Below are 144,179 nucleotides of genomic sequence, written 5' to 3'. Positions count from 1 at the left end.
GGAACAGGAAGTGTGGAGGTGACCTGCAGATACTGAGTACAGTTATTACAGGGTCCCGCATTGCCTGCACCCCTGTCATGTCAATGAACATGGGAAAAATGAGAGAGGGAACCTAACAGACTGGCTCATGGTGTGTGGAATTACGTGAATTTCGGCTACTGCTGTGTGGCGTAATGTGAATTTTGCATCATACTGTGTGGCATAACTTGAATTTATCCTCATACGGTGTGTTATAATGTGAATTTTGGCTCATACCGTGTGGCATAACTTGAATGTATCCTCATACTGTGTGGCATAACGTGAATTTCAGCTCATACTGTGTGGCGTGATGTGAATTTTGTCTCATACTGTGTGGGGTAATGTGAATTTTAGCTCATACTGTGTGGCATAACTTCAATTTATCCTCATACGGTGTGTTATAATGTAAATTTTGGCTCATACTGGGCCAGATGGCCTTGAAAAGTGATAAAATGGAGAGTGATAAAGTACCAGCCAAAAAGCTCCTTACTGCCATGTTACAGGCTATGTTTGAAAAATGACAGGAGCTGGTTGGTTGATAGTTTAACTCTCTCCATTTTATAACTTTTCAAGACTTAGGGGTATATTTACTAAGCCTTGAATGGAGAGTGGATGGTGATTAAAGTCCCAGCCAACCAGCTCCTAACTCATTTTTCAAACACAGCCTGTGACATGGTAGGATCTGATTGGCTGGTACTTTATCATCCGAGGCTTAGTAAATAGACCCCTTAGTACATCTGACCCACTGTGTGTCGTAATGTGAATTTCGACTCTTACTGTGTGGCATAATGTAAAATTTGTCTCCTACTGTGTGGCATAATATTCATTTTGACTCATACTGTGTGGTGTAACGTGAATTTCGGCTCATACTGTGTGGCATAATGTGAATTTGGTTTATACTGTGTGGCGTAATTGTGAATAAGGGGCACTACTGACAGTAACTGGTGAGCATTAGGACATGTCTGAAAAATGCTTGTGTCCTGCATGTAGAGAGAGAGTGAAGGCATGGAAAGAGGCAGATGTGGCTCTGATGGCACATGTTTACATTTGAAACTTTAGTTGTGTTATATTAAAACTAAATTTTTTGGCCCCCATAAATCTCTTGTACTTTTCAGAGTGGCCCACTCAAAACCAGGGTGTAGGTACCGGTGGGTGCAAAGTGTGGGGTGTGTGTGTGTGGGGGGGGGGGATACATATGCACCTAGGCCCACCACTCTAGTTCCGCCACTGGGTCAGGGACAGGTTGGAGATATGGAAGCAGTGATAGGGAGCAGGGGCAGCTAGGACTCAGGGATATGCCATAGCGGACAGTCAGTGCCAGCCGGTGTCGCACCATTATGTTTCATTTTATTTCTCTGGGGTGTATTATATCTACTTGTATTATTAGGAACTAGGGAGAAATTAAATTAAGCCATGTGATTTTACTGAGGGAATGTAAAACAGTGCCAGACATGTCCCTCTGCAGTGCTAGACACGCCTAAAAGGTGGTGCTAGACACACCCAAAAGGCGGTTCTAGACACGCCCAAAAGGCGGTGCTAGACACATCCCACCTGCGCTGCACCCCCTAATAAAATGAGCTGCGCACGCCTATGAGCCCAGTCACAGAGATTGGTGGTCTTCTTTGCCTTCTGCACTGGCTTCCTGGCACACTGGGCTCTTCAGCTGCCACTGCAGCGTGACTGGCATTCACAACCCCACCTGGGCTGGATACACACTTGTCTGACCCCAGTCCCACCTGGATTGGTTTCCACTCGGCACCCCCTTCTTCCCTGTGTGGGCGGATCCCTCCAGCTCCACACAGGATACATGGCTCACTACTGCCAGCTATCTAATATTGCCACAACAACATTGAGGCCACTTGACCACCTCGGTGGTCCCAGTATAACAGAACAGTGAAATTAGACCCCTGCCCATTATAACAAAAGAGGTCAAATAAATATACACAAGTTTAAGAAAGATGAATAAAATAAATCCTCAAACTCCTCATCCACCACTTTACCAGATATAAAATAACTAGTGATGAGCGGGTTCGGTTTCTCGGAAACCGAACCCCCCCGAACTTCACCCTTTTTACACGGGTCCGAGCCATACTCGGATTCTCCCGTATGGCTCGGGTAACCCGAGCGCGCCTGACCGTCATCATCCCGCTGTCGCATTCTCGCGAGATTCGGATTCTATATAAGCAGCCGCGCGTCGCCGCCATCTTCACTCGTGCATTGGAAATGTTAGGGAGAGGACGTGGCTGGCGTCCTCTCCGTTATTGTTGAACTTGATTGTGCACTATTGCTTAATTGTGGGGAGGGCTGGGGAGCAGCTGTATAATATAGGAGGAGTACAGTGCAGAGTTTTGCTGACAGTGACCACCAGTATACGTTGTCTGCCTGAAAAACACTCCATATCTGTGCTCAGTGTGCTGCTTTATTGTGGGGACTGGGGACCACCAGAATAATATTATATAGGAGGAGTACAGTGCAGAGTTTTGCTGACCAGTGACCACCAGTATATAATATATAGCATTACGGTACAGTAGGCCACTGCTGTACCTACCTCTGTGTCGTCATTAAGTATACTATCCATCTAGATTCTATACCTGTGGTGCATTTCAGTTGTGCAGTTTGCTGACACAGTGACCACCAGTATATATAGCAGTACGGTACGGAAGGCCACTGCTGTACCTACCTCTGTGTCGTCATTAAGTATACTATCCATCTACATTCTATACCTGTGGTGCATTTTAGTTTTGCAGATTGCTGACAGTGACCACCAGTATATATAGCAGTACGGTACGGAAGGCCACTGCTCTACCTACCTCTGTGTCGTCAAGTATACTATCCATCCATACCTGTGGTGCATTTCAGTTGTGCGCAGTATATATAGTAGTAGGCCATTGCTATTGATAGTTACTGGCATATAATTCCACACATTAAAAAATGGAGAACAAAAATGTGGAGGTTAAAATAGGGAAAGATCAAGATCCACTTCCACCTCGTGCTGAAGCTGCTGCCACTAGTCATGGCCGAGACGATGAAATGCCATCAACGTCGTCTGCCAAGGCCGATGCCCAATGTCATAGTAGAGAGCATGTAAAATCCAAAAAACAAAAGTTCAGTAAAGTGACCCAAAAATCAAAATTAAAAGCGTCTGAGGAGAAGCGTAAACTTGCCAATATGCCATTTACGACACGGAGTGGCAAGGAACGGCTGAGGCCCTGGCCTATGTTCATGGCTAGTGGTTCAGCTACACATGAGGATGGAAGCACTCATCCTCTCGCTAGAAAAATGAAAAGACTTAAGCTGGCAAAAGGACAGCAAAGAACTGTGCGTTCTTCTAAATCACAAATCCCCAAGGAGAGTCCAATTGTGTCGGTTGCGATGCCTGACCTTCCCAACACTGGACGGGAAGAGCTTGTGCCTTCCACCATTTGCACGCCCCCTGCAAGTGCTGGAAGGAGCACCCGCAGTCCAGTTCCTGATAGTCAAATTGAAGATGTCACTGTTGAAGTACACCAGGATGAGGATATGGGTGTTGCTGGCGCTGGCAGAGCCGTCTTAACAGCAGTGTAGGCCCCTGGGCACAGCAATGCACTGGGGCCCCTACCCACCCATCAGCGGTAGGGGTGGAGGGTTCTATCAGCGGCAGCTTTGATGTCCCGTGGGCATAAGGGGGGGTTCTATCTTTCGCTCAGCAAGTAGGACCTGGAGAAATAATTTCTGCTAATTACTCCTTTACTGCATATATGGGGCAGGAAGGAGAACACTAAACTGTAGAAGGGGACATTGGGCTGAATGAAGGGGCCAGGGTACATGACTTCCAGGGTGGTAGGGGGTGTTTAATACACAGGGTAGGGGTCAATAGTGGAGTGGGCTTAATATTCATAATTTTCTGGTGGGAGGGCAGCTTGCTTTACTGCAGATATCTCCAGTTCCTGGAAATAGATTTCCTAGCTTTAATGGTATAAAAAAAACTAGAGAGTCCCACCTTTCAGGAGGTACTGGGGACTTGGGGATCAGACTTCAAGAGCCAAAGCAATCCACCAACGAAAATATAAAACTGCATATTGGGCATGTGGAGCTGGAGCAAGGACCAGCTGCTTGAAAAGCTGATATTTCTGGTTCTGGGCATAGTAAAGACAAGCTGTGAGGTGTCACAAAAGGGGAGAGTCCCAGCTTTTGGAGTATACCCTCAGAAAAACTCTAAGTCAGACAGAACTCGAGATATCTCGCTGGGAAGAGCAATTAACAGGCTCAGATGGGGACCACTGCTTTGAAGTCTAATATCTCTGGTTCCTCATGGGCGATTTTCAAAAATCAGGTACCCCTGGAAAGAGGGGACCCTCAGCTATCAGCCTAGGGCCCTTTTACTCCTGGGGCCCTTGGGCAAGAGCCCATTGAGCCCATACGAAAAGACGGCCCTGGGCGCTGGGGAGGAAATTGACAAGGAGGATTCTGATGGTGAGGTGGTTTGTTTAAGTCAGGCACCCGGGGAGACACCTGTTGTCCGTGGGACGAATATGGCCATTAACATGCCTGGTCAAAATACAAAAAAAATCAGCTCTTCGGTGTGGAATTATTTCAACACAAATGCGGACAACAGGTGTCAAGCCGTGTGTTGTCTTTGTCAAGCTGTAATAAGTAGGGGTAAGGACGTTAACCACCTCGGAACATCCTCCTTTATACGTCACCTGCAGCGCATTCATCATAAGTCAGTGACAAGTTCAAAAACTTTGGGTGACAGCGGAAGCAGTCCACTGACCACTAAATCCCTTCCTCTTGTAACCAAGCTCCTACAAACCACACCACCAACTCCCTCAGTGTCAATTTCCTCCTTACCCAGGAAAGCCAATAGTCCTGCAGGCCATGTCACTGGCAAGTCTGACGAGTCCTCTCCTGCCTGGGATTCCTCCGATGCATCCTTGAGTGTTACACCTACTGCTGCTGGCGCTGCTGTTGTAGCTGCTGGGAGTCGATCGTCATCCCAGAGGGGAAGTCGGAAGACCACTTGTACTACTTCCAGTAAGCAATTGACTGTCCAACAGTCCTTTGCGAGGAAGATGAAATATCACTGCAGTCATCCTGCTGCAAAGCAGATAACTCAGGCCTTGGCAGCCTGGGCGGTGAGAAACGTGGTTCCGGTATCCACCGTTAATTCAGAGCCAACTAGAGACTTGATTGAGGTACTGTGTCCCCGGTACCAAATACCATCTAGGTTCCATTTCTCTAGGCAGGCGATACTGAAAATGTACACAGACCTCAGAAAAAGACTCACCAGTGTCCTAAAAAATGCAGTTACCCAATGTCCACTTAACCACGGACATGTGGACAAGTGGAGCAGGGCAGACTCAGGACTATATGACTGTGACAGCCCACTGGGTAGATGTATTGCCTCCCGCAGCAAGAACAGCAGAGGCGGCACCAGTGGCAGCATCTCGCAAACGCCAACTCGTTCCTAGGCAGGCTACGCTTTGTATCACCGCTTTTCAGAAAAGGCACACAGCTGACAACCTCTTACGGAAACTGAGGAACATCATCGCAGAATGGCTTACCCCAATTGGACTCTCCTGGGGATTTGTGACATCAGACAACGCCAGCAATATTGTGCGTGCATTACATCTGGGCAAATTCCAGCACGTCCCATGTTTTGCACATACATTGAATTTGGTGGTGCAGAATTATTTAAAAAACGACAGGGGCGTGCAAGAGATGCTGTCGGTGGCCTGAAGAATTGCGGGCCACTTTCGGCATTCAGCCACCGCGTACAGAAGACTGGAGCACCACCAAACATTCCTGAACCTGCCCTGCCATCATCTGAAGCAAGAGGTGGTAACGAGGTGGAATTCAACCCTCTATATGCTTCAGAGGATGGAGGAGCAGCAAAAGGCCATTCAAGCCTATACATCTGCCCACGATATAGGCAAAGGAGGGGGAATGCACCTGACTCAAGCGCAGTGGAGAATGATTTCAACGTTGTGCAAGGTTCTGCAACCCTTTGAACTTGCCACACGTGAAGTCAGTTCAGACACTGCCAGCCTGAGTCAGGTCATTCCCCTCATCAGGCTTTTGCAGAAGAAGCTGGAGACATTGAAGGAGGAGCTAAAACAGAGCGATTCCGCTAGCATGTGGGACTTGTGGATGGAGCCCTTAATTCGCTTAACCAGGATTCACGGGTGGTCAATCTGTTGAAATCAGAGCACTACATTTTGGCCACCGTGCTCGATCCTAGATTTAAAACCTGCGTTGTATCTCTCTTTCCGGCAGACACAAATCTGCAGAGGTTCAAAGACCTGCTGGTGAGAAAATTGTCAAGTCAAGCGGAACGTGACCCGTCAACATCTCCTCCTTCACATTCTCCCGCAACTGGGGGTGCGAGGAAAAGGCTAAGAATTCCGGGCCCACCCGCTGGCGGTGATGCAGGGCAGTCTGGAGCGAGTGCTGACATCTGGTCCGGACTGAAGGACCTGCCAACGATTACTGACATGTCGTCTACTGTCACTTCATATGATTCTCTCACCATTGAAAGAATGGTGGAGGATTATATGAGTGACCGCATCCAAGTAGGCACGTCAGACAGTCCGTACGTATACTGGCAGGAAAAAGAGGCAATTTGGAGGCCCTTGCACAAACTGGCTTTATTCTACCTAAGTTGCCCTCCCTCCAGTGTGTACTCCGAAAGAGTGTTTAGTGCAGCCGCTCACCTTGTCAGCAATCGGCGTACGAGGTTACTTCCAGAAAATGTGGAGAAGATGATGTTCATCAAAATGAATTATAATCAATTCCTCCGTGGAGACATTCACCAGCAGCAATTGCCTCCACAAAGTACACAGGGATGGTGGATTCCAGTGGGGACGAATTAATAATCTGTGAGGAGGGGGATGTACACAGTGAAAGGGGTGAGGAATCGGAGGATGATGATGAGGTGGACATCTTGCCTCTGTAGAGCCAGTTTGTGCAAGGAGAGATTGATTGCTTCTTTTTTTGGTGGGGGCCCAAACCAACCAGTCATTTCAGTCACAGTCGTGTGGCAGACCCTGTCGCTGAAATGATGGGTTCGTTAAAGTGTGCATGTCCTGTTTATACAACATAAGGGTGGGTGGGAGGGCCCAAGGACAATTCCATCTTGCACCTCTTTTTTTCTTTAATTTTTCTTTGCATCATGTGCTGTTTGGGGACAATTTTTTTGAAGTGCCATCCTGCCTGACACTGCAGTGCCACTCCTAGATGGGCCAGGTGTTTGTGTCGGCCACTTGTGTCGCTTAGCTTAGTCACACAGCGACCTTGGTGCGCCTCTTTTTTTCTTTGCATCATGTGCTGTTTGGGGACAATTTTTTTGAAGTGCCATCCTGCCTGACACTGCAGTGCCACTCCTAGATGGGCCAGGTGTTTGTGTCGGCCACTTGTGTCGCTTAGCTTAGCCATCCAGCGACCTCGGTGCAAATTTTAGGACTAAAAATAATATTGTGAGGTGTGAGGTGTTCAGAATAGACTGGAAATGAGTGGAAATTATGGTTATTGAGGTTAATAAAACTATGGGATCAAAATGACCCCCAAATTCTATGATTTAAGCTGTTTTTTAGGGTTTTTTTGTAAAAAAAAACACCCGAATCCAAAACACACCCGAATCCGACAAAAAAAAATTCGGTGAGGTTTTGCCAAAACGCGTCCGAATCCAAAACACGGCCGCGGAACCAAATCCAAAACCAAAACACAAAACCCGAAAAATGTCCAGTGCACATCACTAAAAATAACATAATATGTTCTTCTTTCTCAATTTGTTACAGCCCAAATGAAAATATACTGTATAACATATAAAATCCCAGGACATTTGTCACCACTACTTAAGCATATATCACCAGGGCAGATGATTACCTGACAACTGGAAGACCCCTGGGAGATTAAACTCCCTTCCCGATCCCACCCACATCCCTGATGAAGAGAGTGGGGCAGGAGCTGGATGATGAGAATGGCTTCACCGTGGTCTCTCCCCCCACGGCATGATGGGACAAACTGCATTTGCCGCGTCCCCTGACACTTGCCACTTGGCCCCCAATTCGGAATCAAACTGAGGGGTGTACAGAAAATCACCAAGTATGGGCAAATGGGTGATGCCACAAACATCTCTGTATATGGGTGACTACCCGCATTTGGCGCTGTGTGCGCAGTCTGGGAACAATGGAGGCCAACTCTCCCCAATGTCTCTGCAGCTCTGCTCCTGGGCTCACTCTGCCGGCCCTCTGTGGTTGAAGTTGGTTAGGTCCCGGTCTACAGTTGGCACAGATGATGAGTGGCACCTGTATACACCAAGGACGGGATATAATTGCTGTAGGATATTGGGGGTCATTCCGAGTTGGTCGCTCGCTAGCAGATTTTCAGTGCCGTGCAAACGCTAAGCCGCCGCCCTCTGGGAGTGTATATTTTGCAATAGTGAGAACGCTTTCATCGCAGTTCGGCTACAAAAAAAACGGTACCGTTTCAGAGTAGCTCAAAACCTACTCAGCGCTTGCGATCACTTCAGACTGTTCAGTTCCTGATTTGACGTCACACACCCGGCCAGCGTTCGCCCAGCCACGCCTGCGTTTTTCCTGGCACGCCTGCGTTTTTTTGAGCACTCCCTGAAAACGGTCAGTTACCTCCCAGAAACGCCCCCTTCATGTCAATCACTCTGCGGCCACCGGTGCGACTGAAATGCGTCGCTAGACCCTGTGTGAAACTACATCAAACGTTGTGAAAGTACGTCACGCGTGCGCATTGCGCCGCACACGCATGCGCAGAAGTGCCGTTTTTTTTAGCCTCCTCGCTGCGCTGCGAACAAATGCAGCTAGCGATCAACTCGGAATGACCACCCATTGTACTAACATTTATGGGTGTAATTAAAAAGATACTTGTAAAGTAGACCCGGGGGATAGAGGTAATATGCAAATAAAATAGATGACAGTAGGGGTCTATTTACTAAAGCCTTGGACAGAGATAAAGTGGAGAGAAACAAGTATCGGCCAATCAGCTCCTAACTGCCATGTTACAGGCTGTGTTTGAAAAATGACAGCTATGAGCTGATTGGCTGGCACTTTAGCTCTCTCCGTGGCTTAGTAAATAGACCCCCTAGCCTGTAAAGTGCCAGAATCTGATTTTTTTATTACATAAATAATGAAATGTAAAATCAAATTGCAGGACTCTGTGAGGGCTGGATGATTATTAATTGCATCCCTATATGTTAAAACACAACTCACTGAGGCGGAGAAATGCATAAGGGTTGCACTTGCTACAATGGGGGTCATTCCGAGTTGTTCGCTCGGTAAATTTCTTCGCATCGCAGCGATTTTCCGCTTAGTGCGCATGCGCAATGTTCGCACTGCGGCTGCGCCAAGTAAATTTGCTATGCAGTTAGGAATTTTACTCACGGCTTTTTCTTCGTTCTGGTGATCGTAATGTGATTGACAGGAAGTGGGTGTTTCTGGGCGGAAACTGGCCGTTTTATGGGCGTGTGGGAAAAAACGCTACCGTTTCTGGGAAAAACGCGGGAGTGGCTGGAGAAACGGAGGAGTGTCTGGGCGAACGCTGGGTGTGTTTGTGACGTCAAACCAGGAACGACAAGCACTGAACTGATCGCACTGGCAGAGTAAGTCTCGAGCTACTCAGAAAATGCACAGAGATGTCTTTTCGCAATATTGCGAATCTTTCGTTCGCAATTTTAAGAAGCTAAGATTCTTTCCCAGTAGGCGGCGGCTTAGCGTGTGTAAAGCTGCTAAAAGCAGCTTGCGAGCGAACAACTCGGAATGAGGCCCAATGTTACCTGGAGGTACGCTCCAGATAGCCCTCCCTGATTTCGAGCGAACAAGATCTACCTTAATAACAGCGGACACATTCGGAATTTAAACGCAAGGGAGCCTTAACAATTGCCCAATGCGCTATCCAGAACACTTAGTAATTATTATTACTATTGGAAGTATGTGGTATAAATACATTTATTGTGTGACTTATTAATCATATTGGAATGTTATTATTATAATTCTGCTCACCTTATTATTGATGATGTTACATCAAAGCTTTCATTTACTTACTGTTTTAATTGTGCAGCGCATTTATTTGAATTGCATTCAGGTATTAATTAGCTTAGCGCCCGGTCTATTCTTTTTATTTTTGGAATTGGAAATAGCATTCCTGGGTAGTGTCTGGGAGGTGGCTGAAGTAAATGCAAAAATTTCTGTTGCATGGGCGTGTCAGTGATAGTGACGGCGCTCTAATACACAAAGTTGCAGCCACAGAGGTCATGCCCAGATGAAGAAACTACAGCAGCCACGGGGCTGGTGCACACAAACATGTTGCACGCAACGGTGTGCCAATGGTGGATTGCCCAGAACCACCAGCGGTGATGCAGCGGAGGTGGACAACTCAGGGATCGCACATCACGGCGCACACTAGTACACTCCATACAATACAAATGGAGGCTACTACTAGTGCTGAAGCTGCTGCCACTAGTCATGACATAGGGATATAGAGGGTTAACTCAGGGTATGTAAAATCATTTAATTTTAGAGTGGTAAAGAAAAAAAATCAAAAGGAAAGTTAGCTGCACAGGCAGTAAGACAAACTGCGCATTCAGAATCAGAACCAGCAGACATTCTTGAGGAACGTTTAGAGGTGTCCACGTCAGCTGACATTTCTCACACTGTCCTCATAGAGAAGCCTCTTTCACCTCCTTCCACCATTTCTGAACCATAGCGAAGCCTCTTTCACCTCCTTCCACCATGTACGAACCATCTGCACAAGTAGGGAGCAGTACAAGTAAAGACGGTGATGAATCCTATGAGTAGGACAGAATACAAATTGAGGATTCGTGTGTGGAAGTGGAACAGGATGAGGGGGATATGTGTGTACTATCTGACAGTGAGGATGTTGATGATGATGTTGTTTGTGTAAGTTAGCCACCAGTGGCTGCAGTTGTTGACCGTGATAAAAAGAAAGCCATTGCGATGCCTGGACATAAGACCAAAAAAGCCACTTCTTGGAGTGGAATTATTTGTACCCCAATCCTGACAGTAGAGGTAGGAACGTTAGCCATCTAGGCACCTCTTCCATGTTATGTCATTTGCAGTGAAGACATGAAATTCATTGTACAAGATTATAATGTAATTAACACCTCATCATCAACATACTCAGAGTAATTACTTAATGGAGGAAGTCCTTCTAAAAAATAGTTTTGTGGGGGCCCAAACAAACCAATCATTTCAACCACAAGTGACGGTCCCTGTCGCTGAAATGATTGGTTTGTTAAAGTGTGCATGTCCTGTTTATTATACAACATAAGGGTGAAATAGAGTGCCCAAGGACAATTCCATCTTGCACCTTATTTCTTTACGTTATGTGCTCTTTGGAGCATTTTTTTTGGCATAGTTTATAAATCTGCCATCCTGTCTGCCACTGCAGTGCCACTCCTAGATGTGCCAGGTGTTTGTGCCGCCCACTTGTGTCGTTTAGCTTAGTCATCCAGCGACCTCATTGCAAACTTTTGGCCTAAACTGGATGCAAACAATATTGTGAGGTGTGAGGAGTTCAAAATAGAATGGAAAAGAATAGAAAAGAATGTTACTGAGATTATTAATACTGTAGGAACAAAAACACCCCCAAATTCTGTTATTTTAGCTGTTTTTATGATTAAAAAAAAAAAAAAGAACCAAAACACACAAGGGTGGTTTTGGCAAAACCAATCCAAAGCCAAAACACGAAGAAATTAAACAAAACACGAAAAATGTCCATCTCTAATTATAAGTTCCTGGATTTACTTTGGGTTTGCTTGATGGCCATTATTCTGTTGACCAATGGAAGCATTCTTGATTACATGCTTTTATTCTGTTTCCATTTTATTGCAAAATAATAAATATATTTCTCAAAAAAATCCAATGGGATTGATTTTGTGATGCGTATGTTTTTTGACCAATTTTAACTTCGAAATATTAAATAATAAGAGATTTTTAGATATTCTGCACTATGGGCCAGATTTAATGACGGACGAGTTCGGGGGCCGTGCGGAATGCTCAGATTTTTTAAAGGGGCAATCACTTACAAAGCATGGCGTCCTTACATCCGAACCCAAATGTCTCTCTCTTATTTTAGGCACTGAGTGGAGAATCTTATCTCAATGGAACTCTACTGGAACACCACAAGTGTTGTCTAAACCCCGGTACGCCTACTGTACGTAGGAAGGTGGGCCAACATGTACGGCTGGTGGGCCAACATAAATAACTCAGATCCTGGTGAGTGAAACAATAGTAAAGAATGGCAATAGGAATAAAGGTCCTTTTTTTTTTTTTGTTCAAACTGTTTTTATTAAGTAGACAAGCGACTATAACCTCATATGTTAGGTTACAGGAGACAGAGTCAGAGCAATCACATAAAAGTGCACAAAGATACATACATAGCAATTTTCCATATGTTGGTCTCCAAAAAAAAATAATTGTCTACATTTTCAGTTATAAAAGTACACGGCCAAAAATAAACATTTGAATAGAAGAGCTAGAAAAGAAAGAAGAAAGAAAGAAAGAAAGAAAGAAAAAGAATAGAAATTGAGCGAGGGTATCCCTAGTGAAGGAATGGATCTAGGAGACGAGGGGAAGGAGGCACTCCCGTTAGATACTCTGAAATGCATATGAGAGATGTATGAATGAGTAGTGAGCAGCATACTATATACCTAGGTAAGACTTATATATAGGCGTCTCTTTGAACTCACACCAGAGGAACCAAGTGGCTGTAAAATCAATGGTTTTACCTACGGAAAAGGAGATGAGATCTTCCATGTCTAAAAAATAATCGATATTTTTAAACCATTGTTTGATCGATGGCGGTGTAGAAGATCTCCAAAGAGCTGGTATAATGGCCTTGGCTGCATTGTTAAGATGTCTAAGCAGTGAACATTTATAGGAAAGCGTACTTGCCGGAGTCAGGTCGAGGAGCCAAAACCCTGGATCCCTTAATATCAGTTCGGAGCATTTAAAAACCTCTGTCCAAAAAGGGGATATGAAGGAGCAGTCCCACCAGATATGTAAAAACCTCCACGGAGCCGCTTTTACATCTCCAGCAGAGGTTGGAGACTGTGGGAAACATCTTGTTAAGGATAAGGGGGATTCTGTACCATCTGTATATAATTTTGTAAAGAGTTTCCATCGTTGGTAAACATAAAGAACTCGCCTGTTACGGAATATGGAATCCCAATTAAATTGTGGGACCAATCCCTGCATCTCTTTCTCCCAGGAAATTGTAAAGGAAGGGGGTTGAGTAAAGAGATTTTCAATAATAATTGTATAAATCTGGGAAATCGTGTGTGTAGGGGATTGGGGGGGTTAACGCCCATTTTCTCAAAAGTAGTGAGATCTCTTGTTATATCAGAGAGATTCTTGGAAGATGTGAGGAAGTGGCGTACCTGAAGGTATTTCCAAAAATCAGAACTGGGTATATTCCAGAGAGATTGAATATCAGAAAATAGACGCACCCTGCCGGAACTCACCAGTTGACCAATCCTAAAAATCCCACTCTCAGGCCACTGAGTAAAAGCTGTTCCCTGGAGACCTGGAATAAATTTGGGATTAAAAATGAAAGAGGTAAGAGGGGATAATTTGGAAGTTATGTGGCTTTTGAGCCGAAGCTTATTCCACAGTTTCAGTGTAGGGGAGATAGTGGGGTGGTTAACCCTTGCGAAGGGTGGGTAGCCAAGGGATAATTTCAATATAATGTGGGAGACAGCCTTCTTCCAGAAGTACCCATTGTTTACAGTCTTTGGCCCGCGTCCAATCCAAAATTCTATTTTTATTTTATTTTTTCATTATTTTTTTTTAAAGCATTTTATTCCATTTTCAAATATCACAAAACATACAAGAATCAGAAGATGCTGTACATAGATAACACAACGTGCATGTAAGTACAAAAAAAAAAAAAGGGGAGAATAGAACAATACAGGCACTTGATCGGCGGAAGCAATGACCTTGGCAAGAGGCATCCAGCCTCCAGAATACACGACCAAACATGGTCAATAGAAGATATACATGACAGGTCAGTGGGGATGATCAGCAGCTGATTCTAGCAACAATCAAAAAGAAATTACATGGACAATGAATAAACAAGAAGAACAACAGTATGACGAGGACAAAGACGAACAGGGAGGACAAGGAGAAATAAGGATAAATAGGATGGGGGCAAGGGGGGTTAGAAGAATCTGCGGCTGTCTGTAAACATAGACATGGCATAGCATAACTCAATGGCATCAATATTATAAGACATAGGAAGGCATTACACATATATGGTATCTAGCAGCACTATAGAATTCCCATTCAGAGATTTTATCAAGATTATGTAGTATCTAACTCCAACCTACGATACAGAGCCCACTTTGTTGGTTCAAAAAGCTTAAATATGTGATTTCGTTGGGAAGGCTCCAAGGAATTCAATAAACGGGTTCCATTTTTTATAAATTACCACATAGTAAGGCCAAAGGGTCCGGTTGTAGCCATAAGGAAAAAATGGTGTTGATAAAGGATAAAACCTTGTACCAGAATTTGCGGATTTTCCCACACTCCCATATATTATGGAACAAAGTACCCGAAACATACCCACATTTAAGACATCTATCTGTTTCGTCAGCAACCATGTATTTACGTTGGGCTTGGGATATAGAGATTCTGTATAGAATGATTACATGAGTTTCTTGTAGGGAGGCTGATGACAAATATCTCAGGGTATTATCATAGTATTTAAACAATGGAGAATGATCTTGAAGGGATGGAATCACAGATGGCCATGCTCTCCAAATCGGGTACCACAATGATGTCTTAACATTATCAGTAAGTAAGGCAGTTAGATCTTTAGTCTTGTATGATAAAGAAGCATGTCTAGATATTAAATTAATTAAGTCGTCAGGGAGCCCAAGTGGAACCATAGAAGGTGGGAGGTGAGCTATGTAATGCCTGATCTGTAGAAACATATAGAAGGTGGAGCTAGAGATTTTATACTTCTGTTGTAAATCATAAAAGGAAGGCAAAGGTTGTGTACCCCCTGGATCAAACACATCTCGTATAGCAGCTATTCCGGCTTGACGCCAGGAATGATACATGGCGTTCTCCAGGCCTGGGGTGAATAGGGGGTTACCCCAAAAAGTAATACATTTAGAGTGGCGTGGGTACCGATGGAAGTGTTTATTGACCATCCACCAAGTACGGTACATATCAGCAAAAAGAATATTTTGTAGTATTGTGGTGGTATGGAAGTTTTGGGCATATGTAGAAGTTTACCTGACGAGAAAGGAGCAAACACGTTCAATTCCAATTGCAGATTTGTATAAATGGCTCGGTAGTAATAATAGTAATCCAGGATATATCGAAACAAGACCGCTTTAGTAAAATGGCTAACATTAGGTACCCCGAGGCCACCCTTCAATCTGGGCAACTGAAGCTTGGTCAGGGCTGCGCGCGGTTTTTTACCCTGCCAGAGGAATGTGGAAAACCAGGAGTGACAGTATTTTTGGTCTTTAATAGTGAGGCTAAGGGGTAACATTTGAATGAAATATGAAAGTTTGGGAAAGATTATACTTTTTAATACCGCCACCCTACCCAACAAGGAAAGTGGTAAATTCTGCCATTTCACCAAAAGGAGTTTGATTTTGGATAAAATGAAAGTAAAATTGGCAGCATACAATTGGGAGAGGCGGGGGGTGATATTAATACCTAAGTATTTCAAAGAGGATGAAGCTTTAGGTAAGTTTGCTGTGGCAAAGGGTGAGGCTTAAAAATGACTAAGGGAAAACAACGGGAGAAATTCTGATTTATGGAAGTGAACTTTATATCCAGCAAATGACCCAAATTGAGATGATCTCAATTACCGCCGGGACCGAGCGGGAGGGGTCCCCAAGAAACAGCAGCATATCATCGGCAAAAAGTGCCAATTTAACCTCTTGAGATCGAACCTAAATCCCCGTAAAAGAGGTATTTTGCCGAAGTGCTATTGCTAAGGGCTCCAGGGCCAATGCAAATAAGAGAGGGGACAATGGGCAGCCCTGTCTAGTACCGCGTGCAATCTACATGCTACTTGAGTTTGGGTTTTGTAATAGAAAGCCTGCAGGGTGCGTATGAAATCGCCGGGGAAGCCAAACCGGCCCAGCACCTCAAATAAATGATTCCAATCGACCATGTCAAATGCATTCTCAGCATATAAAGACAGAAGCGCTGAGCCAGCCTGCTCCCCAGACAACTCCAACCACTGTTGGATTGTAAGGACCTTTCTCAAATTCACTACTGAGTGTCGTCCTAAGACGAACCCCGTCTGGTCTTCGTGAATTACCGATGGGAGAATCAATTTAAGCCTGTCAGCCATTAGTAAGTATTTTGTAATCGAGGTTTAGAAGGGAGATAGGTCTGTAAGAACCCGGTTGCTCCAAATCTCTACCAGGCTTTGGTAGCACTTTAAGCGTTGCTGAATTAAAATATTGAGGTATTGCCTTCTTTTCAAGAATGTCATTGTATTATAATACCAGTGATTCCCCGATACGTGGTAAAAGTATTCTATAATATTCCCCTGAAAGCCCATCAGGTCCCGGAGCCTTCAAAGGTTTCAGTGCTTTAATAACTGTGGAAATCTCTGTAAGAGTAATAGGGGCGGTCAATAGAAGGGCTTGTTCTGCAGTAATTTGTGGCAAAGCAATTGCATCCCAAAAAGCAGATTTCTGGGACTCATCCACCTTGTCAGTGGTATATAAATGAGAATAAAAATCAGAAAACACTTCAGAGATCTGCTTCCCAGAAGTCACCCGAGTACCAGTTTGCGTAACCAGGAAGGGGACTAAAGTAGCCGGTTGTGACTCTTTGACCAGGTTAGTGAGTAATCGGCCCACCTTATTCCCCAGACGGTGACATTTATAAGATCTCTGGGAAGCCAAGCCATCGCCAATTTGAGACAGTACAGCATCAAAATCAGTTCTGGCCTGGGTGTATGCTAATTTCGTTATCTGGGATGGAGACTTCTTATAATTTTCGTAAGATTCAGAAAGCAATCTCTGTTTCAGTAAATAATTGGCAGAGGCATCTTTGCGGAATCGTGTTACAAAAGAAATAATAGCGCCTCGGAGCACAGGTTTCCATGCTTGCCAAAACAACTGGGGATTTTGCTGCGCATGTTCCAAATTATCCATATAATAAGACTCCCAAGTGGCCTCAATATGTGCACGAAATTTTAAAGAGGTCACCAGGTGAGTGGAGAACCTCCATTGGCAAAAAGGTCCCCTGTCCACTGTCGGGTTCAGAGTGACCCATATCACAGCATGGTCGGAGATACATATCGGTTCAATGCCAGAGGAGGCAATTCTGGGTAGTAGGTGCGAAGAAACCAATAGGTAATCAATACGGGACAAAGAACCATGTGCAGCAGAAAGGCAAGTAAAGTCCCTATCGGTAGGATGTTGTACACGCCAACTATCTATAAGACCCAATTGCTGTGATAAGCAGGGGATACCAAATTTGGGAAGGGGAGACCTTTTCTTACTGGAATGCTGTCTATCCAGTACAAGTGAAGCAATGATATTAAAATCTCCCCCCACAATAATGTTGTTAGAATGAAAACCAGAAATGTTGTCTACCAAACCTGTAAAAAAGGACCCGGGAGTAAGCATTAGGTGCATATAAATTACATATACAGGTTGAGTATCCCATATCCAAATATTCCGAAATACGGACTTTTTTGAGTGAGAGTGAGATAGTGAAACCTTTGATTTCTTATGGTTCAATGTACGCAAACTTTGTTTAATACACAAAGTTATTAAAAATATTGTATTAAATAACCTTCAGGCTGTGTGTATAAGGTGTATATGAAACAAATGCCTTCTGTGCTTAGATTTAGGTAACATCACCATGATATCTCATTATGGAATGCATTTATTCCAAAATACGGAAAAATCCCATATCCAAAATACTTCTGGTCCCAAGCATTTTGGATAAGGGATACTCAACCTGTAGTATATCTGGTCGTAGAGATGGTAATGTCTCCAAAAACAAAACGTCCATCAGGGTCCGCCAGTACTGAATGTACAACATGTGGTATTGTTTTACGTAATAAAATGAGTACGCCACGGGATTTGGAATTATATGGGGTCGAGGCAAGAACAATTTTCCCACACATATTAAGTTTAGCAACCTCAGAAGCCACTAGATGTGTTTCCTGCAATAAAATAAGATCAGCACGCAATTTCGCAAGGTATGCAAAACTACGTTTTCTTTTTACCGGTGAATGAATCCCTCCAATATTCCAAGAGACAAGGGCCCTCATTCCGAGTTATTCGCTCGCTAGCTGCTTTTAGCAGCATTGCACACGCTAAGCCGCCGCCCTCTGGGAGTGTATCTTAGCTTAGCAGAATTGCGAACGAAAGATTAGCAGAATTGCGAATACAAATTTCTTAGCAGTTTCTGAGTAGCTCGAGACTTACTCGGCATCTGCGATCAGTTCAGTCAGTTTCGTTCCTGGTTTGACGTCACAAACACACCCAGCGTTCGCCCAGACACTCCCCCGTTTCTTCAGACACTCCCGCGTTTTTCCCAGAAACGCCAGCGTTTTTTCGCACACACCCATAAAACGGCCAGTTTCCGCCCAGAAACACCCACTTCCTGTCAATCACACTACGATCACCGGAACGATGAAATTTCTTCGTTAAGCCGTGAATAAAATACCAAACTTTTTTGCAAATTTACTTGGCTCAGGCGCACTGCGAACATTGCGCATGCGCAGTTTGTCAACATCAGCACGAACCTGTGCAGCCTGTGCAGAAACTTTCTGTATAGCCTGTGAGAGCTGAGTCACTTGCTCCTGCAGGAGCGGTTTCATGGTATCACTTATAGCCTGCACCAGCACAGAATAAGTAATAGGAGGCTCCACAGTTTTAGAGGGGGATGCCAAATTCAGAGAAGAAGATAGGACAGTGCTAGAAGGAGTACCTGAGGGGAGAAATCCGCACTCCCCGCTGGCGGCCGCCATATTGGAATCCTTGGTCTTCCCCTTAGTGTTCTTATTTGCTTTTGGAGGCATTGGGGAGGAGAGATAACGCTCCATATAGGTGCCCACCACTCTTTTTTCCACACACTTAGGGAGGCTTGCAGCGGCAGATGGACGCCGTATAGACGGCGATGGTAATGTATGGCCAGAGGCGGCAGCGGAGCTCCGGGACCTCGCGGCCAGCTACATGAAACCCGGAACCGGAAGTCCAATCCAAAATTCTATTTAGTAGCACTGCATTATAATAGCTGGGAATGTCTGGGAGCTGTTGACCTCCATGGTGTTTTCTCCTAAATAGAATCTCATGTTTAAAACGAGGTGTGTTGCGACCCCAAACAAACATCCGAATGAGATGTTGAATATCACGGAACCAAAGGAGCAGGATATGTATGGGAAGAGTTTGAAGAAAAAATAATATCTTGGGTAGGGAATTCATTTTGACCACATTTATTCTACCAAACCATGATAAACGTAATCGCCTCCACCTCTGAAAATCTAGACGGAGTGTTTTTAATAAAGGGGTGAAATTCAAGGAAAACAGTTTGGATATGTCATTGGAGAGCATAACCCCTAAATACTTCGGTTTATGGTCATGCCATGTGAAAGGGAAGGAGCATTTCAAACCAGCAATTACACTGGGAGGAGTAGTTAGATTCATAGCGAAGGATTTGGAATAGTTCATCTTTTAGTTTGAGAGAGCTCCAAATCTATCAAATTCCGACATTAGGTTCGGAAGTGAGGTCGTCGGATTCGAGATTAGGGCAAGCAAATCGTCAGCATAGAGAGCTAATTTATATTCCTTCCCTTTAACTAGCAGACCTGAAATATTCTGATTAGATCTAATGCTCCCAGCCAAAGATTCCATACATTGAACAAATAATAGTGGGGACAGGGGGCACCCCTGTCTTGTGCCGTAAGAAATGGTAAAAGAATCAGATAGGGAGCCATTAATTTTTATTCTAGCAAATGGAGTAGTATAAAGAGATAAGATTCTGTGGAGACAGGCGTTACCTAGCTCCAGATGTCTCAAGATACCAGATAGAAAATCCCAGTCTACCCTATCAAATGCTTTTTCAGCATTGGTTGATAGCACAATAGAGGGAGACGAAGACTGGTTGGTATAGTGAATCATATTGAGTACTTTGGAGGTATTATCCCTAGCCTCCCGTCCCAGGACGAAGCCCGCCTGATCTACATGAATCAAATCTGGCAATAATAGTTTAAGGCGATTCGCGATCAATTTAGCAAAAAGTTTCATGTCTATGTTCAACAACGAAACAGGCCGATAACTTGAACATAGACTGGGATCTTTACCCTCTTTGGGCAATACTGTGATATGAGCCTTAAGAGAATGTGTAGAGAAATTTGACTCTTCAAAAATAGCATTAAATGCCCTCGTAAGAAGAGGAGCTAATTTCCCCTTAAAGGCTTTATAATAAGCAATAGAAAACCCGTCAGGGCCTGGGCTTATACCGTTGGGTGAAGAGTCAATAGCTTTCACAACCTCCTCAGTAGAGAAGGGGGCATCCAAACAATCTGCGTCTTCCTGTGACCGAGTAGGGAAATCTAAGGATTTCAGATATTCAGAAACCGCGTCCTGGTGTGACATTGCATCTACCCTCCCGTTCAGCCCTGAAAGGTTATATAAGTTGGAATAATAGGCCTGGAAGGTCTTAGCAATGTGTAGAGTTTTGTGATGTGGCCGACCCTTATCATCCTTTATAGTATGAATAAAGGTAAGTGCCCGTTGTTCTCGAAGAGCCTCGGCCAACAACTTACCAGGCTTATTGCCCCATTGATAGTATCTGCTACGACACTTTCGATATGACAATTTAACTTTATCGGAAAGAAGTTTATTCAAAGCAGCTCGGGCATCTTCGAGGTCAGAATTAGAGATGTGCACCGGAAATTTTTCGGGTTTTGTGTTTTGGTTTTGGGTTCGGTTCCGTGGCCGTGTTTTGGGTTCGAACACGTTTTGGCAAAACCTCACCGAATTTTTTTTGTCGGATTCGGGTGTGTTTTGGATTCGGGTGTTTTTTTTCAAAAAACCCTAAAAAACAGCTTAAACCATAGAATTTGGGGGTCATTTTGATCCCAAAGTATTATTAACCTCAATAACCATAATTTCCACTCATTTTCAGTCTATTCTGAACACCTCACACCTCACAATATTATTTTTAGTCCTAAAATTTGCACCGAGGTCGCTGGATGACTAAGCTCAGCGACCCAAGTGGCCGACACAAACACCTGGCCCATCTAGGAGTGGCACTGCAGTGTCACGCAGGATGGCCCTTCCAAAAAACACTCCCCAAACAGCACATGACGCAAAGAAAAATGAAAAAAAAAAGAGGTGCAAGATGGAATTGTCCTTGGGCCCTCCCACCCACCCTTATGTTGTATAAACAGGACATGCACACTTTAACCAACCCATCATTTCAGTGACAGGGTCTGCCACACGACTGTGACTGAAATGACGGGTTGGTTTGGACCCCCACCAAAAAAGAAGCAATTAATCTCTCCTTGCACAAACTGGCTCTACAGAGGCAAGATGTCCACCTCATCATCATCCTCCGATTCATCACCGTGTACATCCCCCTCCTCACAGATTATCAATTCGTCCCCACTGGAATCCACCATCACAGCTCCCTGTGTACTTTGTGGAGGCAATTGCTGCTGGTGAATGTCTCCATGGAGGAATTGATTATAATTAATTTTAATGAACATCATCTTCTCCACATTTTCTGGAAGTAACCTCGTATGCCGATTGCTGACAAGGTGAGCGGCGGCACTAAACACTCTTTTGGAGTACACACTTGTGGGAGGGCAACTTAGGTAGAATAAAGCCAGTTTGTGCAAGGGCCTCCAAATTGCCTCTTTTTCCTGCCAGTATACGTACGGACTGTCTGACGTGCCTACTTGGATGCGGTCACTCATATAATCCTCCACCATTCTTTCAATGGAGAGAGAATCATATGCAGTGCCAGTAGACGACATGTCCGTAATCGTTGGCAGGTCCTTCAGTCCGGACCAGATGTCAGCATCAGCAGTCGCTCCAGACTGCCCTGCATCACCGCCAGCGGGTGGGCTCGGAATTCTGAGCCTTTTCCTCGCACCCCCAGTTGCGGGAGAATGTGAAGGAGGAGATGTTGACAGGTCTCGTTCCGCTTGACTTGACAATTTTCTCACCAGCAGTTCTTTGAACCCCTGCAGACTTGTGTCTGCCAGAAAGAGAGATCCAAGGTAGGTTTTAAATCTAGGATCGAGCACGGTGGCCAAAATGTAGTGCTCTGATTTCAACTGATTGACCACCCGTGAATCCTTGTTAAGCGAATTAAGGGCTCCATCCACAAGTCCCACATGCCTAGCGGAATCGCTCAGTGTTAGCTCCTCCTTCAATGTCTCCAGCTTCTTCTACAAAAGCCTGATGAGGGGAATGACCTGACTCAGGCTGGCAGTGTCTGAACTGACTTCACGTGTGGCAAGTTCAAAAGGTTGCAGAACCTTGCACAACGTTGAAATCATTCTCCACTGCGCTTGAGACAGGTGCATTCCACCTCCTATATCGTGGTCAGTTGTATAGGCTTGAATGGCCTTTTGCTGCTCCTCCAACCTCTGAAGCATATAGAGGGTTGAATTCCACCTCGTTACCACTTCTTGCTTCAGATGATGGCAGGGCAGGTTCAGGCGTTTTTGGTGTTGCTCCAGTCTTCTGTACGTGGTGCCTGTACGCCGAAAGTGTCCCGCAATTCTTCTGGCCACCGACAGCATCTCTTGCACGCCCCTGTCGTTTTTTAAATAATTCTGCACCACAAAATTCAAGGTATGTGCAAAACATGGGACGTGCTGGAATTTGCCCAGATTTAATGCACACACAATATTGCTGGCGTTGTCCGATGCCACAAATCCACAGGAGAGTCCAATTGGGGTAAGCCATTCTGCGATGATCTTCCTCAGTTGCCGTAAGAGGTTTTCAGCTGTGTGCGTATTCTGGAAAGCGGTGATACAAAGCGTAGCCTGCCTAGGAAAGAGTTGGCGTTTGCGAGATGCTGCTGCTGGTGCCGCCGCTGCTGTTCTTGCGGCGGGAGGCAATACATCTACCCAGTGGGCTGTCACAGTCATATAGTCCTGAGTCTGCCCTGCTCCACTTGTCCACATGTCCGTGGTTAAGTGGACATTGGGTACAACTGCATTTTTTAGGACACTGGTGAGTCTTTTTCTGAGGTCTGTGTACATTTTCGGTATCGTCTGCCTAGAGAAATGGAACCTAGATGGTATTTGGTACCGGGGACACAGTACCTCAAACAAGTCTATAGTTGGCTCTGCAGTAATGATGGATACCGGAACCACGTTTCTCACCGCCCAGGATGCCAAGGCCTCAGTTATCCGCTTTGCAGCAGGATGACTGCTGTGATATTTCATCTTCCTCGCAGAGGACTGTTGGACAGTCAATTGCTTGGTGGAAGTAGTAAAAGTCGTCTTACGACTTCCCCTCTGGGATGACCATCGACTCCCAGCAGCAGCAACAGCAGTGCCAGCAGCAGTAGGCGTTACACGCAAGGATGCATCGGAGGAATCCCAGGCAGGAGAGGACTCGTCAGAATTGCCAGTGACATGGCCTGCAGGACTATTGGCATTCCTGGGGAAGGAGGAAATTGACACTGAGGGAGTTGGTGGGGTGGTTTGCGTGAGCTTGGTTACAAGAGGAAGGGATTTACTGGTCAGTGGACTGCTTCCGCTGTCGCCCAAAGTTTTTGAACTTGTCACTGACTTATGATGAATGCGCTGCAGGTGACGTATAAGGGAGGATGTTCCGAGGTGGTTAACGTCCTTACCCCTACTTTTTACAGCTTGACAAAGGCAACACACGGCTTGACACCTGTTGTCCGCATTTCTGTTGAAATACTTCCACACCGAAGAGCTGATTTTTTTGGTATTTTCACCAGGCATGTCAATGGCCATATTCCTCCCACGGACAACAGGTGTCTCCCCGGGTGCCTGACTTAAACAAACCACCTCACCATCAGAATCCTCCTTGTCAATTTCCTCCCCAGCGCCAGCAACACCCATATCCTCCTCATCCTGGTGTACTTCAACACTGACATCTTCAATCTGACTATCAGGAACTGGACTGCGGGTGCTCCTTCCAGCACTTGCAGGGGGCGTGCAAATGGTGGAAGGCGCATGCTCTTCACGTCCAGTGTTGGGAAGGTCAGGCATCGCAACCGACACAATTGGACTCTCCTTGTGGATTTGGGATTTCGAAGAACGCACAGTTCTTTGCTGTGCTTTTGCCAGCTTAAGTCTTTTCATTTTTCTAGCGAGAGGCTGAGTGCTTCCATCCTCATGTGAAGCTGAACCACTAGCCATGAACATAGGCCAGGGCCTCAGCCGTTCCTTGCCACTCCGTGTGGTAAGTGGCATATTGGCAAGTTTAGGCTTCTCCGACGACGATTTTATTTTAGATTTTTGAGTCCTTTTTTTACTGATATTTTGTGTTTTGGATTTTACATGCTCTGTACTATGACATTGGGCATCGGCCTTGGCAGACGACGTTGATGGAATTTCATCGTCTCGGCCATGACTAGTGGCAGCAGCTTCAGCACGAGGTGGAAGTGGATCTTGATCTTTCCCTATTTTTGGAACCTCAACATTTTTGTTCTCCATTTTTAATAGGCACAACTAAAAGGCACCTCAGGTAAACAATGGAGATGGATGGATACTAGTATACTTATGGATGACGAGTGACTGACGACACAGAGGTAGCTACAGCCGTGGACTACCGTACTGCGTCTGCTAGTATAGAGATGATAATGATATAAAAAATATATATATATCACTACTGCAGGTATATATAATATAATGACGGACCTGCTGGACACTGTCAGCAGACTCCTAAACTACTAGTATGAAGAAGATAGAAAAATAAACCCCACCACAGGTAGGTATACAATTATGGACGAGCACTGACGACACAGAGGTAGCTACAGCCGTGGACTACCGTACTGCGTCTGCTAGTATAGAGATGATAATGATATAAAAAATATATATATCACTACTGCAGGTATATATAATATAATGACGGACCTGCTGGACACTGTCAGCAGACTCCTAAACTACTAGTATGAAGAAGATAGAAAAAAAAAACCCACCACAGGTAGGTATACAATTATGGACGAGCACTGACGACACAGAGGTAGCTACAGCCGTGGACTACCGTACTGCGTCTGCTAGTATAGAGATGATAATGATATAAAAAATATATATATATCACTACTGCAGGTATATATAATATAATGACGGACCTGCTGGACACTGTCAGCAGACTCCTAAACTACTAGTATGAAGAAGATAGAGAAAAAAAAACCACCACAGGTAGGTATACAATTATGGACGAGCACTGACGACACAGAGGTAGCTACAGCCTTGGACTACCGTACTGCGTCTGCTAATATAGAGATGATAAAGATGATAGAGATGAACAAAAAAAATATAACACTACTGCAGGTAAATATTTATATAATATAATGAATGACGGACCTGCTGGACACTGTCAGCAGAATGCGTTTATAGAATAACAAAAAAAAACACCACAGGAGTGTTTAACTTTTTCAGGCAGACAATATACTGGTGGTCACTGGTCAGTCACACTGGCAGCAAAAGTGTGCACTGTACTCCTGCTATAACTGCACCCCAGTCTCCCCCACAATTCAGCTGTGTGAGCAGTGAGCACTCAGCACAGTCAGATATACATAGATGATATTATCATGCAGCACACTGAGGCTGAGCACAGATATGGTATGTGACTGTGTATCGTTTTTTTTCAGGCAGAGAACGGATTATATTAAATAATAAATAAAACTGGTGGTGGTCACTAGTAACTATCAGCAAAACTCTGCACTCTGAGTACTCCTAATGCTCCCCAAAATTACTAAGTTAGTAGTAAATCAACTCGTCTCTATCTATTCTAACGGAGAGGACGCCAGCCACGTCCTCTCCCTATCAATCTCAATGCACGTGTGAAAATGGCGGCGACGCGCGGCTCCTTATATAGAATCCGAGTCTCGCGATAGAATACGAGCCTCGCGAGAATCCGACAGCGGGATGATGACGTTCGGGCGCGCTCGGGTTAACCGAGCAAGGCGGGAAGATCCGAGTCTGCCTCGGACCCGTGTAAAAAGGCTGAAGTTCGGGGGGGTTCGGATTCCGAGGAACCGAACCCGCTCATCTCTAGTCAGAATAATGTTGTGGAGATTTAAATTTCTTATGCATAGTCTCAAGAATTCGTATCTTAGCTAGTAGGTCATCTCTATGTTTTACCCTTTGTTTTTTTCCGATGAGAGCCTATCTGTATGCAAACACCTCGTAAAACGCATTTATGCGCTTCCCAAACTGAAACTTTAGAGATATCATCATGATCATTAGTACTAATATAGGCGTCTATGGCAGAATCAATTTGGGTGCAGCAGGATGTGTCTTGTAAGAGGGTATCATTAAAGTGCCACGACCATGGCCCTCGTGTTTGTGTTGGAATTGTAAGATTAACAGGGGCATGGTCAGACCATGTAATTTGCCCTATCGAAGCGTCAGATATTAAATGGAGGTGCCGGTGACTTAGAAACAAATAATCTGTTCTGGAGTATGACTGATGAGGATGTGAAAAATAAGAATAATCTACATCAGAGGGGTGTGTCAGTCTCCAGGTGTCCGACAGCTGGTGGTCAAGCAGGGTGCATCTCACCCTCCTTAACTCCTTTTCTGGTCTATGGGAAACTTTTTTTGAGGTGTCATGAAGAGGATCGAGAGTCCAATTTAAATCGCCTCCCATCACCAGTACCCCTTCAAGGAGATGTTCAACTTTTTCTAGAACCGAAGACAGAAAGGAAGGCTGCTTTGTATTGGGAGCATAGATGTTCAAAAAGGAAAAACGTTGGTTATGGATATCACATTTAACTAATAAACCCCTTCCCTCAATTATCCTATGAGAAGAGACATTAAGGATAGGTAAGTGTCGCGCCAATAAAATTGCCACTCCCAGTGTCTTGCCAGAAGGGTTGTTGGCTTTAAAAACATGGGGAGAGTAGTGACATTTAAGCGATGGTACATTACCAATCCTAAAATGCATCTCCTGAATGAGGGCAACGTCTACCTTTTCATCTCTAAGCCATTTAAGAAGTTTAGATCTTTTCTCAGGAATATTTAGGCCTTTTTTACGTTAAGGGTAGTTACATGTAAATCATCTGAACCCATTATAAATCAGACCAGAAAGGATCTTCATACAGCATCATATATAAAAAATGGGAGGGGGGGGGGTTGAAGAGGCACTAGGGAAGAGTAATAGAGATAAAAAGATAACAAGAAAGGTGAGAAGGATTGTCGTGCAAAGAGATACACAACGGAGTACGTAAGTGTAAAATAAAACAAGCAACAAGAAGGAAAGGACTGCTGCAAAAGGGTCAGGAGCGAAAACCTGCCGACTCCCATCCCAAAGAGACAGAGATGGCAGCATAGTGGGGGGTCCAAAGATAGTGACTGCCCGGACTATAAAGTCATCAAGATCCAAAATTACCAAGGAACGAAAACTAGCACGCTGCAAAGTATAAAAAAACCAAAATCTGGAAAAGAGCTGTTACAACCAGTAAAGGGGTTCCAGTATGGACATATTCAAATCAAACCCTAACAGTAACAGACTGTATACCACACAAACAGTAGAAACAGACAATATGCTTCAGTAACATTGATTAGCACAAAGAAAAAGAACAAAGCATATGTCAGCAATGACAGGAACCATCTCACCAACGGGAGGCAAAACATCACAATCAAGGCTGCTCAGAAGATTGTGGGCTTGGAGGATGTTTCCCACACATCTGCAGTGATCTAACTTGTTGCCACATATCATCTTGAAGAGCCACGGAAGGGAGTTCAGGTTGGTGGTGGAAATATTCCCAGTCTGGTAACAGTAGCGGTTGCATGCCGAGGGTAGTGAAAAAGGTCGGCAAGTCCGATGGCTTGAAGAGCGTAGGTACTTTACCATTATGAGAAACCTGAAGAGAAAAAGGGAAGCCCCAACAACGATATTTAAATTTAAGTTTCCGAAGGACATCAGTAAGGGGCTTCAAAGCTCGGGCGTTGTCGTGGAGTCGACCATGCCAGATCTGAAAATATTTGTATCTGGTCGCCTTGGAATTGATTTCATCCAGTTGACGGGCCTTCCTCATTATCTCCTCTTTTTGAGTATAGTAATGGAGCCTGCAAATCACATCTCGCGGGCTGATAGTAGGCCTCGAGGCCGGAGAGCACGATGCGCCCTGTCAAACACAATACTACTGTTTGGATCTAGATCAATGAGTTCTCCAAATATTTTTGTGAGAGCATTCGTCAGGTCGGCCTGTTGGATGCTTTCAGGTAGGCCTCTGATTCTAATATTATTCAGTCTCCCACGATTATCCATTTCTTCAATGCCAAAAAATCCTGTTTTGTGGGTAGAGATCTGATGTGGGATAAGATCTAGCTTATTTCTGCGGTCAGAGAAGAGGCCACCTGAGGCTGCGTGTCCCTAGGGGAGGACATATCGTCAGCCGGGTTAGACAAGGTCGGGGAATCAGGAGCCGTTGAAGTAAAAGACAGGTCTGCACCAGGCGTTAAGAACTGACGTAAGTCAGACGAGTGGCGGAAAGCAGATCTCGGAGTCCCGTCTGGCTTGGTCTTGGTCTTCTTTTTAGTACCTCTCACCATGAAAACGTTCTATAAGAAATGGCGGGACAGGATATTCTTTACGTGTCCTTGGTATTATAAAAATGCGTGGACCATCACCATGCAGTAGCCCCCCACGTGACTTTAAAGGATCATCAGGTGGATATCAGCATTGTCAGAGAGGTGGGTGGGGATCTTCACATTGGTGGTCATTCCGAGTTGATCGCTCATTATTATTTTTTCGCAACAGAGCGATTAGTCGCTAATGCGCATGCGCAATGTCCGCAGTGCGACTGCGCCAAGTAAATTTGCTATTAAGTTAGGTATTTTACTCACGGCATTACGAGGTTTTTTTTTCGTTCTGGTGATCGTAATGTGATTGACAGGAAGTGGGTGTTTCTGGGCGGAAACTGGCCGTTTTATGGGTGTGTTTGAAAAAACGCTGCCGTTTCTGGGAAAAACGCGGGAGTGGCTGGAGAAACGGGGGAGTGTCTGGGCGAACGCTGGGTGTGTTTGTGACGTCAAACCAGGAACGAAACTGACTGAACTGATCGCAGTGGCAGAGTAAGTCTCGAGCTACTCAGAAACTGCTAAGAAGTGTCTATTCGCAAATCTGCTAATCTTTCGTTCGCAAATCTACTAGGCTAAGATTCACTCCCAGTAGGCGGCGGCTTAGCGTGTGCAAAGCTGCTAAAAGCAGCTTGCGAGCGAACAACTCGGAATGAGGGCCATTGTTACGGGTGGTCCAGAGGTGGAAGGGCGATGGCAGGCAGCCCACTTCAGATAATAAAAGCAGAATACGTGTCAGAGATGAAATAGGAGGAGAGTTTAATATAGCATTGAGGGGCAAGGGAAATAAATAGCCCTGGTCAGAAACAGGTTCAATGCAGCTGGGGAGAAGCAGGGAACCAAAGTGTCTGTGTAAAAGTTAGGATTCCAATGCTGCCTTGTAGTTGATCCCAGCCAGTCTAATACACAGTGCCTGTCAGTGCCCTGATCAAAGATGGCCGCCGCAGTTCTCCCAGCCAGGGCCTCCAGCTGCCTCTATCCCTCTCACCTCTGTGGGGCTTCTCCTTCTCGCCCAGCGGAGTCTCGTGTGGGAAGCTGACACTGTGGGGATCTGATGGGTGCCCCTAGAAAAAAATCCAGCTGCCGGGCCTCTGCAATCGCGCCCGTCCGCCCGTCCCGGAGACACCTTCGGCCACCTCAGAAACTCTAGTCCCCGGCTTGGAGGGTGGAAGCAGGCCGCAACCCGCTGCTGTGCACCAGCCTCCAAGCCCACCGCCGCTCAGTATGGCGTCCAAGCCACGCCCCCAGGAATAAAAGTCCTTAATCCAGTAGAATCACATTCAGCATCTCACAGTATTTGATGAGAAAGTAGGGGTAAAACTGATCATTATCGAACACAACAAATATGTCTGGGTTTTGGGATTTGTTCACACAAGAGTCATAGAGGAGACTTGAGGGGTCCTCAGCACTTAAAGGTGGGGGACGAACAAAAGAAGATTGGCCCACAGTAGGGCACCCCATTAGCACCTTGGCGAGAAACATGAAGCGATAACCATCTGTATTGGCATGAGAATAGTCATGAGAATAGCGGGCGTTCCTGGCGAAGTAGCAGCCTTTACCATATATAGCCACTTTGGACACACGGGAATCAAAGTTCTGCTTACAGATGGCCTCTACGTTGGCTGCCTTTGTGCCATGGAAAAGATGTCGCTCCAAAGTGATTTTCTCTGTGCCGCCAGGACTCCGAGACATGTACGCCCTCTTCCTGTAACAAATAACCACAAACGTCATTGATTTACATTTTGTTCAATAGGAACATTGTGTAACTATACCGCTCTCAAGTTTCACATCGTTCAAGCTCATATTAATAATAACCCTCTTTACACTGGCCTCTCACATTGTGATATTACAGCTGATCATTACTGTGCCTGTCAGGAAGCACAGGTCAGAAGATGAGCACCAGGACCATAACTAGTGTGGAGCGGATAGTGCTGGGCACACAGCACCTGTGGGCAGAGAACCAGTCACATCCACCCACAATCACATATGTATGCGCTGCCACCGCCACCAGCTGCAGTGCTGCCCATGTGCACCGCCCCCTCCCAGCTCCCCCATCTCCCAATCACTACCTGCAAGTTTTCCCCTAGAGTTTGGGGTGTAATGTGAATTGCTACTATTCTGTAACCATGCCACGTCCACACAAAATCGAATCGCACCCCTTTACTTTTATTTATTTCAAATACGGGGGACGGGGGGGCACCAATTCTCCATCTGGCACAGGGTACCAAAATGTCTAGTTACGGCACTGATGAGCGCACACACAGGTAGGCTACGGCCGGTCTCATTCCCAGGCCTGTGGACGATATTTAAGCAAATATTACTAAAGCCGTTAATCTCACCTAAAATATTTCTCCCACTGGAAGTAGTTCTGTACCCTGGAGATCTGGTGGATGATATATTTGTGCTCCGGCATCGTCTTGTGGAAGTAACTGTACACTGCCGTGTACTCACTGTCTGCAAATGACAGCTGGGTCTCTTCATAAATGAGTGAGGTGTCAGTTATCAGCCAGGTATTGGGGTACACACTTCCAGCAGTCTTGTGCTTGTTAGATGGTGAGTCTGAATTTGGGGGGCAGACAGGGGGCAGGCAACTGGAGAGTGTCCTAAAACAGCAAAAAAGCATCTATTTTATGACAGTTGCTGACAGTAATTTCCATTCGCATTTTCTCTTCCATTCTGGTGGTGCAGATACAGTTTTTGCTTTGAGTTTTAAGCATCCTTGAAACACTAGATTTACTGGTTCCAGTGGCGTCAGCAATATCAGAAACAGTCAGCATACCTCCCAACCATTCCCTGTCTCCCAGTAAAGGGGACATTCACAGCAACAAGTGAGAGGGGGCCACCTAACACAACAAACCCCCCCCCCTTCCCCCACTGCAGCTTACTTTGTCCCAATTTATTTGCAAACAATTGTAGTTTCAGGGACACTTGGACTACAGTCCCCATCACGGAACTAATGAACTTAGTTTTCTTTTCTAAGGTTCCTGTTCAATAAATATGAAATGCCCTAGCGGCCAATGACTGATAAGGTGCAGAACACTAAGGGGTATATTTACTAAAGTTATGCATTTTTGGACAAAAAACAATGATGCAACAAATAAACTAAATGGGAAAAATGTAGGGCAAACTGTAGCTGAAAAGGATTTGGGTGTGCTCATTGATAATAGACTTAGTAGCAGTTTGGTCAGCGGGGGCACTATGTATATTTGATCAGTGGGGGTGCTATATGTTATGATATCAGTGGGGACGCTTTGTATATTTGATCAGCGGGGGCACTATGTATATTTGATCAGTGGGGGCACTATGTATATTTGATCAGCGGGAAACACTATGTATATTTGATCAGCGGGGGCACTATATATATTTGATCAGCGGGAAGCACTATGTATATTTGATCAGCGGGGGCACTATGTATATTTGATCAGTGGGGGCACTATGTATGTTTGATCAGTGGGGGCACTATGTATATTTAATCAGCGGGAAGCACTATGTATATCTGATCAGCAGGAAGCACTATGTATATTTGAACTCCAGGGGCACTATGTATATTTGCTCAGCGGGAAGCACTATGTATATTTGTTCAGTGAGGGGTGTTATATATTATGTAAACAGTGGGAAGCACTATGTATATTTGATCATCAGGAAACACTATGTATATCTGATCAGCGGGAAGCACTATGTATATTTGATCAGCGGGAAGCACTATGTATATTTGATCAGCGGGAAGCACTATGTATATTTGCTCAGCGGGAAGCACTATGTATATTTGATCAGCGGGAAGCACTATGTATATTTGATCAGCGGGAAGCACTATGTATATTTGATCAGCGGGGGCACTATGTATATTTGATCAGTGGGGGCACTATGTATGTTTGATCAGTGGGGGCACTATGTATATTTAATCAGCGGGAAGCACTATGTATATCTGATCAGCAGGAAGCACTATGTATATTTGAACTCCAGGGGCACTATGTATATTTGCTCAGCGGGAAGCACTATGTATATATGTTCAGTGAGGGGTGTTATATATTATGTAAACAGCGGGAAGCACTATGTATATTTGATCATCAGGAAGCACTATGTATATCTGATCAGCGGGAAGCACTATGTATATTTGATCAGCGGGAAGCACTATGTATATTTGATCAGCGGGAAGCACTATGTATATTTGCTCAGCGGGAAGCACTATGTATATTTGATCAGCGGGAAGCACTATGTATATTTGATCAGCGGGAAGCACTATGTATATTAGATCAGCAGGGGCACTATGTATATTTGATCAGTGGGAAGCACTATGTATATTTGATCAGTGGGGGGTGTTATATATTATGTAATAAGCGGGCACTATTTACTATGTGATCAGTGGGGGTACTATGTATATTTGATCAGCAGGAAGCACTATGTATATTTTGTCAAAGTCAGAAAAATGTCTCAATGCACGTTGCCATATTTGCACCGCACACTGGTCCGCGCTGCGCGTGCGTACGCTCTCCCGTGGAAGCGCATACCCGCAATAGCGTGCACACGCAGGCGCGGTATGCGTATTTACGGTAGAGTTTATGTGGTCGTAGCGTGCGACTCATTCGTTACATATTTTCACAATTAATGTAGTTTATAGATCATGGTCCCTTTGATAGATTCTGAAAGTTTGGTTAAAATACAATGTCCCAGAGCTGAGGAATCCCTCTTTATATCGTACGAAGGGTCTAACAGGAATCATACAGCAGTGTTTGGTACCCATCGGAAGAGTATTTAATTAGCAATATTCCGGTGTTGGTTTGGAGCGTATTAATCGCTCGTGCGAATAGTTATGGACATAAGAAGTTTATGTCCATTTCTATTATTTACCCATACTCAGGTATGCGGCGGGAAACCCAGTTTCCCACCCACCTGAGCTGTTGGAAATCGTCACAGCCCACCTGTATGAATCACCCTATGACCTTTTGTTATGATGCAGGGCCGAATTCCTTCGGCCAATGGACAATGGGATTGTAGGACCAGGAGATTGCATTGTGTGTGGGGCATAAATAGGCAGGCCGACCACATCCAGCACTCACTCTCTCATCAACGGTTATCTGCTGATAGCCGGGAGCTGGATATCGAGGCGCAGGCGATCATACCCTTTGTGCGTAAGTTTCTCTCCGTAATCATTGTCTTTCTGTGAGCCAATTTCTCTCCATCTCTCTCTCTCTCTCTCTCTCTCTCCTCTTTTCTCTTATATCTCTCATAGTATTATACTATTGTATTGTATTTCATTTAGGTCAGAGTAGTATTGTCCTTTTGTATTTATTGTTTAGTTCTGTGGTTAGGAAGTCTCTGTTATATTGTAGTGTATCATATGTACTGTTATCCCCTTTTACAAGTATATTAGATATAATACAGTTAATAGGCTTTGGAACCTAAACCAGTATCTGTGTATTTTCTATAGTGTTAAGTGTTCACTTGAGCGTCGGTGACGCTCAAGCAGCTTTGTAGTTAGCCAGGTTACACAAGGTTGCACTTACACCCTGTACTCACATTAAGGTATTCAGTGTATTTCAATGGTATAAGGTTTTAACATAAAGATATAGTGTTGTGAGCGTCTGCATCGCTGGTGACCTCCTCGTGGTCTCGAGCGTATGCTACGCCATAGCGAATCATTCCCCTAGACATAGCCAATAACGTGTCCTGTGATCACTGGGCCGTGAGCGAACGTGACGCTTGAGCGTCTCGCCTACGGCTGAGCGATCGCTACGCCAATAGCGTACCATTACGGTACTTCTTAAGTAAACAGCGTACAGTGTTCTTAACCTCATAAAGGGTTGTTTATACGACAAGGAATTTAGCATTGTCAATTTGATCTCCAGGGGCACTATGTATATTTGATCTCCAGGGGCACTATGTATATTTGATCTCCAGGGGCACTATGTATATTTGCTCAGCGGGAAGCACTATGTATATTTGATCAGCGGGAAGCACTATGTATATTTGCTCAGCGGGAAGCACTATGTATATTTGATCAGCAGGAAGCACTATGTATATTTGCTCAGCGGGAAGCACTATGTATATTTGATCAGTGGGGGCACTATGTATATTTGATCAGTGGGGGCACTATGTATATTTGATCAGTGGGGGCACTATGTATATTTGATCAGTGGGGGCACTATGTATATTTGATCTCCAGGGGCACTATGTATATTTGATCTCCAGGGGCACTATGTATATTTGCTCAGCGGGAAGCACTATGTATATTTGATCAGTGGGGGGTGTTATATATTATGTGATCAGTGGGGGTACTATGTATAATTGATCAGTGGAGGCACTATGCATTATTTAATAATCAGGAGAACTATGTATTATGTGATCAGTCGGGCGCTATGTAGTATTTGTTCAGCACTTTTGTTTCTAGGTGTCAGTCATCAAATGTAATAAAATACCTCAAACCCTCCATAGTGTCACATGTAACACACAGGAACCCGTCTCCCACTCTCGTAATTCATTTTATACATAACCAGAAAGTGCTGTACATCTTTTTTGGATGTGGGTAGCAAATTTTGGGCAGCATTATTCTTAGGGGTAAATTTATTAAAGCTTCTAAAAATTAAAAGTGGTGATGTTTTCCATAGCAACCAATTAGATTCTATCATGTCTCTATTGTATTCTAGAAAATGATAGACAGAATATGATTGGTTGCTATCATTGCTTCATTTTTAGAAGCTATAGTAAATTTACCCCTCAAATTGTTCTACCAGTGTTTCTGGAATCAGGTCTAGACCCCCCTCTCACCAGAGCGTCGATGTCATTAAGGCAGAAGATCGGAATACTGGTCTCTTCCTCATCCTCCTCTTGGTTCTGGTGTCAAGATTATTTTGCACCATGTCCGTCAGATGAAGAGAGTAGGTGTACCTGGAGCTCTTACAGAACACCTCCTCACAATTGTCCATCAGGCCTTCTTCTATGCACTTCATAAAGTCCTGCATGAGGCAAGAAAGGATGGATAAGAACAAATGACCCAGTAATAGTATAGAAGGAGACCAGAACTCCGCCAGCTCAGAGCGGAATGTAAGTGGCCGTATGAAGAGGTGACCTCCACCCCTTTGAGTTATTTCTCCGGTCTCCACAAAATGTCCTCCATAGCAGCAGCTAGGCCTACAGTGGGGATCGAAAGTTTGGGCACCCCAGGCAAAAATTAATTTTAATGTGCAAAAAGAAGCCAAGGAAAGATGGAAAAATCTCCAAAAAAGGCATCAGATTAGACATTCTTATAACATGTCAAAAAAAGTTTGATTTTATTTCCATCATTTACACTAGCAAAAGAACAGAAAACAAAATATGGTGTCTGCAAAAGTTTGGGCACCCTGCAGAGTTAATACCTTGTACTGCCCCCTTTGGACAGCTGAGACCTGGCAGTGTCATGGATTGTTCTCAATCATCGTCTGGAAAGACCAGGTGATGTCAATCTCAAAGGTTTTAAAAGCCCAGACTCATCTGACCTTGCTCCAACAATCAGCAGCATGGGTTCCTCTAAGCAGTTGTGTAGAACACTGAAACTGAGAGTAGTTGATGCTCACAAAGCAGGAGAAGGCTATAAGAAGATAGCAAAGCGTTATCAGATGCCCATATCCTCTGTTTGGAATGTAATTAAGAAATGGCAGTCATCAGGAACAGTGGACGTTAAAGCAAGATCTGGAAGACCAAGAAAAATATCAGACAGAACAGCTCGCAGGATTGTGAGAAAAGCAAGTCAAAATCCACGTTTGACTGCATGATCCCTCCAGGAAGATCTGGCAGACACTGGAGTTGTGGTACACTATTCCACTATAAAGAGATACTTGTACAAATATGGTCTTCATGGAAGAGTCATCAGAAGAAAACCTCTTCTACATCCTCACCACAAAAATCAACGTTTGAAGTTTGCAAATGAACATATAGACAAGCCTGATGCATTTTGGAATAAAGTTCTGTGGACCGATGAGGTTAAAATAGAACTTTTTGGCCGGAATGAGCAAAGGTACGTTTGGAGAAGGAAGGGCACAGAATTTAATTAAAAGAACCTCTGTCCAACTGTTAAGCATGGGGGGTGGATCAATCATGCTTTGGCGTTGTATTGCAGCCAGTGGCACAGGGAACATTTCACGAGTAGAAGGAAAAATGGATTCAATAAGATTCCAGCAAATTTTGGACGCTAACTTGAATACGGAATCCCAGTTGATCTGCGTGGGGAACCCTACCAGTTCTCTCTCCCAGGAAGCCATGAAGGTAGGAGGTTGCGGGAAAAAGTTTTCCATGATAAGTGCATAGATTTGTGAGATAGTATGTGTGGGAGAACTAGGAGAAATGCATAGTCATTCAAACCCAGTGAGATCCCTAGTTATGTCAGAGAGGTTCTTAGAAGATGATATGAAATGGTGAACCTGCCGGAACCTCCAAAACTCAGTGCTATGTAGGTTCCAAGAAGACTGAACATCTGAAAAAGAGCGCACCCTACCCGAGCTCACCAGCTGACCGACTCTAAAAATCCCGGCTTCCGCCCATGGAGCAAAAGCTGTCTCGTGAAGACCTGGAGTAAATTCGGAGTTATGGAGAAGGGAGGTTAGGGGGGACCATTTGGAAGATATATGGCTCTGAGATCTCAGCGTGGCCCATAATTTAAGCGTGGGGGAGACCGTGAGGTGTGTAACCTTCGGAAGGGTAAGAAGCCAAGGTGCTATTTCAATATAATGTGGAAGACAGCCCTCCTCTAGCAGGACCCACTGTTTGCGGTCTTTAGCACGCGTCCATTCCAGAATCCTATTCAAATGTACTGCGTGGTAGTAGTTAGAAATATGTGGGAGTTGTTGCCCCCCTTGATGTTTTCTCCTAAATAAAATGTCGTGTTTAAACCTGGGTGTCTTACGACCCCAGACAAACGCGCGGATAAGATTCTGGACGTCTCAGAGCCAAAGTAGGGGGATGTGTATCGGGAGGGTCTGGAGAAAGAATAGTATCCTAGGGAGGGCGTTCATTTTGACAACATTAATCCTGCCAAACCAAGATAGTCTTAGTTTCCTCCATTTCTGGAAGTCTAGGCGAAGCCTAGCCAATAAGGGGTTAAAATTTAGGGAGAATAATTTAGATAAATCGTTGGTCAGTAACACCCCCAAATATTTTAATTTGTGATCGTGCCAGGTAAAGGGGAAGGCATGTTTCAGCCCCTCTACTATATCAGGAGGAGTAGTTAAATTCATGGCAATAGATTTGGAATAATTTATTTTGAAATTGGAGAGGGCTCCAAACTTCTCAAATTCTACCATCAGGTTTGGCAAAGAAGTGACCGGTTTTGAGATTATAGCGAGTAGGTCGTCGGCATATAAAGCCAGTTTGTATTCAGTCTCCTTCACCAGCAAACCCGAGATATTCGGGTTAGCCCTAATGCTTCGAGCTAATGTTTCCATGCAAAGAACAAAGAGCAATGGAGATAGTGGGCAGCCCTGACGTGTGCCATTGGAAATAGGAATGGAATCGGAAAGGGAGCCATTAATCCTAATTTTGGCGGACGGGGAAGTATAAAGAGATAGGATTCTGTGAAGACAGGCGCCACCGAGCCCAAGATGCTTCAATATACCAACCAGAAAGTCCCAGTCTACTCTGTCAAATGCTTTTTCAGCATCGGTAGACAATATGATTGATGGGGATGAAAGCTGGCCGGCATAGTGAATCATGCTGAGTACTTTAGAGGTGTTATCTCTAGCCTCTCGGCCCAAAACAAATCCAGCTTGATCTCCATGTATCAGACCAGGTAATAATAATTTAAGGCGGTTTGCAATCAGCTTGGCAAAAAGTTTTATATCTATATTTAATAGTGAAATTGGCCGATAACTGGAGCAAAGACTAGGGTCTTTACCCTCCTTGGGTAGAACTGCAATATGGGCTTCTAGAGATTGTGGGGAGAAAGGCGATTGTTCTGATATAGTATTAAAGGCTCTAGTGAGTAAAGGGACTAATTTCTCTTTAAAAGCTTTATAATAAGCGATGGTATATCCATCAGGGCCGGGACTCTTGCCGTTGGGAGAAGATTCAATAACTTTCTGAACCTCCTCAGTGGAAAAAGGGGCATCTAGATCTTCCACTTCTTTTATGGATAGCGTGGGGAAGTCTAAGGCCCGTAAATAGTCAGCTATGGCTGTTTGATGGGACAACTTGTCAGGTCTTCCGGTCGGACCAGAAAGGTTATACAGAGTGGAATAATATGCCCTAAAGGCCTTAGCGATGTGAGGTGTCTCATGTTGGGGCTGACCGTGACTATTTTTAATTGTGTGAATAAAAGTAATAGCGCGTTGTTCTCTAAGGGCTTTGGCCAGTAATTTCCCAGGTTTGTTGCCCCCATTGGTAGTATCTGCTACGGCACTTCCGATAAGAAAACCTTACTCTATCAGAGAGTAGCTTATTCAGATCTGCCCTTGCAGTTTCGAGATCAGCATAATGATGTGGGGTTTGGGATTTCTTGTGTAGAAGCTCGAGAGATTGTATTTTAGACAATAAATCACCCCGAAGTTTCTCTCTCTGTTTTTTGCGGAAGGATCCTAACTGGACACATACCCCCCTAATGACACATTTGTGTGCTTCCCAGACTGAGACTTTAGAAATGTCATCCAAGTCATTGGTACAGATATAAGAATCTAAAGCGTTGTCGATTCGAGACCGACAGTCTGCGTCCTGCAGAAAAGTGTCGTTAAAACACCAGGACCATTGGCGATGTGCACTGGGGGGCAAGCGTAATGTGAGGTTAACTGGAGCATGATCTGACCACACAATCTGTCCTATAGAGGCATCAGAAAGGAGGTGTAAGTGCCGGTGGCTCAGAAACAAGTAATCAATTCTGGAATATGTCTGATGTGGGTGTGAGAAAAAGGAGTAATCTATCTCAGTAGGATGTGTCAGTCTCCATGTGTCAATCAGCTGGTGGTCAAGCAGGGCGCGCCTCATTCCCCTATGCTCCTTCTCCGGCCTGCAAGAGATCTTTTTAGAATTGTCTTGGCTGGGGTCTAGGGTCCAATTTAGGTCACCTCCCATCACCACCACCCCCTCCAGGAGAGGTTCCGCATTATCTAGAACTGAGGATAAAAAGGAAGGTTGTTTAGCGTTGGGAGCGTATATATTCAAGAAAGAAAACCGTTGACCATGTATATCGCATTTCACCAGCAACCCCCTACCCTCAGCTATTCTATGGGAAGCAACATTAAGGACAGGTAGGTGGCGAGCCAGTAATATAGCCACGCCTAATGTCTTACCAGCAGAATTATTAGACAGGAAAACATGAGGATAATAGTGACATTTTAGGGACGACACGTGTCCCATCTTGAAATGTGTTTCCTGAATAAAAGCAACATCAACTTTTTCATCTCTAAGCTTAGAAGTTTAGACCTTTTCTCAGGAAAATTTAACCCTTTGACGTTAAGGGTAGTTACATGTAGGTCATTCATCCCCATTGTCAGGCGGGCCTAAATGCTTCGCAATAGTCTTCCCTACGTCAGACACTGAGGGAGGGGAAGGAAGAGCGGCAAGGGAAGGAAATAGAAAAAAAGAGAAAGTATAGAAAAAAAAAGAAAAAAAGATGCAGCGTGGAAACCCACGCCGTAAAGTACTTTGACATTAGACAGAGATGATAATACTACAAAAAGGACTGCTGCAAAAAGGACAGGAGCGGAATCCTGCCGACTCCCAGTCCAAAGAAACAGGGGATGCAGCATAGTGGGGTCCTACGGGGGGCCCAAGACAGTGACCATCCACAAAATGGACTCTAAACAAATATATAGTGTTACCGAAATGTGCACAAAGGCACAAGTGAAACAAAAAATAAGAATATGAAAGCTTATATAAAAGTGCGTATATAATCTCTAAGCTATCAAACCCGGTTTCATACAGGCAGATCAATTGTGTATATGAGCATCGCCATCAACATAATATATACAGCATGAAAAAATAAGAAATAAAATATAAATTCCAGAATAACATGTCGATGATGCCTCATCTCTTATCTAAGAAACCATAACAACTATAAACTGTTACAAAGTTACAGGAACCGATCTCACGTGTGAGCAACACGGAGCACTATTTAAGAGAAAGAACTCAGTGCATAACATGGGTAGCAAGAGAATTCACGTCCGCTCGGGATGAGACATCTCATTCAGGGAGGCTTTGAAGAACGTGAACCCGGAGTGGTTCCCCGCGTCCGTGGTAGATGGTGAAAGGCGTCCCAATCTGGTAGCGGTACCGGAGGGATTCCCAAGGACGTGAAGAAGGCCTGTAAGTCCGAAGGTCTAGAGAGACTCGCGACTTTGCCACCATGAGAAACCTGGAGGGAGAAAGGGAAGCCCCATCGATATTTCAGCCCGAGTTTCCTGAGAGAGTCTGTAAGAGGCTTCAAGGCTCGACGTTGTTGTAGGGTCGACCAGGCAAGGTCAGGAAATATCTGAATCTTGTCCCCTTGAAAGACAATGCTGTCCAGCTGACGGGCCGACTTCATTATTTCCTCTTTTTGGACATAATAATGGAGCCTACAAATCACGTCCCGCGGTCTGTCAGAGGGCAATCCTCGGGGACGGAGGGCTCGGTGAGCTCTATCAAATATAATGTCCTTGTTCGGATCCAGGTCGATAATTTCTCCAAATATCGTGGTTAAGGCCGCTGTCAAGTCAGCCTGTTGAACACTCTCCGGTAAGCCCCTAACTCTGATATTATTTTGCATGCCACGATTATCCATATCCTCCATACGTGATTTTAGAAACGAGATATCGTCCCGTTGATGAGATAGCACCTCCCGAAATTTAGTCAGAGAATCTACATTAGACGATTCATGGCGTTCCAGGACATCGACACGGGTCGCAACTTGGGACATATCTTGTCGGAGCGCTGTCACTTCCTGAGTGATGGTGGAAAGCAAGCGAGTCTCCAAGGCTGAGAAATCATGTTTCGTGGGGAGTGTCTTTACATGAGACAATATCTCGCTTATCTCCGCAGACAGAGAGAGGGCCTGTGGGGGCAACGGAGTCTCAGAGGATGTCATGTCGACCACCGGTCCGTGCAGATTTGGAGAGGTCGGGACAGTAGAGGAAGTAGCGAGAAGTGAGGTTGGAGTAGTTAAGAACTGACGCAGATCTGATGAGTGTCGGTTCGCAGGGGATGGGGTCGCGTCCGGCTTGGTCTTGGCCTTTTTTTTCTTTATCCCTCTCACCATGAGATCGGTCTTCAAGGAAAGCAGTATATAGTTACACTTTCACATATCTTCGGCAGTATGAAGCATGTGGGTCGTCACCGTGCAAGAGCCCCCACGTGATCTTAGGGCAGCATCAGGCAGGCAGACGCATAACTAGGACACCATATGTCAATTCACAGTGACAAGACATCCGACTTGATCTGATTGAGGTGTCTCTGCGGGACACTACGTGTTAGAAAGTATTCTGCCACGCCACCGCTTCACGGTGTTATAGATAAATGACGGCAGCGGGTGGCAGGCTGTGTGGAGATCACTGAGCGGGGAACCGGCTGGTGCAGGTACATGAGTGAGTGGAGGGATGGATGGATGGGCGGATGGATGGATGGGGGGGGGGCACTTTAGCCAGAAGTATATTGCTAAAAGGTCTGTGTGACCTAACCTTATCTGTGTGCCCCTCTCCCTACCTCTGCCTGGTCACACCAGGGCGCTGGTGCGTTTATTTCTGGAGGCCCAGCAGGAGAGAGATTCTGAGAGTGTTGCTGACGATTTTAAGATGGCCGCCGGGCGCCCGCCGGCGCCGTCCCTCACGGCCTGTCTCCGGGTCCCCGTCGGGCGGAAGTGTGCTGCAAACCGCCGGCAGCCAGGAGATGCTTCTAGCCGCGGTCAGCGGCTAGCGGGGGTGAAGAGGACGGAGCTCCGGGGGAAGTCCGCGGCCCGAGTTATGGGTCCCGGAACTATCCCCGGCCAGAAAGAGTACCTGAGGCCCCGGCTTCGGAAATACCCGTAGGCCGCAACCCGCAGGAGCAGTGAAAACTGCTCCCCGATTCCGCGGCACCTCGGGGGGAATTAGCAGGGCCACAGGAGGGTTAGGAAAGGTGTTGGGGCGGGTAAGAGGGTTCTGGGAGTTGGGGTATATATTTTATTAGTTGCTGGTCCCGGGAGCTCTGTGAAAACACAGCTGCCTCCTTCAGCAGCCAGACCACGCCCCCCTTGGACGCTAACTTGATGCCATCTGTGAAAAAGCTGAAGTTAAAGAGAGGCTGGCTTCTACAAATGGATAATGATCCTAAACACACCTCAAAATCCACGGTGGATTACATCAATAGGCGTAAACTGAAGGTTTTGCCATGGCCTTCACAATCTCCTGACCTCAACATAATTGAAAATCTATGGATAGACCTTAAAAGAGCAGTGCGTCACAGACAGCCCAGGAATCTCAAAGAACTGGAAGACTTTTGTAAGGAAGAATGGGCGAAGATACCTCAAATAAGAATTGAAAGACTCTTGGCTGGCTACAAAAAGCGTTTACAAGCTGTGATACTTGCCAAAGGGGGCAGTACAAGGTATTAACTCTGCAGGGTGCCCAAACTTTTGCAGACGCCATTTTTTGTTTTCTGTTCTTTTGAAAGTGTAAATGATGGAAATAAAATCAAACTTTTTTTGACATGTTATAAGAATGTCTAATCTGTAATTTGATGCCTTTTGGAGATTTTTCCATCTTTCCTTGGCTTCTTTTTGCACATTAAAATGAATTTTTGCCTGGGGTGCCCAAACTTTCGATCCCCACTGTATGTGGGCGTCTGCTCTTCCATTGACACGTTACCTTGCGCCACAAACCCTGCACCTTGCTACAAATTGAGTCGTGGAGCAAAACAATACAATAAGCCAAAAAGGATTTGGCGCTGCGCCTCGGACAGATTGTGATTCGATAATGAGGCCCAGAGTCTTTGCTATCTAGATATGTGTCGCAAGTTTTCTATTTCTGCTTAATGCTCGTCGTCATTCCACGTCGAGGTCTGCTCTTTTGACAGTTAATTTAGTGGTCTATTCATGAAGCAGTGAAGAGTATGGAGAAGTGAGCCAGTGGAGAAGTTGCCCATGGCAACCAATCAGCTGCTTCGTACAATTGTATGGTATGCAAATTATAAATGTTACTTCAATGCTGATTGGTTGCCATGGGCAACTGCTCCACTGGCTCTCTTCTCCACACTTTTCACTGCTTCATGAATAGACCCTTTAATATTTTATTGGCTTACATATAAACAACTCTGGGGTAAATTTACTAAGGTGGGAGGATTTTTATTTTAGATCTGGTGATGTTGCCCATAGCAACCAATCAGTTTTTACTTAACATTTATTTAGCTACTTATAGAAGATAATAGAATCTGATTGGTTTGCTATAGGCAATATCATCCGTTCCAAAAAAACCTCCCACCTTAGTATATTTACTCCTCTGACATGAACATATTTAGACAGTATCAGAGAAGCCTCAACGCGACCTGGTGGCTTATCTATGGGGGTCATTCCGAGTTGATCGCTCGCCAGCTACTTTTCGCAGCCGTGCAAACGCATTGTCGCCGCCCACCGGGGAGTGTATTTTCGCTTTGCAGAAGTGCAAACACTTGTGCAGCAGAGTGGCTGCAAAATAATTTTGTGCAAAACAAAACCAGCCCTGTGGTTACTCTTCGTGTGCGTTGATTCTAACGACGGAGGGACGCCTGTGTTTTCCCCAACACGCCTGCGTTTTTCTAAGCACTCCCTGAAAACGGTCGGTTGACACCCAGAAACGCCCACTTCATGTCAATCTTCCTGTTTTCGGAGATGAAAACTTCGCTAGATCCTGTGCAACGACGGAGGGACGTCATTTGATGTCACACACCCGCCCAGCGTTCGCCCAGCCACGCCTGCATTTTCCCCGACACGTCTGCGTTTTTCTAAGCACTCCCTTAAAACGGTCGGTTGCCACCCAGAAACGCCCACTTCATGTCAAGCTCCCTGCGTTATGCCGTGCGACTAAAAGCTTCGCTAGAACCTGTGCAAAACCACAAAGGACTTTGTACCCGTATGTCGCGCGTGCGCATTGCGGTGCATGCGCAGAAATGCCGATTTTTAGCCTGATCGCTGCGCTGCGAACAACGGCAGCTAGCGATCAACTCGGAATGACCCTCTATATCTTTGCAAAAATATGCAACTGAAATCTTTACATTTTCTATTGTCATGTATTGTTCAAGCCTTATTGCTGATCCCACGTGGTGTGCTGGGGGAATGTTTTCTCTTTTCTTATTTAGAATAACCCCTCCCTTTCATGCACCTGAAAGGTAATACTAGACTGATTGAGAAGTTAGCAATTTATATTGCTAAGATATATCCTTATGTTTGGGATGCAAGAAATCTGTCTGAAACGGGCGTCCTTTCGGCATATGCATGACTCAAAATTGTCCTCTCCCAAGCATCCCCTGAAAATGAGCAGAACCCCATGACAACGAGCAGGTACTGTGGCATACTATAATACAGTAGGGGCATAATATGGTGACTGGGGCATGTGGGGGCATAATATGGTGTCAGGGGCATTACAGTGGGGGCATAATATGGTGTCAGGGGCATTACAGTGGGGGCATAATATGGTGTCAGGGGCATTACCGTGGGGGCATAATATGGTGTCAGGGGCATTACCGTGGGGGCATAATATGGTGTCAGGGGCAATACAGTGGGGGGGGGGCATAATATGGTGACAGGGGCATAGTATGATGACAGGGGCATTACTGTGTGGGGCATAATATGATGTCAGGGGCCTAACTGTGGGGGTTAATATGGTGACGGAGGGATTACAGTGGGGGCATAATATGATGACGGGCATAACTGTGGGTGCTTAATATGGTGACTGGGGCATTACTGTGTGGGGCATAATATGGTGTCAGGTGCATTACGGTGGGGGCTTAATATGGTGCAAGGAGCACTACTGTGTTGGGTATAATATAGTGTATGGGACACTATGTCAGTGGAAAGTAGCCTTTTCCTGCAAGGCCACACCCATTGCAGCACAGCCACGCCCATTAGTGAGGCCATGCCCCTTTAAACATTATTTTTTAATATATGTATATGGGGGGCCCATTATTTTTAGTGTTTGCACTAGGAGCCAAATTGTCTAGAAACGGCCCTGTACGGAGAGAGGCACCCAGATGAGTTTGACTCAGAATGACCTGGAGACACACTAAGTTGAGTATGTTCATTACTGCACACTAACTTGCACTAGAGAGAAAGTATATTTACAATTTTGTACTATGTCAACAGTAATTCATGGTACTAAGTGTAAAGTGATCACTGAGGTTCTCACAATCTGCAGGACACCCTATGATCCCGTGTGTAGCTGGATATTAATAGACACATGAAAACAATTTATCCATCTCTTACCGGACCATATTCCTCCCACACATCATCTTTGACCTCATAGTAATACTTGTAGCTGGTGTGAAACTCCAGAGCGGAACACCTGGAGGTGGAGAGACGTCGGACACAATCAAACACTTGGCTATTGTGGACCGTCATACAATCGAGGTCAATGAGGATCTCAGAGCTCCTGGTTAGGAAGAGAAGAGCCGGTTAGGTGTTAATTTCTAGGAAATACGTGTAGAACCCTATTGTCAGAGTAGTAGTGATAATAATTTATCCCAAACTTACTGATGTATTCCAGTCACTTGTGCCTTAGCGGGGTCACTGTACAGCCTCTCCAGGACTTGCTGAGCCCCGTCTTCCACGTTCCACCATATGTTTGAGCTTTTGTACCTTAGCTGCCATGCATATGGTAAAACTGTGTGATGTTTCGGGCAAAGAAGAAACTGAGAACAATGTCCAACCAGGTGGTTTGAGCAGATGTCTATATCATCATTCTGGTGTATATGATACATGAGGTTTATGTTAAATATAGTCACCAGTTGTTCTTTCCGTGGAACTTCTGGTGTCTCCTGGACCACAAGAGCCTCACTGGACTCTGTGGGTTTAGTTTCAGTCCCAGATTCCAGGTCATGTAGAGCAATTTCTTCTCTTGTAGGTTCTAGGCCCGTAACCTCACTCGGAGTGAGGGATGACTTCCTACAGCGCTTTCTGACTGGAGGCATGCCCTGAGGGACAGAACACAATGAAACATGGGCACTCTAGTACTTAGGGCTCTTAGTAATTTCACTATTATTGATACATGTGGACACCTATGTGACATGGGGTTTGAATAAATGTCCTTCATAGTGCTGTTTTCCTTGAAGGACACAGAAAAGTGTGATTTTGCAAGAAAAACAAAGATTACTGTCTGGCTCCCACATGCCAGAGTTAAGTTGCCGAATAATACTTAGGGGGATATTCAATTCAAGTTGGAACTACCGTCTTGTTAGAAAGTCAGCAGTTTCTGAAATTTTTAGGTCGGGTAGTGTTCCTACCAATTCAATTGGGCTGCCGTTTATCCGACAGGTCGGCAATTCCGACTTGTCGGAAAACACATGGAATGGCGGATCACCCGCGCATCCACGAGTTTTGTCGGATTCGCGGCCAAACCGACAGGTTTTAGCCCCGTTTCCGACAATGTCGATCCAACTTTAAAAAAAAGTCGGATTGGCATTATCCTGTCAGATTTGCCCACTAATTGAATACTGAAATGTCGTATCCTTTCCCTCAGAAAGGATCCGACATCTGTTGAATATACCCCAATATTGGAAACCTTGATAACTAATCTAGGTAAATAATTGAGTTAAATTATATTATTGTTTTATATCTAGAATTGAGGCAACACTGCCCCCTATGTTCAGACATTATATTTACATTTGCTGGACTACTGTATATACCTTACCTCAATCTGTGAAAATGTTTGAACTGTTTTCCAGAGAGCCGCACCCAGTCGGTAGTATTCAAGATGCCTACAGCAGACTCACTGTTCAGACCATAGCTTGCAGTGGGTGCCCACACAAAAGACCAACCTGATTCCAGATGTTTATGTCAATGGCGCACTCTGGTCCATTCCTGAATTGATTTGTAACCAAGCTGCAGTGCGCAGCTACAATGAGTATACTTGATTATTCCAATAAACTGCAATTTTGTTAGAAAATGTATGTAAATGTAACTCATTGTAGAGATGAGCAGTTCGGATTCCTTGGAATCCGGACCTCTCTGAACACTGGGGATCCGTATCCACCCGTGCCGTAACTCAGGTGTTCTCGCCAGACTCGGATCGCACGTCAAGAACAAACGTCATCCTCCTGGCGTCGGATTCTTGCGGGACTTGGATTCCATATAAGGCACAGCAGCCAGGAGTCAGTGCCATTTCACTCAATACACGCTGCTGTTTGCTGTATTCTACTCTGCTGTTTCGACCGTGCTGTGTCCAAAGGCTCCAGACTGAATAGTGGCTGTGCTCTGTACGGTGACTGTGTATAGGAGCACGCTGCTGTATGCTGCGCTGTACTCTGTTGTAAATTGTACGGTTTGGGGCGATTTACCTTGCTGCAACAGCAGGAGGCCCACTGCCATCTTTTTGATTGGAGTGGCTGCGTGTGACGTCACACAGTCGCCCCGATAACGCCGCTGCCATGCCCCTGTTCGTAAGCCTCCGCCCCCGCAACGCTCCATCTCTGCCTTTGAAACGGAGCGTTGTCGCCCTGCTAATGCCTCTGCCTGACTGCGTTCGCATTTACTGCGGGTCACGATTTGTAATCCAACCTGAATTAGGCCCTATTAGTAATATCCCTTAGATTGTACCCTAAAGTACATGCAGGCAATCCTCTCTATGTTTATTTAGGTATACGGAACAGTTGTCTCTACATAGTAAACCAATGTAGTTTTCAGATGATATCGAGCACTGATGGAGAGAATACCGGTGTATACCCATCAGTAATCAAACGATTAAGCATTTGTTTCTCGTATGCAAACATCCGTGTATCCAAAAAATACCAATAATTGCACAGTGTCTCTAACAAAAACAGGCATACCGTCAACTGAGTAATAGGTTTGTATAATAATAGTTTAGAAGGATATCATGAGAGACAGGCCAGCATATCAGGATTTCAACTATTTCTGCTTTCACACCGTCATAAGCGTAGATTGCCCAGAATAAGCTAGTGGGCGGGGGATGAGAGCACATCTGGGGATCTGCTGGTATGAAACAAGGATAGATAGCCCTTCTGCTGTCCCCGTTAGAGCGTGGTCGGGAACCTGGTATCATGAGGACATTGCAGGGTTCTGGGCAGCAGTCAGGGATGAGAGCTGGCTGAGGAGGAAATACCGTTATCCACGGGCAGTTGTGGAGAGCGGACTGAAGAGAGGGATCCTTGAGGGAGACTTGCAGGTGTGTAGCGCCCAGTGCGCACAGTGGCACTGTAGCGGATAATGCATTTTACCCTTAGGCTTGATCACAACACTGTCAGTGGCACTGTAAACGCATTTTGCCCTTAGGCTTGAGCTCAACACTTTCAGTGGCACTGTAAACGCATTTTGCCCTTAGGCTTGAGCTCAACACTTTCAGTGGCACTGTAAACGCATTTTGCCCTTAGGCTTGAGCTCAACACTTTCAGTGGCACTGTAGCAGATAACGCGTTTCACCCTTAGGCTTGATCACAACACTGTCAGTGGCACTGTAGCGGATAATGCATTTCATCCTTAGGCTTGATCACAACACTGTCAGCGGCACTGTAGCAGATAACGCGTTTCACCCTTAGGCTTGATCACAACACTGTCAGCGGCACTGTAGCAGATAACGCGTTTCACCCTTAGGCTTGATCACAACACTGTCAGCGGCACTGTAGCAGATAACGCGTTTCACCCTTAGGCTTGATCACAACACTGTCAGTGGCACTGTAGCAGATAACGCGTTTCACCCTTAGGCTTGATCACAACACTGTCAGTGGCACTGTAGCGGATAATGCGTTTTGCCCTTAGGCTTGATCACAACACTGTCAGCGGCACTGTAGCAGATAACGCGTTTCACCCTTAGGCTTGATCACAACACTGTCAGCGGCACTGTAGCAGATAACGCGTTTCACCCTTAGGCTTGATCACAACACTGTCAGCGGCACTGTAGCAGATAACGCGTTTCACCCTTAGGCTTGATCACAACACTGTCAGCGGCACTGTAGCAGATAACGCGTTTCACCCTTAGGCTTGATCACAACACTGTCAGTGGCATTTTAGTGGATAACGCGTTTTGCCCTTAGGCTGGATCACAACACTGTCAGCAGCACTGATCACCCTAACGGGTTAAAGATAACGAGTATTCTGTGAATCCGTAACCTAATTATTGCCCTTAGACTGCAGCTTCCTGTCACACAGTAACATCTGACTGACACAATGTGATACCAGACTTACAGGTTACAATGTTCCAGTAAAGCAGTCACAATATACTATGTTTCTTTAATACTTGATAGTAATGAAGAGTGCAATGTATACCTAAACATAAAGAGGATTGTCTGCGCGTACTTTAGGGTACAATCTAAGGGATACTACTAATAGTACATATTCTGTGGTATAAATTACATGCAATTACTGATGACAAATTGTCTTTATCTGACACTGAAGAGGAAGTCAATAATTGACGTATAATTAATTATATGTCAACTTTGAGGTGACTATCATAGAATTTTTTCCATATTACGAAATTTAGGGTCCCAGAGGTTCCTAAATTATCTTAAGGAACATCAAGAATCACATCACTATAACCTACTGAGGTTAATCGGATTTTTGCATGACATCAGCACTGCCGCATACTGTATACGTGACATTCTTTATTATTGATTGTTTTTTTGTGTATGTGTGTTCATTCTGTCCCCTTTTTTTGACCCCCATGCTATTTTAAGGATTTCCAAAGAAATGTTACATTTTATAAAAATAAAATTTCAAATCTCACGGTACTGAAATCCTGGATTTTTTCACAAGAGTGCCCCCCCCCCCCCCCCCCCCCCCCAAAGAGTCTTTTTTTCTCTCCATACAAATATATGTCTATTTAACTGCCTCTGGGGAGCACCACCGAACCTCGCCCCTTTGGGATGAGTAATCCGAGAATTATTGAGGTATCTGGTTTCTAACTGATACCCCTTTCACACCGCAAATATATCCCGGGATATTGCCGGCTCGCGGTGCAGTCTAAAAGCATCACTTTTGAATATCCCAGGTCGAAAAACCCTGCATTTCAACCCGGTATAAAAGCAGTGTTATACACGGGTTGGATCCGGGTCAATGTGCATTCTAAAGTGTCCAACCCGAGTTATTCAACCCTGCATTCATGTAAACGTGCTGATTGGCTGTTCTGTGTGTGCCTTGATGATGTCAGCAGCCTGAGCCCTGCTACACAGGAGAGAACAGAGAGAGCATTAGAACACAGGTTCTCAAACTCGGTCCTCAGGACCCCACACAGTGCATGTTTTGCAGGTCTACTCACAGAATCACAAGTGAAATAATTAACTCCACCTGTGGACCTTTTAAAATGTGTCAGTGAGTAATTAATATACCTGTGCACTTGCCGGGTTACCTGCAAAACATGCACTGTGTGGGGTCCTGAGGACCGAGTTTGAGAACCCCTGCTTTAGAGCTATCAAGAATTAGGGGTGAGGCAGAGATTGCTAGGCAGCTTTCTACATACCTCCCAACTTATTAAAAGTACAAAGAGGGACCTTTGTGCGTGCCCGAAAAGGGGGTGTGGCCTATATGAAAGGGGCATGGCCTCGCAGCAGAGCCTTGATCATGAGTCACGCCCCCTTGTACTATCACTGAGGGGGCATGCCCAGCGCTCTCTGAGCTGCTGGCATGCCCCCTCTCCCTCTTTCACCTGTGAATAGACGCATGCGCACAGCGTCTATTCACTGCTGCTCTGCTAGGCAGAGCAGCAGTGAGAGGAGCCTCCCAACTACCCCCCCCCCCCCTCCACCGCAAGACACTGCAGCCCGCAGGTGGGACAGTCCAAAAAAACGGGACTGTCTCGCGAAAATCGGGCAGGTAAGTTACTGGAACAGTTAAAGGTGCAATTGTGTATAAAAACACAGCTCTGTCCGCCATGATTCCTGCAATGCCGTGAGCTGTCCCCACCCTCTCCTTTTGTCCCCTTCTGAGACCTCATCTTTCTGAGCCAAAAAAAAGTCCATTTAAAATGACATCCATGGCATACCCTCCAACTGTACCTTTTTAATAGGTACAGTACCTTTTTTTCATGGTCTGTACCGATTTTTGGCTCTTCAAACTTCCATTGAAAGTATAGGAAAAGGGGCGTGGCCACGCCCCCTTTACCCGCGGCCGCGCCCCTTTTTCGGGTTTGTACCGATTTTTCAGTGTAAAATGTTGGAGGGTATGCCATGGTGTTTTAATTGCTGACCCGGGTTGAGTTAAAAGGAGCCAACCCTGCAATAACCTGGGTTGAAAGTGTAGTGTGAAAGGGTCGGACCCAGGTTTGTGGTGTGAAAGGGGTATAATTAGTATTTATTTACCTTCTTGAGTCTCTATAGCGACATACATTTCTGGACAGCTCTAAATATATATAATAATATATAATATGCTCTCTGTGGTTACAAAATAGTTCTATGTGAGATAGTTAGTGAGGTTGAAAAGAGGCAAAATGCCCATCGGGTTCAAGATAATGTAGGGTGACACAGATACAGAATTTGAGGAAAAAATAGTTCTATTCAGAGCCGTAACTAGACTTCTTGGTGCCCTGTGCCACACATTTTTCCAATAGAGACATAAGGCGCATGCCTCGCAGGGAAGGGGCATGAAAATAATTTTATATATATATATATATATATATATATATATATATATATATAGTGTATGTGTGTATATATATATCAATATATTAGTGATAAGCGGGTTCGGTTCGTTGAGATCCGAACCCACCCGAACTTCACCCATTTTACACGGTTCCGAGGCAGACTCGGATCTTCCCGCCTTGCTCGGTTAACCCGAGCGCGCCCGAACGTCATCATCCCGCTGTCGGATTCTCGCGAGATTCAGAATCTATATAAGGAGCCGCGCGTCGCCGCCATTTTCACTCGTGCTTTGGAGATGATAGCGAGAGGACGTGGCTGCGTTCTCTCAGTTTCTGTGTTCAGTGTGCTGCAAATATCTGTGCTCAGTGTGCTGCAAATATCTGTGCTCAGTGTGCTGAAAATATCTACGTTCTCTGCCTGAAAAACGCTCTATATCTGTGCTGCATTGTAGTATATATAGTAGGACAGTGCAGATGCAAAATGTTGCTGTGACCACCAGTATATATATTAGAGATGAGCGGGTTCGGTTCCTCGGAATCCGAACCCCCCCGAACTTCAGCCTTTTTACACGAGGCAGACTCGGATCTTCCCGCCTTGCTCGGTTAACCCGAGCGCACCCGAACGTCATCATCCCGCTGTCGGATTCTCGTGAGGCTCGGATTCTATCGCGAGACTCGGATTCTATATAAGGAGCCGCGCGTCGCCGCCATTTTCACACGTGCATTGAGATTGATAGGGAGAGGACGTGGCTGGCGTCCTCTCCGTTAGAATAGATAGAGACACTTGAGTTGATTTACTACTAACTTAGTAATTTTGGGGAGCATTAGGAGTACTCAGAGTGCAGAGTTTTGCTGATAGTTACTAGTGACCACCACCAGTTTTATTTATTATTTAATATAATCCGTTCTCTGCCTGAAAAAAAACGATACACAGTCACATACCATATCTGTGCTCAGCCTCAGTGTGCTGCATGATAATATCATCTATGTATATCTGACTGTGCTGAGTGCTCACTGCTCACACAGCTGAATTGTGGGGGAGACTGGGGTGCAGTTATAGCAGGAGTACAGTGCACACTTTTGCTGCCTGTGTGACTGACCAGTGACCACCAGTATATTGTCTGCCTGAAAAAGTTAAACACTCCTGTGGTGTATTTTTTTTTATTCTATAAACGCATTCTGCTGACAGTGTCCAGCAGGTCCGTCATTCATTATAGTATATAAATATTTACCTGCAGTAGTGTTATATTTTTTTTGTTCATCTCTATCATCTTTATCATCTCTATATTAGCAGACGCAGTACGGTAGTCCACGGCTGTGGCTACCTCTGTGTCGTCAGTGCTCGTCCATAATTGTATACCTACCTGTGGTGGGGTTTTTTTTTCTATCTTCTTCATACTAGTAGTTTAGGAGTCTGCTGACAGTGTCCAGCAGGTCCGTCATTATATTATATATACCTGCAGTAGTGATATATATATATTTTTTATATCATTATCATCTCTATACTAGCAGACGCAGTACGGTAGTCCACGGCTGTAGCTACCTCTGTGTCGTCAGTGCTCGTCCATAATTGTATACCTACCTGTGGTGGGTTTTTTTTTCTATCTTCTTCATACTAGTAGTAGGAGTCTGCTGACAGTGTCCAGCAGGTCCGTCATTATATTATATATACCTGCAGTAGTGATATATATATATATATATATATATATATATTTTATATCATTATCATCTCTATACTAGCAGACACAGTACAGTAGTCCACGGCTGTAGCTACCTCTGTGTCGTCAGTGCTCGTCCATAATTGTATACCTACCTGTGGTGGGGTTTTTTTTTCTATCTTCTTCATACTAGTAGTAGGAGTCTGCTGACAGTGTCCAGCAGGTCCGTCATTATATTATATATACCTGCAGTAGTGATATATATATATTTTTTATATCATTATCATCTCTATACTAGCAGACGCAGTACGGTAGTCCACGGCTGTAGCTACCTCTGTGTCGTCAGTCACTCGTCATCCATAAGTATACTAGTATCCATCCATCTCCATTGTTTACCTGAGGTGCCTTTTAGTTGTGCCTATTAAAATATGGAGAACAAAAATGTTGAGGTTCCAAAAATAGGGAAAGATCAAGATCCACTTCCACCTCGTGCCGAAGCTGCTGCCACTAGTCATGGCCAAGATGATGAAATTCCATCAACGTCGTCTGCCAAGGCCGATGCCCAATGTCATAGTACAGAGCATGTAAAATCCAAAACACAAAATATCAGTAAAAAAAGGACTCAAAAATCTAAAATAAAAGGAGGAGAAGCGTAAACTTGCCAATATGCCATTTACCACACGGAGTGGCAAGGAACGGCTGAGGCCCTGGCCTATGTTCATGGCTAGTGGTTCAGCTTCACATGAGGATGGAAGCACTCTAGCCTCTCGCTAGAAAAATGAAAAGACTTAAGCTGGCAAAAGCACAGCAAAGAACTGTGCGTTCTTCGAAATCACAAATCCACAAGGAGAGTCCAATTGTGTCGGTTGCGATGCCTGACCTTCCCAACACTGGACGTGAAGAGCATGCGCCTTCCACCATTTGCACGCCCCCTGCAAGTGCTGGAAGGAGCACCCGCAGTCCAGTTCCTGATAGTCAGATTGAAGATGTCAGTGTTGAAGTACAGCAGGATGAGGAGGATATGGGTGTTGCTGGCGCTGGGGAGGAAATTGACAAGGAGGATTCTGATGGTGAGGTGGTTTGTTTAAGTCAGGCACCCGGGAAGACACTGGTTGTCCGTGGGAGGAATATGGCCATTGACATGCCTGGTGAAAATACCAAAAAAATCAGCTCTTCGGTGTGGAAGTATTTCAACAGAAATGCGGACAACAGGTGTCAAGCCGTGTGTTGCCTTTGTCAAGCTGTAATAAGTAGGGGTAAGGACGTTAACCACCTCGGAACATCCTCCCTTATACGTCACCTGCAGCGCATTCATCATAAGTCAGTGACAAGTTCAAAAACTTTGGGCGACAGCGGAAGCAGTCCACTGACCAGTAAATCCCTTCCTCTTGTAACCAAGCTCACGCAAACCACCCCACCAACTCCCTCAGTGTCAATTTCCTCCTTCCCCAGGAATGCCAATAGTCCTGAAGGCCATGTCACTGGCAATTCTGACGAGTCCTCTCCTGCCTGGGATTCCTCCAATGCATCCTTGAGTGTAACGCCTACTGCTGCTGGCGCTGCTGTTGTTGCTGCTGGGAGTCGATGGTCATCCCAGAGGGGAAGTCGTAAGACCACTTTTACTACTTCCACCAAGCAATTGACTGTCCAACAGTCCTTTGCGAGGAAGATGAAATATCACAGCAGTCATCCTGCTGCAAAGCGGATAACTGAGGCCTTGGCATCCTGGGCGGTGAGAAACGTGGTTCCGGTATCCATCATTACTGCAGAGCCAACTAGAGACTTGTTTGAGGTACTGTGTCCCCGGTACCAAATACCATCTAGGTTCCATTTCTCTAGGCAGGCGATACCGAAAATGTACACAGACCTCAGAAAAAGACTCACCAGTGTCCTAAAAAATGCAGTTGTACCCAATGTCCACTTAACCACGGACATGTGGACAAGTGGAGCAGGGCAGACTCAGGACTATATGACTGTGACAGCCCACTGGGTAGATGTATTGACTCCCGCCGCAAGAACAGCAGCGGCGGTACCAGTAGCAGCATCTCGCAAACGCCAACTCTTTCCTAGGCAGGCTACGCTTTGTATCACCGCTTTCCAGAATACGCACACAGCTGAAAACCTCTTACGGCAACTGAGGAAGATCATCGCAGAATGGCTTACCCCAATTGGACTCTCCTGTGGATTTGTGGCATCGGACAACGCCAGCAATATTGTGTGTGCATTAAATCTGGGCAAATTCCAGCACGTCCCATGTTTTGCACATACCTTGAATTTGGTGGTGCAGAATTATTTAAAAAACGACAGGGGCGTGCAAGAGATGCTGTCGGTGGCCAGAAGAATTGCGGGACACTTTCGGCGTACAGGCACCACGTACAGAAGACTGGAGCAACACCAAAAACGCCTGAACCTGCCCTGCCATCATCTGAAGCAAGAAGTGGTAACGAGGTGGAATTCAACCCTCTATATGCTTCAGAGGTTGGAGGAGCAGCAAAAGGCCATTCAAGCCTATACAACTGACCACGATATAGGAGGTGGAATGCACCTGTCTCAAGCGCAGTGGAGAATGATTTCAACGTTGTGCAAGGTTCTGCAACCTTTTGAACTTGCCACACGTGAAGTCAGTTCAGACACTGCCAGCCTGAGTCAGGTGGTCATTCCCCTCATCAGGCTTTTGCAGAAGAAGCTGGAGACATTGAAGGAGGAGCTAACACAGAGCGATTCCGCTAGGCATGTGGGACTTGTGGATGGAGCCCTTAATTAGCTTAACAAGGATTCACGGGTGGTCAATCTGTTGAAATCAGAGCACTACATTTTGGCCACCGTGCTCGATCCTAGATTTAAAACCTACGTTGTATCTCTCTTTCCGGCAGACACAAGTCTGCAGGGGTTCAAAGAACTGCTGGTGAGAAAATTGTCAAGTCAAGCGGAACGCGACCTGTCAACATCTCCTCCTTCACATTCTCCCGCAACTGGGGGTGCAAGGAAAAGGCTCAGAATTCCGAGCCCACCCGCTGGCGGTGATGCAGGGCAGTCTGGAGCGACTGCTGATGCTGACATCTGGTCCGGACTGAAGGACCTGCCAACGATTACGGACATGTCGTCTACTGTCACTGCATATGATTTTCTCACCATTGAAAGAATGGTGGAGGATTATATGAGTGACCGCATCCAAGTAGGCACGTCAGACAGTCCGTACGTATACTGGCAGGAAAAAGAGGCAATTTGGAGGCCCTTGCACAAACTGGCTTTATTCTACCTAAGTTGCCCTCCCACAAGTGTGTACTCCGAAAGAGTGTTTAGTGCCGCCGCTCACCTTGTCAGCAATCGGCGTACGAGGTTACTTCCAGAAAATGTGGAGAAGATGATGTTCATTAAAATGAATTATAATCAATTCCTCCGTGGAGACATTCACCAGCAGCAATTGCCTCCACAAAGTACACAGGGAGCTGTGATGGTGGATTCCAGTGGGGACGAATTGATAATCTGTGAGGAGGGGTATGTACACGGTGATGAATCGGAGGATGATGATGAGGTGGACATCTTGCCTCTGTAGAGCCAGTTTGTGCAAGGAGAGATTAATTGCTTCTTTTTTGGTGGGGGTCCAAACCAACCCGTCATTTCAGTCACAGTCGTGTGGCAGACCCTGTCACTGAAATGATGGGTTGGTTAAAGTGTGCATGTCCTGTTTATACAACATAAGGGTGGGTGGGAGGGCCCAAGGACAATTCCATCTTGCACCTCTTTTTTCTTTCATTTTTCTTTGCGTCATGTGCTGTTTGGGGAGTGTTTTTTGGAAGGGCCATCCTGCGTGACACAGCAGTGCCACTCCTAGATGGGCCAGGTGTTTGTGTCGGCCACTAGGGTCGCTTATCTTAGTCACACAGCTACCTCATTGCGCCTCTTTTTTTTCTTCTTTGAGTCATGTGCTGTCTGGGGAGTATTTTTTGGAAGGGCCATCCTGCGTGAGACTGCAGTGCCACTCCTAGATGGGCCAGGTGTTTGTGTCGGCCACTTGGGTCGCTGAGCTTAGTCATCCAGCGACCTCGGTGCAAATTTTAGGACTAAAAATAATATTGTGAGGTGTGAGGTGTTCAGAATAGACTGAAAATGAGTGGAAATTATGGTTATTGAGGTTAATAATACTTTGGGATCAAAATGACCCCCAAATTCTATGATTTAAGCTGTTTTTTAGGGGGTTTTGAAAAAAACACCTGAATCCAAAACACACCCGAATCCGACAAAAAAAATTCGGTGAGGTTTTGCCAAAACGCGTTCGAACCCAAAACACGGCCACGGAACCGAACCCAAAACCAAAACACAAAACCCAAAAAATTTCCGGTGCACATCTCTAATATATATAGCAGTACGGTACAGTAGTCCACTGCTCTACCTCTGTGTCGTCAAGTATACTATCCATCCATACCTGTGCTGCATTTTAGTTGTGCGCAGTATATAGTAGGTGGGGACAGTGCAGAATGTTGCTGTGACCACCAGTATATATATAGCAGTACGGTACAGTAGTCCACTGCTCTACCTCTGTGTCGTCAAGTATACTATACATCCATACCTGTGCTCTGCATTTTAGTTGTGTGCAGTATATAGTAGAAGGACAGTGCAGAATTTTGCTGTGACCACCAGTATATATATAGCAGTACGGTACAGTCAGGGCCGGCTCCAGGCACGTTCGACTAGAGCGGCCGCGCGGGGCGCCACCCTTAATGGGCGCCGCGCGCTGGAGCCGCCATCTTTGTGCCTGGAGCCAGCCTGCAGTGCTCCCTGTATGCGGCTGTGCGGCGCCGGCGTCTGACGATAGACGCCGGGCAGCCACGCACATGAGTTTTAGAAGAGCCGCCCGTGTCCTCAGCGGCACTCCCCCTCCCGCCACCACCGCAGGTATCGTGAAGCAGTATATGGATTGGGCACTGTGGGGGCATATCTTTCACTGTGGGGGCAATTATGTGTCTGGAAATGTGGGGGCATGTCTGCACTGTGGGGGCATATCTGTCACTGTGGGGGCATTTATATATCTGGCACTGTGGGGGCATTTATGTATCAAGCACTGTGGGGGCATTTATGTATCTGGCATTGTGGGGGCATTTATGTATCTGGCACTGTGGGGGTATATCTGCACTGTGGGGGCATTAATGTATCTGGCACTGTGGGGGCATATCTGCACTGTGGGGGCATTTTATGTATCTGGCACTGTGGGGGTATATCTGCACTGTGGGGGCATTGTTGTATCTGGCACTGTGGGGGCATATCTGCACAGTGGGGGCATATCTGCACTGTGGGGGCATTGATGTATCTGGCGATGTGGGGGTATATCTGCACTGTGGGGGCATTAATGTATCTGGCACTGTGGGGGCATATCTGGCACTGTGTGGCCATTTATGTAGCTGGCACTGCTGGGGGGGGCATGTCACGTGTAGCTGGCACTGCTGGGGGGGGCATGTCGCGTGTAGCTGGCACTGCTGGGGGGCATGTCGCGTGTAGCTGGCACTGCTGGGGGGCATGTCGCGTGTAGCTGGCACTGCTGGGGGGCATGTCACGTGTAGCTGGCACTGCTGGGGGGCATGTCACGTGTAGCTGGCACTGCTGGGGAGCATGTCATGTAGTGTTCCCGCTAGGCGTCTGTGGCTAGGTAATGTGTCTCAGTGCTCTCCCTGGTGCAATGTGTCTCAGTGCTGTGCCTGGCGCAAAGTGTATAGGAGGTTCTACCTGGTGCAGTGTGTATTAGCTGCACTATTGTGGGGTGTAATGCAAATTGCCACTATTATGTGGCCACGTACCTTCCCCACGAAGTAACTCCCCTTAATTTTTGCTGCGCGCCTTCGGCGCGCACTGTCCATGCTTTGACATATAGGTATGGGAACAACAAGCAGTATGTACATCATTTTGCCCTCCTAACTTAAAAATGTGCCCTCCCTGTGATCAGCACCATGCCCTAAAAAGTGAACACTATCATGTGTAGCTGGCACTGCTGGGGGGCATGTCATGTGTAGCTGGCACTGCTGCGGGGCATGTCATGTGTAGCTGGCACTGCTGCGGGGCATGTCATGTGTAGCTGGCACTGCTGCGGGGCATGTCATGTGTAGCTGGCACTGCTGCGGGGCATGTCATGTGTAGCTGGCACTGCTGGGGGGCATGTCATGTCTATCTGGCACTGCACATTATGTGTATCTGGCACTATACTGGAGACATTGTGTGTAAGGAACACTACTGTGGCTATGTGTAAGGCTGCTAATTGTGTGAAAATATGTTTATAGTTTGATGATATGAAGTTACGAGGCCACGCTCACTTTTCCAGAGGCCACACCCACTTTTCCGGGAGCGCGCGCGCCTTCGGCGCACGCATGGGGGGGGGGGGGGGGCGCTTTTACATTTTCTTGCTCAGGGTGCTAGTAGGCCTGGAGCCGGCCCTGGGTACAGTAGTCCATTGCTCTACCTCTGTGTCGTCAAGTATACTATGCATCCATACCTGTGCTGCATTTTAGTTGTGCGCTGTATATAGTAGGAGGGGACAGTGCAGAATGTTGCTGTGACCACCAGTATATATATAGCAGTACGGTACAGTAGTCCACTGCTCTACCTCTGTGTCGTCAAGTATACTACAAAAGTTCAGTAAAATGACCCAAAAATCAAAATTAAAAGCATCTGGTGAGAAGCGTAAACTTGCCAATATGCCATTTACCACACGGAGTGGCAAGGAACGGCTGAGGCCCTGGCCTATGTTCATGGCTAGTGGTTCAGATTCACATGAGGATGGAAGCACTCATCCTCTCGCTAGAAAACTGCAGTGCCACTCCTAGATGGGCCAGGTGTTTGTGTCGGCCACTTGAGTCGCTTAGCTTAGTCACACAGCTACCTCATTGCACCTCTTTTTTTCTTTGCATCATGTGCTGTTTGGGGACTATTTTTTAAATCTGCCATCCTGTCTGACACTGCAATGCCACTCCTAGATGGGCCAGGTGTTTGTGTCGGCCACTTGGGTCGCTTAGCTTAGTCACACAGCTACCTCATTGCACCTCTTTTTTTCTTTGCATCATGTGCTGTTTGGGGACTATTTTTTAAATCTGCCATCCTGTCTGACACTGCAGTGCCACTCCTAGATGGGCCAGGTGTTTGTGTCAGCCACCTGGGTCGCTTAGCTTAGCCATCCAGCGACCTCGGTGCAAATTTTAGGACTAAAAATAATATTGTGAGGTGTGAAGTGTTCAGAATAGACTGGAAATGAGTGTAAATTATGGTTATTGATGATAATAATACTATGGGATCAAAATGACCCCCAAATTCTATTATTTAAGCTGTTTTTGAGGTGGTTTTGTAAAAAAACACCCTCATCCAAAACACACCCGAATCCGACAAAAAAATTTCAGGGAGGTTTTGCCAAAACGCGTCTGAATCCAAAACACGGCCGTGGAACCGAATCCAAAACCAAAACACAAAACCCGAAAAATTTCCGGTGCACATCACTAATATATATATATATATATATATTATACACACACATTTAGAGCATACTGCAAGAAAATGGATTTGGACACAAATCCTCTTTATACCCCACTCACCACCGCCATATGAAGCTACTGTACCTGTACCTGTACCCCGTAAAAAAAATACCCAGCACCATAATCAAGCAGATCGATGCAGTGTGCAGCCACACATCCAATCCCTTGCAGCCACACACTACATAGATCTGCTCTGCCACAACGCTGATCACCCCCTCACAAAGTACAAGGGAAGCTTCAAATAGTTCAAACTCTCCAGCTTGGATCTCTCTGGCTTTCTATGCAAGGGCAGATACAGTAGCTCAACGTATAGAGTGTCCAACTGCAATGTCATAGGCAACGGGTTTGAATCCTGGGCACATCTGCGTCCCGAAATATAATAAAGGACAGTGCAACTGAACTACAAAGATCTATCAAGTCAAGTCCATGAATGCTGTAGGTATTAGCGACAAAAGGGGTGGGGGTAGGAGACAGGGACGGTCAGGAGATGCTGGGCATCAAAAAGGGGGGAAGCTGCAAGTGAAAGTAATTAGATAATTGATAATTGACAAATGCTGCCAACAGCAGCGTTATGTGCACAGCACACTCCGCACACACCCAGTTACAGCCCTGGTTCTGTTCATGTTCTTTGAACAGATCTTCAATGCACCAGTCATCTTTGGTGAGGAGTGATGTCAGGTTCTGTGAGTTATGTATTCATTTTGACTTTTTCCAGAACTTGTGGTGATGTGCTGCTGTCAGTGAGGTGGTAATGCAGCACACTCCCCACCTCACTGACGGCAGCACATCATCGCCTAACTGACAGCAGCACATCCTGCCTCATTGATCGCAGCACATCACGGCCTCACTGACAGCAGCACAACCTGCCTCATTGACAGCAGCACATCGCGGCCTCACTGACAGCAGCACAACCTGCCTCACTGACAGCAGCACATCACCGCCTCACTGACAGCAGCACATCACCGCCTCACTGACAGCAGCACATCACTGCTTCACTAACAGCAGCACATCACGCCTCACTGACAGCAGCACATCACCGCTTCTCTAAAACAGCAGCACATCACCGCCTCACTGACAGCAGCACATCACCGCTTCTCTAACAGCAGCGCATCACTGCTTCACTGACAGCAGCACATCCTGCCTCACTGACAGCAGCACATCACTGCTTCACTGACAGCAGCACATCCTGCCTCACTGACAGCAGCACATCACTGCCTCACTGACAGCAGCACAACCTGCCTCACTGACAGCAGCGCATCACCGCCTCACTGACAGCAGCACAACCTGCCTCACTGACAGCAGCACATCACCGCTTCACTGACAGCAGCACAATCTGCCTCACTGACGGCAGCACAACCTGCCTCACTGACAGCAGCACATCACCGCTTCACTGACAGTAGCACATCACCGCCTCACTGACAGCAGCACAACCTGCCTCACTGACAGCAGTACATCCCCGCCTCACTAACAGCAGCACATCACTGCCTCACTAATAGCAGCACATTACCGCCTCACTGACAGCAGCACATCCCCGCCTCACTGACAGCAGCACATCCCCGCCTCACTGACAGCAGCACATCACTACCTCAATGACAGCAGCACAACCTGCCTGACAGCAGCACAACCTGCCTCACTGACAGCAGCACATCACTACCTCAATGACAGCAGCACAACCTGCCTCACTGACAGCAGCACATCCTGCCTCACTGTCAGCACCACATCACTACCTCAATGACAGCAGCACAACCTGCCTCACTGACAGCAGCACAACCTGCCTCACTGACAGCAGCACATCGCCGCCTCATTGACAGCAGCACATCCTGCCTCACTGACAGCAGCACATCACGACCTCACTGATAGCAGCACATCAGTGCCAGCAGCAGCACATCCCCGCCTCACTGACAGCAGCACATAACCGCCTCACTGACAGCAGCACATCCCCACCTCACGGACAGCGGCCCCGCCTCACTGACAGCGGCACATCCCCACCTCACTAACAGCTGTGTAAGGTGTACCGATCATGTAGAATAAAAACTTCCTCAGAAGTCCGCTGATGCCATAAGGAGGCGGTGAAACGCGTTAAGTTTTCGTTCTACTGAATCTGCACCACGTGACCGGTAAACCTTACACAGCAATCTGCAGCATATTGGTATTGGAGCTTCTTACCAGCGGTCCCCCAGAGATGACTGCAACGAAAGGTTAAAAGCACCAGCAGCCGGGGAGGATCATTTGCAGCAGTAAAGTGTGGAGAGTGATGAGACCTCCCTGTATATTATTAAACTGTCTGGCCAGATTAACAACTAGTGCATGAAACTTATATATTGGATTCTTTTTCGTATGTTGAATATAAAAGAAACTGTAAACACTGACTTTAACATCTCTGGCTCTGATATATGAGCAATGCAGAGACTCGGATCAACTTATGTGAAATAAATTGATACTAATGAGATATATCACCCGCACAGGGGCGTTTCTACAGAGGAGGGGGCCCGTGTGCACCTCCAGGCGGGCACCCTCCTCTGCACGGCGCTGTAGACTCTGGCACTGTGCCGGAGTATACTGCGCATGCGCACTTCTCCGGAAACATGGCGCCCGCCATGATCCGGAGACCAATTTGGTTACCGCGCATGCGCGGCGGCCATTTTGGCGGTTATTTCCGACGTGATTGCAGCTCCCGGCGCTGGACTCCGGAAAGGTAAGTATTAAAATGGGTGCAATGGGTGCGGTGTGGGCCCCCCCTGGACCCAGGGTCCCGCGTGCACCGCACCCATTATAGAAACGCCAATGCACCCGCATGCATCCAAACAAGTGTAGTATGACTTGCAACCCTTTGTGTCATGTATTGTATTCATAAGTATGGCTCGTGGCTGACTTGATTGACAAGCCGAGGGAGTGTGGAATGGCTCGCGGGATTCCCGGGCAGAGGAAGAGCGAGGACAGTCAAGGAGAGGCCCGGAGGTAGACGTTGAGAATGGACGGTTGGAGCGGGGGGAGAGAGCCAGCACGTGGCAGCGGGGAGGAGAGCAACTGATCGGTGGAGCGGAGCAGCCGGACTTTGCCGGTGGTGATGACGAACTGCCGCGGCTGGGGGGAGCTAAGTGAAGCGGAGTGACAGCGCTGGGGACCGCCGAGCTGGGAGAGCGGAGATCGGCGCAGGAGGTCACAGAGCCGGGGGAGCAGAGGGCAGCGCTCATCTGACGGCTTTCATCTCTCACTCCCTGCTACAAAGACAGAACCGGCCGTAATGATCGCGGATGCAGGGGGAGAGGAGGTGACCCGGTGAATGAAAAACGCACTCGGCTACAAAAGGTAACAGCGAGATTCAGCCCCCTTATCGCCAGTATACAGCAGAAGGATACTGAGGCTAGCAACGATAGCCCCAAACGGCTCCCCCGCATCAGTGAGTCCAGCACTGCAAAGTACAGAGGATTCACTGCCCACCAATGAAAGCCTAGGTGGGCAGGGCTTATACTCTGAGCAGGAGTGAGTGACAGGAGTCATACACAGAAGACTACTGAGGTCGGTAACCACCTTTTCTGTGCATTGTCCTACTATACAACAGTAAGGGACATACACCTTGCAGCTAATACACAGAAGCAGTAGTTGTTCCTACTTATCTCACTATCTCAAGTAGAGATGAGCGCCTGAAATTTTTCGGGTTTTGTGTTTTGGTTTTGGGTTCGGTTCCGCGGCCGTGTTTTGGGTTCGAACGCGTTTTGGCAAAACCTCACCGAATTTTTTTTGTCGGATTCGGGTGTGTTTTGGATTCGGGTGTTTTTTTCCAAAAACACTAAAAAACAGCTTAAATCATAGAATTTGGGGGTCATTTTGATCCCAAAGTATTATTAACCTCAAAAACCATAATTTACACTCATTTTCAGTCTATTCTGAATACCTCACACCTCACAATATTATTTTTAGTCCTAAAATTTGCACCGAGGTCGCTGTGTGAGTAAGATAAGCGACCCTAGTGGCCGACACAAACACCGGGCCCATCTAGGAGTGGCACTGCAGTGTCACGCAGGATGTCCCTTCCAAAAAAACCTCCCCAAACAGCACATGACGCAAAGAAAAAAAGAGGCGCAATGAGGTAGCTGTGTGAGTAAGATTAGCGACCCTAGTGGCCGACACAAACACCGGGCCCATCTAGGAGTGGCACTGCAGTGTCACGCAGGATGTCCCTTCCAAAAAACCCTCCCCAAACAGCACATGACGCAAAGAAAAAAAGAGGCGCAATGAGGTAGCTGACTGTGTGAGTAAGATTAGCGACCCTAGTGGCCGACACAAACACCGGGCCCATCTAGGAGTGGCACTGCAGTGTCACGCAGGATGTCCCTTCCAAAAAACCCTCCCCAAACAGCACATGACGCAAAGAAAAATAAAAGAAAAAAGAGGTGCAAGATGGAATTGTCCTTGGGCCCTCCCACCCACCCTTATGTTGTATAAACAGGACATGCACACTTTAACCAACCCATCATTTCAGTGACAGGGTCTGCCACACGACTGTGACTGATATGACGGGTTGGTTTGGACCCCCCCCCAAAAAAGAAGCAATTAATCTCTACTTGCACAAACTGGCTCTACAGAGGCAAGATGTCCACCTCATCATCATCCTCCGATATATCACCGTGTACATCCCCCTCCTCACAGATTATCAATTCGTCCCCACTGGAATCCACCATCTCAGCTCCCTGTGTACTTTGTGGAGGCAATTGCTGCTGGTCAATGTCTCCGCGGAGGAATTGATTATAATTCATTTTAATGAACATCATCTTCTCCACATTTTCTGGAAGTAACCTCGTACGCCGATTGCTGACAAGGTGAGCGGCGGCACTAAACACTCTTTCGGAGTACACACTTGTGGGAGGGCAACTTAGGTAGAATAAAGCCAGTTTGTGCAAGGGCCTCCAAATTGCCTCTTTTTCCTGCCAGTATACGTACGGACTGTCTGACGTGCCTACTTGGATGCGGTCACTCATATAATCCTCCACCATTCTATCAATGTTGAGAGAATCATATGCAGTGACAGTAGACGACATGTCCGTAATCGTTGTCAGGTCCTTCAGTCCGGACCAGATGTCAGCATCAGCAGTCGCTCCAGACTGCCCTGCATCACCGCCAGCGGGTGGGCTCGGAATTCTGAGCCTTTTCCTCGCACCCCCAGTTGCGGGAGAATGTGAAGGAGGAGATGTTGACAGGTCGCGTTCCGCTTGACTTGACAATTTTGTCACCAGCAGGTCTTTCAACCCCAGCAGACCTGTGTCTGCCGGAAAGAGAGATCCAAGGTAGGCTTTAAATCTAGGATCGAGCACGGTGGCCAAAATGTAGTGCTCTGATTTCAACAGATTGACCACCCGTGAATCCTTGTTAAGCGAATTAAGGGCTGCATCCACAAGTCCCACATGCCTAGCGGAATCGCTCCCTTTTAGCTCCTCCTTCAATGCCTCCAGCTTCTTCTGCAAAAGCCTGATGAGGGGAATGACCTGACTCAGGCTGGCAGTGTCTGAACTGACTTCACGTGTGGCAAGTTCAAAGGGCATCAGAACCTTGCACAACGTTGAAATCATTCTCCACTGCACTTGAGACAGGTGCATTCCACCTACTATATCGTGCTCAATTGTATAGGCTTGAATGGCCTTTTGCTGCTCCTCCAACCTCTGAAGCATATAGAGGGTTGAATTCCACCTCGTTACCACTTCTTGCTTCAGATGATGGCAGGGCAGGTTCAGTAGTTTTTGGTGGTGCTCCAGTCTTCTGTACGTGGTGCCTGTACGCCGAAAGTGTCCCGCAATTTTTCTGGCCACCGACAGCATCTCTTGCACGCCCCTGTCGTTTTTTTAAAAATTCTGCACCACCAAATTCAAGGTATGTGCAAAACATGGGACGTGCTGGAATTTGCCCATATTTAATGCACACACAATATTGCTGGCGTTGTCCGATGCCACAAATCCACAGGAGAGTCCAATTGGGGTAAGCCATTCCGCGATGATCTTCCTCAGTTGCCGTAAGAGGTTTTCAGCTGTGTGCGTATTCTGGAAAGCGGTGATACAAAGCGTAGCCTGCCTAGGAAAGAGTTGGCGTTTGCGAGATGCTGCTACTGGTGCCGCCGCTGCTGTTCTTGCGGCGGGAGTCCATACATCTACCCAGTGGGCTGTCACAGTCATATAGTCCTGACCCTGCCCTGCTCCACTTGTCCACATGTCCGTGGTTAAGTGGACATTGGGTACAACTGCATTTTTTAGGACACTGGTGAGTCTTTTTCCGACGTCCGTGTACATTCTCGGTATCGCCTGCCTAGAGAAGTGGAACCTAGATGGTATTTGGTAACGGGGGCACACTGCCTCAATAAATTGTCTAGTTCCCTGTGAACTAACGGCGGATACCGGACGCACGTCTAACACCAACATAGTTGTCAAGGACTCAGTTATCCGCTTTGCAGTAGGATGACTGCTGTGATATTTCATCTTCCTCGCAAAGGACTGTTGAACAGTCAATTGCTTACTGGAAGTAGTACAAGTGGGCTTACGACTTCCCCTCTGGGATGACCATCGACTCCCAGCGGCAACAACAGCAGCGCCAGCAGCAGTAGGCGTTACACGCAAGGATGCATCGGAGGAATCCCAGGCAGGAGAGGACTCGTCAGAATTGCCAGTGACATGGCCTGCAGGACTATTGGCATTCCTGGGGAAGGAGGAAATTGACACTGAGGGAGTTGGTGGGGTGGTTTGCGTGAGCTTGGTTACAAGAGGAAGGGATTTACTGGTCAGTGGACTGCTTCCGCTGTCACCCAAAGTTTTTGAACTTGTCACTGACTTATTATGAATGCGCTGCAGGTGACGTATAAGGGAGGATGTTCCGAGGTGGTTAACGTCCTTACCCCTACTTATTACAGCTTGACAAAGGGAACACACGGCTTGACACCTGTTGTCCGCATTTCTGGTGAAATACCTCCACACCGAAGAGCTGATTTTTTTGGTATTTTCACCTGGCATGTCAACGGCCATATTCCTCCCACGGACAACAGGTGTCTCCCCGGGTGCCTGACTTAAACAAACCACCTCACCATCAGAATCCTCCTGGTCAATTTCCTCCCCAGCGCCAGCAACACCCATATCCTCCTCATCCTGGTGTACTTCAACACTGACATCTTCAATCTGACTATCAGGAACTGGACTGCGGGTGCTCCTTCCAGCACTTGCAGGGGGCGTGCAAATGGTGGAAGGCGCATGCTCTTCACGTCCAGTGTTAGGAAGGTCAGGCATCGCAACCGACACAATTGGACTCTCCTTGTGGATTTGGGATTTCAAAGAACGCACAGTTCTTTGCGGTGCTTTTGCCAGCTTGAGTCTTTTCAGTTTTCTAGCGAGAGGCTGAGTGCTTCCATCCTCATGTGAAGCTGAACCACTAGCCATGAACATAGGCCAGGGCCTCAGCCGTTCCTTGCCACTCCGTGTGGTAAATGGCATATTGGCAAGTTTACGCTTCTCCTCCGACAATTTTATTTTAGGTTTTGGAGTCCTTTTTTTACTGATATTTGGTGTTTTGGTTTTGACATGCTCTGTACTATGCCATTGGGCATCGGCCTTGGCAGACGACGTTGCTGGCATTTCATCGTCTCGGCCATGACTAGTGGCAGCAGCTTCAGCACGAGGTGGAAGTGGATCTTGATCTTTCCCTAATTTTGGAACCTCAACATTTTTGTTCTCCATATTTTAATAGGCACAACTAAAAGGCACCTCAGGTAAACAATGGAGATGGATGGATTGGATACTAGTATACAATTATGGACGGGCTGCCGAGTGCCGACACAGAGGTAGCCACAGCCGTGAACTACCGCACTGTACTGTGTCTGCTGCTAATATAGACTGGTTGATAAAGAGATAGTATACTCGTAACTAGTATGTATGTATAAAGAAAGAAAAAAAAACCACGGTTAGGTGGTATATACAATTATGGACGGGCTGCCGAGTGCCGACACAGAGGTAGCCACAGCCGTGAACTACCGCACTGTACTGTGTCTGCTGCTAATATATAGACTGGTTGATAAAGAGATAGTATACTCGTAACTAGTATGTATGTATAAAGAAAGAAAAAAAAACCACGGTTAGGTGGTATATACAATTATGGACGGGCTGCCGAGTGCCGACACAGAGGTAGCCACAGCCGTGAACTACCGCACTGTACTGTGTCTGCTGCTAATATATAGACTGGTTGATAAAGAGATAGTATACTCGTAACTAGTATGTATGTATAAAGAAAGAAAAAAAAACACGGTTAGGTGGTATATACAATTATGGACGGGCTGCCGAGTGCCGACACAGAGGTAGCCACAGCCGTGAACTACCGCACTGTACTGTGTCTGCTGCTAATATATAGACTGGTTGATAAAGAGATAGTATACTCGTAACTAGTATGTATGTATAAAGAAAGAAAAAAAAACCACGGTTAGGTGGTATATACAATTATGGACGGGCTGCCGAGTGCCGACACAGAGGTAGCCACAGCCGTGAACTACCGCACTGTACTGTGTCTGCTGCTAATATATAGACTGGTTGATAAAGAGATAGTATACTCGTAACTAGTATGTATGTATAAAGAAAGAAAAAAAAACCACGGTTAGGTGGTATATACAATTATGGACGGGCTGCCGAGTGCCGACACAGAGGTAGCCACAGCCGTGAACTACCGCACTGTACTGTGTCTGCTGCTAATATAGACTGGTTGATAAAGAGATAGTATACTCGTAACTAGTATGTATGTATAAAGAATGAAAAAAAAACCACGGTTAGGTGGTATATACAATTATGGACGGGCTGCCGAGTGCCGACACAGAGGTAGCCACAGCCGTGAACTACCGCACTGTACTGTGTCTGCTGCTAATATATAGACTGGTTGATAAAGAGATAGTATACTCGTAACTAGTATGTATGTATAAAGAAAGAAAAAAAAACCACGGTTAGGTGGTATATACAATTATGGACGGGCTGCCGAGTGCCGACACAGAGGTAGCCACAGCCGTGAACTACCGCACTGTACTGTGTCTGCTGCTAATATAGACTGGTTGATAAAGAGATAGTATACTACTAATATTATATACTGGTGGTCAGGTCACTGGTCACTAGTCACACTGGCAGTGGCACTCCTGCAGTAAAAGTGTGCACTGTTTAATTTTAATATAATATTATGTACTCCTGGCTCCTGCTATAACCTATAACTGGCACTGCAGTAGTGCTCCCCAGTCTCCCCCACAATTATAAGCTGTGTGAGCTGAGCAGTCAGACAGATATATAATATATATAGATGATGCAGCACACTGGCCTGAGCCTGAGCAGTGCACACAGATATGGTATGTGACTGACTGAGTCACTGTGTGTATCGCTTTTTTCAGGCAGAGAACGGATATATTAAATAAACTGCACTGTGTGTCTGGTGGTCACTCACTATATAATATATTATGTACTCCTGGCTCCTGCTATAACCTATAACTGGCACTGCAGTAGTGCTCCCCAGTCTCCCCCACAATTATAAGCTGTGTGAGCTGAGCAGTCAGACAGATATATATAATATTATATATAGATAATAGATGATGCAGCACACTGGCCTGAGCCTGAGCAGTGCACACAGATATGGTATGTGACTGAGTCACTGTGTGCTGTGTATCGCTTTTTTCAGGCAGAGAACGGATTATATTATGTACTCCTGGCTCCTGCTATAACCTATAACTGGCACTGCAGTAGTGCTCCCCAGTCTCCCCCACAATTATAAGCTGTGTGAGCTGAGCAGTCAGACAGATATATATAATATTATATATAGATAATAGATGATGCAGCACACTGGCCTGAGCCTGAGCAGTGCACACAGATATGGTATGTGACTGAGTCACTGTGTGCTGTGTATCGCTTTTTTCAGGCAGAGAACGGATTATAAATAAAAGTGGTGGTCACTGGTCACTATCAGCAAAACTCTGCACTGTACACTACTGAGTACTCCTAATGCTCCCCAAAATTAGTAAATCAAGTGTCTCTCTAATCTATTCTAATTCTAAACGGAGAGGACGCCAGCCACGTCCTCTCCCTATCAATCTCAATGCACGTGTGAAAATGGCGGCGACGCGCGGCTCCTTATATAGAATCCGAGTCTCGCGATAGAATCCGAGCCTCGCGAGAATCCGACAGCGTCATGATGACGTTCGGGCGCGCTCGGGTTAACCGAGCAAGGCGGGAAGATCCGAGTCGCTCGGACCCGTGAAAAAAAACATGAAGTTCTGGCGGGTTCGGATTCAGAGAAACCGAACCCGCTCATCTCTAATCTCAAGGGAATTGAACTATTATAGACCTTTGGGTTAAAGTGCTATGCATAGCAGGGAATGGGATAGGGTACAGACCATCACAGACAATCGTCAGTACGGATAGGGAAGTATATATTCTACACCAGTACGTACAATTAGATGGTAATGATACGCTGGTCCCTTTTTTCAGGAAGCATCTGTAATACCTGGGACGCTGTTACCTATCCCCCCCCCCCCCCCCCCAAGGAAAAGGAAGTTCTTTAAATGGAACTCTTTTAAATGAACCTTCCACCCATACCAAATGGATACAAATTATATAGTGTGACGGTAGTCAGTTCTCAGAGCCGATAAACTACTACTAAGTTAGTGTGTGTACACACGGTGAGATCCTTGCTATGCCCGATTTTCACTTGCGATTTCCCTTGAACTCCCCGGAGCCCAGATAGCACAGATTTTGACTAACTTTTCTTGAGATATGGACTATGTGTGCTTACGATTTTGGCTTATGTGAGATTTTGGCTTATGTGAGATGTCATAGACATGTGAGATGAACTAGATAGTACACCGATCTAGCAAGGATTGACTTGTCTGCACAGTCTATCTTTTCTTGCGATGCCGACCAGGCGCGACTGCGCATCGGGATCGCAAGGTGACTTTCACCTTGCGATCTGCAGTAACTTTTCTTGCGATTTTGACTATATAGTCAAAATCGAAAGAAAATATCTCACCGTGTGTACACACCCTTAGAAAGGGGAACTCCGTTATCCACTGATTACACTATTACAGGAAATATATGAGCAACTAAGCTAACCAAAAGGACACACACCTATAGGAGTACTTCAACCGTACCATAGGGAATTCAATACTCATTCTCCACAAAGAGTTGGCGTTATATAAATGCATATATATACCTAAGTGCTTTCATTATTCAGTCTAGTTGAATACCATAGACCAGGCATGTCCAAACTGCGTCCCTCCAGCTGTTGAGAAACTACACATCCCAGCATGCCCTGACACAGCTCTAGCATTCTCGGACAGCAAAACTGTATCAGGGCATGCTGGGATATGTAGTTTCATAACAGCTGGAGGGCCGCAGTTTGGACATGCCTGCCATAGACCTTTCAGTTTGTAAGTGGGGAACCACTGGACAATATTTGAACTGAATGTTGTTTATAGTTAGAGTTGACGTAATATTATTGGCCTGTGTGATCCTGAATAATTACTAATGGTACCAATTATAGGACCAGAGATTGTTAGAGGTAAAATGCTATAAACCCACTGTTCAAACTTACTAGATGAGTAAATATCTATACATTTATCTATAAGCCTGTTATCCATATTGTGTGATTTCTTACCGGAATACTTACCAATGCTGGGAAGAAGTGAGATCTGAAAGACATCCAGGTAATCTGAAATATAAACGGATTATAATATTGTAATACATTGTTGATTCGGAAGTGGGTATTCCCAAGTCTACCCTTAACAACACCCTTTTCACTGTAAATGAACAGGGACACGGCTTGGGTGGAGGCACAAATACGAATTATAACACTTAGTCACCGTTACCAAGGGCTACACAAGTTACAAATTAGCAAACCGAAAGGAAACTGTTACTAATTCTGTTGCACCTGCTGCTAGATTGATAATGGCCCTCATTCCGAGTTGATCGCTCGCTAGCTACTTTTAGTAGCCGTGCAAACGCATAGTCGCCGCCCACGGGGGAGTGTATTTTCGCTTTGCAAGTGTGCGACCACCTGTGCAGCCGAGCGGTACAAAAACATTTTGTGCAAAACAAGACCAGCCCTGTAGTTACTTATTCTGTGCGATGATTGCAGCGACGAAAGTCCCGGAATTGACGTCAGTCCAAACACTCCCAGAAAAAGGTCAGTTGACACCAATAAACTCCCACTTCCTGTCAATCTCCTTGCGATCGGCTGCGCAAATGGAATCTTCGCTAGATCCAGTGCACAGCAGCGATGCTCTTTGTACCCGCACAACGCGTGTTCGCATTGCGGCGCATGCACAGTTTTGACATTTTTTTTTACCCGATCGCTGCGCTGCGAAAAATCTGCAGCGAGCGATCAACTCGGAATGACCCCCCATGTACTGCATTAAATGGTTTTATTATGAATTTTTGTCATGAAATTGAAAACCGGACGGTGGTTGTGATTCATTGATCTTTGTATTTATATTGTTCATATATGTTTTAAATAAATTGTATATATTCAGTTCCTGTGCGCTGTAATGCCATTCTTTTTCTTTTTACTTGGTTAAATCGCTAGGGTCGAGTAACCCCTTGATTACTAGCTGAACAGGAATTGATTTGATAAGCGCTGGGTCAATCTTTGTGTGTTTTTCTTCTAGAGTTAATACAGACAGTTTAACTAATGAGTAATATAGCTAGTATGTAAACTAAGCTATGTTCAGCCTGATTCCGTGTACAGACGTGTCCCAGGAGCAGATACAGAATTCATATCAGGATGAGATCTGCTTCTGCCTGGTAGGAAAGGCTGGCACACCGTAGCAATCCTGAGTAAAAGATGATGGGTGTTGCATTATGACAGGAGGTCTTAGAGAAATACTGTAGATCTGACCTAGGTAAGGGATTAGTTATGACACAAGGTTAAAATAGTAAAAATGCATAACAATCCAAAAATATCTCATCATGTAAAGCATAAAATCTGCTCATGATCATTATACATTGACAAGCGCTTATTTATAAAATATTCCATGGAATTCCCCTTTTTTGTTGTTTCCAAATATAAAATAATGATCATTTATTATTATCTTAGTGCAAAAATATATCTTAAAACGTAGTGGAACAAAAGACAACTTAACCTTAAAATACACATAGAAAAATAAAATCTATAATTTATCTTGTCACATGCAAAAATAGCAGCAGCCTTTGCACTACTTACACACTGGGTCAGGACTCAGGAGGACTGTGTGTGTGTGTGTGTGTGTGTGTGTGTGTGTGTGTGTGTGTGTGTGTGTGTGTGTGTGTGTGTGTGTGTCTCTCCAGACCCTCATTAGATAGCAAGTTACACAGGACCCAGACGGGAAGGAGAAGAAACTGGGATCCCTGTGTCACTTACAGCTTTCTCCACCTCCTATCTCTCCACTGGTCAGAAAGCTCTGTAGGTAGCTCATGAAACCTGATACTCCTGTATAGTCCTTCTTGCATTCTGTTGGTTGCCTGGTCTTGCTGCTGCATAAGAGAGAAAGCTAGTGATGTCAGTGTGCTCTGGTGGGGGTGGGGGTGGGGCTGACAAAGGGGGGCCCTGGGTACATTATCTCCCCCGCCCCTCCTTAATATGGTTTTGGTATGCAGTCACGGCCTAAAATACGCACAACTTGGGTGTTTGAAAATACTCAGCCTTCTGCATCATATATGGTTGAGCTAAAAAAAATAGGATTTTAATATACCTACTGGTAAATCCTTTTCTCGTAGTCCATAAGGGATATTGGGGACAGAATTAGTACGATGGGGTATAGACGGGTCCAAAGAAGCAAGTGCACTTTAAATTTCTTCCACTGGGTGTGCTGGCTCCTCCCCTCTATGCCGCCTCCTACAGCTCAGTTATAGGTAAAACAGTGCCTGAAGGAGAATGACATACTTGAGAGAAGGAACATAACAACAATAAGTGTGGTGAGATTTAAACATCAGCCCACCACTACATAACTTTGCCAGCAAGGTCTGGCAACATTAACAGCAACAGCTGAACAGGAACATGTAACAGGGAACCTGCAGAAAGTCACCGCACAGAGGCGAACGCACCCAATATCCCTTGTGGACTACAAGAAAAAGGATTTACCGGTAGGTATATTAAAATCCTATTTTCTCTAGCATCCATAAGGGATATTGTGGACACATTAGTACGATGGGGATGTCCCAAAGTTTCCAGAACGTGCGGGAACGTGCGGAGACAACTGCAGCACTGCCTGCCCAAACTGGGTATCCTCTTTGGTCGGGATATCAAACCTGTAGAACTTCAGAAAGGTGTTCTTCCCCGACCAGGTAGCAGCTCTGCACAGTTGCAGGGCTGAGACTCCATGGACAGCCGCCCATAAGAACCCACTGATCTAGTGGAGTGGGCCTTCAGAGACCGTGAAACCGGTAAGGCTGCCGACGCATAGCCTCATCCAACGATCAATGGACTGCTTTGAAGCAGGGCAACCCTTTTTCTGCGCATCATAGAACAAGGAATCCGTCTTTCTGATCCGAGCCGTCCTCTTGACATAGATTTTCAAGGCTCGCACAGCATCCAAAGCCTCCAGAAGAGTAGCAGTATCAGAACTGGACGGAATCACAATAGGTTGATTCAAGTGAAACGCGAAGACCACTTTCGGGAGGAACTGCTGTCTAGTCCTGAGCTCCACTTTGTTTTCATAAAAGATCAAGTATGGACTTTTGCACGACAAAGCCCCCAATTCTGAGACATGCATAGCAGAAGCCAGGGCCAGTAACATCACCGTTTTCCACGTGAGGTACTTGTCTTCTACCATCGTCAGAGGTTCAAACCAGGAGGACTGTAGAAAGCATAACATTACATCCAGATCCCAAGGTGCCATAGGCGGTACGAATGGAGGTTGTACGTGAAGCACCCCTTGCAAGAAGGTCTGAACTTCTGGCAAGAGAGCCAACTTCTGAAAGAAGATAGAAAGAGTTGAAATCTGGACCTTAAGGGATCTTAGACTCAAGCCTTTATCAACTCCAGCCTGCAGGAAACGGAGGAACCTTCCCAAGTGGAATTCTGCAGACGGATATTTTGCGTTCCTCACACCACGAGACATATCTCCGCCAGATATGAGGATAGTGTTTTAACGTCACAGGTTTTCTGGCTTGCACCATAGTGGCAATGAACTTTTTGGAAAGCCCTTTGTGAGCTAGGATGTTCCGCTCAACTTCCATGCCGTCAAACGAAGCCGCCGTAAGTCCTGGTAAACGAACGGTCCTTGTTGAAGAAGATCCCTTCTTAGTGGTAGAGGCCAAGGCTCCGCTACGGACAAGTCCAGGAGAGCTGTGTACCAAGCTCTCCGGGGCCAACACGGGGCAATCAAGATTGCTTCCACTATTTGATGTCTGATCTGCTTGAGCGCCCGTGGGATCAGAGGAAATCGGAGGAAACAGGTAGACCAGCCGGTAAGGCCAAGGTGAAGTCAGAGCATCCACTGCTCTCGCCTGAGGGTCCCTAGTTCGTGAACAATAGCAACAAAGCTTCTTGTTGAGACGAGAGGCCATCAAGTCGATCTGTGGACAACCCCACCTGTCGACGATCAGCTGGAACACCCAAGGGTGTAGTCCCTACTCCCCTGGGTGGAGGTCGTGGCGACTTAGGAACTCCGCCTCCCAGTTGTCCACTCCCGGAATGAAGAAGATTGCGGAATGCGCTTTTGCATTTCTTTCCACCCAGAGGAGTATTCTTGATACTTCTCGCATGCAGGCCCTGCTTTTTGTCCCTCTTGTTGACTGATGTACGCCACCGCCGTGGCATTGTCCGACTGCACCTGGATCGCCTGATCCCGTAGAAGAGAAGACACCTGAATCAGAGCATTGTGGATAGCCCGAAGTTCCAGAATGTTAATCAGATGTAGAGCCTCTTGGGCAGACCACCTGCCCTGGAACTGCGCCCCATCCTCTTAGACTCGCATCCGTCGTGAGGAGGATTCAATCCTGAATCCCGAAGTTTCGGCCTTCCAGGAGGTTGGATGACTGTAGCCACCACAGGAGTGAAATCCTGGCCCGGGGTGACCGCTGAATCTTCCGGTGCATCTGAAGATGGAAACCGGACCACTTGTTCAGGATGTCCAATTGGAAAGGTATAAGGAAAATTAATTCACTGCGCTAATTGTGTGTATAAGATGCTCCGATAAAATTGTCATACATTAAAAAATCACAAAGAAGCGCTGATTAAAAAAAGGAGAAATAAAATAAGAAAATCTGATTAATCAAATTTTCTTTTTTTATTTCTCCTTCTTTTAATCAGCCCTCCTTTGCAATTGGAATGGTCTGGCATGGAACCTTCCGTACTGTATCGCCTCGTAGGAGGCCACCATCTTTCCCAATAATTTTATGCAAAGATCAGGGGCGGCGCTACCACTAAGCAGCTTTAGGCAGCTGCCTATGGGCGGCGACCACTGGAGGGCGGCACCGCACAGTCAATGAAAGAGAACGCTCTCTTTATCATCTTCCTCGGCTCAGCTCAGCTAAACTCCTCCTATTCTTTAAGAGACAGAGGAGCAGCTCGTGGGCGCCCACCAAGTCTGTCTGTCTTCGACGTGAGTGAGTTGACTGACTGTGTGAGTCCCTGTTTCTGCAACCCTGCCGTGCACCTCCCCCCACCTCTGCAATAGCAGCACCCGGCATAGATATACATACTGCCGCGGTGTTGCCCCGGCTGCAACTTGTTATCCGTGCTCCCTACCCCTCTCCATGCGATCCCGCGACTGGCTCCCGCTTCTGATCACCACTGGCACTCACTAAATGGTACCTGCTGCCTCCTAGAGTCGCCCCCCCCCCCCCCCCTTCTGCATCTTGTCACCAGCTCCCCCCACACCTATTGGGCTCCCGCTGCCCCCCCCCCCCTACCATCTTGTTACTAGGTTCCTCTCCCCCCTCCCCCCGCAATTGGGCTCCCACATGTTGCCTACCCTCCTGCATCTTTTTACTAGGTTCCTCTCCCCCTCCCCGCAATTGGGCTCGCACATGTCGCCTTCCCTCCCCCTCCTTTATTTTGTTAGCAGCTCCCCCCTCGATCAGGAGCACCCAGGGCCAGGAGAGTGCTACTCCTTAATGTATATAACGTGAGTCAGTGAATGCATTCTTAAAACTGACTGTTCTGTACCATCTTCTCCCTGCAATCCTGATGCACTCCCCCCCCCCCCTCCACGGAGATTGGGCTCCTGCATGTTACCCCCCTCCCCCCCCCCCTTTCCCCGCGATTGGGCTCCTGCATCATTTTTCTCTCTTCCCCCTGGTGCGCTTGGTCTCCAACATGTTACCGGCTCCCCCCGCAACTGGGCTCAGCTCCCGCATCTTGTTACCTGACATCCCCCCCCCCACCCCCAAGATTGGGCCCCCGCTTGTTTCCCGCTCCCCGCGCGATTGGGCTCCAGTATGTTACCTGATCTCTCCAACGGGATTGGTGGACGGCTGGATGCTGTACTGGCTCCTTCTGTAATATAACAGTTCACAATAGAAATGCCTTTATCCAAGCATACTGTATACAATGAACTAAAATAAATACACAATTACAATATGTATAAATGCATTTGACTGAATGATAAATAAGTGTATCTTGAAAGTGTTCAGACTCAAGTCATCATATTATTATTTTTTCTTTATAAATTAATTTTCATTTGTGACGCTTTAAAAGACCATTGAATTCAACATAAAATTATAGTATAGTATCTGCGCAATCATCGCTACATGAGCCCCACGACATCTATAAAACTATCTGAAGAGTTGTATGATCAGGATCAGTATGTTATTCCTATGGATGGGATGCCGGCGGTCCGAATACCGACAGCGGCATCCCGACCATCAGAATCCCGACAGCCCCCTGGAAAGTACCCTAACCCTCCCCTGCCCCCTATCTTAACCCTCCCTTGTGGGTGCCCAAAACTAACCCTCCCCAATGGTGCCTAACCCTCCCTTCCCTGCTGCCTAACCCTAACCCTCCCTTCCCTGCTGCCTAACCCTCCCTTCCCCGCTGCCTAACCCTCCCTTCCCCGCTGCCTAACCCTCCCTTCCCTGCTGCCTAACCCTCCCTTCCCCGCTGCCTAACCCTCCCTTCCCCGCTGCCTAACCCTAACCCTCCCTTCCCTGCTGCCTAACCCTCCCTTCCCCGCTGCCTAACCCTCCCTTCCCTGCTGCCTAAACCTAACCCTCCCTTCCCTGCTGCCTAAACCTAACCCTCCCTTCCCTGCTGCCTAACCCTAACCCTCCCTTCCCTGCTGCCTAACCCAAACCCTTCTTTCCCTGCTGCCTAACCCTAACCCTCCCTTCCCTGCTGCTTAAACCTAACCCTCCCTTCCCTGCTGCCTAACCCTAACCCTCCCTTCCCTGCTGCCTAACCCTCCCTTCCCCGCTGCCTAACCCTAACACTCCCTTCCCTGCTGCCTAACCCAAACCCTCCTTTCCCTGCTGCCTAACCCTAACCCTCCCTTCCCTGCTGCCTAACCCAAACCCTCCTTTCCCTGCTGCCTAACCCTAACCCTCCCTTCCCTGCTGCTTAAACCTAACCCTCCCTTCCCTGCTGCCTAACCCAAACCCTCCCTTCCCTGCTGCCTAACCCTAACCCTCCCCTGCTGCCTAACCCTAACCCTCCCTGCTGCTTAAACCTAACCCTCCCTTCTCTGCTGCTTAACGCTAACCTCCTATTCTAAGTGCCTGAACCTAACCCTCCTTTCCCTGCTGCCTAACCCTAACCCTCCCTTCCCTGCTGCCTAACCCAAACCCTCCTTTCCCTGCTGCCTAACCCTAACCCTCCCTTCCCTGCTGCTTAAACCTAACCCTCCCTTCCCTGCTGCCTAACCCAAACCCTCCCTTCCCTGCTCCCTAACCCTCCCTTCCCTGCTGCCTAACCCTAACCCTCCCTTCCCTGCTGCCTAACCCTCCCTTCCCTGCTGCCTAACCCTAACCCTTCCTTCCCTGCTGCCTAACCCTAACCCTCCCTTCCCTGCTGCCTAACCCTAACCCTCCCTTCCCTGCTGCCTAACCCTAACCCTCCCTTCCCTGCTGCTTAACGCTAACCACCCTTTCTAAGTGCCTGAACCTAACCCTCCCTTCCCTGCTGCCTAAACCTAACCCTCCCTTCCCTGCTGCTTAACGCTAACTTCCCCTTCTAAGTGCTTGAACCTAACCCTCCCTCCCCGGCACATAACTATACCCTTCCCGTCCCTGCACTCTAACCCTAACTCCCCTTCTAATGCCTAAACCTAACCTCCCACCCCCCGCGGCAGGACGCGAATGCATACCACTGGATGAACGATTGGGATTCCGGCTGTCTGTATTTCAACACCGGGATCCAGACATCAGTGGGGATTTAGACACCTGGTTTATAGCGTGCCTCAGGATTCCGGCGTCAGTATATCGACCGCTGGGATCCCGTCCTTTGGAATCTTAACTGCAATCCGTAGGATCGCCCATTGGGGGTCATTCCGACCCGATCGCACGCTGCAGTTCGCAGCGGTGCGATAGGCCCTGAACTGCGCATGCGCCATGGCCACAATGCGCATGGAAAACGCAGGCGTGTCCAGACGTTTGCAGGGCGGGTGTTTGACGTCAAATCCGGGACCTGACAGGCAGAAGTGATCGCAGCGGCTGAGTAAGTACTGAGCAACTCTGAAACTGCACAAAACATTTTTGCTTCGCTCTCCTGCACATGCGATCGCACACTTGCACAGCTAAAATACACTCCCCCATAAGCGGCGACTATCTGCTCGCATGGCTGCAAAAAACATGCTACCGTGCGATCAACTCAGAATGAGGGCCAATGAATTTCACTTTATTATTTTATTTCAGGAATATATTGTGGACAAAATGGCTTATACCAATATGGTTGTTATCAAGTGTGTAATTCTAAATAAAGCAAATGCCAATCGAGCCATTTTTCAATATTTCAATGTTGTAAAATAATAAGTGTCGATTTTTCCTGTGATTTATTAATTTAAAAAAATGTTGTTGAAAGCAATGTTCTTTTACTGCGTCACTAATTAAAATGAACTTATGAAAAAATAAATAATAAGATGATGATATATATGTATTTACATAATAGCTGTTCTACTTGTTCTTCGCACGGGAGTTTCCCCACCACTGCCAATCACCGTGCAGCACTGCTATATAGGTGGGGGAAAAGGGGGGTAGTGACTGCCATATATATTCAGGGGAGGGGGGGGAAGGGGGGTAGAGGGACTGCTATATAAGTTCAGGGAAGGGGGTAGGGACTGCTATATAGGTTCAGGGGTGGGGGGAAGGGGGGTAGGGACTGCTATATAAGTTCAGGGAAGGGGGGTAGGGACTGCTATATAGGTTCAGGGGTGGGGGGAAGGGGGGTAGGGACTGCTATATAAGTTCAGGGAAGGGGGGGTAGGGACTGCTATATAGGTTCAGGGGAGGGGAGAAGGGGGGTAGGGACTGCTATATAGGTTCAGGGGAGGGGAGAAGGGGGGTAGGGACTGCTATATAGGTTCAGGGGAAGGGGGGTAGGGACTGTGCTGCATATGCAGTTCAGACGCGATTTACAAGATATTTTGTGTGTGGCCCTCGACTATTCACTGGAAGTGTTAAGCGGCCCCCCAACTGAAATAATTGCCCACCCCTGCCCTTAGGGGAGGTTTATTACATTTCTAATTACGTAGCTTTCCTATTTCCCACCTGCAGAATACCTATGTTACATTTCATCTTCCTAACGTATCGGGAAGTAAGGGAATTAGTGATGAGTGAGTGAGTGAGTGAGTGAGTGAGTGAGTGAGTGAGTGAGGGCTTTTGCATTTATATATATATATATATATATATATAGATTTGGAGCTCCTCTGCAAGTCACTCTGACAAGGTCTCGCTAGCCTAAATACTACTTGATAACTACTACCAAGATGGCAGATGTTTATACTCCTAACACCTGCTTCATTGTAGGCTGCCTTTGGGGGCCATTTATCATAAATCGCATATTGAAAGCGATCTGGATGGGATCTTACCACCTGGGCGATCATATCGTCAGGATGTATGATCCAGCACCAGCAGGGACAGGGACTCTGAAAGGAACCCGTCCCTGAGATGTGCTGTGATGGCTGCTGGAGGCTTTGCGCATGCGTGGTCAGCTCAGACTGCACAAGAACTGGGGGAACCTCTGCCAGCTAGAAATGCGATGTGTAGCCCATAGGATACAATAGGCTACCGCCATCTTCAGATGCCAGTAGCTGCGGGGACCAATATCGGGAATGGGGATGCGACTGCTGGCGGGAATAGAGGGATCGCAGCAGGAATGAATCGGAAGTCACTCCTATATACATTGCAGGCAGTGGCGCACGCAGGGGGGATTCCGAGCACCCAGAAACCCCCCTTTCCAAAAAAATATACATATATATTTATTTATTTATTTTGCTGCATTTTGCGAGCCGAGTATTATTAATGGCTGTCTGGCGTCCTCTGCAGCCTGCTGTCTTCCTGGTGGCACTTGTAAGTGCTTAATAAAAGTTTACTTTATTTTAATTATAGTACATATATATCCATATGCATACATATATACACATGTATATACAAACATATAAACACAAACACACATATGATATATATACATGTGTATATATACGTGTACTGTATGTGTATATATATATATATATATATATATATCCACCCAGTTCTGGAAACCCCCCCCCCCCCCCCCCATGCAAATCCTGCATTTACCACTGATTGCAGGGATACATACTAGGGTATTCAATTATCCACAAATTTGCGGCAATTTTTCGCTCCGTTTTTCGACCTATTTAATTCCAAACGGGTTTCACGTGAATATTCTTGCAGTGAAAAGTGCAGGTGAAAATGGGGAAATCAGCCTGTAACCCAAAAAATGCAAAACTAACATAGGAAAACAGAAGAGAAGTGTGTTAGAGATCACATTAGAGAGTTTTTGGGGACTTAAATTGTATGAAATGGCTGTTATATGCATTTTTTTTAAATGCAAAAAATGATAGAAAGCAAGTTTTTTTTAGCAAAATAAATGCTCTCATTAAATTTGGGGTACATGAAAATGGGTATAAGTATATATTTGGGTCATCTTAGGGTATTTAAAAAAAAAAGTGTAAACAGACCGATTACTCCCATCTGCAAGCCTAAAAACACCTGTCTCACTCATAAAGCACCCCAATATACCTGTCCCATACCTTGAACCCCAATTTCCATCACTTTGTACTTTTTCACCCCAAAAATGACATGTCATTATTGGCCAATTAAAAATAATTAAAAACTTCAACGTGCCTAATTAGTCATTAAGGGGGGTGTCCCAGGAGTTCTGTACCATATCCATGCATTTTTACCTTAAAATAGTGACTTTTCCCAACTTTTCACCTGCTTCAGAGTAGGTGAAGTGAAATTAGTGAAAAAATTATCACCGATAAATTTTCCATGCAAATTGAATAGGCTGTAATTGCGTTTCGCGGGAAAAGTCAGTTTTTTTGCGCGAAAAGTCCGTTATCGCTGCTAATTGATTATACCCCATAATATTTGTGGCTATCTCCAGAAAAACTGATGTTTTTGGGGACATAGCTGCAAATATTGTTTGATAAATGGGCCCCTAGGTTTTAGGGTGAGATCACATCCAAGATGAAATGGCAGAAAGGCATTCAGTGATGCTGACCAATACAGATTACGACAAATCTGGGGCAGGAGAGGTAGATTTGAGTATCATGCGTATACAGATGATACTGACATCCAAAAGAGGTGATTAGTTTGCAAAGAGATCTGGGGGTAAATTTACTAAGGTGGGAGATTTTTAGAACTGGTGATGTTGCCCATGGCAACCAATCAGATTCTACTTACCATTTATCTAGCTGCTTCTAGCAGATAATAGATATAATCTGATTGGTTGCTATGGGCAACATCACCAGTTCTAAAAATCTCCCACCTTAGTAAATTTACCCCCTGGAGTTATTTATTTATATCTTTAGGAAAACACTACAGCAAAAAGGTTGTTTTTTTTCAGTTGAGTTTCCACCATGGCAGACAGAAAAAATAAATTATCTGGTGCACAGTGTCGAAAACGTAGGGCTGAAAAGGAAAAAGGAACAAGGCAAGCAAGAAGGTTCATTTCTTAAGTGTCTTCGGCCACAACATCGGGATGACGAAGGTGGCTCTACTTCAAAGATTCAACCTGAGACTGAAACAGAGACAACAGTTTTGTCTACAACCTCACAAGCTGACAAAGAGTATGAGGAACGTACTGAAGATGTTGAAGAGGAACATACTGAAGATGTTGAAGAGGAACGTACTGAAGATGTTGAAGAGGAACCATGTGAAGTCCAGCTGGATCAAGTAGTGATACAAAGTGAAAGTAGCTCCAGCTTCAGCTATAGTGACCCGGGTGTGGTATTGAAAGTCGACAGTAACTAGGTTGACAATGTCTAGGTCGACCACTATTGGTCGACAGTAACTAGGTCGACAGGGTGTCTAGGTCGACAGGGTCTTTAGGTCGACATGTTGTAGGTCGACAGGTCAAAAGGTCGACATGAGTTTTTAATGTTATTTTGGTGTCGTTTTCTTCGTAGAGTGACCGGGAACCCCAAATAGTGCACCGCGTCCCCTCGCATGGCTCGCTTCGCTCGCCATGCTTCGGGCATGGTGCCTTCGCTCCGCTACCGATTCGCTTGGCACAGATTACCGTTCCAATCGTAGTCCACGTGGATCGTTAAGTATGAAAAGGTTCAAAAAAAGAAAAAAATTGTGAAAAACTCATGTCGACCTTTTGACCTGTCGACCTAGAACATGTCGACCTAAAGACCCTGTCGACCTAGACACCCTGTCGACCTAGTTACTGTCCACCAATAGTGGTCGACCTAGACATTGTCGACCTAGTTACTGTCGACTTTCAGTCCGGATCCCAGTGACCCTGTTACCTGGATAAAGTGTGATGATAATTTACGGCAAATTTTGGTGGAACATGGGCCAGAACAGGTTCAGCAGTTTAAGTTTCCTAAAGATGCCAATAAGAGAATATTTCTAACAAATCATTACAAAAGAAGACTTCCTAATGGAGACCTAATGCACCGTCGTGGCTACAATATTCTATATCAAATGACTCTGTATTTTGCTTCTGTTGCAAGTTGTTTGGTACACAAACCCGCTATCATCTCTCTCTGATAAAGGGTCCAAAGATTGGAAGAACATCACTGCAATTTTGTCACAACATGAGAGAAGTAATGCACATTTGGTCAAGTTTCAAAACTGGAAGGAGCTGGAAATACGATTGAAAAACAAAAAAAAACAATTGATGAAGAACATATGTGCATTATTAAACAAAAGGAAAAGTACTGGCAGCAAATCCTTGAACGATTGATTGCTTTAGTGAGAGTTCTTGGTATGCAAAATCTGGCCTTCCGTGGAACCAATGAAAAATTGCACACAGCTGGTGAAGGGAACTTCCTGAAATTTATTGAATATCTTGCTTTGTTCGACCCCGTATTGGATAAACATATTCGTAAAATAAGAGATAAAGAGAACTATGTACACTACCTTGGAAAAGATATACAGAATGAACTAATTCAGCTTTTATCCAACACTATCAAAGAAGAAATTCTTAAATCTGCTCAAGTTGCAAAGTATTTTTCTAGAATTATTGATCGTACACCTGATGTAAGCCACGTTGAACAAATGACCATGATCCTTTGCTTTGTGAACATAGGGGGTAATTCCAAGTTGATCACAGCAGGAAATTTTTTAGCAGTTGGGCAAAACCAGGGCCCTCATTCCGAGTTGATCGGTCGCAAGGCGAATTTAGCAGAGTTACACACGCTAAGCCGCCGCCTACTGGGAGTGAATCTTAGCTTCTTAAAATTGCGACCGATGTATTCGCAATATTGCGATTACTAACTACTTAGCAGTTTCTGAGTAGCTCCAGACTTACTCTGCCTGTGCGATCATTTCAGTGCTTGTCGTTCCTGGTTGACGTCACAAACACACCCAGCGTTCGCCCAGGCACTCCCACCGTTTCTCCGGCCACTCCTGCGTTTTTTCCGGAAACGGTAGCGTTTTCAGCCACACGCCCCTGAAACGCCGTGTTTCCGCCCAGTAACACCCATTTCCTGTCAATCACATTACGATCGCCGGAGCGAAGAAAAAGCCGTGAGTAAAAATACTTTCTTCATAGTAAAGTTACTTGGCGCAGTCGCAGTGCGAACTTTGCGCATGCGTACTAAGCGGATTTTCACTGCGATGCGATGAAAAAGAACGAGCGAACAACTCGGAATGAGGGCCCATGTGCACTGCAGGGGGGACAGATATAACATTTGCAGAGAGAGTTAAGGGGTGCTCACGGGAGAGATGTGTGCTGAGCGATCTTATCACAGACCGCTCAGCACACATCTCTCACCCCGCTCAGCACAGCACAATGTGCTGAGCGAGGGGGAAAGCCGACGGGGGGCCGCTCACTTCACACAACGGTGAAGTGAGCGACCTGCTAGATTGATCCTGCATGCAGGCTCAATCTAGCACCGGCGATAGCTATCGCTGGAGGGCATACACACGGCAGATCCGTGCTTAAAATCTAAGCAATCTAGCAAGATTGCTTAGATTTTAAGCACGGATCTCTCCGTGTGTACCCCCCTTTAGATTTGGGTGGGTTATTTTGTTTCTGTGCAGGGTAAATACTGGCTGCTTTATTTTTACACTGCAATTTAGATTGCAGATTGAACTCACCACACCCAAATCTAACTCTCTCTGCACATGTTATATCTGCCTCCCCTGCAGTGCACATGGGCCCTCATTCCGAGTTGTTCGCTCAGTAAATTTCATCGCATCGCAGCGATTTACCGCTTAGTGCGCAATGTCCGCACTGCGACTGCGCCAAGTAAATTTGCTATGAAGTTAGGTATTTTACTCACGGCTTTTTCTTCGCTCTGGCGATCGCAGTGTGTTTGACAGGAAATGGGTGTTTCTGGGCGGAAACAGGCCGTTTTATGGGCGTGTGGGAAAAAACGCTACCGTTTCCGGAAAAAACGCGGGAGTGGCTGGAGAAACGGGGGAGTGTCTGGGCAAACGCTGGGTGTGTTTGTGACGTCAAACCAGGAACGACAAGCACTGAACTGATCGCACTGGCAGAGTAAGTCTGAAGCTACTCAGAAACTGCACAGAGCAGTCTTTTCGCAATATTGCGAATCTTTCGTTCGCAATTTTAAGATGCTAAGATTCACTCCCAGTAGGCGGCGGCTTAGCGTGAGCAACTCTGCTAAAATCGCCTTGCGCGCGAACAACTCGGAATGACCTCCACGATTTTGTCCAACTGCTAACAAAGTTCCTGCTGTGATCAACTCAGAATTACCCCCATAGCTTCATTAACTGATGATTGCGAACCTGTATGCAAAAAAGAAAATTTCTTAGGATTTCTGCCACTAAAGGAAATAACTGGTGCTGGTATGACAGAAATTATCCTTCACCAGCCAGAAGAGATGTGATTGCCTGTTGCACATTTACATGATCAAGGCTATGATAACGGAAGCAATATGAAAGGGAAGGAAAATGGTGTGCAACGAAGAATTATGGATATTGGGGGTCATTCCGAGTTGATCGCTCGCTAGGTACTTTTAGCAGCCGTGCAAACACATTGTCGCCGCCCACCGGGGAGTGTATTTTTGCTTTGCAGAAATGCAAACGCTTGTGCAGCAGAGCGCCTGCAAAATCTTTTTGTGCACATCAAGACCAGCCCTGTAGTTACTCTTCATGTGCGTTGATTCTAACGACGGAGGGAAGGCTACTGACATCACACACCCGCCCAGCCACGCCTGTATTTCCCCCGACATGCCTGCGTTTTTCTAAGCACTCCCTGAAAACGGTCGGTTGGCACCCAGAAACGCCCACTTCATGTCAATCTTCCTGCGTTCGGCGATGCGACTGAAAACTTCGCTAGGTCCTGTGCAAAATCACAAAGGACTTTGTACCCGTACATTGCGCGTGCGCATTGCGGTGCATACGCATGCGCATAAATGACATATTTTAGCCTGATCGTTGCGCTGCAAACAACAGCAGCTAGCGATCAACTCGGAATGACCCCCATTAACCCAAGAGCATTGTTTGTTCCTTGCAGTGCACATTCTTTGAATTTAGTTGTGAATGATGCTGCAAAGTGTTGTTTGGAGGCCACATCTTTCTTTGCTCTGGTACAACATGTGTACGCGTACTTCTCTGCATCCACACGTCGATGGGATGTTCTAATGCGCCATGTGCCTAGTCTTACGGTTAAGCCATTGAGTGAAACAAGATGGGAAAGTCGAATTGATGCCTTGAAGCCTCTTCGCTTTCAGCTTGGTGATATTTATGATGCCCTAACTGAAATTTATAATGACAATACCCTCAATGGAGCATCTGGCAACACCTCAAGAATAGAGGCACAAGGCCTTGTCATTTCTCTAGTGGTTTGGTATGGTATATTGTTTGAGGTTAATATGACTAGCAAACAGCTTCAGACAAAGGAATTAGACCTTCACAATGCCATTAAACAACTGAACGAAACAAAAAAGTTTCTTGTAGACTGCAGGCGTGATGAAGGGTTTGGGAAAGCACTGGAAGAGGTTGGTGAACTTGCTGAGGCATTCGTGATACCAGCACAGTTTGAAGCAGATCCTGTTTCGCATTAGTAGAAAGAGGAAGCAGTTCATATATGAAGTAGAGGATGCGCTCAGGTCTTAAAGTGGTCCTGGTGAGGTGGTGGAACTCATGGAGGAGGACCATGGAGGCACCAGGACCTGAGGAAGGAGTAGGTGGCTGCAGCTCATCAGCAACACTAGTGCCCCCTGTATCATTGATTGATGCAGATGATTGGGCGGGCTTTTCGGTTGGAATTACTGTGCAGGGCAATGGATATGGTGGGACTAGTTCCCCCTACCATTACAGGTGGTGGAACTCAGTTCCACCTCGTCTCCCCCCCCCCCCCCCCCTCATTTTAACCCATGCGCCTATTTAGAATCCTCAGGAAAAGTTCAAAGTGAACTTTTATTTTGCTGTGCTTGATACAGCTCTGCAATCAGTCGAAGAAAGATTCACGCAGATGAATCAATTTAGTTCTGTGTTTGGCTTCCTCTATAATGTTCACAGTTTACAGAATAGAACATCACAGCAAATGATGGAAGATTGTTGCAAGTTAGAGCAAGCTTTACAACATGGCGACTCCAAAGATACTGATGCTTCTGATTTATGCAGTGAATTACAAAGTATTGCAAGGCAGGTTCCAGAGTGTACATCTCCACAAGATGTATTCAACTTTCTGTGTAAAAATTAGCTGATAGATTATGTCCCCACTGGCGTGCGCAGCACATTTTATTAGGGGGTGCACCGTCGGAGGGGTGTGTCTAGCACTGCCTTTTGGGCGTGTCTAGCACCATCTATTGATGGTCAACGCATAAAGGGGGTAATTCCAAGTTGATCGCAGCAGGAATTTTTTTAGCAGTTGGGCAAAACCATGTGCATTGCAGGGGGGCAGATATAACATGTGCAGAAAGAGTTAGATTTGGGTGGGGTTATTTTATTTCTGTGCAGGGTAATACTGGCTGCTTTATTTTTACACTGCAATTTAGATTGCAGATTGAACACACCACACCCAAATCTAACTCTCTCTGCACATGTTATATCTGCCTCCCCTGCAGTGCACATGGTTTTGCCCAGTTGCTTACAGAATTCCTGCTGCGATTAACTTGGAATTACCCCCAAAATATCCACCTTTGTACCAATCCTAATAAAGCAGATACATTGTCAGATGTTGTGGTGTGCACCAAACAAACACCCCTGATGGCATTAACTGCAATTCCACTGCTCCTCCTCAGCCTGGTCTGGCTCCCCCTCTCTTTCCCCTGCAAGCTGCAGCAGCTTACTTACAAATCAGTCACTCACTGACACTGACAGTCGCAGACTAGTACTGCTGCTGCTGGAAAAACTAGTGACGTGTCAATGCTGCTGCCGGCCGTCTGCCAGTATTGAATTTGTCTTCCTAAGAGTAACGCTGGCTGCATGCTGCTCCTCATCAGTGGCTGGCATTGGCATAGCATAGAAGAAGAGTGGTGTGTATGTGGTGGGTGTGATGGGAGGGCATGCAAGCAGCATGACGTTTTCACGTCATATCACGCTGTTTTTGTACATGGTGGTGGAGCTGGGAATTTGAAAGCCGGTGGCAGTGGCACCCTTGATTAACCCAGGCGTCCAGTCAGTAATGCAGTCCTGACAGGGTGCAGCGCAGAGGGGACGGTAATCAGTCTGCTCGGCGATCGCTGCATCAGGCATGTGAGATCGGGGTGCCAGACATTAGGGGCTGCCTGTGCGCACCAGGAACCCCCCCTGCGCACACCTATGGTTGTCCCCAACACATGTATTGCTCTTCGCATCCTTTTGACCCTCTCTGTGCCTGTGGCCAGTGGTGAGAGAAGCTTTTCCAAGCTAAAGTTGATCAAAACATATATTCGATCTTCCATGATGCAGGAAAGACTTCTTGGTCTCTCTCTTTTGTCAATAGAACATGAGATCGCACAAAAAGTGGATCTGAAAGAGGTTGTCTCTAAATTTGCTAAATTAAAAGCGAGGAAAGTAAAAACCTAATCTTTTTTTGCACTTCTTCCAGTACTTTTCCTGGACAAAGTGTTAATGTTATTACTGTTACAGTGTTATTTATTGTTACACTGCTTCCAGTATATTTCCTGTACAAAGTGTTAATGTTATTACTGTTAGTGTTATTTATTGTTGCACTTCTTCCAGAACATTTCCTGTATAAAGTGTTAATGTTATTACTGTTACAGTGTTATTTATTGCTGCACTTCTTCCAGTACATTTGCTGTACAAAGTGTTAATGTTATTGCTGCTGCAGCTACTATAGTGCTGCTACTACTATAGTGTTATTTATTGTTGCAATTCTTCCAGTCCTGTAAAAAGTGCCAATGTTATTACTGTTTCAAGGTTATTTATCGTCAAGTCAAGTGTGTATGTGAGCAGCTGGGGGGGAGGGTATTGGCGAATGAGGGGCGGTATTGTGTAGCTTTGCCTAGGGCGCCTATAAACCTTGCACCGGCCCAGGCAAAGATGAACGGAGACTCGAGCAGGTTTGAGTACCACCGAACCATTTCCTGGAGCGTTTGTGCTTTTTCCTCTGGGAGGAACACATTCTGTGCTACAGTATCAAGTAGCATTCCCAGAAACAGGAGCCGTTGAGATGGTTCCAGATGGGACTTCTGTAGATTGAGGATCCACCTGTGGTGAGACAGAAGTTGGATAGTGCGATCTATATGGAGCAATAACAGCTCCCTGGTGCTCGCTTTTATCAGGAAATTGTCCAGGTATGGAATCACATTGACCCCCTGGACCCTGAGCTGAAACATAATTTCTGCCATCACCTTCGTGAACACCCTCGGAGCTGTAGACAGGCTGAATGGTAACGCTTGAAAGTGGTAGTGATCATTCAGCAGGGCAAACCTCAGATAGGCCTGATGAGGAGGCCAAATTGGGATATGTAGGTAAGCATCCTTGATATCCAGGGACACTAGGATGTCCTGTTGTTCCAGGCCTGCGATCACCGCCCTCAAGGATTCCTTCTTGAATTTGAACACCTTTAGGTGAGGAATCAAGGACTTCAGATTCAGAATGGGTCTCACAGACCCGTCTGGTTCCGGTACTACAAACAGACTGGAGTAGTAACCTTTGTTGCAGGAGTGGTACTGGAACAATGACCTGGGACTGGACCAACTTGTTTATGGCCAGTAGTAGCGTACCACGCACACTTTCCAAAACTGGTAAGCCTGATTCGAAAAATCATTGGGGAGGAGTACCGTCGAACTCCAGCTTGTAGCCCTGAGAGATAATGTCCCTTACCCAAGCATCTTGGCAAGAACTGTTCCAGATGTGGCTGAAGTGACATAACCGAGCACCCACCACGAGATCCCCTCGGGGTGGGTGGGCACCGTCATGCTGAAGTTTTTGCGTAAGCAGAACTGGCGTTCTGGTCCTGTGACCCAGAAACTGCTGGCTTTCTAGGTTTTCCTCTGGATCCTCTAGCAGCGTTGGAGGCCCCTCTGGCTCTAGATCGAAATATGGAGGACCGAAAGGACTGAGTAGACGGTACCGGATAGGTACGTCTAGCAGGTGGGGCCCCCGAAGGAAGAAACGTGGACTTCCCAGCTGTAGCTTTGGAAATCCATGCGTCCAAGTCACCACCAAAGAGCCATTCACCTGTGAAGGGAAGAGATTCCACATTACGTTTGGAGTCAGTATCAGCAATCCACTGACGTAACCATACGGCTCTGCGTGCAGACACAGCCATAGCCGTGGTTCTAGCATTAATAGTGCCAATCTCTTTAAGGGAGTCACAGAGGACTCTTGCCGTGTCCTGAATGTGAGTCAGGAAAGCCACAGTATCGACTAAGGTCTTATCACCCGAGAGACCTTCCGTTATTTGACTAGCCCAGGAATAAATTGCATGTGTCATCCAGCAACCTGCAATGACCGGCCTTTGTGCAATGCCTGCAGCTGTGTAAATAGATTTCAGAGTGGTCTCTATTTTCCTATCCACCGGGTCCATTACAGTAAGGGAGCCCGGAGCAGGGAGTACTGCCTTTTTAGAAAGGCGAAAGACTGAGACGTCTACTGCTGGAGACTCCTCACAGAATTTACTGCCTTCAGGGGCAAAGAGGAAGATATTCAAAAACCTTTTTGACACTTGATATTTTTTATCTGGATTCTAGTTTAAATAAGTCATCCAGTTCCGTGGAATCAGGGAATGTGACTTTTGTTTTCTCTTTAGGGAGGAAAAATGACTGCTGAGGAGTTGCATCCCCTAGGGGGAGCTTTAACACCTTCCTAATAGCCAATATGAAGGGTTCGATACCCTGAATCGGGGTGGGATCCCCACTTATGGGGTCCACATCATCCCCAGCATCCTCTATATCATCATCAGTATCTGATAGGAGTGCAGGTAGAGCCCGTTTTAGTGCACCTGAAGCAGGCAGGGAGGGACGCTTAGCAGTAAGGCTAGCCACTGCTTGTTGCAGTTCCTGAGTCTTATTTGCATTTGCAGTGAGCTGAAATGACATATCAGACATCATAGTTTTTATAGCCCCCAACCAGGGGGGCTCTGGACCCTCCCCCACATTGCTATCAGCATGCTGAGATGACTGACTACACTGCTCACATGATATTGAGCTGGATGTACTAGGAGAGAACCTGGCATTACATACACTGCATGACTTCTGTTTTACCATTGTGATCCGAAAACAGGTACAATATACACACACAATACAGCCTGATAATATATATTACAAGCCTGCCCTATTGCATGTGAGAGGAGACCCAACGCTGTACTGCAGTGAGGCTGTCAGCGTTTTATTAAGTGGCTTGTAATGTAACTGATAAAATCCCCAAGGGGATTATTGTGCACAATGATAGCGGCTCTCCCCCCTACACCCAGTACCAGCGATCCAGGGACAGTTCTGGAGGAGCTGTGTAGGCTGCTGCAGCTGCTGCTTATGCAGAGGAAGCCGCCAAAATGCCGCTGAGCCCGCTCTAATGTAGCTCCGCCCCCCGCCATGGCGCCGTAGCTACTGCTGTATATTTATACTGGCCATGTCTCCCAGCATGTAAAAACCTCACATAAATGCTTGGTTTAAGTTATTGTTAGCCAGTCTCACGCAGGGGCTTCAGCGGGTCCCCACCCAGGAGGGACCCGTACGCCTCAGCCACACATTAAACCAGGGGGACCCCCTGGCGGGGCCCCCGGTTGGTGCTCACCACTAATGATCACCTTCAGGCAGCGTTAGGGGTGTGCAGCCAAGGCGCCATGCCCCCCTGAACAAACAGCCTCTCAGGACGGTGGTCCTGCAGCGGGAAAGCAACTCTGCACCTCAAGAGGCCGGTGACCTTCACCCCCCTCTAACTCCCACGGCGCAGGTATGCTGTTGCCCAAACAGCATACCGAAATAAACAAAAGTTTAAAAGAAAATGAAGAAAAACTCTGGAGCTTCAGAGTGTGCATCCTCACCTGAGGACACTTTTTTCTAAACTGAGCTGTGGGAGGAGGCATAGAGGGGAAGAAATTTAAAGTGCACTGGCTCCTTTGGATCCTTCTATACCCCATCATACTAATTCTGTCCCCAATAGTCCTTATGGATGCTAGAGAAATTTCTGTTTGCACAATAAACACATTGGTTTATTGCATCTTATTTTGACTAACTAATCTTATTATAATGGACTCTAGCGTTTACATTTTAATTATTATTTATTTATAGTTTCACTCAGTGACTAGACACATATTTTATCTATCTATCTATCTATCTATCTATCTATCTATCTATCTATCTATCTATCTATCTGTCTAATAAATGAGAACTTCTGTTTGTTTGCCTGATTGCGATAAACTCTGAAACCTCTGAACCGATTGTGATGCTGTTGTGCAGGTAATTTTCACCGGCAACTAGTATCTAGATTTATCTACTGTGTGTGTGCGTGTGTGTGTGTATATATATATATATATATATATATATATATATATATATATATATATATATATATATACATAGACACACAATGTCCGGCTCTCATATAACAATACAATGGTGCGGCACTCCACTTGAAATAAATCAACATAAGGCAGCAGTCATCTGAGAAATAATCATCATAGAAGGAAATCCCCCCTATGAATCCTGTATTTGGCGCCAGTCACAGCGGCGTTAATATCCACTGAGCAATTCTCAGTCACATGACCAACGCTACGTACGTGTCAGACCGAGGAGTGTGTCATCCAGCTGGAGGTCATTCTGGTAACGACACATACGCTCTGTGTGAGGGAACAGATTGTGTTACTACTACTGACTGCAGTTATTATTATTGGGACTGATTAGTTCCTCCTGATCACTGTGAGAGGCATCTCATACAGAAGAAACAAATATATTTTTTTCTGAAGCCAAACCTTTCGATTATTTTTTATCTGAATTTATTACAGTTGCAACTTTAATCTGGAACTCGCTTTCGGTCTGCAGCTGTTAGGTTCCTGGTGCTCAGAACAGGGGAGATGTTGCGTAGTGAGTCCTGAGCACCAGAACGTGACGCTGAGACTAGGTGTGGAGTGGGAATGGAATGGGAATAGCCCCTGGCGCCCTATCTCCGTTGTCTCGCCCGTACTGTCAGTACACTCTTGCGAGACTATGGTTGCTTGAGCCCATGGCAGCCGCGTTTGAAGGGCGGATTACGTCTGCCCAACTTCGATGCCCCCTCAGGTCTTAATGAGAGACAAAGAGTGTACCGAGACAGGGTGATAACAAGGGGTCCTCTAACTGAAACAACCAAAGCCAGGGGCTACTAACTAGCCAAAAACTAAATGTATGTGCGGCTTGCCGCCAAAGGAAAAGAACAACAAAGGAAATGCTGACCACACGCCGACACAATACTTTTGTGTACCGGCGGTGACAGCATAAGCAGAACCCTCTGCAAAACACCAGTGACAGGAATAATAACGGAATACAGCGGCCTAGGCCGACGGACGCGGCAGAGCCGCTACTCACGGAACCGGTACGAATGCTGACAAATGGACAGGAACCTCCAATGCTGCCGACACAGACTCTCAGAACTGGAGGACAGGCAGAATCCCAAACGACAGACCGGTGGACACCAAGAAGCCAGAAACTTGACCAGGCACAGGCAAAGCCACTGGGCTTCAGAACAGGACACAGGATCAGACACAGGAATCGACATGGGAACTGACACAGGAATCGACACAGGAAGCAGCTAGACAGACACTGCTATACAGCTCAGGAACTGGCAGGAACAAGCTCAGAACACAAGCCCTCTAGGAGACTGGAAACCAAGAAATATCACCAGCATCTGTGAAATGCACTGAGCCAGCATATAACAGAGAGGCCTAATTAATAATTTCATGCAGCTGCCCTGTTGCATGACTCCAAACTGACAAGATGCAATTAGCAGCCAGGTGAGGCTGAACACATGGGAACAAGCTGCAATTACACAGACTCACCAGCGGCAGCAACCAAGAATATTCTAAAACAGAGCAACGGGAAATCCTGGCCTGCAAGACAACTTATAAACATAAAATACATAACTGACATGCAAAACAGGAATGAGCCACAGCCGTGGCTCATAACAGCAGCTGGGTTGTTTTATATACAATACAGTTATATTGCATTCATCAACTCTGGATTTGTATGATGCACATGTGAATTTGAGCCATGTGGCTATTATCTGTATATAGTAAGGATAGTAAGGCCATTGACCAGTGGCAAACATCGATGGCTAACTACCGATGACCAATGGTTTTGCCATCGATGACAGAGAGCCAATGGTTCTCTGCCATCAATGGCTGAGTGGAACCCAATTGTATATTTTTTTCCCCCACATGGAGCTTAGCCCCACTCCCGGCCACCGGCTAAGTCCCACCCTTAGTTTATAACTGGCCCATGCAGCACTGGCCGTTGAGTGGTGCAAACCATAGATGGGTCACCATAGATAGTTAATGTGCCATCGATGGGTATCACTAATGACACCATTGATGGCAACCATCAATGGGCAGTCCACCGATGGCCGATGGCCACTCCTAGTATATACAGTGCACCTGGAAAGTATTCACAGCACTTTACTTTTTCCACATGTTGTTATGTTACAGTCTTATTCCAAAATGGAATAAAGTAATTTTTCCCCACAAAATTTTACATACAATACCCCATAATGACAACGTGAAAAAAGTTTGTTTTTTTTTAGATTTTTGCAAATTTATTAAAAATAAAAAAAACTAAGAAATCACATGTACATAAGTATTCACAGCCTTTGTTCAATACTTTGTTGATGTACCTTTGGCAGCAATTACAGCCTCAGGTCTTTTTGATTATGATGCCATAAGCTTGGCACACCTATCTTTGGGGAGTTTGACCCATTCCTCTCTGCAGCACTCTCAAGCTCCATCAGGTTGGATGGGAAGCGTCGGTGCACAGCCATTTTCAGATCTCTCCAGAGATGTTCAATCGGATTCAAGTATGGGCTCTGGCTGGGCCACTCAAGGACATTCACAGAGTTCTCCAGAAGGCACTCCTTTGATATATTGGCTGTGTGCTTAGGGTCGTTGTCCTGCTGAAAGATGAACCGTCACCTCAGTCTGAGGTCCAGAGCGCTCTGGAGCAGATTTTCATCCAGGATGTCTCTGTACATTGCTGCATTCATTTTCCCTCTATCCTGACTAGCCTACCAGTTCCTGCCACTGAAAACATCCCCACAGCATGATGCTGCCACCTCCATGCTTCACTGTAGGGATGGTATTGGCCTGTTGAGGAGCAGTGCCTGGTTTCCTCCAAACATGATGCCTGGTATTCATGACAAAGAGTTCAATCTTTGTCTCATCAGAGAATTTTGTTTCTCATAGTCTGAGAGTCCTTCAGATGCATTCTGGCAAACTCCAGATGGGCTGCCATGTGCTTTTTATCAAGTAGTGTCTTCCGTCTGGCCACTCTACCATACAGGTCTGATTGGTGGATTGCTGCAGATATGGTTGTCCTTCTGGAAGGTTCTCCTCTCTTTACAGAGGAATGCTGTAGCTCTGATAGAGTGACCATAGGGTTCTTGGTCACCTCCCTGACTAGGGTCCTTCTCCCCCGATCACTCAGTTTAGACGACTGGCCAGCTCCAGGAAGAGTCCTGGTGGTTCCGAACTTCTTCTATTTATGGATGATGGAGGCCACTGTGCTGATTGGGACCTTCAAAGCAGCAGGTATTTTTCTGTACCCTTCCCTAGATTTGTGCCTCGAGACAATAATGTCTCGGAGGTCTACAGACAATCCCTTTGACTTCATACTTGGTTTGTGCTCAGACATCAGGAGTGGTTCTTGGTGTGGGCAAGCAGTGCCTGCGCCCAGGCGCTGCGGCCTGCCGGCTCGGCCGCAGTCACCCCGCAGGCGCCCACCGCCTACCCGCACCCCATTCCCCGGCTGCAGCAGACGCCGTGGGCGTCTCTCCCATAGAGAGGAGCCACGGGCAGCCAGACGGAGCAGCAGCAGCGGTCGTGAAGCAGGAGCGGGGCTGGTATTGTTTTGTTTGTTTTTTTGTGCGTGTTTGTAAGCGGCTACTAAGGGGCACAGCAACAGGAGGCACAATTACGGGGGGCACAGCGACAGGGGGCACAACTACTGGGGGCATAGCTATAGGGGGCAAATCTACTGGGGACATAGCTACAGAGGGCAAATCTACTGGGTGCATAACTGTAGCCACGCCCCTCCCCTATGAAGCCACGCCCCTATTTTTGTCATGCTCCTTTGACGCGCACTGTTTGCCACTGGGGGGGGGGGCACCAGTGGAAACTTTCGCATTGGGCGCCATAAGGTGTAGAACCGGCCCTGTCAGACATGCCCTGTTAAGTGTGGGACCTTATATAGACAGGTGTGTGCCTTTCCAATTCATGTCCAAACAACTGACTTTACCACAGGTGGACTCCAATTAAGCTGTAGGAACATCTCAAGGATGATCAGTGGAAACAGGATGCACCTGAGCGCAATTTTGAGCTTCACAGCAAAGCCTGTGAATACTTATGTACATGTGATGTCATAGTTTTCTATTTTTAATAAATTAGCAAAAATCTCAAAAACTCTTTTTTCACGTTGTCATTATGGGGTATTGGTGGTCATTCCGAGTTGTTCGCTAGCTGCAGTTTTTCGCAGCGCAATTATCAAGTGAAAAAACCGGCAACTATGCGCATGCTATGCAGCGCGCATGCGCTAAGTACTTTCACACAAAACGTTGTACTTTTACCCAAGCTCGAGCAACGTTTTTCAGTCGCTCGAGTGTTCGTAGTATGATTGACAGGAAGTGGGTGTTTCTTGGTGGCAACTCAGCGTTTTCAGGGAGTGTGCTAAAAAACGCAGGCGTGCCAGGCAAAAACGCGGGAGTGGCTGGAGTAACGGGGGAGTGGCTGGCCGAACGCTGGGCGTGTTTGTGACGTCAAACCAGGAACTAAACTGACTGCAGTCATCGCAAGATAGGAGCAGGTCTGGAGCTACTCAGAAACGGCCATAGGTGTGCGCAGGGGGGGTGCCTGGTGCGCACAGGCACCCCCTAATGTCTGGCACCCTGATCTCACATGCCTGATGCAGCGATCGCTGAGCAAGCTGATTGCGGTCCCCTCTGCGCTGCACCCTGTCAGGACTGTATTACTGACCAGACGCCTGGGTTAATTAAGGGTTCCACTGCCACCAGATTTCAAACTCCCAGCTCCACCTCCATGTACAAAAACAGCGTGATGTGATTACGTCATGCTGCTCGTATGCCCACCCGCCACATGCCCACCGCTCTCCTTCTATGCTATGCTAACGCCAGCCACTGATAAGGAGCAGCATGCAACCAGTGTTCCTCTTAGGAAGACAAATTCAATACTGGTAGGCGGTTGGCAGCAACATTGACATGTCACTCGTTTTTTTCCAGCAGCAGCAGTAACTAGTCTGCGACTGTCAGTGTCAGTGAGTGTCATTGAGTAACTTGTAAGTAAGCTGCTGCAGCTTGCAGGGGAAAGAGAGGGGAAGCCAGACAAGGCTGAGGAGGAGCAGTGTAATTGCAGCGAGTGCCATCAGGGGTGTTTGGTGCACACCACAACATCTGACAATGTATCTGCTTTATTAGGATTGGTACAAGGGTGGATATTTTATATTGCATTGACCATCAATAGATGGTGCTAGACACGCCCAAAAGGCGGTGCTAGACACAACCCTCCGACGGTGCACCCCCTAATAAAATGGTCTGCGCACGCCTATGGAAACGGCATGACATTTATTAGTAGCAATTCTGCTACTCTTTCGTTCGCACTTCTGCTAAGCTAAGGTACACTCCCAGAGGGCGGCGGCCTAGCGTGTGCAATGCTGCTAAAAGCAGCCAGTGAGCGAACAACTCGGAATGAGGGCTATTGTGTGTAGAATTTTCAGGGGGAAAATGTATTTATTTCATTTTGGAATAAGGCTGTAACATAACAAAATGTGGAAAAAGCGCTGTGAATACTTTCTGGATGCACTGTACTAATTTTACATTATTAAATATATATTTTTTTATTTGATTTTTATTAGAGATGAGCGGGTTCGGTTTTTCTCGGTTCTCAAAACGGCATCTTATTGGCTCATGGATGTCACGTGTTTTGGATAGCCAATAAGAAAAATCCGGATAAAACCGAACTGGCGTTAATTCTGGCGTTACATTCGAACCCGCTCATCTCTAGGTTTTATATACTGTGTCCTGTATAAAATAGTGTGTTCTCATTACTGTATCTGCCGTATACATACATACCTCCCAACTGTCCCCATTCAAGTGGGACAATCCTGCTATTCGGACACTGTCGTGTTGTTCCACCTGCGGGTCACAGTGTCCCGCGCGGGGGCAGTTGGGGGAGCCATTGTTCACTCGTTGCTCTGCACCGCAAATCAGCGAGTGATCTCTGAATGCATGCTGTGCGCACGGCATGTATTCACTGCTAAGAGCGTCGAAGGGTGCTGCCCAGCTGCTCGGGGAGCGCTGGGCACGCCCCCAAAATGAAGAAAATCAGGTTGGTGCCGCGTGACCACGCCCACCCATCAGAAGCCACGCCCCCTTTTCTGGTCCCGATTACCATCATTGAAAAATTGGGAGGTATGCGTATAAAATGTGGTGTTTTGATTTTTAAAAGCGCAGTTCCAGGTGTTATTTGGCTCGTCATGCTAAGCCTTGTGCAAACCCATATACCAGGGCGCTGAACAGGTGGGGATCATTGGATCGACAATGTTTAGGTCAACCACACTAGGTCGATAGGGTTTGAAGGTCAGCAGGGTTTCTAGGTCGACATGTTCTAGGTTGACAGGTCAAAAGGTCAACATGAGTTTTTCACGTTTTTTGGGTGTCGTTTTATCCATACAGTGACCGGGAAGCCCAATTAGTGCACCGCGTTCGCTCGCCATGCTTCGGGCAAGGTTACTATTCCCAATCGTAGTCCGCGTGGATCGTAAAGTATGAAAAAAAAAAAAATTTGAAAAACTCATGTCGACCTTTTGACCTAGAACATGTCGACCTCGAAACCCCGTTGACATTGAAAGCATGTCGACCTAGTGAGTATCGACCTATAGTGGTCAACCTAAACATTGTCGACCTAGACACTGTCGATCTTCAGGCCGGATCCCACGCTGAACACTAGACAGCCAATCACTGTATGTAACACAATGCTCTGTGCTATAATTGCCTGCCCTAACCGCACAGGGCTATATAATGTGATTTGCATAATCAAGCCCCACCCACTGTTATGAATATGCATGCTCACTAACTTAACAAGTAGGGTCACCAACTCTCGTGGGAAATTCCAGGGTCTCTCACACATTCCGGCAGATCTAAATACAAAGGTCTGAGTCACAGATCTGTGACTCAGAACAGGAAGTTACTGAGCTCAATTGAAAAAGTCTTTGTAGAAAGAAAGAGCCCTGTAATTTCCCAGCGCACCTTTACGAGAACGTTGCACAATGGCGAGGTAACAAGGTATTATTCTGTGTGATCCTGTCTCGTATAGCTCAGTATGTGCCATTCCCATTCACTCACTTATGGTGGGTTATTACAGAAACATAGGGAGGTTTCCAATTAGCCCCGATAACGCGGTTTTGTGATAAATTATCGCAAATGCAATAATTCGGTATCCTATTAGCGGCGATAAGTCTCCATAGGGTTTATAACGGATTTCTCCCCACCATCTTTGAGCTACTGTAGGGATAAGTAGTGCAAAATCCCTATTTTAAGGTAAAAATGTCGGGATTTGGGGTAGAATCCCTGGGACACCCCCCCCCCCCCCTGAATGACTAATTAGGCACTTAGAAGTTTTTCATTATTTGTAATTGGCCAACAATGACATGTCATTTTTGGGGTGAAAAATAAAGTGATGGAAATTGGGGCACAAGGTACGGGACAGGTACATTGGGGTGCGTTTATGAGTTGGACAAGTGTTCTAAGGCTTGCAGGTGGGAGTATTCGGTCTGTGGGCCTAATTCAGACCTGATCGCTGGGCTGCTAATTTTGCTGTCCTGCGTTCAGACAGTCGCTGCCCAAGAGAAGTGTAAATTCGCCCCCCCGGGCAAGTGTGGGATCGCACGTGTAGTACGCCCAGGGCCGGCAACAGAAATCTTGGGGCCCGTTACACTGATATTTCTGGGGCCCCCCTCCCTCCCCTCCGTCTCACTCGCTAAATATCCCTAACCTGCATGTGCCAATACAGGCATCACCAAGTACAAGGCACTAGATTTGTGCATATACTGAAACACTACAATACATAGATGGAAAACACAGAACAAAAGTGCACTGTGTCCGTTACTGGAGCGCAAACACACTCATACACATACCTACCTACCCAGGCTCGGAATGGCCCATAGGGGTACAGAGGAAACCACCGGTGGGCCCCACTGCCTGGGGGCCCACCCTCTCAATTATACATTATGAATATGTTACATAATACTGCACAGGACTATGGTGTATTTTCTACAGTGCATTACTGTTATTAATCTGGTACATTATCATGCATGCACTGGTAGTAATTACTATATATATTATTCATCAAGGGGCCCAGTCCATGCACTAATGGATAGCCAAGCCTCTAAGAATGGGCCACTACCACTGCATTTCCCCTGGTGGGCCCTTCATGCCCCAGTCCGACACTGTACCTACATACACATCGGTATCCGGACTCCAGGTCGACAGCACAAAGGTCGACACACTTTAGGTCGACACCAATTGGTCGACACACATTAGGTCGACAGGGTCAAAAGGTCGACAGGGTCAAAAGGTCGACAGGAACAAGGTCGACATGGAAAAAGGTCGACATGAGTTTTTCATGATTTTTTTCTTTTTTTGAACCTTTTCATACTTAACGATCCACGTGGACTACGATTGGAACGGTAAAGTGTGCCGAGCGAAGCGGTAGCGGAGCGAAGGCACCATGCCCGAAGCATGGCGAGCGAAGCGAGCCATGCGAGGGGACGCGGTGCACTAATTCGGGTTCCCGGTCACTCTACGAAGAAAACGACACCAAAAAAACATAAAAAACTCATGTCGACCTTTTTCCATGTCGACCTTGTTCCTGTCGACCTTTTCACCCTGTCGACCTTTTCACCCTGTCGACCTAATGTGTGTCGACCAATTGGTGTCGACCTAAAGTGTGTCGACCTTTGTGCTGTCGACCCTGAGTCCCAGACCCATACACATCACATATACTGTATACACACACACACATACTGTAAAGCAGACATAGACTGTCCAGGAAGGACTCACTGTCACTACAGCTAGGGTGTCTCTCTCGTGTGTAGCGCCGCGGGGGGGCTGCTGCAATCTTCTCCTTCCGAGTGTCACACTCACACCGGTGGCCAGGCCGGCAGCGGGAGGTTAGAAACATAGAAACATAGAATTTGTCGGCAGATAAGAACCACTTGGCCCATCTAGTCTGCCCCTTATTATTATTTTTTTTTTATCACTAACCTTATTTGATCCTTATTTCTTTGTAAGGATATCCTTATGTCTATCCCATGCATGTTTAAATTGCTCTATTGTCTTAGCCTTAGGTTGTGCACAGCTTCTGGACTGCTCCTCAGCGGAGGCAGGAGACAGGGAAGTGCCGGCGGGCCAGCGTCATGACGTCACAACGTTGGTGCCACGGTATGGGATCATACCAAGTGACAGGGTAAGGAGGGGGAGGCGTGGAAGGAGGTATTGTGGCTTCTGACTGGACACTTAAGATAAGCTGAAGGCTGCATAAGCCTGAGGCCATATAAGAGATCCACTTTTTGTGATTGGTTGTTAAATGACTAAGCAGTTGCTAGGCAGATCAGTTTTCCCTTTTGGTTTTTTCCTATTGGATTGGAAGGTTGTGCATCAAGCTTAATAGGAGGGTCTTAGGATAGTATATAGGTGGGGGCCATTTTCCTAGACTTCCTCTTGCCATTCATTTTATGCCCAGGAAGGATAAGTATATCCAATACTCTTATATGTTCCCTGGGGATTCATCACGTTTTATTTGTCCTCCCTGTCATAATGGGGTTCTTCAGGTTTATATTGCTGTTCCTTTCACCCTGCTGCCTCCTCCACGCCGTGCCTCTCCTCCCTCCCGCCGCCTAGTAGAGGCCGCGGCCGGGGACACCACATCGCCCGCTCCCGTAGTGCGGCCCCACGTGGGTTGCTGTCAGCGGCGGCGGACACGCGGCGGGGTCGGGCCGTTCGGCCCGCTCTCCCCGCCAGCTCGAAAGTGCGGACGACGGCTGCGCTGCGCGTGCCGCCGAGACGCACGGCTCGGCCGGCCCGCTGTCACCATCGTCCCCGGCGGTTTCTGCACACCGCTTGTTTCCGGCTCCGGGCCTCCCCTTCCCTCCCCGCCGGTGGCTCTGAACAGCGGCTCGGGCGCACACGTGGCGCCGGCGGCCGCGGCGGGGATGCGGGGGGGGGGGGGCTCCGTTGCGCAGCAGGACGTTCACGCTGGGGGCAGCGGGGTTGGGTGCCCTCTGCCCCCGGACCAACAGCTGGGACGCAGGTGCCCCTCCCTGAAAGGGGGACCGTGCCCCCCCCCCCGTCTATGGGGGGGAGGATGGCGGGCGGAGGGCGGGTCCGGGGATCTTCGGGGCGGGGGCGCGAGGCTGGGACTGCAGCGGCGCCCACCCCTCCTAATGTGACAGGGCGAGGGTTTCCGGACGGGAACCCCGCATAGGGAACCTTTTGACGGGGCTCCCAGTCGCCCGTTGCGTTGCGCGGGCTTCTGGCTCCTCCCCCTGGCCCGCCGGGAGCGTTGCAGCTGGTGGCGACGCAGTTTCACCAACTAGGCCCCTCCTCTCACGTTGGGCGAGCCTCAAGGGGTTCGCTGCGGAGCAATTTTTTCCCCGGGGGCCTTCCCTGGCCTCTTGCATCGACGGTCCCTACGGCCGTCGGAGCGTCACACATAGGAAGACCAGTTACGTCCGCCCCACAATTTTTCCCAGACGTTCGCGGCTCGGACGTCGGCGTCCAGCCACGCGGGCGGTCGGCGGCCCTCGGGTTGCGGTCCCCCCCCCCCTGCATTTTCGGGCTCATATTCTGGGCCGTCACTGTCTGGGGCGAATCCGTTAGCGCACGGTTTTCCGACCCCCCCCCCCCCCCGCCCGGCTCCTCCCCAGTTATTTACGGTTCCGTCGGGATTTTTAGGGGCAGTCAGTACCTGCCGCATCCTTCATGGCGTCCTGCTTACACCATAGGCGGCTTACCCGTGGCTGGGGCTGCCTTCCCCCGGGCCTCTGCGTACCCCCCAGTTGGGGGTCCTGCCCGGCCGCTTCCCGCGAGCAATCCGCGCCGGGGTTTGGCCACTGCCCCCTCCTGTTACCCCCATTGTCGTTGACGCGCAGGTCTCTCCGGCGCATGTTGTCCCTTATGTTTCCTCCTCACAGGTGCTGGCTGATTTCGGGTCGGCGTCGCGGAGGGGACGGAGGTCGGTGAGGGTTGCGGCCGCAGCACCGACGGGAGAGGTTCGGCCGCCACCTGGGTCGGGTGCATCCGTCGAGGCTGTTCCGGGTCCTTCAAGCACGGGTGAGCACGCTATTCCTTCACATTGTTTAGTCTAGTAGTTCTTCCTCCTTGTCTAGCATCGTATCTTTAGGTTCTCCGCGGCGCCCGCGTAAATTAGCTAGGCTCATTGCGCGGTGCATGGCGAAAGAATCACGGAAAGGGGCAGCGCTGGCGTCGGCGGTGCCTCCGACCCCTCCCGTTATACGGTGATGGTGCATCGCGCCAACACGGCAGTTGCAGGGGGGGTAAAAAACGGATGCACGAAAAAACATAATAAAGTACGTTTACATCTCACCCTTACGGATGAGATGCGGCAGGTTTTTGACGCAGCTTGGAAATCGGGTGGCATTGGGGAAAGTGCTTTCCGCAATTTCCACCAGTTGTTGCGAAGGTTTTGGTTTTTCTTTTTTATGGCTTGCTACACGGAATCGTGACCCGGGGAGTAGGCCAGTGTAGTTAAATATCTGGCCCTCATTCCGAGTTGTTCGCTCGCAAGGCGAATGTAGCAGAGTTACACACGCTAAGCCGCCGCCTACTGGGAGTGAATCTTAGCTTCTTAAATGTGCGACCGATGTATTCGCAATATTGCGATTACAAACTACTTAGCAGTTTCTGAGTAGCTTCAGACTTACTCTGCCTGTGCGATCAGTTCTCTGCTTTTCGTTCCTGGCTGACGTCACAAACACTCCCAGCGTTCGCCCAGGCACTCCCACCGTTTCTCCGGCCACTCCTGCGTTTTTCCCGGAAACGGTAGCGTTTTCAGCCACACGCCCCTAAAACGCCGTGTTTCCGCCCAGTAACACCCATTTCCTGTCAATCACACTACGATCGCCGGAGCGATGAAAAAGCCGTGAGTAAACTTACTTTCTTCATAGTAAAGTTACTTGGCGCAGCCGCAGTGCGAACATTGCGCATGCGCACTAAGCGGATTCTCACTGCGATGCGATGAAAAACTCCGAGCGAAAAACTCGGAATGAGGGCCTCTGTTTTAGCACATGACAGGTACTTGGAATCCAAGGGTTTCGCTTGTCGGGATTACGATGGAAGTTCCGTCGTAATCAGGATGGCAACCTCATCCTGCTCGCGGGTTTTTCAAGGATGTCAGGGTGTGGTTGTAGGTTACGCAGCAGGTTAAGGACACCCCGGACGTCACGGTCAAGAAGCCCGGGGCGGCCGGGGCTCCGGGTCCCCGGTTGATAGGGATAGGGAAGTGTTTGCCTATAGCGAGGGCAGGTGCGTCAGGGGGGTGAATTGTCAATTTTCTCCACTCGTGTAAGTTTGCAGGGCCAGTTACCCAGACAAAGATTGCACCTCAGCGGCGAGCGGTAAGCCTCCGCGCCTGCCGAGGCCGGGGGAATGGGCAAGCAAAACCTCCTTCACGATTCAAGTTCCCGAGTTGCGGCGCTGGCTGAGCTTATACCCCGACAGGACGGCAGCGTCCTTCCGCTTGGTTGGTTTTCTACACGGTGTCGTTTCCCACTTCGGATTAGGTGCACGTGGTGGCCCACCGTAATTTGAGATCGGCGCGCGAGCTACTGCAGTGGGTCCGGCGGCAAGTGGACGGGGAGATCGGCTTAGGGCGCATGTCTGGGCCCTACGCCTTTCTCTCGTGGCTCTCCTTGTGCATTTCTCCCGTGGGGGTGGTGCCCAAACAGGCCACGGGCAATTTCCGCCGGATACAGACGTACCCTGATCGCAGGTTTAGTGCAGGTTACATTATCAATCTTTTTATGACGCTCTGCGCTTGGTGCGGAATTGCGGTCCGGGGGGTCTATTGGCAAAAATGGGACGTGGAGCCGGATTTCTGGCTACTTCCACTGCATCCGGATTCCCGGTGGTTTCTGGTTTTCAAACTAGGGGGCGAGTTTTACATGGATCGGGGTCTCCCCATGGGTTGTTTGGTCTCCTGCGCCTGCTTGGAGAGTGTCAGCCCAATTTGGCATTGGTGCGTCCAGTCCGTCCCCGGCCAAAGCGGGGTGGCTCAATGCCTGGAAGGCTTTCTCTTTGTGGGTCCGGGGGGGTATTTCGATCTGTGGGGATATTCTGTCGGTTTGCCAGATCCTTGTTCGACAGTTTAAGGGTGCCAGTCGCGCTGGACAAGTATAAGGGCCCCTGCACTTGTATTAGCTATTAGGAACTGAAATACGCACGGTGGGGGGTTGCTGTCCCACCCGAAGATAAGGTGCGCAAGCTTTTGGGTTTAATTATCTGACGGTTTGGGAAAACGCGGGGTTCGGCTTATAAGGTACACTCCTTGGTGGGTTCTTTCAACTTTGCGGGCCGGATTATCCCCATGAGGATGATTTTCTGTCGCAGACTTGAACGGGCCACGGCCAGGACGGTCCGGCGACATCGCACCATGTACCTTCCACGCGAAATCAGGTATGATTTGTGGAGTTGGTCTCTTTCCTGGTGTCCTTCAGCAGGGAGGTTTTTGTGGCCTGCACCTTGTTATTACAGCAAGCTGCGACAATGGTGCACGTATACGGTTTTTTCTGGGGCATGGTGCGCTGCTGCTTGGCCGGCCCCTTGGGTAACGCTAGGTTTTACCAAGAACCTCCTTTTGCTGGAATTGTTCCCAATCATAGTGGCTCTTGAATTAAGGGGCCTGCCAGTGCGCGGATAGGGACATCTCGTTTCGCTGCGACAATTTGGGGGTGGTACATGCGATTAATAATCAGCGTTCCTCCTCTCCTGCAGGCTCTGCGGCTACTACGGCATATAGTATTAGTTTGCTGGTGGCGCAGTTTTAATGTCAGGGCCCGTCACGTTCCTGGAATCAACAACGGAAGGGCGGATGCGTGGTCTCAATTCCGTTTTGACAAATTCCGGGCGTTGGTTCAGGGAGAGTCGGCTGAGGGTTTACTGGGCCCGCCTTCTGTCTGACAGATTGTCGAATCGGGTTAGCCGCTCTAGCCACGTGCACGCTGGCTCCCTCCACTATCAGGGCGTATGATGCAACCTGGCGTGATGGGTCGGGCTTTCAAAGTAGGCACGGGGTAGCGGGTGAGTCCTCGGCTGCGCCCTGATGGTCTTTGTTTGGGAACATTGCCAAACCGGTAGGCCGAGAGCGGCTATGGCATCTGCCCTTGCGGGCATTGCTTTTCATTCGCGGCTCCACGGGACGACAAACCCCACGGGGTCTGTGGTCCTTTCCAGAGCGCTGAAAAGTTGGGCTAGGTTTGCGTCCGGCGCCCCCGGACTCCCATAGACCTGTGACGTGCAACTTCTGACTGAGTTGCTGTGTGTGCTGCTGCTAATTGCGACCTCGGATTTCGAGGTGGATTCGGGTCTGCCCTACGGAAAGGTGCGCATGCAGGATGGCCTGTTACTCTGTAGGATTGTGCGGTCCAAGACAGATCAAACAGGTCGGGGTCACGGAGTGGCCTTGGAGGCACAGGAGAAAACGGGCGCTTGCCCGCTGCGGTTGACGCAGGCAGGATATACAGTGGAGGCCTCCGGGGGGCGACCAGTCACTGGTGCATGCGCAGGTTGGCCCGCTGACAAAGTTTCAATTTGCTGCTGCGTTTAAAAAATGTTTGGCGGCTTGCGGGGGGCGGACTTCGGTACCCATTCTTTGCGGTTTGGGACGGCTACCCATGCAGCAGCTAAGGGTTAATCACCTACGGCTATTAGGGAGCTGGGCCGTTGGAAGTCTGCCTCCTATAAGGCTTATGTCAGTTGGATAAGTTGTAGGTGCGCCTGTTGCGCTAACCCAAAAACATGTTTACTCGTCGGTTTTTGAACGCCTACCGTTCAAGAATCGAGGGTGTGAAGTGAATTTTTAAAAATGTTTCCTCCGAGGGGGCCTAATTTCAATTGGCTGTTCTATCAAGGTCCACGGGAGGTTTTTTGATTTTTCTCCTTCACTTGGGTTTTTTGTTATGTTATGCATTCTATGTATTGTGTTCACAATTCTGATGTTAGGATGTTTTCTTTTCAGCTATCATCAATTTTGGGGAACAGATATGGCTGGTTGGCCATGCCTATATTTTTGGGCGGCAAGGCATCACAGGGCACTTATGGCAGCTGAAGTTTTTGGGTCTAGGGAATTTTGATGGTTAGGTGTCAGAGGTATGTTGTGGGGTGATTTGTTGCGGTTCCTTTTTCTCGGGTGCGCCGCGGGGTCGCCCTAGTTGATTGTCCTTCATTTAGGTGGTAATGATCTAGGTCGAGTTAAGGGCTTAAGTTTGAATTGTCCGCTAAGGCAGATTTGGTGGCGATTCGTTGTCACTGGCCAGGAGTGAGCATTGTTTGGTCGGAGATAGTGCCGTGTTTTTCATTGACGTGGTGCGGTGCGTTTCTCGGCGCTGGAGAAGGCCCGCAAGAAGGTGAATTCGGCTGCGTCTCTCTTCGTTAGGGCCATAGATGGAATAGCGATCAGGCATCCTTTACTTGTGCTGCATAATAGGCAGTTCTACAAGGAGGATGGGGTTCATCTTTCTCCGGAAGGAGTGCGGATTTTTTCCTGTAGGATATTTTTTGGTCCTTTTCGGTAGGGCTATTTAGTTGTTTTGAGTTGGTTTTGGTTGCTGGTTGCGGATGGCGGTGGCGGTTGTAAACCTTTGTGGCGGGAAGTCGCTACCAACCAGCTGTCACACAGGCATAAGTGGTCATTGTGGGGCTCCCTCTTTAGAAGGACGGCAGGTGTGTCCTTTTCTTGCGGTTGGACATTTAGACGTTCCCCTGCGGGAACCGAACGTTTGCCAGAGAAAGAGGGGTAAGGCCAGCACAATGCGGGTTATGCGGGAAGGAGGCGGGGTATGTGTACTCCCCTCCTTGGTTTGGTGGTTTTCATCTAGGTGACGGGTGCTGGTGTGTGGCAGCGACTTTCTGTTTGCCATCCTCCAAACTAAATTTAAGTCCATATTCGAAATCAATTCTAATTCGATCACAATTATAGTTTAAAGAGTTGGTCAGCGATTAATAAACATCGTCTGACCTTTAACTCCAGCTACTGTGTCCGTGTCTTTATTTCAGTGTGTGGTGTTGTTTAATTTAGTGATAAGCTAGCTTAAAGAAAAGGTTTATGTAATCACAATAAAGTTATGAGCGCCTTATTAATTTTTTAGGTGATTGGCAGCTGGGCAGGCATTCACTTCAAATAGGCAGTGCGTCCTATATTTTATTTCCCTGATTCATGGGGCCCCTCCAACCCTCGGGGCCCGGTACAGGTGTCCCCTTTGACCCCCCCTGTCGCCGGGCCTGAGTACGCCGTGCTGCAAAAGTCCCTCAGTCAGCGGACAGCTGCAAATCCGTTCACACCTCACTCACCCTCTCACTCACCTCTCCTACATGACCTTCACTGGCTCCCCTTCCCTTTCAGAATCCATTTCAAGCTTCTCACACTCAATTACACAGCCCTCACTCACTCCTCTCCCATTTACATCTCTGACCTTATCTCCCTTTACACTCCCACCCGTCTTCTTCTCTCCGCTAATGCACGCCGACTCTCCCGTCTTCTGATTACTTCCTGCCACTCCTACCTTCAAGATTTTTCACGTGCTGCTCCCAGGGGTGTATCTAGCGGTCCGAGCACCCCTGGCAAAGTATAGGACTGGTGCCCCCCGTATTTCAAATATGGAAGGCATGTGTGCCAACAAGGGGGCGTGGCCACAGAAAAGTACTCCAAATTCAAATGACACCGCACAGTAGTGTCCCTTACTCACATTGCACTGCACAGTAATGTACATTTTTCAAGTTATGCTACATAGCTGTACCCCTTATAGGCATTACGCCACACACTAGAGCCCCTTATTAACATTATGCTACACAGTAGTGCCCCTTACACACTGTGTGTGCCCTCCAGCTCCCGCTGGGATGTTGTCACCTCTGGTGTCACCTCCCTGTTCTCACTTCTATGCAACTATATATATATATATATATATATAATCTGTATACATATTATCTCTCTCTCTATATATATATATATATATATACATACATATATATATGCACATATACATATGTATGTACACACATACATATGGGCCCTCATTCCGAGTTGTTCGCTCTGTGTTTTTCATCGCATCGCAGTGAGAATCCGCTTAGTGCGCATGCGCAATGTTCGCACTGCGACTGCGCCAAGTAACTTTACTATGAAGAAAGTATTTTTACTCACGGCTTTTTCTTCGCTCCGGCGATCGTAATGTGATTGACAGGAAATGGGTGTTACTGGGCGGAAACACGGCGTTTTAGGGGCGTGTGGCTGAAAACGCTACCGTTTCCGGAAAAAACGCAGGAGTGGCCGGAGAAACGGTGGGAGTGCCTGGGCGAACGCTGGGTGTGTTTGTGACGTCAACCAGGAACGACAAGCACTGAACTGATCGCACAGGCAGAGTAAGTCTGGAGCTACTCTGAAACTGCTAAGTAGTTAGTAATCGCAATATTGCGAATACATCGTTCGCACATTTAAGAAGCTAAGATTCACTCCCAGTAGGCGTAGGCTTAGCGTGTGTAACTCTGCTACAATCGCCTTGCGAGCGAACAACTCGGAATGAGGGCCATGGCCTCAATCCAGCACTCTGGCAATCTGTACTAGTGGAATCGTAGTTCCCCTGGTGCCCTGCTTACGTATATGTGTATATGTACATGTATATATATATATATATATATATATATATCACCACAAGGTGCAGCACTCCAGGATATTTAAGAATACGTAGTTACAGCAGCATATGCTTTGGTAATGTTTCAGTGCCGTTTATGTATACAGTATATGCCACGTGTGTCTGTATACATATATAAAATATATGCCTATATTTCCATATATAATAATGGCATCAGCCAGAGTGCCGTACATTGCAAATCTCTCTCTCTTTTTCTCTCTCTCTATATATATATATATATATATATATATATATAGAGAGAGAGAGAGAGAGAGAGAGAGAGAGAGATTGATTTACATATATATATATATATATATATATATATATACACGTAGACCAGGGCTGGCCAAACCGGTCCTCGAGATCTACCAACAGTTCATGTTTTCCAGGCCTCCTGGAGACCTGTAGAATTGTCAGTTAGGAATGAATGTAGCACATCTTAATTAGTAATGACTACACCTGTGCACCAGCTAGGAGGTCTGGAAAATGTGTACTGTTGGTAGATCTCGAGGACTGGTTTGGCCAGCCCTGACGTAGACCATTGCAGGCAGCACTTGGACAAAAATGCAGAATCTAAACAGGTTTATTTATGTCAACATTTCAAAGTATTTATTCATTTCGTGTCGGCTTCCTGCTGTGCGGTTCTGGCATGCAGACGCGTCTGCATCATACTTGCCTACCTGACCCTCTCCATGAGGGAGAAAATGCTCTGTTCCTGGACTTTCCTGGTAATGTATGATTGCCATCACCTGTGGTGAAACAGCTTTCTTATCAATTAACTAGCTAACCACAGGTGATGGCAATCATACATTACCAGGAAAGTCCAGGAACAGAGCAATTTTCTCCCTCATGGAGAGGGTCAGGTAGGCAAGTATGGTCTGCATACCGGACCTGCATGCCAGGTAGCCGACACATGGGGTTCTATAAAGGTATGTTTTGTATGTTAAATGATTGTCCTGAAGACAAAGTTAATAAATACTTAGAAACGTTGACATAAACCTGCTTTGGATCTGCCTTTTTATTTGAGTGCCGCCTGCGATGGTCTACGTATATGTGTAACCCTACCAGGTTACTAAGAAGGGCACCGGTAAAGTTATTCTGCAGGCACTTGGGAGTGTTGGCAGTATATATATATATATATATATATATATATATAGCAAACAGGGACCTTATAAGGCAAGGACCAGGCGGCACACTATGGTCTTTAGAAGCAGTGATAGGATTTATTATATATCCTGATGAAAAGCCCAACTTGGTCTTGAGACGATAAGTGGGAATAAACCCTTTCACTGCTTGTAAAGACCATGGAGTGCCACCTGATCCATGCAGTATAAGGACTCTGTTTGCTGTGTATCTGAGGAAGGCAGCCTCCCATGCCAGGGCAATACTAATAAATATAAAGGTGGCACTCACAGACTTGTATATAATATAGGGTAGATACCCCACAGCTTTTCAAATGTCTTTATCCTGACGAAAATTGAATGAATATAAATGTGGAAAAGCTGTATCTACCCTTGTTTGTATACAAGTGAGTGCCGCCTTTATATGTATTTGTATTGCCTTCACGTGGGAGGGCGCCTGGCAGCTTTGAAGAGTGAATTTGTACATGTGTCCCCCCCGCAGTGACACCCGGCAATAAGCACAGCAGGCAGCGGCAACCAGTTACTGGCAGCGGTGTCCGGCACTGCGCACCACATATGCTATAGAAACTGTAACTAAACTACAGCTTGCAGCAAGGGCTGCTGGGAGCTGTAGTTTATTTACAGTTTCTATAGCGTATGTGGTGCGCAGTGCCGAACACCGCTGCCAGTAACTGGTTGCCGCTGCCTGCTGTGCTTATTGCCGGGTGTCACTGCGGGGGGGACACATGTACAAATTCACTCTTCAAAGCTGCCAGGCGCCCTTCCACGTGAAGGATGTTGTGCTTATTGTCGGGCGTCACTCTGCCCTCTGGCCACGGGTGGCACCGGAGGGTGGCGCCGTTCCTCGGCTGGCGCCCCTGGCGAGTGCCATCCTGGCCAATGGGTAGATACGCCCCTGGCTGCTCCCTTACTCTGGAATTCTCTACCTCTCCCCCTCAGACTCTCCACCTCTCTACAGAACTTCAAACAGGCTCTCAAGACCAACTTCTTCACCAAACCCAGCCAAATCTCATCCTAAGCCTTCTGTTCCACGCTCGGTCTACCCCATCTGTGTCACGCCTGTCTGTCTGTCCCTCCCCTTTAGAATGTAAGCTCTTACGAGCAGGCCCTCTTCCCTCATGTGCTTATCCTTTTCTTACTTTAATAATCCTCAACTGCCCAAATCCTGCAGTTCTCCTTCACCCTGATACTTATCTCAGTATCGTCTACTGGTGTAGTTATGCTTAGTTGCCCTGTACTTGTCCTATACTGTCTTCAACTGTAAGTCACTGTTTTCCTGTTTTGATTATGTGCCTATGTACTCTGTAATTGGGCGCTGCGGAACCCTTGTGGCGCCATATAGATAATGGATCTCCTATATAATAGCCCAGATCTGTGACTCTGTGCCTGTGTGGATAACGCTGGGCGTGTCTAGGAGCTGTCATTGGGTTAGCAGCAGGTCTATCACAACCAGTCCACAGCTGATTGGTCGAGAAAACACCCTCCCAAACAGGTTACATCCAATGGGAGACTTTGCCCTTTGCCTGCTGTGTGTTCCCAGAGCAGGATTAACAGTGGGACTGATGGAGCTGCAGCTCTAGCCCCACACCCCAAAATAGGCCCCACTGCATCTGCAGCAACAAACCCTACAACAATTTACACATATAAATCGCTACAAATTCGAAAAGGGGGCGTGGTCACAGGTAAAGTGCCGTGGTCACTCCCCTTTTCCTATACTTTCAATGGGAGTTTGGAGAGCCAAAAATCGGTACAGACCATAAAAAAAGGGACTGTACCTGCCAAAAAGGTGCAGCTGCATCTGCAGCAATTTTACTGCTGCTTCCTATGGGGGGTCATTCCGACCTGTTCGCACACTACACTTTTTTGCAGCTGTAAGAACGGGTCAGAACTGCGCATGCGCACGTGCAGCAATGCGCAGGCGTTTCCAAGGAGGGATCCTGACGTCGGCTCCGTCCTGGATGATCGCAGCGGGTGAGTAAGTCCTGAGCTGTGCAGAGACTGCACAAGCGTTTGCAGCCCTGCACAGCCCTAACCCCCTCCCCTGTAGGCGGCGACTACCTGATCGCAGCAGTGCTAAAAGTAGCCTGCTAGCCATCAGGTCGGAATTACCCCCTATGTCCTGCTGCCAGTCCACCTGCCTCCTCCGGCATCAACAATCCCCACTCCCTAACCGCGGCGCAGGTGGCACAACAGCTGCTGCGGCCACCGGCATAGATGTGTATGAAAGGGGCGCAGCGGAAGGCTTTCATAGCCCTCCCAGCGCCGCACACTCTCTGAGCCCCGGTGCCTCCTCTGTGCGTGATGTCACAGAAGTGCCTCCCCACCACAGCCGCGCCCAGATCCCCAGAGGCCCTGACTCTGCAACACAGCACCTGGCCTGCCGGCCTGGAAGCCCTGAGATGGGTAATGTAACGGATAGAGTGGGTGATATCGCGGAGGGTAATGTCTGGACGCTGAATCAATGTAAAAGGTGACAGTGCTGTACAGTGCAGTGGGTGTGCAGTGTCACTGACACTGCACAGCACTCTCACCTTTTACATTGATTCAGTGAGTCAGTCAGTTCTGCCAGCCAGTCACTATTGTTAGCACCGGTTTCCCAATGCCCCGCATTACAGGGAAGTAGACACACTAAATAAACTACAGCTCTCAGCAGCCCTTAGCACTGAAGCAATGGCGCTAAAAATAGTGACTGGCTGCTGTGCGAGTCTCCAGGAGAGCCACTGCCAAAGGGAGGACAGCAGCTTAGCTGCTTCCAGTAGAAACATTACCCACCTCTCACCTACTCGCAGTACCTCCGGGCCCCATCCGCCGCACCCCCACACTTCCCCTCCACCACCCACGGTGGCTCCAGGCCCCCTCCCCCACCTGCAGCACCCCCGCACCCGCCCCTTCCCCACCTGCGGCACCACCACACCCGCCCCTCTTCCCCCACCCACGGTAGATCCGGACCCCCTCCCCCACCCATGGTACCCACGCACCTGCCTTTCCCCCACCCGCACCACCGCACCCGTGGCACCACTGCAACCACCCATCCACGGCACCCCCGGACCCCCTCCTCCATCTGCGTCTAATCTGCGTTAACCATCGCACGCCCTTTGTCCATGCAATCTTTAACCACTCACACAATTATGATTGGAGGTAATAATCCATATAATACAAATATTGCATGCCACAAGGGCGTGCAAGGGTTAAGCCCCTTACGACGGTGTGAAGAGCGCCCATAGGGCGCGATGAATCACCTAGTAATAATACTAGTTTTACCACTGTGTGCAGTGTGTGCGCAGCCCAGGACTTACTCCTACAGTGCAATGAGAACGGGCTGATCGGGGCCGGAGCCGACGTCACACACCCGCCCTGAAAATGCTTGGGAACGCCTGCGTTTTCCCTGACACTCCCAGAAAACTGTCAGTTACCACCCACAAGCGGCCTCTTCCTGTAAATCAGCTTGAGAATGCCCGTGCAAATTTTTGCACCACCTGTCGCCGTTTGGCGATGCCTGTTGTTGTTTGATGACGCCTGTGCACATTGCGATGTATGCGCATTCTATCGATAATCGGCTACTGTGCGAAAACGCACAGCAGCAATCGGGTCTGAATCCGGCCCCTGTTTCCACTGTTTTTTTTAAGTCCCCTAAAATGACCCAAATGTATACTTATACCCATTTTTATGTACCCCGAATTTAATGAGAGCACTTATTTTTCAGAAAAAAAAATAGCTATCATTTTTCCACATTTAAAAAAAAAAATGCATATAACAGCAATCCGACCAATTTCTATAATGTTTTCTTGTATTAGTTTGGCTTTTTGGGGGGTACCGGCAGATTTCCCCGTTTTCTTCTATACTTATCTCTGCTTTTGCCGGCTAGAATTATCGCGCGACTCCCGTTATCGCCATTTTGGAATAGGATGGGTGCTATAAACGGGAGCACGCAGGCTGCGATAAGTGGATTTTTCGGGAGATAGGTGCTATAACATTAGCCACGATCGCCGATCGTGTCATCGCGGATAATTGGATACCCCCATAGATTCGCAAATTAACAGTGAAGTTATACAGGATTAAGCAGAGGCAAACGCAGGATCTAGTCGGCGGGGTTTCCGTGTGTATGTGTGAGTATATATATATATATATATATATACCATAGTTCCCAATGCTTACCCTGAAAGGGTTTAGACAAAAGGACACCAGCACACCACCATATGAAAAAATATGAAAAGCATTTAATGAAACAGTAGCATTATCAGGCCTTTTGAAAAAAGTTTTTAGTACTCATCATGAGGCTTTCAGCAGTATTCAAGCAGAACAGCCATCCCAACGGCCCGTTTCGGTTGTCACACCTTCATCATGGGGTCAGCTACAACATAGTGTTCAAACAGAGAACCTTATAAAGCTGTGCAATTTGCATAAATCAGATACACCTGTTTTGCCCAATCACCAGTGATTCAAAAACCTCCCAGGGGTATGTGAGCAAACCAGTGTGGAACTACAAAAGCAGGGCAAAATTGCCCAGACCACTATCAACACTTCCGTTGTACCGGAAGTGACAACACGCAGCCGCGTTTGTCAACATCCGCCAAACAATGGAACTCAAGTGCCGGGGTACGTTTCCACGGCACTAGCATAAGTACCGCTGTGCCGGAAGTGATGTCGCGTCATTGCGACAATCAACTTCCGCCAATGCAAAAACCGGCCTCAGATCACTGGCAATGTCACCGCCTATGTGTTCAAGGTACACAACTTGTCACATACATTAATCTGTACCTAAAAATAAAAATAAAAAATACAGCATAAGAATATCAAATGAAAAAAGAAAATAACACATAATAAAAAGTATATTATAGGACATAATGAAAAATAACCTGTGTGTCGATACTTATTCTAAGGGCCAATAGGTCCTATATAACTATCATCTTAAACAGGCATACAAAGCCGCAATTAGTAGGAGAATATCGACACAGAGGCTAATTGATCATAAAAAACAAATTATATAAAAAACACACAAAAATAGAAATGGTAGTAAGTTGCATTAGTGACATTGTCAACAGCGATCCCAGATAGAGACAATTTGGCATGAAGTATACTATCTTGGTCAGTTGACTGTAAAGCAGTAGTACCAATGAAAATTCAAATGAAAGGAGTCAAAATAAGTTCTTCATTCAAACCACTGGGCGCAGTTGAATTTAACTTGTAGATCCATTCACATTCACGTTGCAGAAGTAACCGATGTCTATCGCCTCCCCTACGTAGTGGGGGGATGTGATCTATTGGCATACATCTAAAGTCAGCCATAGTGTGACCACTAGTAACAAAATGCCTGGCTACTGGTGGTGTGCTGGAATCTAAAGCTGTAAAGGCCTTCTTGATTGAACTCCTGTGCATGGATATACGTTCCTTTAGCATACGGATAGTTTTACCCACGTAGAGTTTATTACATGGACAGAGAATGATGTATACCACATAGCGAGAATCGCACGTCAGTCGATGTCTTATAGTATAGCTACTTTTGGTAATTGGATGTGTAAAGGTTTTTCCCAACAAGAGAAATCTGCAATTTGCCGTGGAAACGTACCCCGGCACTTGAGTTCCGTTGTTTGGCGGATGTTGACAAACGCGGCTGCGTGTTGTCACTTCCGGTACAACGGAACTGTTGATAGTGGTCTGGGCAATTTTGTCCTGCTTTTGTAGTTCCACACTGGTTTGCTCACATACCCCTGGGAGGTTTTTGAATCACTGGTGATTGGGCAAAACAGGTGTATCTGATTTATGCAAATTGCACAGCTTTATAAGGTTCTCTGTTTGAACACTATGTTGTAGCTGACCCCATGATGAAGGTGTGACAACCGAAACGGGCCGTTGGGATGGCTGTTCTGCTTGAATACTGCTGAAAGCCTCATGATGAGTACTAAAAACTTTTTTCAAAAGGCCTGATAATGCTACTGTTTCATTAAATGCTTTTCATATTTTTTCATATGGTGGTGTGCTGGTCTCCTTTTGTCTAAACCCTTTCAGGTAAGCATTGGGAACTATGGTATCAATAACAATTGACACGGCACCCTTCTAACATCCTTTAAGTGTGTGCGCTTCACCTCTGGACTTTATCTAGTACCATATGTTTTGGTTTTGTGAATTGCACCACAAACATTTATTGTTTAGTTAGAAATTTATTTACCTTTTTTTTATTGTTTAAAAAAAAATTTTTTTTTTTTTTTTTTTTTTTTTTAATGTTTTTTGCAGTGGTTGATATACCACTTTTGTCCATTGATAAGCTGCTATGGATTCAGATTTTGGCGACCTCACTGGCACCAAGCGTTTTTTAGAAAAGGACATATCCAAAATTCTGTTTAAAGATACAGGGCAGCTGGCTTTTGATGCGGATAGCCCCAATGATGTTTATTCTGATCTGCTTAAACTAAATAAGCATCTCGTGGAATTAGAACTCCACGGTTTGACACTTTCACAATACCACAAAGACAAATTGATTCCACGTGGCTTCCGCATCAAAAACCAGCCTACGATCGGCCGCAATAACAAGGAATTTTGCCGTCAGTGGTGCCTGATCTTAAACCAGTGCAGCTTTGATTTGATGATATTAGTTATACAGCAAGTGAATACAGAAATGGAGAGTCTTAAGTTGGACATTAGTGCTTGTGAGGAAAGTGGAACTGATGTTTTAAAAAAAGACAGTAATACTGAGTGGTTCACCAAACTGAATGAAAATATACTAAAGTTCAAAAATGAACTAATAGCCTTTAAAAAAATCAAATATAGAAAAGTCAAGGATGACTACAAAGACTCACGAGTCTATTATTGGCTTTTGAATCAAAGTACCCGAAGGGTTTGGAGAGGTGCACAAACAAATAGATATAGACAGAATCGGACATTTACAGACATAGAGTCACACACATCACAAAGTGACTCAGATCAGTCCTCCTCCTCCAAGAAATCTTTTTTAAGGGAGCAGACACTTACACGCAACAAGAATCCCACAGAAAGAGACCCTGCAGACGAGGGGGGGTCAAACATAAGAAGGGGCCCAGACAGATTACCAAAAACACTGAAGAAATAGTTGTTTTTAATCTCTCTGATTATATTCTCAGTGAGCCGGAACATGCAGTGTTAACTAAAGGATTAACCTTTGTACAGACCTTTCAACAAACTGAATTCCAATGGGAGACTGAATTATATAGATTTCACAGACAACTCAGACTAAAAGACTTTTTTTCTAGACAAGGCAACACAACCAGTACTGCTAGACATTTACCTTTTTCAGCAAAAAGTACATTTGATCCACCTAGTAATAACTCTGCTATAGAAACCTTCATACGCCTAGTTAAGAGGGACACAATACCTAAGATCAGACACAAGAAAAAACACTTTCAAAATTTAACTTCTAATGAAATTAAAGCAATACAGTCCTTGAAAAATAACCAACAAATCATAATTCGCCCCGCCGATAAAGGCGGTGGTATTGTTGTCCTTAACAGGGATGACTACATCAGGGAGGTGGACAGGCAACTGTCCATTCAGAGTTGCTATAAAAAATTATCTTTTGACCCAACTGGTTTATATAAAAGAGAAATTGATTCCATCATTGAACTTGGTTTCACTAATGGGTGGATTGATGTACACACCAGGAACTTTTTGATACAGGATTTTCCCAAAATCCCTCTTCTGTATATTCTGCCGAAGATACATAAGTCTCTCAGTCTGCCGCCTGGCAGACCTATAATCTCGGCACGTGGCTCTTTATGTCAAACCCTCTCACAATATTGTGACTACTTTTTGCAGCCCGTGGTACTACAAAACCCTTATCATTTGAAAGATACTACTGACTTTTTGTTGAAATTAAGACAGTTTGGGATACCACCTGTTAACTGTCTTTTGGTTTCCTTGGACGTAACCAGTCTATATACGAATATTACACACAATGCAGGCATTGAGGCAGTGCGCCGTGTATTGATGCTTAATCCCCATTACAAAGGTCCACCTGTTGATTATTTGATTTTGCTTATGGAGATTATTTTGCATAAAAATTATTTTTTGTTTAATAATGCATTTTTTTTACAGCTTCAAGGAACCGCCATGGGTTCAAACATGGCACCGTCTTATGCCAATATTTTTATGTATGATTTTGAGACCACATATATCACATCAGATCCACTTTTCTTTAAATTTATAAGTTGTTATTTTCGGTATATTGATGATTTATTTTTTGTTTGGTCAGGGACAATTGTAGATTTAGAATTGTTTGTGGAGCAATTAAACCATAAGGTTGAGAACATCACTTTCACGTGCAGGAGTAGTGCCGACAGTATTGAGTTCCTGGACGTTTTGGTATCTATTAAAAATAACTCCTTTCATACGGAACTATTTAAAAAACCCACGGACAAAAATACACTACTTTTGGCAGACAGCTTTCATCCACGGCCCTTGAAGAAAGGACTCCCCTACTCACAACTCGTTAGAGTTGTTAGAACAACATCAGATCCTTCTAAGCTCCCTATAGCCCTACACAAAATGGGTGATAACTTCATCCAGCGGGGGTACAGTAAAGATGAAGTCGATGAAGCAATAGATCGATGTTTGTTGCTGAAACAGGATGATCTTCTATCTACACAACGTGTTGATGCTACTTCTGACAGATTGGTTTTTCCCACGACTTACTGCACTTCCTCTGGTTTAATTAGGAAGACCATTACTAAGCATTGGCACATACTACAAGCTGACCCGATCCTTGGACCCAGTTGCACGAATCCACCTCTCTTCAGCTATAAGAGAAGTCGCAACTTAAGAGAACGCATCACATTCTCTGACATTAGTCCAGGTATACACACTAATGTGCATTGGCTTTCACTGCAAAAAGGAGCCTATAAGTGTGCGGGCTGTGCAAATTGCAGATTTCTCTTGTTGGGAAAAACCTTTACACATCCAATTACCAAAAGTAGCTATACTATAAGACATCGACTGACGTGCGATTCTCGCTATGTGGTATACATCATTCTCTGTCCATGTAATAAACTCTACGTGGGTAAAACTATCCGTATGCTAAAGGAACGTATATCCATGCACAGGAGTTCAATCAAGAAGGCCTTTACAGCTTTAGATTCCAGCACACCACCAGTAGCCAGGCATTTTGTTACTAGTGGTCACACTATGGCTGACTTTAGATGTATGCCAATAGATCACATCCCCCCACTACGTAGGGGAGGCGATAGACATCGGTTACTTCTGCAACGTGAATGTGAATGGATCTACAAGTTAAATTCAACTGCGCCCAGTGGTTTGAATGAAGAACTTATTTTGACTCCTTTCATTTGAATTTTCATTGGTACTACTGTTTTACAGTCAACTGACCAAGATAGTATACTTCATGCCAAATTGTCTCTATCTGGGATCGCTGTTGACAATGTCACTAATGCAACTTACTACCATTTCTATTTTTGTGTGTTTTTTATATAATTTGTTTTTTATGATCAATTAGCCTCTGTGTCGATATTCTCCTACTAATTGCGGCTTTGTATGCCTGTTTAAGATGATAGTTATATAGGACCTATTGGCCCTTAGAATAAGTATCGACACACAGGTTATTTTTCATTATGTCCTATAATATACTTTTTATTATGTGTTATTTTCTTTTTTCATTTGATATTCTTATGCTGTATTTTTTATTTTTATTTTTAGGTACAGATTAATGTATGTGACAAGTTGTGTACCTTGAACACATAGGCGGTGACATTGCCAGTGATCTGAGGCCGGTTTTTGTATTGGCGGAAGTTGATTGTCGCAATGACGCGACATCACTTCCGGCACAGCAGTACTTATGCTAGTGCCGTGGAAACGTACCCCGGCACTTGAGTTCCGTTGTTTGGCGGATGTTGACAAACGCGGCTGCGTGTTGTCACTTCCGGTACAACGGAACTGTTGATAGTGGTCTGGGCAATTTTGTCCTGCTTTTGTAGTTCCACACTGGTTTGCTCACATACCCCTGGGAGGTTTTTGAATCACTGGTGATTGGGCAAAACAGGTGTATCTGATTTATGCAAATTGCACAGCTTTATAAGGTTCTCTGTTTGAACACTATGTTGTAGCTGACCCCATGATGAAGGTGTGACAACCGAAACGGGCCGTTGGGATGGCTGTTCTGCTTGAATACTGCTGAAAGCCTCATGATGAGTACTAAAAACTTTTTTCAAAAGGCCTGATAATGCTACTGTTTCATTAAATGCTTTTCATATTTTTTCATATGGTGGTGTGCTGGTCTCCTTTTGTCTAAACCCTTTCAGGGTAAGCATTGGGAACTATGGTATCAATAACAATTGACACGGCACCCTTCTAACATCCTTTAAGTGTGTGCGCTTCACCTCTGGACTTTATATATATATATATATATATATATGGCGCCTTATAAATAAAATGTAATAATAATAATAATAATACACACGTGTGTGTGTGTGTGTGTGTGTGTGTGTGTGTGTGTGTGTGTACACACACAGTATGTATATATATATATATATATATATATATATATGTACACACACACAGTATGTATATATATATATATATATATATATATGTACACACACACACAGTATATATCTATATATAGATATATATGTGTATATATCTATATCTATCTATCTATCTATCTATATATATATATATATATATATATATATATATTGCACACACACATATTTAAATGTACTGTACCGTCCATCAGGGGCTGGGAGGCGGAAGCAGACTGGTGGCATGGTGTGAGGACGGAGGGAGCTGCTATGGCTGAGCATGCGCAGCCAGCAGCTCCCCCGGGACACTCTCTATACAGAGAGCTACATACAGTAGCTCTCTGCTGCAGCAGCTCCGCTATCGCGGTCGCGTACGCGATTGCGGCTTTTACTGAGACGGAAACACTGCTGTCTCCGTCTCAAAAATTAAAATGTTGGCTCATCAGGGGGGGTTTCCAGGTACTCGGAAACCCCCCCTGCGTGCGCCACTGGTAAGGGGTACATTTACTAAGCAGTGATAAGAATGGAGAAGTGAGCCAGTGGAGAAGTTGCCCCATCAACCAATCAGCAGCTCTGTGTCATTTTATAGTATTTAAATTATAGATGTTACTTCAGTGCCGGTTGGTAGCCATGGGCAACTTCTCCACTGGCTCACTTCTCCGCTCTTATCACTGCTTAGTAAATGTACCCCTTTAATCATAAAAAAACAAACGGCTCCTAGTTCCTGCCAAACTTCCTGCTGCCGAGACTGATTCACTCTTTGGTATGTAGCAGTAAAATGATCCGTATGAGATACTGTAACCATGTAACGATAAGACGTTAAAAAGAATAAACAACTTTTAACACACAGATTAAACGAGTACGAGAAAATAAGAAAAAGTCTGGTGCATTTTACGTGACAGACTGCAAGAATGATCGCACGAACAAAGGTCAAATTGTGTCGTGTCCCAGCACACAGGGGTTCTCTGAGCTGTCACACAATCGTATTACAATAAGAATCTCCATAGATAAAAACTCACGATTAAAGCGCAGGAGCATGGAAAAGCAGTAATGCCGGGTGCTGGGCAGGAACTTGGACAAGCAGTGTTGCCGTATAAAGGGCAGGATCATGGAAAATCAGTGTCGCTGGATGCAGGGCAGCAACATAAGCAGTAAAGGCTTGTGTGATTTACTTTTGCTTTCTCTTCCAGCTGCCTACGTAAATGACTTTAACTGTCTATTGGTTGAACTACAAACAGAATCCTGGAACCAATGAATAATCAGGGATTAACAAGCCTGATTCAGTCAAAATTTTGCACGGCTACGATCAGATACTCAGACATGCGTGGGGACGCCCAGCGGCGATGCTTTTGTACTTTAGGAGTAGCTCCCTACCAGCGCCGCTTCTGTGCCCTGGCAGGGAGCTACTCGTCGCTGTGAGGGTTGCAGCGGCTGTGTGTGACGTCACGCAGCCGCAATGGCATGCCGCCCCCCCCCCACACACACACACACACACACACACACACACGGTCCAGGCATGCCTGCGTTTCTCGGACCGCACCCCCTAAATGGCGGCCAAACGCTACCGGCCCGCCCCCCTCTCTCCCAGCGACCGCCTCTGCCTGTCAATCAGGCAAAGCCGATCGCAGGGCAGAGAAGGGCGTTGGCTGTCTGGCATGCCCCGGCGCACTGCGGAACTGGCGCACGCGCAATTCAGACCTGATCGGCTGCTGTGCGAAAACGCACAGCACCGATCAGGTCTGAATTAGGCACAATATTAATACACAGGCTAGATGCGTCATCACTTGGAGAGTGATAAAATGGAGAGAGAACAAGTAAGAGAACAGCCAATCAGCTCCCAACTGTCATTTTAAAGCACAGCTTGTAGCATGACAGTTAGGAGCCGATTGGCTGTTCAAATGTAGAACCATAAAAACACATGAAAGCGCTAACAATTATATTTATTATTAAATAAGATTTATAATCATAATAGACAACTGAATCACAGCTGGTGTAGCATCACACTAAGGATGGTCATCGATGGGTTATCTTGTGCAGTACAAGCCAGTGCCGTAACTAGCCATTTTAGCGCTGTGTGCAAGAAACGACAGTGGCGCCCCCCTCCCCATGTAAGATAGGGGCAGTGCGCGGCGTAGGCGCGCAAAAAATTTATAGGGGCGTGGCTTCACGGGGAAGGGGCGTGGCCACAAAATAACAGCAATTCATATTACGGTGCACAGTAGTCTACATTATTCAAATTACGCTGCACAGTAGCGCCACTACACCAGGTAGAGCCCCTTTTATACATTACAGCAGATAGCGTCCCCCTTTTTACACATTGCGGCAGCCAGGACCCCTCTTTACACATTGCAGCAGTCAGACCCCCTTTTTATACATTGCGGCAGCCAGGACCCCTTTTTACACATTGCGGCAGCCAGTACCCCTTTTTACACATTGCGGCAGCCAGTACCCCTTTTTACACATTGCGGCAGCCAGACCCCCTTTTTATACATTGCGGCAGCCAGGACCCCTTTTTACACATTGCGGCAGCCAGTCCCCATTTTTACACATTGCGGCAGCCAGGACCCCCCGTTTTTACACATTGTGGCAGCCAGGCCCCCTCTTTACACATTGCGGCAGCCAGGACCCCATTTTACACATTGCGGCAGCCAGGCCCCCTTTTTACACATTGCGGCAGCCAGTCCCCCTTTTTACACATTGCGGCAGCCAGGACCCCCCGTTTTTACACATTGCGGCAGCCAGGCCCCCTCTTTACACATTGCGGCAGCCAGGACCCCTTTTTACACATTGCGGCAGCCAGTCCCCCTTTTTACACATTGCGGCAGCCAGTCCCCCTTTTTACACATTGCGGCAGCCAGGACCCCCCGTTTTTACACATTGCGGCAGCCAGGCCCCCTCTTTACACATTGCGGCAGCCAGGACCCCATTTTACACATTGCGGCAGCCAGGACCTCCCTTTTTAAACATTGCGGCAGCCAGGACCCCCCCTTTTTACACATTGCGGCAGCCAGGACCCCTTTTTACACATTGCGGCAGACGGTGTCCCCCTGAGAGAGAGAGAGAGAGAGAGAAAGAAAGAAAGAAAGAGAGAGAGAGAAAGAGAGAGAGAGAGGGATATACTTACCTTCTCCCCGCTGACAGGCTCCTCGTGCAGCTCCCTCGGTGCAGTGAGGAGAGAAGGTGGAGGAGGGAGGGGGAGCAGGGAGCCGCAGCAGCGCTATTTGATTGGTAGTAAGCGCTGCTGCAGCATCCCCCTCACCTTCTGTATTGGCTGCCCGGCATTGCTATGGATGCTGGGATGCGGTTCCTTCATCCCAGCATCCATAGCAGCGCCGGGCAGCCAATACAGAAGGAGAGGGGGATGCTGCAGCGGCGCTACTACCAATCAAATAGCGCTGCTGCGGCTCCAATCCCCCTCCCTCCTTCTCCTTGAACCCGGCGCTGGTCTCCTCTCCCTCCAGCCGCGCACGGCGCACACAGAGGCGGCATGTAATGAGTCAATTTGACTCATTACATGCCGCTGGCCGTTGCGCCCCCAGGGCATCTGCGCTGTGTGCCAAGCCCCCTTGGCACACACGTAGTTACGGCCCTGGTACAAGGTATTAACTCTGCAGGGTGCCCAAACATTTACAGACGCCATTTTTTGTTTTCTGTTATTTTGATAGTGTAAATGATGGAAATAAAATCAAACTTTTCTTGACATGTTATAAGAATGTCTAATCTGTCATTTGATGCCTTTTGGAGATTTTTCCATCTTTCCTTGGCTTCTTTTTGCACATTAAAATGAATTTTTGCCTGGGGTGCCCAAACTTTCGATCCCCACTGTATTTATACCCATTTTTATGTACCCAAGTAATGAGAGCACTTATTTTGCTAAAAAAAAAATGTTTAGCATTTGAAAAAATAAAAATGCATATAACCGCCATTTGACCCGATTTAATGACATCAATTAGTTAAATTACGGCTACTAATAGACTTCTATAATGTTTTCCGATATTAATTTGCCATTTTTGGGGGTACAGGCACATTTCCCCACTTTTTCCTATGATTTTTCTGGCTAGAATTATTGCGCAATTGCCATTATCGCCGATTTGGAATAGGATAGGTGTGATAAACAGGAGCGTGCAGGCTGCGATAACTAGATTTTTCTGGAGATAGACGCGAGAACATTAGCCGTCATCACGGATCGCGTTATCACGGCTATTTGGATACCCCTAGAATGTTTGCCTTTTTCACACTTATGTGAACTGAATTTGATTTTGACACTTAGGGGTAAATTTACTAAGGTGGGAGATTTTTAGAACTGGTGATGTTGCCCATGGCAACCAATCAGATTCTACTTACCATTTATCTAGCTGCTTCTAGCAGATAATAGATATAATCTGATTGGTTGCTATGGGCAACATCACCAGTTCTAAAAATCTCCCACCTTAGCAAATTTCCACCTTAGTGTGAAATTTGACGAAGCACCCAGGACACAAAGCCTATCCATTGTCAAAACTGCCATTTATGGCTATTTATATGTTCAAAATATTTGACTTAGGCCTATATGACAGGATAAGCCTAGCACGCAGTATAGATCTTTGTATTGCATGATATCCACTGATCTTGACATATTTGTCCACTGTAAAAAAATAAGATTTTAAACCTGCCGGTAAATCTTTTTCTCCTAGTCCGTAGAGGATGCTGGGGACTCCGTAAGGACCATTGGGGATAGACGGGCACTCTAAAGAACATTTAGTATGGGTGTGCACTGGCTACTCCCTCTATGCCCCTCCTCCAGACCTCAGTTAGAGAAACTGTGCCCAGAGGAGATGGACAATACGAGGAAAGGATTTTGTAAATCTAAGGGCAAGACTCATACCAGCCCACACCAATCATACCATATAACTTAGAATATACGTAACCAGATAACAGTATGAATGAAAAAAAACAGTATCAGTCAAAGACCGATTCCAACTGTAACATAACCCTTATGTAAGCAACAACTATATGCAAGTCTTGCAGATTTAGTCGGCACTGGGACGGGCGCCCAGCATCCTCTACGGACTTGGAGAAAAAGATTTACCGGTAGGTTTAAAATCTTATTTTCTCTTACGTCCTAGAGGATGCTGGGGACTCCGTAAGGACCATGGGGTTTATATCAAAGCTCCAAACCGGGTGGGAGAGTGCGGATGACTCTGCAGCACCGATTGAGCAAACGCGAGGTCCTCATCAGCCAGGGTATCAAACTTGTAGAATTTAGCAAAAGTGTTTGAACCCGACCAAGTAGCAGCTCAGCACAACTGCAATGCTGAGACGCCTCGGGCAGCCGCCCAAGAAGAGCCCACCTTCCTAGTGGAATGGGCCTTTATCGAATTAGGTACCATCAATCCAGCCGTAGAATGAGCCTGCTGAATCGTGTTACAGATCCAGCGAGCAATAGTCTGTTTAGAAGCAGGCGCGCCAATCTTGTTGGCTGCATACAGGACAAACAGAGCCTCTGTTTTCCTAACCCTAGCTGTCCTGGCTACGTAAATTTTCATGGCCCTGACCACATCCAGGGACTTGGAGTCCTCCAAGTCAGCCGTAGCCACAGGCACCACAATAGGTTGGTTTACATGAAAAGAAGAGACACCTTAGGCAGAAATTGAGGACGAGTCCTCAACTCTGCTCTATCCACATGAAAAATCAAGTAGGGGCTCTTGTGAGACAAGGCCGCCAACTCCGACACCCACCGTGCAAATGCCAAGGCTAATAACATAACCACCTTCCAGGTGAGAAATTTTAATTCCACCGTTTGAAGAGGTTCAAACCAGTGTGACTTAAGGAACTGTAACACCACGTTAAGGTCCCACTGGTGGCACAAAAGGAGGCTGGATGTGCAGCACTCCCTTCACAAAAGTTTGGACTTCCGGGAGAGAAGCCAATTCTTTTTGAAAAAATATAGATAGGGCCAAAATCTGTACCTTAATGGAGCCTAAGTTTAGGCCCATATACCCTCCAATCTGTAGGAAGTGGAGAAAACGGCCCAGATGGAAATCTTCCGTAGGAGCATTCTTGGTTTCAAACCAAGATACATACTTCCTCCAGATACGGTGATAATGCTTCGCCGTTACCTCCTTCCTTGCCTTTATCAGAGTAGGGATAACTTCCTCCGGAATACCTCTCTCTGCTAAGATTCGGTGTTCAACCGCCATGTCGATAAAAACGCAACCGCGGTAAGACTTGCAACATGCAAGGCCCCTGCTGTAACAAGTCTTCCCTGAGAGGAAGAGGCCACGGATCTTCCGTGAGCATTTCCTGAAGATTCGAATACCAGGCCCTTCGAGGCCAATTTGGAACCACGAGTATTGCTTGTACTCTGTTTCGTCTTATGATTCTCAACACTTTTGATATGAGAGGAAGAGGTGGGAACACATAGACCGACTGAAACACCCATGGTGTCACTAGGGCATCTACCGCTACTGCCTGACGGTCCCTTGACCTGGCAAAATACCTCCAAAGCTTTTTGTTGAGGCGTGATGCCATCATGTCTATTTGAGGAAGTCCCCAAAGACTTGCTATCTCTGCAAAGACCTCTTGATGAAGTCCCCAATCTCCTGGATGGAGATCGTGTCTGCTGAGGAAGTCTGCTTCCCAGTTGTCCACTCCCGGTATGAAGACTCCTGACAGAACACTTACATGATTTTCTGTCCAGCGCAGAATTCTTGTGGCTTCCGCCATTGCCGCTCTGCTGCTTGTCCCGCCTTGGCGGTTTACATGAGCCACTGCTGTGATGTTGTCTGATTGAATCAGAACCGGTAGGTCACGAAGAAGATACTCAGCTTGTCGTAGGCCGTTGTATATGGCCCTCAATTCCAGTACGCTGATGTGTAGACAAGCCTCCTGGCTTGACCATATCCCCTGAAAATTTCTTCCTTTTGTGACTGCTCCCCATCCTCGGAGGCTCACGTCCGTGGTCACCAGAACCCAGTCTTGAACGCCGAACCTGCTACCCTCTAGGAGGTGAGCACTCTGCAGCCACCACAGAAGAGACACCCTGGCCCTGGGGGACAGGCTTATCTTTTGATGAAGGTGTAGATGGGACCCTGACCATCTGTCCAGAAGGTCCAACTGAAATGTCCTCGCATGGAACCTGCCGAAGGGAATGGCCTCGTAGGCTGCCACCATTTTTCCCAGAACTCGAGTGCATTGATGCAACGACACTCTTTTTGGTTTTAGCAGGTCCCTGACCATGTTCTGGATCTCCCGGCTTTTTCTATTGGTAGAAAAACCCTCTTCTGTTCCGTGTCCAGAATCATGAATAAGAATGATATTCGAGTCGTTGGAAGCAACTGTGACTTTGGCAGATTGAGAATCCAACCGTGTTGATGTAACACTCTCAGGGAGAGTGACACGCTTTTCAGCAATAGATCCCTTGATCTCGCCTTTATCAGGAGATCGTCCAAGTCCGGGATAATTGTGACACCCTGCTTGCGCAGGAGCACCATCATTTCTGCCATTACCTAGGTGAAAATCCTCGGGCCGTGGAAAGCCCAAATGGCAACGTCTGAAACTGGTAATGACATTCATGTACCACGAAACGTAGGTATTCTTGATGAAGAGGAAATATGGGGACATGAAGGTAGACATCCTTCACATCCAGCGACACCATAAAATCCACTGCTTCCAGACTGGATATCCCAGTCCGGAGTGATTCCATCTTGAATTTGAACTTTTTCAAGTATAGGTTTAGTGATTTTAGATTCAAAATTGGTCTGACCGAACCATCTGGCTTCGGGACCACAAACATTGTTGAATAGTACCCTTTTCCTTGTTGGGCTAGGGGAACCTTGACTATCACTTGCTGTTGACTTAGCTTTTGAATTGCATCTAATACTACTCTCCTCTCCGGGGAAGAAGATGACAAAGCAGACTTGAGAAATCGGCAAGGGGGAACCTCTTCGAACTCCAGGTTGTAACCTTGGGATACAATTTCCAACACCCAAGGATCCACGCCCTATAGGACCCAGACCTGGCTGAAGAGTCGAAGACGTGCCCTCACCGATGCGGACTCCCTCCATGGAGCCCCAGCGTCATGTGGTGGATTTAGCAGAGGCCGGGGAGGACTTCTGCTCCTGGGAACTAGCCGAAGCAGGTGTTCTCTTACCTCTACCCTTACCTCTGGTGAGGAAAGAGAAACCCCGGCCTCTTCTGGATTTATGCGACTGAAAGGACTGCATCTGATATTGTGGGGTTTTCTTTTGCTGTGGGGGAACAAAAGGCAAAAATGTAGATTTACCCGCGGTAGCTGTGGAAACCAGGTCCGCGAGACCATCCCCAAACAAAACTTCACTCTTGTAAGGTAAAACCTCCATATGCTTTTTTGAGTCGGCATCACCCGCCCATTGGCGGGTCCACAGAGCGCGCTTTGCCGAAACTGCCATGGCGTTGGCTCTGGAACCAAGCAGCCCCACGTCTCTTTGAGCGTCTCTCATATACAAGACTGCGTCCTTAATGTGGCCTAAAGTCAGGACAACGGTATCCTTGTCCAGGGTATCCATGTCAGCCAACAAGATATCTGTCCATGCTGCAACAGCGCTACAGAGCCATGCCGATGCTATTGCCGGCCTGAGTAAAGCTCCTGTATGTGCATAAATAGACTTTAATGTAGTCTCCTGTCTACGATCCGCAGGATCCTTAAGGGCCGCGGTGTCTGGAGACGGTAGCGCCACCTTCTTGGACAGACGCGTTAATGCCTTGTCCACCCTGGGCGAGGATTCCCAACGTACCCTGTCCTTTGCAGGGAAAGGATACGCCATAAGGATCCTCTTGGGAATCTGCCGTTTTTTGTCTGGAGTTTCCCAAGCTTTTTCAAATAATTCATTCAGTTCATGAGATGGAGGAAACGTTACCTCAGGTTTCTTCCCCTTAAATATGTGTACCCTCGTGTCAGGAACAGAGGGGTCATCTGTAATATGCAAAACATCTTTTATTGCCACAATCATATAATGAATACTTTTGGTCACCTTAGGGTGCAACCTTGCCTCATCATAGTCGACACTGGAGTCCATGTCGGTATCAGTGTCTACTATTTGTGATAAGGGACGCTTTTGAGACCCTGACGGGCCCTGTGACCCAGCCAAATCCGCGGATTGACTCCCTGCTGTTTCCTTGGACTCAGCTTTGTCCATTCTCTTATGTAATAAGGTCACATTAGCATTTAAAATATTCCACATATCATACCAATCATGAGTCAGCGTTGCCGACGGAGACACCACAATCATCTGCTCCACCTCCTCCTTGGATGAGCCTTCCGCTTCAGACTTGTCGACACACGCGTACCGACACCCTCACACACACACAGGGATCTATCTATAAGGGGACAGGTCCCCAACAAGGCCCTTTGGAGAGACAGAGAGAGAGTATGCCAGCACACACCCAGCGCCAACGGACACTGGAAACAATTCCCAGATATAGCGCTTTTATATTATGTCAATCGTGCTCACTGCGCCAAGATGTGCCCCCCCCCCCCTCTTTTTCAGCCCTGTATCACCGTTCTGCAGGGGAGAGTCCGGGTAGACAAATGGCGCTGGTTAGTGCTGTGCGACCAAGCTCCGCCCCCTCTAGTGGCGGGCTTCGGTTCTGCTCAAATTTACAATTAATAGCGGGGGATAAACATATTCACTGACTCCGCAGCCCATATGTGTCTAACATGCCAAAAACAGAAGTATATATTGCTGCCCAGGGCGCCCCCCCTGTGCCCTGCTCCCTGCACCCATCAGTGCCTGCCGTGTGTGTAACGTGTGGGAGCTGCGCGCTTACCTCAGTGAAGATCTGAAGTCTTCTGCCGCCTTAGACGTCTTCTTTCTTCTTATGCTCACCCGGCTTCTATCTTCCGGCTCTGCGAGGAGGACGGCGGCGCGGCTCTGAGACGAACGGCAGGGGGAGACCTGCGTTCCGATCCCTCTGGAGCTAATGGTGTCCAGTAGCCTAACAAACAGAGCCTATCACTTAAGTAGGGCTGCTTCTCTCCCCTCAGTCCCACGATGCAGGGAGCCTGTTGCCAGCAGTGCTCCCTGAAAATAAAAAAACCTAACAAAATTCTTTTATCAGACAAACTCAGTAGAGCTCCCCTGTAGAGCACCCATTCTCCTCTGGGCACAGAATCTAACTGAGGTCTGGAGGAGGGGCATAGAGGGAGGAGCCAGTGCACACCCATACTAAAAGTTCTTTACAGTGCCCATATCTCCTGCAGAGCCTGTCTATACCCCATGGTCCTTACGGAGTCCCCAGCATCCTCTGGGATGTAAGAGAAATAAAAAATAGAGTATTTAAGCAAAACATCTACCATATTATGACCTAAACTTTACTTTCTTCGAATTTATTTATTTTACCTGCTCTATCTTTGAGTAAAGAGGTTTTACAGACATTCCTGACGTGCTCGGTGATGGTGAACTTTTCTCCACCGTTTTATTTTGACATTATTGTTTCTGTAGGAAGTAAAAGCTGCCGCTAGGTAGGTGGCATACCTTCTAATTTTGGTAGAGGTCCTAAGAAGAGGACACAATGCACTAGTGATGTCAAAAGACAGTTTCTATAGGTCGATGACATAAAACAGCTGTCCACTACAGTGGCCTCTATGCATGAGAGGGTAAATGACTGGCATTCCTTTGTGGGAGACACTTTTCATTTTATTGCTATTATTCTCTCCTACTTATATGGCACCACAGGTGTTCCGTAGCGCCGTACATAGGGGAAAGAACCAACAAGTTAAATATGTACAAAACTGATACGGACACGGTTAGAACTTTGCACATATACTGTACATAATTACAATGGCACATTACATCATTTTACAGCAAGATAAAGTAATCAACGCAAGAGCCAATGACGGCATGAATATGAAATAAGCTGCTGCAACTAATACAGTAGCAGATAATATTGAAAAACAAATGCATTGTACATATACATAGGATTGGCTTCCTTTTAGGTCTGCTCGATATGTAATTAGTCATACACACTACGGCGGCAGCTGCCCTTTTTTGGCTGATCAATTAACATTACTCCCACAATTTCAGAATGCAATTATATCCTGCGGTCTGCCCCAACCACTGGTACAGTTTTGCTCCTGTTTGACAAACCCTAACTGTGACCCTGAGCGACCACACGAGTAATGTCGCAGCTAGCGCAATAATCCAGACACTGCTGCAGAACCTCTTGTCATTATTTTGTTTTATAACAAAGTATTCGATTTTTTTTATTTTATTTTTAAACAGCCGGGTTGACAGCTGGTTATTAGTGAAGCTCTATGTCTGGTATCATAGTTCTGTGCCCTGTATCATCATTCTGTGCCTGGTATTAGTGATGACCGCGCCCAGCAGCAGCGTTCTGTGCCCTGTGTCAGGGTACTGCGCTGGGTACACCAGTGGTGCAGTGCCTGACACACATGTGTGCTGTTGTGGGGGAAATGAATCCATTCAGAAGCAGATTAGGGTGAACATGGGCCTGGAGCTGAAATTAATGAAGGGTCTATCACGTGCTGCTGCAGGGGGTGTGGCTAGAATGTTGGGGGTGTGACTACTGTTATGGGGACATTATGGAAAGTGAACCACAAAACATGCCACATATGTGAAAGAACATATATATATATATATATATATATATATACAGCAAACAATAACAGGTGGCACTCACAGGCTTGTAGAATGATGAAAAAACTTCACCCAGTGAAGTGTTTATTAAAACATGCAAGTAACATTTCGGGGATGCATCCCCTTCCTCAGGCAACTTCAACAGTGCAATACAGTGTACATTTATATCATACATTGACCCCACTTACCGCCGCACAAACGACTCTCAGCTGCGTGGACCACGGAGTTCCCGAGCGTCCCCTGTCCCGCACTTCAGGCATCGGAATCTCAGCCTGCCCGGAAGTGATGTCATCAGGCTTTGCCGGTCACCATGGGAATGCGCTGAGAGCTGCAGAAACAAAACAAACATAGCATATCATAAAGTGACACTTGTAAAAACCACATATTACGTGAGCAAATCGGCACACACGAAACAGCGCTCAGTCAGAGCTAGAGTGTGCCTGTAAACATAACACTACGTGTGCAATCTAAAACCACTGCAAAAAATAAATGTGTTAATATGTAAAAACCTGAAACAAGTCGATGTGTTACCCACAACTACAGGTGATGTGAAAATTTAACGGATACGCACCGCTTTAAGCCTTTAACAGGTACATTTTACAGATAAATTTTACTTATAAAAATCTCTAAAAGTTGCCTGGCACAGTTAGATAACCATCAGAGGGAGAATATCCATCCACTAAAAATTACCATAACCAAGATAGGAAGGCAAGCTTAACAACTACCTCGTGAGCATTTATTGATAATTTTTCTGAAAAAAATGAATATGAAAAATGATTATTATAAAAATATTTAATTTCTGTTGACAATTATTATAAAAAATTATAAAAAAATTTAACTGAAAATCCACCTAGATTCTAGTTGGAGTAGTTTTTTCCCCCTATCGCCCCGCCCCGTATTGAAGCTGGTACGTGGTCAATGGCCCTGTATCTAAAGTCCCATACACACTTGACGATGCACACGTCGTTAACGACCATCGTTAACGACTTCCCTTGAACAGCTGAGCAAACGACATGAGCATACACACTACCAACGACCAAAGACCATAGACCATTCATCGTTGAAGCATCCAAGCTGAACAGTTTATTAAATTAATGAGCTGGGAACACGGCTGGTGAACAGTGGCTTGGTCGTTGGTTGTTGGTCTTTCACACCATACACATTCAACGACGTCTCTGGTCGGTAACGACCATAGTGGAAATTGAGCATACATGCTCCACAGATAAGCGAGGGTCGCTAACGTCCCGCGGGGCCGCGCATCGGTGGTCGTCGGATGCATACACACTTGACGATATAATGAGCAACGTCGTTGATGAGGACTGAAATGAACAACGTCGTTCATTTTATCGTCAAGTGTGTATGGGGGCCTTTAGACTTGCCAAACTGTGTTGATATGTGACGAAATGTCTTGCTGCGGGTTGCTCACTGGTCCCTGCATTCAGGGCTGCACGAATAGCGGACCTATGTTGGGTTAATCGGACTTTTAATTGACATTCGGTTTTGCCCACGTAATAAAGCCCACATGGGCACACTATTACGTAGACCACGAATCGTGACGTGCATGTCAATGGCCACCTCATTTTTAGTCGTTGGCCAGTATGTGGATGTAGGAACGACTCGCCAACCACAAAAAAAGAACAGGTCGTACACCCTAAGCATTTGAAGCAGCCATTTCTCCTGCTTAAAAAATGCTTGGATGTAGTTTTAACATCAAAACCGTTACGTCAATTTTAACTACCAAATCTTTAAAGTTTTTGCCCCCAGAATAGCTGGGCATCAACTTGCTGTTTTGAAAACACTTCAAATCAGGATCGGATGTAACCATTTGCCACATCCCCTTGACCCGTTTTGACAACTCTGGGCTACTGGAATTAAATTCCGTCACCCAGGGTATGGTGTCTTTAAGCAGTGTTTTAGAACGATGTCTGTTTTGTTTCTGAAAGTTACACAACGCTCTCTCTCATGCTTTCTTCAATTCTGGTACAGAATATCCTCTTTCTGTAAGCTTAAACACCATCTCATCAAGTTGTGACTCCCGTTTACCAGGGTCAGTGTTATTTCTACAAACCCTAAGTAACTGAGAGTATGGCAGGCTGCGGATCATCGATTTAGGTTGAGTACTCTCAGCTCTGAGGAGGGTGTTTCTATCAGTGGGTTTCTTATATAAAGATGTACCCACCTGCCTACTTTTAACTGGATACATGCATCCAGATAACAAATCTCTGTTTTACTACAACTCCAAGTGAGTTTGATGGGGCTATCTGAATTGTTTTGTCTGTTAACAACCGCCATCAATTTCTGTATGTCATCTTTCCAGAAGATAAGGAAGTCGTCAATGACGTAAATGACGTCACGTCACCGGCATGTAATGCTGTACAATGTAAAATGAAAATAGTAACTCACCAAGTGTATAATTGTAATAAACCACAAGAGGGCAGCGGAGAGCAATACAATACAATATTAATACTAACCATTATACTGCTATAGGTACAGAGAGGGAGAGAATACGGAACCAATTCATCTATAAGGTGACATATATACAAAAAGATAAAAGAGCATTTGTAAACATTATCCAATCTCAAAATAAGGTTGGTGTGTAAGAATAATACATATAGATAATTAGATCATATAATAAAGAAGCATTTATGGTCCATGTCTTACAGGAAACATCCAAGATTATTAGTTTCATTAAATCCAAAGGGGACCACTGTGCGCAGTTGAAAAATCCAACGTGCTTCCATGCATAATAGCTGAGCGCCACGATCACCACCCTTAATACCGAGAGGAATACGGTCAATGATCTTATGACGCATGCTGGACAAGGGATGTTTTGCTTCCCGGAAGTGGCAGGCGACTGGCTGTTCTTGTATTTTACCTTGAAGTGATGCCCTGATTGCCTACCAGTGAAGAGACATACATTCTCTGAATTGTCTAATCGCTTTACCGATGTACAGTACTGCGCAAAGGCACTTGATGTAATAAATTACATATGAGCCAAGACACAAGAGAACATGTTTGATCTTGATTTTAACACCAGAATGAGGATGTGTAAAAGATTGGCCACATTCCATGAAGCTGCAGGTAGTACATCCTAAAAAATTATAGCAGGCTGGTTGGCGTGATAGAAAGTTCGAAGGACGCACTCTATCAAGACCTGTGATGTCATTATGTACTAGAACACAGGTTCTCAAACTCGGTCCTCAGGACTCCACACGGTTCATGATTAGCAGGTGCGCCTGCTGGGTGACATGGAAAATGTGAACCGTGTGGGGTCCTGAGGACCGAGATTGAGAACCACTGAACTAGAATGTCTCTCAGATTCTTGTTTCTCCGTAACTCGGCATCAATTTTGAATTTTTAAATACTTTTAAATCCGGATCTTCTATTATCGCTCATAACTTTTTGCCCATTTTCATGTTGTTAATACTGTACAGGTGATACTGTTGGACGGAAGGTACTTTATGGGATTGTATTTCCTTGCATTTAGATTCCATGAGGTTAGCATATCTGGGTATTGCTAGCACCTGTTGTTCGATGGTTTTAAGCCATGAGGCATCATATCGTCTACTGATGAATTGTGTAGTCATCTGGTCAATCCTAAATTCGGCTTTGTCCCTGGTGTCACACGTTCGTACAGAAATTGGGACTTTGGAAGACAGTTGGCGACAAACCTAGGATGTTGACCGTCAGCTTTTAAAATTGTATTCCTGTCAGTCGGTTTGATGTATAAGTCCGTGATGATATTATCATTCACCAGCGAAATTTCAATATCCAGTTGGTGTACTTTAGTATCACTGATTTCATAGGTGGATTTTATGTTGTCATCCTGTTTGTTAACGCCTTCCACTGCGTCTTGAAATTCCTGCTTGGTCCCCGTCCAGATGTGAAACAGATCATCTATATACTGAGTGAGATATAAGATGTTGGACTGCATGAATGGGTTTATCAGGAATAGTTCTTTGTCTAATTCAAATGTGAAAATGTTCGCCAGGGAGGGTCCAACACAAGATCCCATGGCACATCCACAAAGCTGGGTATCCCGTCGAATAAAAAGTAAGGTTAATAATTGACAAATGAAATTGATGTCTGGTCCACGGTATAGCACATTGGAGATAAGAAATCTGCGCACTGCTTCAACTCCCCTGGTATGCGGGATATTAGTATACAGTGTACATTTAAAAGATCCAGGCTGCAATGGCAATAAAGCTGCCAATTATCTCAGTAACATGACAGAGTCCTTTAGATAAGTCGGTTGCACTTGGATGAGTTCCTGTAAGAAGCTACCAAGGTATTGTGAAATGACGTAAAACAGATAATCTCTTGCACAAATGATGGGACGACCTGGGGGCTTGGATGTATCTTTATGAAGCTGTTATGATTCCAGTACTCCTGACCGGAGGAGATCTCATGGCAATGGTCAGAGTACTGGAGGGGAATGCTGGTTACGGGAGCAGGAAAGCCTAGTAGCCCCTGGCGCCCTAACTCCGTTGTCTCGCCCGTGTTGTCAGAAATCCCCTGCGAGACTATGGTTGCTTGAGCCCATGGCAGCCGCGTTTGAAGGGCGGATTATGTCTGCCCAACTCCGATGCCCCCTCAGGTCTTAATGGGAGACAAAGGGAAATCCGAGACAGGGTGATAACAAGGGGCCCTCTGACTAAACAACCAGGCCAGGGGCTACAAGCTAACTGAAAAACCCTGAAGTATGTGCGGAAACCCGCCAGGGAAAAGGACAACCAAAATCCACTCGTCCGTTACTCCTACCCAGCACCGCTGGATACCAGAGTGGATCTGTGGGAGCGGAATCCTCCGCAAAAGCTCCGAAACACAAATAATAAACAAATAATAGCAGAGCGGCCAAGCCGCAACACACGGCTACGCCGTGACTCACGAACACCACTGGATGTTAATAGGTGCTCAGTCAGGACTCCAGGAACAGATGACAACTTCCGAGTACAGGACAACTGAGGACAGGAACGACCGGATACAGCAGGACTGGAACACTCTCTGCAAACAGATTCAGCATACAGGAAGCTATTACCGGCGTCTGTGAGAAGCCCAGGAAGTGTATTTAACAGGGAGTCCTCCAATCAGCTGATTAGAGACTGATTGGACTAGATGCCATACAGCTGTCAAGCTGCATGGCCAGGAAACAGGTGCCCTATTAATTTAAATGGACCCAGCAACGGGGAACGCGGTCCGTCAGTGGCGTCCCCGTTGCTAGGGTCCGTGCGGCTCCGTGCGCCCGGCGTCTAGCGTTGCCAGGGAGCCGGCGGCTGTACGCGCACGGCGTCCCTGGTTGCTAGGCGCCGGGCCGCACCGACGAGCGGACCCCGGCGCCTAACAGAAGCTTTGGTATAGAATATAATACAGGTGTAACCGGATGGTCACAGGTAAGTGCTTTAGCTGTTCTCTCAGATATAAAATCCTGGGTCACTGCATCTGTTAATAGATCATCTAGTTCTTTTTTTAAATAGCTGAGTCAGATTACTGATCAGTTTTCTGTCTCCAAGTTGTTGCAATAATGCATTTCTGTAATAATCCAAATCTGGAATTACAATGCCCCCTCCCTTATTGGCAGGGCGGATCACATTGTCCGTATATTTACAGAAATTATTTTGTGCTGTTCTCTCATTCGCAGACAAATTATTTCTTGTAGTGGGCAAATTCCGTGTTTTTCTCCAACACACAATGATTAAGGGTCCTTGAAAGAAACCTTCATAGAATTGTTGGTTGAAAGTGGATCAAAAAAAAGATTTGGATTTGAATTGTTCAATTTGTGTAGGGAGATATTGCGGTGTTTGTTTAGAAAAACAAGTTTTATGGTAAGAACTTGCCTTTGTTAAAACTCTTTCTGCGAGGTACACTGGGCTCCACAAGGAATGGACAGTGGGGTGTAGAATAGGATCTTGATCCGAGGCACCAACAGGCTCAAAGCTTTCAGGCTCAAAGCTTTGACTGTTCCCAGAATGCACAGCGCCGCCTCCTATATCACCCCGCCTCCCAGCACAGGAGCTCAGTTTTCAGTTAACCAGCCCAATGCAGTAGCAGGAAAATAGACGACAACGGTTAGTAGCCACAACACCGCATTCTTACGACATGAGACGTGCCAACGGCTAATGCCATACCAACCCAAAGAAGCTAAGTGCGTCAGGGTGGGCGCCTTGTGGAGCCCAGTGTACCTCGCAGAAAGAGTTTTAACAAAGGTAAGTTCTTACCATAAAACTCGTTTTCTGCTGCAGGGTACACTGGTCTCCACAAGGAATGGACAATGGGAATGTCCTAAAGCAGTTCCTTATGGGAGGGGATGCACCGAAGCGGGCATAAGAACCCGGCGTCCAAAGGAAGCATCCTGGGAAGCAGCAGTATCGAAGGCATAGAACCATATGAACGTGTTCCCTGAGGACCACGTAGACGCCTTGCACAATTGGTCAAGGGTCGCACCACGTTGGGCCGCCCAAGAAGGTCCAACAGACCGAGTAGAATGGGCCGTAATGAGAGCAGGGGCTGACAAACCAGCCCTCACAAAAGCATGTGCAATCACCATTCTAATCCATCTGGCCAGAGTTTGCTTATGAGCAGGCCAGCCACGTTTGTGAAATCCAAACAAAAGAAAGAGAAAATCAGATTTTCAAATAGAAGCAGTTCTCTTCACATAGATACGGAGAGCCAGTACCACATCCAAAGACCGCTCTTTGGGAGACAAATCAGGAGAGACACAGGCCGGAACCACAATCTCCTGATTAAGGTGGAACGAAGAAACCACCTTAGGTAAATATCCAGGACGAGTCCTAAGAACCGCCAGGTCACAGTGAAAAATCAGATATGGGGAACTACAAGACAAGGCACCCAGATCAGACACTCTTCTAGCAGAGGCAATAGCCAGCAAGAACACCACCTTAAAGGAAAGCCACTTAAGGTCAGCTGAACCAAGAGGTTCAAATGAAGGCTCCTGCAACGCCTCCAAAACCACGACAAGTCCCAAGGAGCCACAGGCGGGACATAGGGAGGTTGGATACGCAACACACCCTGAGTGAAAGTATGAAGATCAGGTAAAGTCGCAATTTTTCTCTGAAACCACACCGACAAGGTAGAAATATGAACCTTAAGGGAGGCCAGACGCATGCCTAAACCTAGGCCTTGCTGCAGAAAAGCCAAAAGTTTGGCTGTACTAAACTTGGAAGCGTCATAATTGTTAGATGCGCACCAAATAAAGTAGGAATGCCAGACCCTATGATAAATCCGAGCAGAAGCCGGTTTCCGGGCCTGCAACATAGTTTTAATGACCCCTTCAGAAAACCCCTTAGCCCTCAAGACGGAAGCTTCAAGAGCCACGCCGTCAAAGATAGCCGGGCTAGATCCTGGTAGACACAAGGGACCTGAACGAGGAGGTCTGGGCGTTGTGAAAGTAGAATTGGACGCTCTGACGATAGGCCCTGCAGGTCTGAGAACCAGTGCCATCTGGGCCACGCTGGAGCTATGAGAAGCAGATTTCCTTTTTCTTGCTTGAACTTCCGAATTACCCTGGGCAGGAGTGACACCGGAGGTAACACATACGGCAGCCTAAACCTCCACGGCACCGCCAGCGCATCCACGAATGCTGCTTGAGGATCCCTTGTCCTTAGAGCAGAACCTTGTGATTGTGTCGAGACGCCATCAGATCCACGTCTGGAAGTCCCCACTTTTCCATGAGGAGTTGAAACACTTCTGGATGGAGGCCCTACTCATCGGCATGCACATCCTGACAACTGAGAAAGTCCGCTTCCCAATTCAGGACTCCCTGAATAAATATTGCCGATGTGGCCGGTAGATGGCGTTCCGCCCAACGTAGAATCCGTGAGACTTCCTTCATTACCAAACGGCTTCGAGTGCCGCCTTGATGATTTATGTAAGTCACGGTGGTGGCGTTGTCCGACTGTACTTGAACAGGACGGTTCTGAATTAAATGCTGGGCCAGGTTCAACGCATTGAGGACCGCCCGCAAATCCAGAATGTTGATCGAGAGGAGATATTCCTCCTTGGTCCACCGACCCTAAAGGGAGTGTAGCTCCAGCACCGCGCACCAACCTCTTAGATTGGCATCTGTCGTCAACAGGACCCAGTTGGATATCCAGAAGGGACGACCCCTGCACAATTGTTGGTCCCGGAGCGACCA

The 144,179-nt window shown here is 46.6% G+C and overlaps 1 protein-coding gene across 2 annotated transcripts; it reads right to left on the bottom strand.

Moving 5' to 3' along the window:
- Positions 1 to 25,841: 25,841 nt before the first annotated feature.
- On the bottom strand, positions 25,842 to 125,636 carry LOC134935976 (protein mono-ADP-ribosyltransferase TIPARP-like). Of its 2 annotated transcripts, none has more exons than XM_063930844.1 (7): positions 125,432 to 125,636; positions 73,294 to 73,335; positions 46,421 to 46,860; positions 46,154 to 46,232; positions 35,554 to 35,741; positions 31,128 to 31,391; positions 25,842 to 30,493 (listed from the first exon to the last, which is right to left on the bottom strand). In XM_063930844.1, exons 2-7 carry the CDS (start codon positions 73,324 to 73,326, stop codon positions 30,049 to 30,051), a joined length of 1,449 nt encoding a protein of 482 aa, XP_063786914.1. In that variant the 5' UTR covers positions 73,327 to 73,335; positions 125,432 to 125,636; the 3' UTR covers positions 25,842 to 30,048. The 2 variants fall into 2 exon arrangements, with proteins under 2 accessions (XP_063786914.1, XP_063786913.1); XM_063930843.1 differs by having other exon boundaries at positions 46,154 to 46,319; positions 125,432 to 125,635.
- Between the last annotated feature and the right edge of the window lie 18,543 nt (positions 125,637 to 144,179).

Source organism: Pseudophryne corroboree, chromosome 6, assembly GCF_028390025.1.
Source record: "Pseudophryne corroboree isolate aPseCor3 chromosome 6, aPseCor3.hap2, whole genome shotgun sequence".
Taxonomy (NCBI): Eukaryota; Metazoa; Chordata; class Amphibia; order Anura; family Myobatrachidae; genus Pseudophryne; species Pseudophryne corroboree.
The sequence above is the reverse complement of the archived record's forward strand: the minus strand, read 5'-3'. Positions and strand labels throughout refer to the sequence as shown.

Excerpts from the sequence above, each read along its gene's own strand:
- LOC134935976 (XM_063930843.1), bottom strand. The coding sequence starts at position 73,326 with ATGTCTTTCAGATCTCACTTCTTCCCAGCATTG. Across the intron at positions 46,320-46,420 it reads CAAGTGACTGGAATACATCA|GAGCTCTGAGATCCTCATTG; the intron begins GTAAGTTTGGGA and ends CTTCCTAACCAG. Across the intron at positions 31,392-35,553 it reads TTAATGACATCGACGCTCTG|GACACTCTCCAGTTGCCTGC; the intron begins GTGAGAGGGGGG and ends TTGCTGTTTTAG.